This window comes from Chelmon rostratus, chromosome 4 (genome assembly GCF_017976325.1).
Source record: "Chelmon rostratus isolate fCheRos1 chromosome 4, fCheRos1.pri, whole genome shotgun sequence".
Taxonomy (NCBI): Eukaryota; Metazoa; Chordata; class Actinopteri; order Chaetodontiformes; family Chaetodontidae; genus Chelmon; species Chelmon rostratus.
In genome coordinates this window covers 20,271,408-20,382,527 of record NC_055661.1, presented here as the reverse complement: position 1 = coordinate 20,382,527, position 111,120 = coordinate 20,271,408, and the positions used below count along the sequence as shown (strand labels likewise).

The window sequence follows — 111,120 nt, the reverse complement described above, 5'->3', positions numbered from 1 at the left end:
TTCATTTTTATGTGTTAATAACAATAACAACAACAACAATAATTATTATTATTTTGATTATTATTATTGTTATTAAGTATTGTGGCTTTGTCACTGTGAGCTGATTTTTCAAATAGTGTTGCCATCTAATTTGTTAACAAAAGAAAAAGAAAAAGCTTTAGTGGAGCTTTAAAGTAATGAGTGTTGATGAGCTGTGACTAAACCCATGTTCCTCAGTAAAACTCTGAAGAAGGTCAAAGTCTGTCATGTAGAGGCCTTTTGCCTGCTTATACATGAAATGTTTTTATAGACTGCAATGTAAACAAGGTCATGAATCTCTGTGTGCTGGAAAAAGGAAGTCATCATTGACAAGAGGGAAAAGACTGTTAAAAATGTCTACAATAATGAGACCGTTTTGTAAAAAGACAAAAAAATGTAGCATTTAATAATTTCAGCTGCCATACACAAACATGACAAACAATGAAACATTGTACATTTCACATACTAAGGATTTTTGCTGTGTAAAGATAATTGTCAACGTATGTCACAGATAAAATAAACAGCCTTTATGACACACATTTAACGGTGAAACTCAGCACTAACTTAATTTAACAGCTTACAGCTCGTCTCATTTCAGTTGTCGTGTGCTGCCTCGTGATGCTGCCCAGCGTGTTGTCTGTTGGGTGATGTTTCCTCATGACGAGGAGGATGTCTACTGCATCGTTCATCTGCCCTTCCTCGCTGGACACTGGATTTTGTAGCCCACCCTGTAGGCCTGCAGGTACACACGGGCCTGGTTTATCCTGCAAACACAACCACAGCAATTATAACTTGATCTATCTATCTCAACCTTTACGTATGTTAAAATTATGGTCCACAAATGAAACTGTAACACAAACCTTATTTGCTTATGCAAGAGTGTTAAATCATGAACTTTTATGGCATGTTTAATCTATTTAAGTGAGCACATAGTAGTGACGGGTAGATGACAGCAAATCTCTTGGAAGTCAGTTTATTTTTCCATGACACTACACAGTTCTGTCATAAAACTCAATCTATCTGCTACTCCAAACAGATAACTCAGGATGTAGAGAATGTAATAAGAAAAGAGGTAACCTGTATTTAGTGCAAAGCTGAACTCCAAGGGGCCCACAGCGGTCCACGTAACTTTCCCTAAACGCCTTTCTCACAGCTCGAGCCATGCTGACCACTGTGGTGACCACTGGGCACGTCCTAGGACAAACACAAACAATACAGTACCAATACATATTATACCACTGTCCATACTGTATATATCTACCATATAGCATATACTACTGTTTATGCTGCACATATCAGACCTATAGTTTATAAACTGAAGTCATATTTATTCAGTTTATAATATAAGCTTCTAGTATTACTCGTAATTACACCTGCAATTACCACTGCGTATTTATACTTATATTTATACCTGCAGTTGCCTCCTGCTGTCATAAACTTAATTATACACTGTATAATATATAATTAACTGTAGCTATTAGTCTGACTGGGAGGCTTTCAGATTGACTCTGTGTGTATGTGGAAAAAAAAATGGGTGTGCTCCCATGTGTGTTCGCGAGCTTCATCTGCTGTCAGATGAGAAACCTTGATACACAGCGGCTAAATCAACCCGATGGAGTGCACAAGAAAAATAAGACGAATTTTACTTCAGTGTCCACCAGGAAAATTCAGGCCCTGCAAGATGTGTCAGGTTTATTGACTGAATTGTTGAATTGTTGCAATTGCCTAATCACATATAGAGTATGATGACAGTTATGCATTGCCAAATAGGTCTTTAAAGGTCCAGTGTGTCAGATTTACGTGGATCTATTTGTAGAAATGGAATATAATATTTGTAAGTCTGTTTTCATAAGTGTATAATTGTACACTATACTTACAGTCTCTCACAGCGCAGACCTGCAGTGCCCTCTGGACAGGAACAGGTGTTGTGAGGACTGCAAGTGGCCCCGTGTTGGCAGGGGGGCACACAGGGGGTGGTCACCGCTGCAGACACAGCACACAGCAAGAGTCTTAATGCAAAGTGAAGGCAAAGAAAGGTCTTTCACACACACACACACACACACACACACACACACACAGACGAACCTGTTTCACAGACGCTTCCTGTAAATCCTGTGGCACAGCGGCACCTGTTATGGCCCACACACACTCCACCGTTCTTACAAGGTTTCTGACACTGAACAGGCTCTGAGGGGGACAGATGAGAGGAAACAGGAATGTACTCAGCAGTAATCAGACTCAATAAAGGTGATACAACATATATACAACAAAAGCCCACATGCAATAACGTTTGCTGTAAAGTTTGACCTTATTTGAAATGCACCCTGGACTGTGTTTAGTAAGTCATGTGATGGGGGGAAATGACTACACAATAAGCTGCAGCATCTATCGATCCATTATCTATAACCTCTTATCCTCTGGAGGGTCATGGGGTTGACATCGGGCGAGAGGAGGAGCCTTCAGAAACACCAAACCAAACATTAAACATTAGGACTGCAACTAACAATGATTTTGTGATTCATCTGGTTGGCTTGGTTAATTGCTTGGTCTATAAAATGTCAGAAGTTAATAACTGCATGTAACAAGTTCCTAAAGTCAAAAGGCTTGTTTTGTCTGGACAGCATACAAGTACAGCATATTTAACAAAAAAGAAATCTTATTTTCCTCATCCCTTTAATCATAACATACACACAGTAGAGATACAGAACAGTATATTTTTTATTTTCCATATGATTTTGTGTGAGTGAGGGCATTTCTAGCTCACAACTAGATGCTTTGAACTCTGCACCCATAAGTAGTTTAGAATAAAGCTTTTGTCTCCACAAGGGAGGATTTGGCTTACAGACAGCTGTCAGTAATAATAAATACAGACTACATTAGTACTGTTGTCATTGTCAGTTGTTACCAAAATAATCTACAAAAAGCTGTGAGGAAGAGGAGGAGAAGCTACAAACCTGGTAACAACCAAAAAGGCATTTTGTTTAAAAAGCTGAAGAACTGATGGAATAATGGAGCCTAAGTCAGTATCTCCTCTGAGGAGGTAAAACCTCCCTGATGAAAGCAAATCAGCCTCACTGTGGTAACAGTGCTGGGAGCTGAGAACAAGTTCACAACCTCATAAAAGCAAGTGAGTTTCTGTTTTGCATAAATTAGAACAAGTATGGAACAATTCTCATGACTTTCACTTTGATGATGATTTGTTATTGACTCTTAAATTGCTTTTTAGGTTTTACTAAATTGAAACAGGGGTTAAACTGGGCCCAGTATGTAAAATGCATGCTGACTATAATATATAACAACGGACAGATACAGTACAGATAAAGCAAGTGCAATCTCACCAATCTGGCAACGAGCTCCTTGCCATCCACTGACACATGTGCATTTATTGACGTCCACACATCTTCCCCCATTTTGACAGGCAGGAGTGCACAGGGCTGCAAAACAACACACACTTGGAGGTAGCATGGGTGATCAAAAAATCACAATTTTTAGATTAATAATTCGATTTTTAATAACACATGTTTTACCAGGCAGGTAGAAATGACATGTCATCTTGTTGCCCACCCAGAAGAACCTGCATGCCTGGTTAACCCCTTGACGCCTGAATTTATTTAGAATTATATTAAAAAATTAATTCTTTGTGTTTTTGCTTTCAAATTGATCCTAAATTAAGAGAAGTTTGTTAATTTTTCTGTAGCACATACAATAGATATAAATCTAGGTATGTTGCAAATCAGCAACAACAGACGTTAATGCTTAAATGCAATAAAAATACTTTTTTTTCAAAATTCATAAATGTGCATCCTAAAAGCCATTCAAAATTCATTTATTTCATCAAAACAGCCACAAAATTGGCTTACAACCATTACATTGTAACAGCAACACAACGGATGTAGTTTTCACTTTGACCGGTCCGATGAGAAACCAGTGCTTGCAAAAGGTTCCTAGGTGTGTGTTGAACATGCACAAACCGGCATTAGAGGAATGCATGCGCGATTTGGCTGCAATGTGGATTAAAGCAGTATGATGCGAATTCGCGACAATCGGCGTTACGGGGTTAACTGATACCGGATGTGTTGGTTGTTTTGTTACTCACGTGACAGGCACTGGAGGCCGGTGTAGTCAGAGGGACACTGGCAGGTGTCAGGCCCCACACAGCGACCACCATTAGCACATGGCAGCTCACACACCGCTGAGGGAGACATAAAGAGAAGTCAAAGCTGGATAAATAAAAATGGTAAAAGATAAAAGGAAAGGTAAGAGAGCTTTGGTCATAAAAACAGCGACGAGTGGTACATTATGAAGGCAGTAAATTAAAGATGAAAAATGAATAGCGTAGGAGCACAAAGCACCTCAGCACATACTCAGATGAAGGGACGAGCTGGTGTGCACAAAGTAAGACTCATAAAATCAGCAGAGTGCAAAAAGTCATTCCAAAAAGGTTAGAGTTACAAAATGTGCCCATCTTGGTTTTAAGCACAGTTTGCTTTGTTTACTCAATATAACACCTATATCCTGGTCTCTACAGTGTCTGCTGAAACACAAGTGGGGCAGTCTTCATTAACGTCCGTGTCAGAGGTGATGTACCTGTGTGGCAGCCTGCTCCGGTCCAGCCAGGAGGACACAGACACTTGTTCCAGCGCATGCAGGTGCCCCCGTGGGCGCAGGGTGGTGAGCACATGGCTGAAATAAACAACACGTCCATTTCTCACGGCAATGTTCGGTTTTGCATTTGCACCATAAAGCTGACTCCCAATCAGCTCTTCATTAGAACCAAATAAACCACAATCACAATCTTTAAACAAGGACGTGTGTCAGAGGATATGACACCTCATTTTACTTTTAGTACACTGCAATGCGGGGTACACAAATGAAACCTTAGAAATAAGTATGGTGTCCTCCTACCACCTCCCTGCTTAGTTTAGACACTGTTGCCAGTAATATGTTGTCTCTCTATTTATCTGTGTTCACGAATTATATCTTATACTCTCAACCCTGTGATGTTCAGCATTAACCTTTGCATGTATGTTGTCCACATACTACAGTGCAGGTGTGTACCTGAGCAGCCCAGTCCGGGGTAGCCTGGAGGACAGTCACAGCTGTTTGGGGCCACACACACTCCGTAGTTGTGACAAGGAGGGTCGCACACAGCTGGAGAGGCAGAGAATTCAATAGGCATAATTTTGCATGTTTAACCACCAGAATGAAGCAGCTGCTTTTGCTAATACTGTTGTCTGCAATATTCATCATGGTGGATGGATTAGGTGTTTGATGCTTGTCTCACGCTGGCACTTGGTGAGGTCGTCAGTTCGTACTTCATAGCCTTCCCTGCAGGTGCAGTTGAACCCACCGGGATGGTTCGCGCAGACCTGCTCACAGCCTCCGTTTGTGAAGTCCCCGCACTCGTTGACATCTGATGATAAAAGATAGCGGGACAGGTAAACAGGGAGATGTTCCAAAACAGCAATCTCTAACGGCCTGTTCATTTCCTGTTGGGCTGAGCGACCCGGACGACTTGGCTGTGTGCTGAGGGCTTATCATCCAAGATAAATTTGGCCAGGGCTGATCTGGTCAGAGTCATCATGACTCTGACCAGATCATGACTTTTTTTCCAGCTGATATGATTTCTGTTTGTGAACAACTTCAGTCTGGCAAGTGCAAAATGAACCTTTCCGACCTTTCTTCACTGTTTTTTTCTGCAAGACTACAGCAATAAATGTCTGCAACAGAGGGTGAAGGACTGAAGGAATTTGAGTGTTTTTTTGGTTTGTTTGGGGTTTTTTCTACATTATATGTATTTAAAAATCAGAAATTCTATAACATTAGCCCATAGTGTCATCAGAAGAGAGCACCTCATCAGTGAAGGTGGAGGCAGTGTGAGGTGTGAAAATGAAGTCTCACCCAGGCAGCTCCTCAGGTCTTTGCCCAGCTTCCAGCCTGCTCGACAGCTACACTGGACCTGCTCCTCAGCCCTCACAGTACAGAGGTGCTCACAACCACCATTTCTCAGCTTGCAGGATGTAACATCTGTTCGGGTGAGAAGGAAACTTCTTCAGGATTGAGCATTTACATTTCTAAAAATGTTTAGGGCAGAGCTGAAAAGATCATGTTACAAATGTCCCAAACCCCCTAATCCCATCTTCTAAATTCTGAAATTTGCTGCTATTCTGTCACATAATTGACAGTAAATTTAATACCTTTAATGTTTTGGGCTGTTTGATGGACAAAACAAGACATCTGATGATGGCATTTTATTGACAATAATCATTAGTTGCAGCCCTAATTTTGGGCAACTGAACTGTCAAATTATTGGACAACTTTTAAATGACAGACAAAATCAAAACAGACTCAAATTCCTTGAATGTGTTCGCAAGATTGGCCAATAAAGCTGCTTCTGATGGAGCACAAGGTACAAAGTACATACAAGTACAAAGACAATGGAAAAACAGTTTGGCTTGGTAATGTATTGTTCTCATATTCTAAACAGGAGTCATTCATTGCTGCAATTTCTTGATAAAAACCTGAAAAATCTAAATAACATGATGTCAACACTGTAATTAGGAACTTACTGCTGCAGGTGAGGTTGTCTGTGTCCAGCAGCAGAGGAGGAGGGCAGTGGCAAAAGTGTCCGCCTAGAGAGTTGCTGCAGGTGTGAGAGCATCCGCCGTTCTGGAGTTTACACTCATCAATGTCTGCGTGCGTACACACACACAAACACACACACAGACGAGGTAAACATATTTTGGACACACCTCTTTGTGCAAGAGATTCCTGACTGAATCGTGCACACAGACACACAGAAAATGAGATAACATGAGATAGCATATTCATGGAAGCTTTTGTCTCTGCAGCATGCGGGTACATCAGCCTGCTTAAAATGACTGAAATGAGCAGGTAAACAGCAGTGAGAGACGAAAGAGCGCCGGGGCGTGACTGACCCACGCAGGTGTGGCCATCAATGTGCAGCTGGTAGCCAGGCCTGCAGGAGCACTGGAAAGATCCTTGAGTGTTGACGCAAATGTGCTCACAGGTCCCATTCAGTGCTGAGCACTCATCCACGTCTGGGGGATCAGAGACATTAAGCTGACTCTTTTTCAGTTGGAAAACATGGCTTGATGTAACAGCTAATTCAGATTTCAGTTAAAGCACCATTTGCAATTCATTCATAGCACTTGTTCCAACAAGCATGGAGGGCCTGGGCAGAGGGGTTCACATAAGATGACAAGTTAATAAGATGCTGTTTGTTTGGATCAGGCGACCAAAACTGGCTTTTGAGGATGATACAGGGACCCTTTGATGGTTCTATTGAGTACAATGACTTGGAACCCCCCTCCTCTTTGGTGGTGACAATGGTTTTGAACTACTGTGCCTCCACACAGCCCAGCAGAGTGGAATCAGACTTCTACAGCCTCCTGAGTGGCAATTATGCTGTCTACCAATCACAGACATTTTAATTAAATTAATTAATTAATGTTATAGCACATTTTGCATTATTATGTTTTTTTCTTTGGACAGAGTGGGGCTAGCAGCTTCCCCCTGATTCTGGTCTTTCCGCTAAACCAAGCTAAGCTAAGTTCTAGCTGCAAACAGTAGTATCGATCTTCTCGTCTAACTCAAGGTAAAGTTAATATGCATTTCTCAAAATGCTGAACACATAAACATGCTACACACAGTAGTTCTAATTACTTTGTAGTTAAAACCATTTAAGTGTAACCTCACTGTGATGTCACCCATTGTTTTGGGGGTTTTTTTTGGACTACTGTTTGTGTTTTGGTCTTGGTTGTTTGGAGCCAGAAGTGACTACATGTTGACTAGAAGGTGGAGTTGGGAAGGACAATGACTGCTACGCCTCTATCCTGATTGGATCTGACAGAGAACCCTAGGACAAGCCATGGTAGTGGCTTGTGAATCACAAGGTAGCCACGCCCTAAAGCATACCCTCCTTTATTGTCTATTTTATTCTAAATGGTAGAATTATTTAAAAAAATGAATGTCATACTGTATTGAAGAAGACTTGAAATAAGGGATTGACACCATGAACTCATGACAAAACTGTTTACCAACTTGGTAAATCAAGTTAAAAGTAGGCTCATTTTCTCATAAGCTTACAATCAGACTTCTTTTTGCAACCCTTGTGGCCACTGGAAAGAATGCAGGTTTAAAGCACCTCAGACCCAGAAGCTTCATCCACTATTCATACGATCTATGGGATAAACTCATGTTTGCAGTTGGCGTGACGGGATTAACACCCTACGCTGTGTTTTACCTGTGCAGTTGCGTCCATCCTGGTCCAGCTGGTAGCCTGAAGCACACTGGCAGCTGTACCCTCCCAACTCGTTGGAGCAGTTGTGTTCACAGTGTCCGTTGTTCACAGCACATTCATCAACATCTGTAAACAGGGACAATCCTGAAGAACTCGTGTTTGGTGAGTGCTGCGTGCCCAAGTGCTGCTGGCCCACGCAAGTACTGACACTAGTGTCACCGACAGACACTGAGTGATGCTGAGCACCACTAGTGGCAACCAAGTGGAAAACACACACACTGCTTACCCACCAAAACAAGCGTGTCCATCTCCATTGAAGCCCTGGTAGCACTGGCAGAAATAAGAGCCAATGATGTTACCACAGCGAGCGTTGATGTCACACCCGTGACTACCTGACGCACATTCGTTCTCATCTGGAGAGAGAGAGCACACACAGATTTTTTACAAACCAGATCCAAAACTCAGTTCATTTCCATTCAATAAACATTATCCTGCCACTCGGGAAATTTTTAATGGAAGGCATAACAGGGAGCATTAAAACACACGCACACAAGTAAGCCGACCCCGTCTGCAGGAAGCAGAGTTTTCCACGGAGGGACGTCAGCACTAATTGCTTACCTTCACAGTGTGTGCCGTTTCCCCGGTAACCTGGTCGACAAACACACTTGTAGCTCCCAAGCGTGTTCTCACACACACCCTGACCATCACACACCGCAGGACTCTCCGCACATTCATCCACATCTGGGACAGAGAGAAGGGACAGACAACGAGAATGCTACATACATACAGTATGTGGCTTTTTCATTCACTTACTTTTCTCACATTATTTGCAATGAAACACTTTGTTCCTGATTAAAAAGCAACTGTTGGCGGTGCGATGAACCCCACTAATTTGACTGCAAAGATAATTTTCATGTCACCAAACCCTAATCAAGTCCTTATTAGGCATAAGTAATTTAATATTTTGTCCAAGCATCACAATGGGAAGCTGTTATGTTAATTTAAGACAATATTTTCTTTTCCCATTTCCAGATTTCCCTTTGTCGCCCTCCACATCCATTACTTTGCCATACCAGTGTTTGAAGAAATAGTCATTTTGGAAATAGTAATATATGGGTAAAAAATAAAGATGTATTACAAGAAACTGACCCTTTCCAAACACTTGTTGCTTATGATTGTTTATGTTTAATCCCTTAAAAAGCAAGCAGCACAATTTAAGCATAGGCAGCACATCATACCTTGACACACGGTGTAGTCTGGACACACAGGACCTGAGACCAGAAGTGCAGAAGAGTCATAGAGAAAACAGAAGGGAGATGTAAAAAAAAGAGAAAGCGGACAGAGTAAAGGGAATATTTTAGAGGAGGAGAGGAAATTAGTCATTAAATGAAAGGTGAAAGAGGGGAGAGAGGGATTGGAAACAAAAACAGAGCGTAACAAAGCGGGCGAGCGGCAAAGCAGCAGATTGAAGCTCTCGACTCCTGCAAAGCCTTCCTTCCTATCAGCGGGAGTTATTAAGTCTGGGCCAACTCAAGCAAAACATGAGGAAACTCGCAACTCCGGATCAAATCTGGACATCAGTCTTATCCAGCTGCAGTGAAGCTTAACCTTACCGACGCAGGCAGGGGCCTCTGCTCTGAAGCCCGGCTGGCACTGGCACACAAAGCTGCCAGGAGTGTTCACGCACACATTTCCCAGCTCACGGCGACACAGCTCCTCGAAGCTGCACTCGTCTACATCTACAGAGGAGAGAAACCAAGCGCTGCGAATAGGAAGTTTGACAGCCTTGTATGGATTATAGAGTGTGGAAGTGTGTGCGACATGGTGTCTCAGCCTGTGTTTTGCCATGAAGTTGTTCTTTGCACATTGCTGTTGTAATTATTTGTTTGTAAAACGCATCTGATCATACGTTCTTCTTTGTGCATTCAAGTGCCACAGTCACACACACCAGATGTTCAACATCAGCCTCACCTACACAGCTTTGTCCATTTAGAGCCATTACATATCCCGAGGGGCACGAGCAGGTGAAGGAGCCAGGGCTGTTTCTGCATTCGGCGTTACCCTGACAGGCCTGCAGGCCCGTCACTGCAGCAAGAGCGCACTCGTCTATGTCTGTAAAACCCACGAGGCACGCGTGCGTTATGACCATGCTACACAGGCAATCATTTCTGAAACCACATGCTCTCACGCACACACTGTACATCCACTCTCACACACACACAGATGCTGACGAACCCTGGCACCCTCCAGCACCCATCAGGTAACCACGGAGACAGCTACACGAGTAAGAGCCGGGGGTGTTAGTGCAGCTGGCATGGAGGCCGCATGGTCCTGGCCCCTGTTGTTCGCACTCATCAACATCTGTTGGGTAGAGAGAAGACAATATACTGCAAATACATATGAATGATACAAATATGGTTCTGCTGTCAAATTCTGTATTATTGCTGAATTCATGCAAATAAAAACTGGTTGTGAATTGTTAAAATGCAGAGTGATTAGATTTATTTCCCAAATTGGATGTTGCACCTTCAATGAAGCACTGGCTCTGATTCTGGCCCTCCTCACCTTTACAGCCTGCGCCTGACTCCAGAATGAAGCCCATAGGGCAGGTACAGCTGTCGTCATCGCCCTTCGCCATGCCAGATGGACAGCCACAGCCTGTGCTGTTCTCCTGCATCACCTGGTTTCCTGGACACCCGGGAGCAAGGCTGGAGCTCGGGGAAACTGTGGTCAAGGAAGCCGCTAATGTAAAAACAATAAAAGGGTGATTTAAAGAAAAGCGGAAGAACAAAGCAAAAGAGAAACACAGCAAAAGCCAAAAAAAAAAAAAAGAAAACTCACATGTGGCAGGCATGTGGCTCGGTGTAGTTTCACTGAGATTTCCAATGGCATTCTCCATCACCTGAGTCTAAAACAGGAGAAACCAGGAGCTTAACTCAAGCCGTCATATCCAACAAGGACATATCTACATGGAAATATTGAGGGCTTCCTCAGTCACTGGCCTGGCTCTTGGTGAGCTCCCCCTCTGTCTGTTTCAGGACTTCGTTTTCATTGTCCTCGGGGCTGTTCAGAGGCTCAGCCACAGACGAAACCAGCAGCAGGGCTGACAGGAGGGCCCAGAGGTGAGTCATCACCTGAGTCTGTGTGGGGAGGAGGAGGTGGTTAGAGAGGCATCAGCAGGCCTGTCCTGTACACACGGAGGAATCGACAGTAAGGTTGACTTTAAAAAACTACAAAGGGTGGATAAGTGTATCAGGGCTGCAACTAACGATTGCTTTCATTGTGGATTAACCTGTCGATTATTTTTTCAATTGAATGATTAGTTGTAGAAAACATCCCAAGATGACGTCCTCAAGTGTCTTGTTTTGTCCAAAATCCAAAGCTATTCATTTTGCTGTCAGAGAGAAGTAAAGAAGCTACAAAATACTCACATTTAAGAAAAAAACTGTAAAAATTACTCAAACCGATTAATCGATTAGCAGAATAGTTGGTGATTAATTCACCGGCAGACGACTAAGCGATTAATCAGTGCAGCTCTGGAGTTTATGGTGAAATGACCCTAATGTGAACAGTGTGCAGCAGTCACAGCAGCCATACAGTGCATGTCCAGGCATGCAAAACAACACAGGGGTAAGAGCACCCTGTGATTAAGTTAACATCAAACCTCTGCGCTGTCTGCACAGAACAAAAGAGATTTACAGCAGCTGCAGTTCAGCCACATGTTCAAGATAAAGTCAGCTGAAGTTTCACAGAATGAATCTATAAAAAGCAGTTTTTTAAGAAAACTTTTGCGACAAGAGATACACAGAAATCCGTGGGACTTACTTATGTAATGATGCGCGACCCAAGCTGAGTAAAAGAGTAACAAACTCGCTCCAGCCGACTTACCCGGGTTAGATCTAGTCGCGCTTCTAAACCGGGATAGAGAGAGAGACGGAGACAGCGAGTTATCCAGATGCCAAAACGAGCTTCCTGTCTTCTCCAGATGCGGACTCATGCAGCCGCGAGCCAGCTCTGTGTCGGTGCGGGGTGGGGGGCTGTACACTGCAGCGGTGACTCCACATCCTGTCCAGGAGCTCTGCACTTCCCATTCCACCAATCCCGAGGAGAGAGCTGCAGAGGAGCCGCAGACAGGCCCCGCCGGCTGCTCCGCGGTGCCCCAGCGCTGAACCCTGCAGCAGGGGGTCATAAACCAGGCAGGAGGCGCGGTCAGCCGGGGAGGGGGCGCGGAGGGTCAAAGAGGCTTGACATGGCTGAAGAAAAAGAACCTGAGAGGACACTGAGAGGTGTAAATCACCTAACTCCTACATCACAGGTACTGAACACCACATGATGGCAGCAGGTGACCTCTCTTTGAGGTCAGAAACCTTGACAGACATATACAGTTAATCACGGACTTCTGCAAGCAGCTGCAGTTCAGATTTTTCTGACTGATGCACAACTTCATGCCACTTTGCTTTGTGACCAGAGAAAAACAGGATGTATATAAAGAAAATACTGGCATCTTGGACCCAGATGTAAGTTGTATGAGCCACTGGCATCAATCTAGAGTTATTTTCTGCACTCTGACAAACTCTAAAAACTTCAGGCCAGCTGTGGCAGAGGTGCTTCGATCTTGCATTTCAGCAAAAGCAGCAGTACCACAGTGTACAATTACTCTGTTAAAGGTAAAAATCCTGTTTTAAAAATGCACTTAAGTAAAAGTATCAAAATCAAAAAGCACTCATTATGCAGAATTACCCATTTCAGACTAATGCATATTGTATTACAAAATTGTATTATTGTTGCATTAATAAGTACATTTAATGTTGCAGCTGGTAACAGTCGTATTTTTTCTTTTCTTTCAAAAGGTGGCTTGCAAATTTCACCAAGGGGTCAGTGAAGTCCATAATATTGTTGTTGTTATAGATTGTCATATTAATCTTAATCTGCAAAGTAACCTTTAACTAAAAGTGTCTATCAACATTTCCCCCTGAAATATAGTGGAGTAGAAGTATACTTAACTTTCCATCAGTCCCTCAGGGCCATTCCAGTGAGATAAACCTGCCAATTGCATCCCGCCTGATGGGGCAAACATCTGGGGTTTCCAGTGACAGCAGAGTGAGCGGACCAAGCGACAGAACCTTCAGCTGGAACCGTCCTTCGAAAGTTTAAAGACATAAAAAGGTCTTGATTGAATTTGACACTTCTTCAAAATGTGAAAACCACTCACACATCCTAGGGCTTTGCCATCTCTGTCCATATGTCAGAGTCATTGGTGTATTTTTTTTTTTTTTATCTGTGAAGCCATTCAGCGCAAACATCATCTTGGAATCATTAGACACATTCAGATCAAAGACATGCTGTATGTCTTCCATGTGTTCCTAATGCATGGAAAGAAATGGGAAAGCAAGCAATCAGGAGCCACTTGGAATAGTCTGCATACTATGAATCTGATATATCTGGAAGAATTCAAGATCTCCGCTTTTTGTGTTGTCTTATCTGTTATCCTTGCAAAAGAGGTTTCCAAACCTCACTGGGACGTGATCAAATAAAGGTAAACTGCACTTGTTTGTTGTGAGTTAACTAGAGGAAGTCTGGTCCTCTGCCACTGGCCAGTGAGCAGCTCTGCTGGGTTGTGTAAGTGCCTTCCTCAAGGGCAGCTCAACTGTAGCAGTTAAGGTGATTCCGGTTTCCTGTCCAGATGTTGTTGTATATTCAAACATTATCTGGACTCATCTGTCTACATTTCCAACATATAATCTTTGCCAAAAATGCATGCTAACCAACAGTGGAAGCTTCGTTGTACATCACTAAAGTTACAGCAAACCAAACCCAAGTGTAGAGAATAATGTCTTCATAACATGCTAAATAAAATCATTTTTATGTGTTTATATGTAGCTGTGACTTCTTCTTCTAATGACTTCTGATGTTTCTCCTCTACACCAGGATGTGAACCACTCACACAGTCCTCCATACAGTTTAACAGCTAGTTAGATATGCTTAACAGTAAAATATAGTATAGTATATCTAGTATGGAAATATAACATGTGGCCTGCACATCTGATCTATCTTCACTCAAATGTGCATGTAAACAAGGAGATACTTCAATATTTTTACATGATAATAGTTTGAAGCTCAAGATGTTGGTTGTTAAAAAAACACACATGGACATGGAGGTTGCTTTCAAGAATAAATTTTATTAAGCTTTGCCTTACGAAGCATAAGAGAAATTTAACAAAATACTTTCATCCTGCGTTTAAAAATCCTAAAAATCCATTATGGATAATTATGCAGGATTGCAGTATTAGAACACATTGTATCAAGATAATCAGGAAACGGGTTGCAGAGAGCCACAGTGAAGCTGAGCGAAAAGAGAAAAAAAAAATCTGGGCTTTCGGGAACCTGTTATTTTCACAAGGCGTTAAAACATCACAGAAACAGGCACGAGAAAAGCAGAAACATTCAAATGCAACAAAAGTGACAAGAAAATAATAGACTGAAAGTGACTTGTTTATACATTCAGTTTAAGGTAAACGTTTCATTTACATTAAAGAAACTTTGTTGCAACAGGAGGATTCTGGATGGTGCAGAAGTGGGAAGTAATTCAATGTTTTTTAGGATGTTGATGAAATAGTTCTTATAACACATATAGCACACATCCAGTTCTATCATTCCCATATAATCATGCAGTTGAAAGCACTGTACAGTATGTTAGCAGGCATGGGTATGAATTCATATTCAAATTATTTAGAACAATTCCTTGATAAAGTGTCTCTTCATGTTTTCCCGTCCTTTGCTGAGATTTCTTTCATATTAGCGGAGTAGAACATATGACATACATAAAAACATCAACATCAGCAGAGGAATTTCATTTTGACCATGATTTTTACTGTGAATGAATAAGTAAATAAATATTATACAAACAATTCAAATAGGCTCAATAAGTGCACAGGACAAAAGAAAGCATTAACACTTACAGTACATCTATTGATCAATCAATACTTCCCACAGTCTGAGATAATATGATATGAATGATGTAATATAATGTTATAATACCAACAAATAATATGAAAGTCATTAATAATAATCCACTTTAATTGTCATGTGCTGATGGATACTTTGGGCTTCTCTTTGCTACAGCTTCATAAGAGAAAGTCTGGAATATCACATGTTCAGCAGAATACTTGTATCTCATTTTATTCTTTAATTTTACCAGTCAGGCCTCCAAGGAACCCTTCAAGCTCATCTTCCTTAAGTTCTTGCCACAGTGTCCAATGGGATATACACATGAAACTGGTGGGACCTCCATTGAAATGTGCGTGTAAAGCGTCATGAGATTTCAGAGTCGGTCTCCACTGGTCACCTCCATCCAGGCTGAAGGAGCGCAGGCAGTAATACAGTCCGTGAGTTTGGGATGAAAATGCACAGATCCGGGCTGCGGCGGTATGTATGGCTGGCATCTTGTGTACTGTGCAGACCATTACAGATGATGACGTGCACAGAAGCAATCCTCTGTGAATGTTCAGTCCGACGGGAAGAGGGTGAAGCCATGTCAGGGCACCACTAGAAGGGTGTGTCCATCTGGCTGCCCTTTGCAGCAGGTGACACCACTCCATAGCTCCGCTCCTGCCACCTCAGCCACTGCATGTGGACCTCTTTCTGGACCTGCCAAACATGCACATACAACAAACGCAGCATTTGGCTGTTTGCAAACCAGTGAGATGATGCCGTTAATACTCTTATGCCACATATTTTTGTTAAATTATTGGTTTATGATACACATATGCTGCTTTCAATGAGAAAATTTGATGAGAAAATCAACACCAATATGAAGCTTCAGCCATCAGCTTGCTGTATTACCTGAGCACAAAGTCTGGGGGGTACAACTAACCTTGTTCTGTTTAACAGTAATAAAATCTGCCTACTAGCACCTCCTAAATATGTCACATATGGTTTAATTTACACAAAAATAAAAGTGGTAGATCACAATTCGCTGTATTATGGGGGATAATGTGCAGAACTATTTCTTCACCAGGACAAGAGTGGTACTTCCTGGAGTCTACCAAGGAACAATGAACGAAGTGATTATGGTTTCCTTGGAGTCTCTGTCCGGTACACAGCCCCTGCAAATGATCGTTTTTACACTTTGGGTCTTGTATTGATTAAACTAATGTGATGTATTGTGTCTATTGTGTTGAGTGAATTTTAAAGGTGCTGATAGGTGGATCCTGTTGTCTTTGGACAGAGCCAGGCTGTTTCCAATATGTAAGCTAAGCTAGGCTAACAGGTTGCTAGATGTAGCTTTACACTTCACTAACAAACAACAGTGTAGTATCAATCTCCTCATCTAATTCTCTGCAACAAAGCAAATAAGTGTATTTCCGAAAAACACACTTTGTTTTAACTTGAAAACAAACTTGAGCTCTTAACCACGTGACTCCCTTGTAGAGATGAGTCATTTTATTGAATGTTATGTCATCTAAGGTATTTATTCTGCATATTATTGGGGGATCAGTGACATTTTTGAAGCATTAAAATAATTTCCCTAGGCAAACAATATTCATTGATAAACCACAGCTGTAATTTTTTTAATCAGTTTTTGTAGATGTGGACTTGATAAAAGAAATATTAGAGTTTTACCCATGTGGCCCTAAAGCAACAAACAGATGAGTTATTGTGTCCTGAACATTATATGCAGACTGGTGTCGCCCTCAGGCTGTGTGGGCTTGGCCTCACATTAGTCTTGGTGGTTACATAAGTGCTCGGGGTCCTTTCATTATGCAATGAGGGGCACAGAAGTGGCAAATTATCTTCCATTTTAAGGTCTGACAACTCCAAACTTCTCACCACTCTCTGGTACATGATCTGGGTACACAGGTTCATTATGCAACAGAGAGCCATGAATTATCTGTGTGATTTGTTGAACGTGTTAAAAGTAGTAAATGCGTGAGGGTGGTGGGGCTGGCACTGACCTCTTGATTGAGAAAGCAATAGAGGATTGCGACGAGAAGCCCCTGTAGGAGAGACGGTTTTAATCGTTAACATTTAGGACCAGCACACATCATTAAAAGGTTGCTCATGTGATGATGGCTTAAATGTCAAACACAAGTGAGAGCTGAAGAATGAGGGATAAAAACAGGCCAGTCCATTACATTGTGCATTGTCCCAGCCAGCAAACAAGAGTGACTAATGAATGGTTTGAATTTATGTCTCAATAATACTCTGCTGAAAGCCATGTAGACACTAAAGGAGAGGGCAGTAAACTCTGCTTCCCTTGCTTTTATTTTTACACTGAAACATGCAGAATAAATGTGTCTTTCTTGTTTCACCAATATTGGAAACAAAGCTATTTAGGCACTTTTGTTACTAGTAAATTCCAAGCTTGTTTCACACTGCTGCAGCTTATTCATTTGGGAGCAGGAACAGAATCCAGTTTCCGGTTAGCAAACAGCTCATGCCACACGCAAGATGAAAGCCATGTGGCCTCTCTGCGGTTGCATATGTTTGGCAGATGCAAACACTGAACAAAACCTGCACTCTCGGTAACACGCACTGCTACGCCCTTTTCCACTAATTGACTTTTTTTTCAAGCATATAACTAGTGTTTAATACCAAACAGAAATCTAGTATTAAATCCACTTCTCAAATTGAAATGCCTTTTGCAAACTCTTGAGCCATGCTAGCGGTGTCTCTTTGGTCCAGATATAAGTATCTCCATCAAATTTGGTTCAGACATTCATGAGGATGAATCAGGATGAATTGTATTCTCTTTATTGATCCCCTGATTTTTCTTCTAGCGCCATCATCAGGTCTAATATGAATTAATTTTGTTCATTTAGTTTAGGACCAAGTACCTGCAAAACTAATGACATATGACTAATGCCTCATAAGTCTTTTTGTTTAGTTAGCAAATGCTACCATGCTAGCATACTGTGTTAGCATGCTGATGTTAGCATGTAGCTCAAAGCCCTGCTCTGCATATAAACGTAGCCTCTTAGAGCTGCTAGCATGGCTGTAGACCCTCAATCTTGTTTACATGAGTCGTCTGGTTGAGAGAGAATTTCAACCTGAAATCACCCTGCACATCTTATTAAACGCATTCGTGAATTAGCACTTATAAATACAGCTTTCATTACTGCATGAAATATGCATAAAAGTGCAGAAAGCAAAACAAATCCAATAACATAAATGACTTTCAATTCTATGCCAGTGAGTAATTAATCTATGCATGATAATGTCTAAATGAGATGCACTTATTCTGATGGATGGGATTCACTCTGATGCTCACTGATCAGACAAACATTGAGGTTTAGAACTAATCTGTATTGAAGATTTTGAAAAAATACATTGTGAAGAGAATTTCTTCGGAAAAAAATAATCGCTACAAACCATTGCGAAGCAGCACAACACAATCGGAAATGGGGAAAAATGTACTCTTGTGAAAAATGTGAGACTATACAGTAAAATTCTAAACATGCAACATATTTCAGTATATAGATGTATTGGTGTCTTATGTGTATTATTTGCCTGTATAATTAGAAAAAAAAAAAGAAAAAAAATGAGAGCTCCTTATAAATACTCTATCTACTCTAGAGAGAGATTATATGTGTGCGTATTTTCCGGGTACTTGAGCATGTTCAATATATCGTTGTCAGAATATTGAGTGGTAATACGTGTGTTCGTGTGTGTACCTGGAAGGATCCCATGCACAGCTCGATACAGAGGCGTAGGTTAACATTGAAGTAGTCGGGCAGAAAATTGAAGAACATGTAGTGAGTACCAAACAAAGGGATGAGGAGGAGGGTGGACTTAGTCAGGCGTCTGTTGCACAGAAGGAAAGAAACAAGATGCAAGCCGTGAAACTACCTCAGGGAGTTGTTTATAGTACAAGGCTTATCTGAATGCTGCCCCAGATAGCATCATGCATGAAGACACACCAATCATCACATGTCAGTCAAGAGTGTGTGCGTCAGTCTGCACACAGTTTTTTGTTAATGAGTGGAAAGGTAGTAGCCAGTGCATGAGTCAGAGTGAGGATATTAAAATATGAGGTAATGTTTTCTGTGTTTAGAGGGACATATCAATCTAGCCAGTGCAATTAAGTCAAGCATCACTTAACTTACCTTTGGTATGTCTCTTATAAGATCCGGATATGCGTGAAGTCCCTGAACACTTTCAGCCAATTAGTGAGCCTAGTTCAATTAGAAATTCTAATAAGCCTCTTGTGGGATGGTAGACGTGGCCAGACTGACTAGTTCTGTAGCGACTGAATGAATTATACATTACACACTGTGGTATATCAACAGTTTTCCACGCAACTTGTATCTTTCCCTACGGCAAAGTGTCTGCTTCTGAGTAAAAAAGTACGAAAAAGTATTTGAAAATGTGAAAAAGACTGCTGAGTCAGCTAAAGGTTTACCTGTACTGAGAGGAGTTATTGAACTGGATCAGCCGAGGATTGAGCTTCTGTATCAGGATTCTGATTATGTTCATGAAGAGCATAAAGTTGATCTGTTGATAGAAGATCAACAATTCCAAATTAAGAAAAATATCCAGCTTTAATGGGACAATGCCTACACAGGTACTCTAACAAATGTGCATGCTTACAATGTGATCATTGAATGTCATTGCAACAATATGGGCAGCCAAGTGTGTAACTCACTAGGACTGGTGTGAGGGCAGTGTCTGGCACTCTATTGTAAGGTGCACAAAAGAAGCTTTTTCTAATAACTAATATCTCTCAAAGGAAAGTAAACAATTCATCTGCATAACTATCTGTAATTTGCTAGGTGCATAATTAACAGTCCATTATTCAGCACAATGGGAGAATTTACCGCTATAGACACAACAATCGGTCCCTTGATGATCCACCAATAGGGTGAGTCTTCGTTGATATCCCAGCATCTATATAGGATGAGATTTAGAGATGTGCACTTCAGTCAGTCTGCAGCAGTTCCTTTAGGGTGTGATGTACAATGAGTTCAACTGACCATAGAATAAAACTCTATAGCAATAATAATAAGCAAACAGTAGTGAGTACAAAGTGAGTGCACCAACAAATTACACATTTGTTTACAAGGTAAGGTTCATAAAATTCCCTCCTAAGGGTGTATTCTTCATCATACATAAAATCCTTTTAGGAAAGTGCTACAGTTCTATACTGTGGCTGTAGCTGCTGCAGCCCTCACTTTACCTCTGGCTGAAATGTTGGCCATTAAATCTGTTGCAGTGGGCTCTAAATGTATATAAGACATCAATGTGCTTGTAGAGATGGAAGTGATAATCAAAGTTTATACACACTCTGTGTCCTCAAAGTACACCCTGGATCCAATCCACAGGACGATGAAGAGCACAGGTACACCTGTGGAAAGGCAGAAAACCAAATGTCAACCAGTACAATCATAATTAGACAGTTGAGAGTCAATTTTTCTAATATCTGCACTGACCTGTTCTGAAATAACTCAAAATAAATTGATGCTCTGTGCACAACATAACTAAGGTATGCACATCAATTTCTTGCCTTAGCAGCACTGGGACGAATTCCTCTATATTCATTGTAGTTGGCAAGTTAAGTGGCTGTGACCCCTTTCATTTAATCATACACAAGTTCTTAGGGAAATCGACTTGGGCATTTTTTGAAGAAACATCCAACCCACAGACGTAATCTAATACATTAGCAGCGACTGCCACAGGGATGCAAACTTTAATTCAGTTTGTTTGGTAATTACAGCTGATGCCACTGAGCCAGGGAGAGTTTCTGGCTGTACTGCAATAATAAGTTGGGGATGCTGGCGGATGGCAGTCTGTCTGCTTCTTGTTGTCCCTAAAGACAGCTGTGAATCAACGTTGAAACACAGAACTGTAATAAATATAAATATAACTGTTCAGCTCCATAGGTTTGAAATCAGTCATCCGATGTTGGATGAGAGTGATACTGTGTTTGCAATTAAAAAAATACATGCAGTTTGGAAGTAATTAAAGGTCAAAGTGGTCCTGTGGAGGCACAATGTAAATGTCAAAATGTTAAACTTTACATATAAACAAAAATACAAAAATCAAGAAAACTGGCATGCAAATTGGAAAAGGTTCATATCTGCAGCGCAAGGCAAGTTAGATGGACTGGAAACCAGAATTCACACAGTGTGAGTACATGTGCACTCCAAGAAGAATGACTGTCTCTGAAGCATCAGATCATAGGGATAGTGATAAAAAAAAACACATTTTCTGAGACCAGAAAAGCAGAAATTAATGCTGCACAAAATGCACCGGCTGCATAAATAGAATAAACAGCAGTGCACAACACAGTCACAAACCAATGTAAGTGCACTTGCAAACTTTTCAGGCAATAAGAGAAGTTATACTGTCTGACTTTAACATGTCACTGTTTTATCTGGCATTAAACGTTTGTTATGCAACTTTTTCTTTGCCCTTTAATATAGCGTAGAACTCAGCTTGAGCCAACATATGTTTAATACAGAACTAAACTAAACTACACTAAACTAAACTAAACTATCTGTAAAATAGAAATGATCCAGTCTTTTTGAGTCCCCTCATTTTGTAATCCTTGCATCTATCACCTGCTAATATTTAATAAGTACCTTTTGTAGTCTTTTTGTAAGATGAAGCATCATATAGGATATTGTATTTAAAATGTGGGAATTTCAGGGAAACTGCATGTTAAGGTTTCTCACCCCATCCCAGCAGGCTGAAGCCCCAGAGGCACCGACGGCTGTGATAGAAGGACGAAAGCAGCAGGGAATTGAGGTAGAGTGCCTCCACCAGGAGCCAGAAAAAATTGGCCATTACACAGTAGTGGCAGAAGACCACAGAGGCCTTACAGGCAAACTGGACAAAAAAAACAGGAAGGAAATGAAGGACACAGAGTGAGAGGGATTAGCATGAGAGAGGAGGTGCACAAGCAATACGCGATGAGAGCGATGCATAAATATGAGAACAGGGAAATCTGCCCATAGGGATTTCTTAATACAGCGTACAAGAGCCTCTCATCCTCAGTGTCATCAATTTACCGTAGAGAGGGTGCAGTGGTTGGTGTCGTCACTTGAGAACAGAGTAGCATCCTTTATGAACACCGCCACGGCTTTCAGGATAAATGTGATGAAGAGCTGGATGTGAATGCAGTTCCTGGCACAACGCAACCTCCTGTTGAATAAATCAGGCGACATACACATAATGAATATTCTGCAGTGTTCACCAATTCACAAAAAATATCAAGGCCAGATGGTTCGACTAGAGTCTGCAAGAAAATAGTTGCTAAGTGGACAATAGGACATGTGGGGTCCACTGTGGCTCTAACCATCCCTCTCATAAGGGGCCACATGAAGGTAAATGATGGTTACATTTTTATATCATCATTAACACCACGACAACTGATTTCATGATAGGTTTTTTTTTTTTTTTTTTTTGCTTTTTCGCTCTGAAAATGATTTCATATAACAGCATCACTGCTCCTCCTTAAAATTAAAGTATGACATTTTGGTAAATTTGCGTATTTGCTTTGCTGGTAAGAGTTAGACGAGAGGATTGAGACCTCCCTCATGTCTGTGTGCTAAATACGAAGCTAGAACCAGCCAGATTAGCATGCTAGCTAGCAGCCCCATCAAGCCATAATTTAGTGTTTTTACATTCCTGTTTGTGTCCAGATTGAACAAACGAGATACATCATGTTGAATAGTAAAATATAGAAGTGTCGACTGCTGACTTTTTGAACTTTGGACAGAGCCTGGCTAGCTGTTTCCTTAATAAACCACACTAATACATAAATTTAAATGAGGTAAAGCCACAAACATATTGTGTACAGTGTGAGCTGTATCACGTTTCAAACAGACTCAACAAAGGCCCAAAAACTGGTGAGTCAGCCATTATTAAAATCTTTTTATTATATTCAGGACAAATTTTGTTTATTTACAGTGGCAATACAATTTTTTTTGATTGCTATCTTATTTCTCAGTGGTAAATAAATTGGACATAAATGCTTACTGACGAAAAATGCAATAAAAGTCAGTTTTCTCTGGCTGGCCGAATCTTATTTCAACGTGATCTGCTCCTACCTGAAGAGCAGCAGGATCAGCACGGCAGCGGCCAGCACCGCTAGAGAGATGCTGTAGCCCACGGTGTATATCAGCTTCACTGTGGCAAAGTATGTCTGCTCCATCTTAAAGCAAGATGAGAAAGACGCTTCTGTAGGCTTCGAAAAATGCTGCCAGGCTTCAAAATGAACGTAATGTCTCCGAATGAGACCAAATTGCAGACGAGCTTGAGGCTCAACTGCACGGACAAAACTAGAAGAAAGCTTTCTCTATAGTGGAACGGCAGCATGGCTCTACGAAGCAGGCTACTGAATCCAGCTAAAAAAAACAGATGAAAAAAACAGCTTAATTACAGAAACATGAGAACTTGTAATTAGTGACTTTCCACCTCGGTTGTTGGTAGACTTAAAAGCTCCTTTTAAACTTAGGACAAAAGATGCTCAGTATAGCATCAAAAATAGTTTTCTCATAATTATCCTCATGAACACTGTTTGGTACGATTAAGCAAGATTCTCTCTTTGTGAAACAAGGTAATTTCAGTTATTACCTGATGGGCGACCCTTGATTCACTTAGTGCCTTGCACAAATGTTTTCATCTGAGGCACATTTATGTTTGAATAGATTTTATTTTCGACCCCAAAAGTTGGTTGATTTTGTGTTATGAGGTGTTTGTCCTCGTCCCTTGCTCTGGGATTTCTCATTCCCCAGTCTGAGGTCTTTATCCGCGTCCCCCCCGACAGCTCTCACCTCAGGGATGTCGTCATCCACGCTGCAGGCGGTGTGGTACGGTGGTAAAGGTCTGGACCAGCCGGCACTGGTGCAGTTACGGCTCACCGAACCTGAGTTGAAAGGTCACAAGATCAAAACGGCAACCACGAAGAGATCATCGCCAGGTTGGATTTTCTGACTTGTCAAGAGGTGTTCACATAAAATGTTGTTGATGCCAATGTTGGTTGATGATTGGATGAATTGATGACTTTAGAGATTCACTTTTCTTCCATTGCCACCATCAGATCAGAGTTTTCACTTTCTCTGTGAAATATCTCAAAATCTATTTGATGGATTGGCACAAAGTTTTGAACAGACATTCATGGCGTTCAGAAGATTAATCCTAATGACTTGTGTGTAACCAGGGGTGGCCTGGGTGGCCACCCCTGAAATCTGATTGGCCAGCCCATTATCCTAAAGTATGATTGGTTATCAGCCACTGAGAGGCAGAAGAACAAACCAACGAGTTTGACGAGTATTTTTGAATGTACTTTGTTTTCTCGTGTATGTAACTTTTGGAGATCCAACTACTATACGAGAACTTAAAGAATACAATGTTGAAGATTTATATTGTATTTATATGGTGCCACTCTGTTGTGTTGTGATTGTTAGGACGATTTACCGTTGGAATAAAAAGATGTCATGTCTCGGGTCTGTTGATGTGTCTGTTCACAGTGTTGTGTCTTGTTATTCACTTCCTGCTTTATTGTGAAACCCTAACTCTCCTCTCGTTTCAGACCCTTGACTTCCTGGTGTCCTTCCCGCCTGTCTGATTGTCTGCCCCGCCCTGATTGTCTCCACCTGTTCATTGTTACCTCATGTATATATAGTCCGTGTCTCCCTTTGTCCTGTGCCAGATCATCTTGTATGTGATGTGCCCTTTTGTGATTGCTACCCCAGTCCTAGTTAATACCAGAGCCTTGTCTTGTCTTGTCCTTTTGTCTTTTGACCCTCAGCGCCTTTTGTTATTTGCCCTTCTGCCTAAGCGCCTTTTGTTGTCTGATTTTTGGAAAGACCTATTTTGTTAATAAACCAGCCTGTTGAGCTCGCCTTCAGTTTTTGTCTGTGTTCTGCCTGTGAGTCCTGAAGCCCTGAAAGCCCTACGGGCTTATCAAAAGAATTTAACACAGAAAATTAAAAAAGTGGGCAATAATGTAATGTTTAGTACGTAAAGTAGATATGACAGATGGTAAATTAATGCTATTCCGAAGTGCGTTTGTGTGTGTGTGTTTATGCCACCTCCAGTGCCACTGGGGCCATTAACAATGAAATCTTTAGCATCTCTTCCGTGCATCCAGTATTACATTAATTAGTGTTTAGCTCAAAGCACCAGTGTGCCTAAGCAGCCTCCAGCCTCACGTTGCAATTAGCATGGCTGTAGACTCTCCTGTTAAGAAGCTGTTATATATCCTCACAGATACATGATGCCAAGGTACTCGATGTTTGCTCATTTTGTAAAACATTTACACTCCCGAACCTGCTAATTTACTTGTATAGGAAAAAACTAATTTGTTCACAGTCTCCTGAGCACTGAGTCAACTTCATAAAACAAACAAGTAAATGAATGACAAATAAATAAATATACACACTTTCTGAGATCATCAGGATCAAAAACACCTTTTGCTTTCATTAGAGCAACAATTTCAGTTAATTTGGACCCACTGGTGAGCACGCTGCTCTCATCATTATCTCAGCCTGAGCACCCTACTCGCCCCCTCTTTCACCATGTGATCCTTTAGTCACCTGTGTTGTTTCTGAAGAGGGAGAAGACTGCGGGACAAGCTCTGTGGACCACTTCCCCGACGACCGCATGAGGCCAACAGACCACAGCGTCCCAGAATGGCCGACAGCCTTTTCAGAGGAGGTTTGGGAGAAGAGAGAAGGTTAAAAAAGGGCAAATATGTGTCTATCAAGGTAGTTCATCAGAAGAGAGATCCAATGAACAGACATTTATATGCATACGCTGCCACCTGAAATGCACACAGTTTAAATATATACTCATGGAGGTACAGTAGAAGTAAATGGAGTGTATCATGGCCAATACCTCCAACGACATTCTTCAAAGCCATAACATCCGCCTCTGTGTAAATTGTATTAAGGAAAGAACAGGGAAGACCTTTATCTTCAGTTAGATTACATACATAAATCCTAATGTAACTATCCTTAATGGTCTTCTCTGCAGATGCATCACAGTGATGGATCGCCGAGTGCGTTTTCATTCCGCAGTTGGGACGCCATCAAGAATCCGCCCTGACAACTGATGATTCTCCGTGAAGCATTCATTCCAGCGGAGACTCTTGTACTTAATGTGAACATTTGCGGTATATTTCATGTCACAACTACGGCCACGCTGCTGCTGCTGCAGGGTGATTTTAAAATGAAAAACACACCTTCTGTGCTTCTGTTGCCCTGCTCTGCAACGTACTGAGCGCAGCTACGCTCCTCTTTCTCCAGCTGAAATATGAACTCGCATTCAGGGTGCAGGCTGGACAAAGCCTAGGAAGGAAGGGACGCTCTATTAGATACATACACAGACATTCAAGCAGAGGACACAGGGGCCACTCAGTCTGTAATTACATAAAAAAGACATTTCAGGGGTCTGAAAAAAAATGTATGTCAATTTTTAAAGGGCAGTGACTCATTTAGCCTTTCTGCTCCACCTTAAGCAGGAAACACATTCCCACTAAAGCAGTAACCTTTTGGTAACATGCACCTATCTCCATTGGCGGCATTAAACAAAATCATCTTTCACTGTAGCGCACGCACAGGGGAAGCTCGGAAAATTCATTAAATGTATGAGTGTGTCCCTAAGGACACATGATGATTGTCTTGCCCTCCAACAACTCTGCGCTCCATCCATTCAGAGCCGCTCAGAGATTCTCCTGTTTGTCCGGCCCTGCTCATCCCTCCGCTTCCTGGTGTCACATAAAAAACAGCATAACTGGATTTGCATTTGAGTGACATTTATCGGAAGAAAAAAGAGCATCTTGTTGCTGAGAAAGAAAAGGACTGATGGAAGGTGGATGCTGGAGGGAGGGTGGATGGAGGAAGTGTACACTGAAAGAGGACAGGACCGTCACGGCTGCGTGGTAATTATCCCTTTGGCTGTACCTGAAAACTGTGAGCACACAGTGATAATAAACCTGTTACTACGTCGGTGCCAGTGAATAGTTGCTACATAAAAGAGGTTATAAAGAGGTAATAAGGTCATATAACACAACTCCAGTGAGAATACACAAACATCATTGTGCTACGCTACGTGCTTTTGAACACTGCGGCTCACACTTAGGATGTTATTGACAGTGAGGGCCGTAGAGAAATAAGGAGGGATATGTTTTGTTGCTGCTGAGGAAACTGAGGTGAGCATGCATGAGCATTAACATAACTCTTAATTATTAAAAATGACAGTAAACGTGATCTGTGTACTCTTATTATATCGATATACATTAAAAATCAAAGATCCTAACTTCATTTTAAACGTGCTTTGACACAGATCATATCTCCATACTCGGTGGAGTATCAGTACCTGCAGTGGAGTATCCTGTTGGAGTGGGCTAAGCTGCTCTGGGTTAAATTCAAGTGTCATTTATTTTTATTTCATGCTGCTGGTGAACTGAAGTGGTCCTGAATGTAAAGGTCAGAGCAGCAGGCTCGGTCTTCTTTTGTTAGCTTTAACAATACGCTGCAACAGTGTGGGTTTCCTGCTAAAATGTCCTCCATGCTGCTCAAGTACAGTATCTATCTGCTTCCTATTCATTTATACTGCAGGCATCATATGGCTCCTTGATTTTTTTTATCTTTATTATTTATGAAACGCAGGAGATTTTCTTGCATGTTAGAAAAGATTCATTTATGCAAATTACTCTAGCCCCGCACTTTAATGATGCTGTTATTTACTTGGGAAGAAGCGCTTTTTTCTGGTGTGTGTGTGCGTGTGTGTGTGTGTGTGTGTGTGTGTGTGTGTGTTTGTGTGTGTGTAGAGACAGAGAGAGAGAGATGGAAGAGATAGTTACTTTTTCAATTTAGGCACAAGCCCTTTGTTCAAGTCTCTGCATGCCCCTTGAAGACATCAGTTATAGTGGCTTGGAAGTGAAAAGCACACTGATGTGAATGTCAGGAGGACTGAGAGAAGTGTGCGCTAAAAAGAGGAGACATTTGGACAAAAACAAGACAAAAGGAGGTGCTTAAATGCAGCCATGTAATCATGATGCACCTCCATTTTCAAAATTACTTGAAATTTTGAAAATGTTTTTGGAGTTTGTTTGTTCCGATGCTGAGTAATTGTGAGGCTGCTATTTGGGTCTCGTCTTTCTCTCTTCTTAGAGGCCTATTTAATAAAACACCGACGACAACAGAACAGGTCGCAAACACAGCCTTAATAAAGCCATCTCTGTCATTGATATGGCACACGCTTTTGTCCTTGATTTGGCTCGGTTCCATCTCATTTTGAAAGACCTGTGGGAGAACAAGCACAAGCAAACGCTTAATGAAAAGAAGCTTCAGAAGCTAAAGTCCCCTGGGACCCCAAACGCTCCCTCTGGAGAACTGCGGTTTCCCCCACTCACCAGTTTTCAGAGTGGCATCCAATAGGATTGCGCCACTTGTGTGTTATAAACAATTCCATTAGAAAGATCTATCGTTTCTCTGAGGGGGGCCACGGCAACATCTGCGCCTGTACAAGCCCACCTGGAGCGATTTCATGAAATTACATGACTGAACACGCTGTGCATAGATACAGATTTTTATTATCATAATGCTGTACGTTGATTTGAACTGAGTGAGGGTGTAATGTTCTTGGAAAAACACTGGAATTCAACAGTGCTGACCCACTCAGGGTTGATTTTCAGGGTTGTAGCATCACATGTGAAAGGCAAGGTCACAATTGCAATGGAAATTGTCTGTAAGGGTAAATTGTACTTTTTCAAAAGTAAACTGAAAGAAGACGATAAAGGGGATTCACGAGCTTCTTGACTATAAAAACAGAAAAAAAAATTAAATTTTAAAATACTAATTTCTTTGAGGGAAGATTCAATGATTAATAGTCCTATGAAGTGTCAGTCGTGCATGCAGATAAGATGTTGAATTTTCTTCTTTAATCAAGCTATAGTTGAACAGGTGCCTCTTACAAAAAAACAGTCTGCCTTTGAAATTCTCATCAAAAGCAAAGCCAGAGCGTTTGAAGGATTTAAACCCAAAACGCCGCGTATCCAATCAGAACTTCATCAGGATATCTCTGAAAAATAGATAGCCGTAGGAGAAATTGGTTTGGACCAGAACTCTTCCTTTCTGTGTCTCCGACGCAATCACTCACCTTGGCCCTTTCCCCTCACTTTGTGCCTTAACTGTCAACTTGTTCACCATCAGAGTGACAAACCACTTTAGTAACCATGTCAAACACCGACTGGATAAACACAACACAGACAACTGGTTGGAACTGAAGCACAATCCTCCTGACAACAACGTTTTCCCCATTTTCTCCAAGCAAATATGAACAAATGTGCAAGCTCTCAGCACCACCTCTCCCTCCCTCAGTGAGGAAGCAACCTGAGAAAAATCACTGCCAGGCCTCTTTGTTCCTAATGCAATGCTAATAATCTAATGAGGTGTTATTGTGCAATTTAGGCAGCAATTACTGCTCTTCCTGTTCAAAGGCAGGCGAGGGATGCATGCAAAAATGTTTTACATCGCCTGCAGAGAAATTTGAATTCAGACAATCAGTGTTTGCACAAAGTCAGCTTCAAGGTGAGAATGCAGATGCGGATATAGTGGTATAGGTATCTTGACCTGCTCAACTGTGGTTGTGTTGTTATGATGGAATGAACACCGCCAGAGTTAGGACATTTATATTCAAAGCAGAAAGACGTATGCAGTCATGTTACCATAAAGACACTAGACAAAAGCATCGGCAAAATGGCACACTGCATGTCAGACGGGGGACCACGCACAACTTCCCTGTTTATATGCAAGGGGATGCTGTGAAGACATTTTATTCTACATAAGAATGAGGTGCAGTTGAAAGAAAGCGACCAAAGCTTTGAAAGGCAGGGGGAGGCAAGCAAAGGCAGAGTCAGGACGAGGTGGTTTAGAGCACCAAGGGCGCATGACATGCTCATGCATTTCAACTGCATGATGAGATAAAGGGAGACACTACGCTGCAGAGAGACAGAGACAGAGATAAAGAGATGGAGGGGATGCATACGGTAAGTCTGGATAATATGAGCCATGAAACTAAATGCATAGCAAAAGGCCCCTTCAAACTGGCAGGTTAGCCGTGAAAATGTTCTCTGAGAGGTGAAGCCCATTATCCACTAACTACCCAAAAAGGGGCCATTGGTTTGGGCCCACTTTGCAGATGTTGCCTTCTATTTTCAACCGCGAATGATGTGCACTTTTATGCCACTGCGGCAGTACTGTGGCACAGGAAAAACTATGAAACATGTTCAGTCATTCAGAGAGAAAGCACAAAACTCAGCCCATCCCTGAAGTTCATATGCTGAATTAATTGTTTGACATGATGAGAAATATGCCTATTACCTTTTTGCTGTGATTTAGATGGGGGCAGTGATAGCAGTGCATAGGGACTTGGCATGGGGGACCAGAGGGTCCAGGGCCAGTGTGGACTGGCAGCTAGAGAGGTGCCCGTTCACCTCCAGTAAAAAAAATTCCCCATGGAGACAAATAAGTGCTTTTATTAAATCTGATACCACTGTTGTGTTTGTATGCTAAATATGAAGCTGGAACCTGCAACTGGTTAGCTTAGCATAAAGCCTTGAAACAGGAAAAGAGCCTAGTCAACCTAGGTTTGTCCAAAGCTAACAAACGCTGCTTATTATCTAAAGCCTTCTACTTTCTACTTTATATCTTGTTTGATTAATCCATATTGATTAATGCATAAAAAGGAGAAATTTAGGTTTTCAATCAAACTACAACTTGCTTACTAGCTGTTTCCTGCTGATTCCAGTGCTAAGCTAAGCTAACCGGCTGCTGGATGCATTTCTCAAAAAGTTTTTTTTACTGACACAAAACTGTATAAAACAGTCCCTCCAGGGCTGCTTTTGGGGTGAGAAAGGTTTAGCTCATAAGAGTAAGATGCATATTTGGACATCATTAATTTTTTTTCCGTCATGCAGCCAAAAAAGAGGGCCAAATAATTTTCATCTTTTCTTTTCTTTTCTTTTCACCTAGGAGCTGCTTAACATGCAAAATTTCAACCATATCAAAGCATTCAAAAGAGACTGTACTGTTGGTTTTTGTTCATAGTGAGTGTGTTTTATGGACGCCTGCAGTTCATTATAATTCTCTGCAGTCCTGAGCAGTGAAAGAGAAAAGAATGAAGTGGAACACAAAGATGAGTGTCTGCCCTGTTCCCATTCTCCCTCTGCCACGCTGATCATCACACCACCTGTTTGCCTGCTTCTCATATTTTTATTCCATTATGGAAATTACCAAGGTGGCGAGTAATAATAACCCTGTAAAGCTGTTGATAAAAAAAACCTTGTTGTGAGTGGCGGTGTGTGAATGCGCATACATGTGTTCGCTTTGCCCGTCTTGCTTCTTCACAGTTGATTGGCCAAGACAAATTGCGCAAACGGTGTAGACAGAAAATAAAGTGGTAGTATCAACAAATGAAAGTCATCCAGTCATGTTCGTTTTTCTGATTTCATTGAGGTGAATTCATGATTGTTTGTGTGTGGACGTGTATTGGTCATGTTATTGGAACATAAATCTGTACACACAGTCACGTTGTGGGGACCTAGTCCTTATGAGTTCAATATGCAAGTCCCCATAAATCATTAAATTTTAGGATGAGGACTTGGGCGAAGGTTAGGTTTAGGTTAAGTTGGATCAAGATTAGACAATTTGGCAAGTAGTGGTTATGGTCAAGGTGATCGTGCGTGTGTATGTGTGGTGTAATGGAAAAGATTCTAATTTTCATGGATTTCAATTAAACAACTCTAACATTTCCTTTGCTAATACTAATAAATGCATACATTTTCTAATATTCATAACATGTAGGCTATCTATCCTCACACACTTGCATCTCACCTGTACCACCAGACTCTCTTTTACATACAAAACCTACGCTCATCCTCACACACAGACTGACCCGTTTCCAAAAAGATTAATTACTGAATACAAGCTAAAGATGAAATAATAGCAGATAAGTACAACAGTCGTTTAGGGCTGCAAATAATGATCATTTCGATCACAGATTAAATTCAGACTATTTTCCCAGAGCACAATCACAGCTCTTGTTTTGTCAGACCAGCAGTCCATAACACAAAGCTAGTTTATTATGAAGGAGGTCTGACAAACCCAGTCAAAACTCAGGTTTGGAAGCAGAATGTAAGGAAGAGCCAGTAAATTCTGGGCGTTTTGGCCACATCTTACAGAAAATCACCAACAAACTTATTTTCAACACACCCACAGGCTACACGTGTTTGGAGCTGCACTGCTGAGCATTTAACACGCATTAATATGCATTAATATGTTCAATAAATATGAACATCTGTTTCAGTTATGTGCAGTTTTTTTCTCAAGCATCAGAAAGGTGTTTATTCATTTCTCATAAAAAGTTGTCGCAATGGTTCAGTTTTTCAAACACCTCTGTTAATTTTATGCAAAAGAGAGCTTCAAGTTTCCACGTGGCATTAAGGATCATCTTATTTTTTTTCTTTTTTCTCACAAAGGTAAAGTTAAAGAAAATCACTCACAGTTGGAGCCAAACACAGAGTGAGAAAAATCCCTCTGATGCAGAGACAGGACATGTCGTCAGGTCAGTGTCCTCCGCTCAGTCCAGCTTTCCTCTATGAGACCGCAAACACTCTCCTGCAGGACGGGATGCTGAGCCCCGCTCTCTCCCCAGGTGTAGAACAACACCGGTCAAGCTCGCAACAATTAAAAAAATGCAGCTTTTCCGGTGCATCTTTTCAGAATAAAACCGTCACGCACGAACTAATGGTAAGAAATGCCTCTGGGGGGAAAACAAAACAAAACAAAACAAAAAACACTGCACAGGCTTTTAAAGCCTTGCAAAGATTCGCTTCCAATACCCCAAAAAGGATCAAAGTCTGAACAACCACGTGTTGTAGGATTGTGGGGAGACACCTACAGAGCAAAGAAAATACAGAAAACCATGTGGAATTCAACACAGTCCTCCTGAAAGGTGTTAGAAAGAAAAAAAACAGGCAGCCCATCTTCTTAAAGTAAGCATGAACAGATACAAACGCCGTCAGCACCATCTCACTTTTATTTTGAAGGGAAAGTCAGCTCCTGGTTTGGCAGACGCGCTTTACACAGCTGAGGATGAGTGAGGGTGTAACTGATGGTGTTGCTCCAAATTCAGACCTCTGCCTACCTCAGCCTGACTGTGTCGCCAAACACACACACACCGCACACACACTCACAATCTGATGCTGTGTAAAGAGCTAGAAAGCAGTGACAGGTGAAATACTGAGATATGAGTCTCAGACCAATGGTGAAAACTGTATTTGCTTTTTTTCATTCATCCTTTTCTGTTTCTGATTGCCTAGATTGTTGCCTAGATGATTAATTTGTGCATCCTGCAATCTGTCAATTTTGTAAATATCTTTTAATGATTATTTATTTATTCAAAATAAAAGCCATTGTAAAGCTTTTGGGACAATTGCATGACAGTACAAGATCCAAGAACACGATTCTTTTCAGTATCAACAAATCTGGCAGTAATTTTCTTGATTGTTTTTTCTATAAAACATCGTCAGTAAATAGTGAAAAATGTCCATCATAACTCACAAGGTGACATCTTCAAATAGCTTCTTTTTGATCAGCCAACAGTCCAAAACACTTCAGTTATGTGAAAAAAAAAACCCCAGCAAATCTTTACATTAAAAAACTGAGACCATCAAATATTCAGCATTTTTACAAGAAAGTCAACTGGAAAAAAAACTGTTGCAGATTGCTTTTCTGTCAATCAGGTAATTAATTAATCAGCTAATTGTTTCAGCTCTGATTAAGTCATTAACTCAGCAGCCTCTGACAGCACAGTGAGTAAAAAATCAACAAATTGACGGAGCATTAGGCATCCCCAGAGCTAAACCACAGCGGACATGACGTTGGAGTCTTCAGCTACTGCTCAGCTGAGGTGATGTTACTTTGTGAAGCTACAATAAATCAAAATTGAGCAGACAGAGGAGACACTGGCCTTGTTGTTTTCAACACTTTGTGTGTTGTTTTTATTGTTCTGACGTTTCGAGCTGCCAAACACAACACCAGACGCAGATTAGTGGATGTCGGAGGCATCGTCGCTCCCACATTCTATTCATGTTGACTGAATATTTGATAGGTTCTTTACTGGTTACACTGAGAGCTTGTAGCGATGATTCATGCACAATTTACTCCTCTAAAACAATCCTTTCGAAACAGCAAGTAGAAAAAAATCTGTCCCTGTGTGGATTCTTTGACAAAGATCATGTAAACTTAACAGATTTAATATTGCTTGCAAAAATTTATAAAATAATTATCACAAAGTGCAGCTTTGTAGAGAAAATATGAGGCTTTGCATACAAATTGCACCAATTTACACCCGTCAAAAATATAAAAGAGATCTGAGCGTGAAACACACAGAGATCTCTACATAAGCAGCATAGAGATAAGCCCTTGTGTCATTAAGTAGAGAACGGTTGTGCACCAAAGTGACCAAGCTTGATTTTTTTCTTATTGCTTTGCTACAAAAAGAACAATAAACAGCACACCATAGTCAAACCCACTGAGAGTACAGTGCAGAGGGTCATCTAAACATGTGACAAAAAGAGTCCAGAGGTTCAAATGAAATCCAAACTGAAAAATCATTTCAACTGCTAAAACCGAAACACATATTATGCATATTGTGATTGAAATGTAACTGTAATTAAGTTTTCACAGAATATTACCAATGCGCACCAAGTGTCATGTTCTGTGTGGTTAACAACGGAAAATATACAGTTATAAAAGCAAACTGGCTATTTCAGTTAATAGGCACTTTGAAAGTACAGTAGCTCGTTAGCTGACAGTCATTAATATGCTTTAACTGAACGTCAATGTCATGACACATAAAGTCAGCCTGTGGAAGTCCAGGCACTCCAGGCCATAAGATCCTCTAAACTGGATGGAGAAAGCTGTTTTTTGGGTCTCCTTCAGCAGAAAGCAAGGATGCTACCACTGCTACCACCGCTCCTGAGATTTGCACACAGTGCATATGCTTTGTTATCAAACAGAAACTGTGTTTTTTTCAGGCCAGTTACTAGTTACTGCTTTGCTTCCTTCCTGCGCTGGCAAAGTGCAAACATAGTGTTCAGAGACAAGCCACTGGCAAACCGCTCATCTGCACCTTCTCCGCTTCTTCTGGCCATTTGATTTAAAAGATTGCACAACACTTGAAACATTTTAAACTGGCCATGGTTTAGTAAATTTCAAAAATCTTTGCTGGGTCTTCATAGCCAACGTGTGCAGATAATTATTTGTCTTCTATAGTATTTCATACCGATAGTGTAACTGGTGTTGCAGCTATCTGCATTCCTTAACATAACAGCATATATAGCAGAGAGAGGCCAAACCAAAAATAAGACCAACAAACATTACAGAAAGAAATAACAAAACTATATATTTACTAACTAACCAACTTACTAATTCAAACCTAGCACAACTAACCATATGTGTGTTACTTGGTGTATATTAAAACAAAAAAAAACTAAAACTTGCATAAATATTTCCTTCTTTTCTAAAACCTCTTGACAGCACTTCACTTGGGTAACAGTTAAAACATGAGCGCGCCTCAAAACATCAACACCACAGAGTGGAGCAACAGACATTTTTTGAAAACATAAAATACTTGGATAAAAGCTGGTTCTGGGAACAAAAGACCAAAAAAGCCAAATGAATGAAAAGCAGCCACTGATTCGCCACCTCCAGACTTGGTCTCTCTCGAGCTTCATAACATCATGATGATGCCTCTGTGGGAGCGGGCGTTATCCGCTCTCAGGGAAAGTCGCTTCCATCGTAGATTATGGGCTTCTCCATGGTCAGATGGTAAAAGACTTTCTTAGAGATAAACCTGTTGGGAGAAGGTTTTGGATCAAAGGACTGCAAACCCATTAACTGAAACAAGAGGCACAATAGGAAGCCAGCTTTAAGGCCAAATGCACGCACGCACGCACGCACACACACACACACACACACACACACACACCCACACACACACACACACTAGGAGGAAGAACCAGGATGAGGACATTTGATGTCAGGAGTTCTATACCGTGAGAAGGAGTTGTCAAAGATGAGTGTGTAGAGGCCTGGGTGTCGGACTTTCAGCTGTCCCTGAATTGTCTCTTTATGGGAATTGCAGCGAGTCAGAGGAATCAGGACCTGAGAGAAGAACAGAAACACTGGTCTGAAGTGAAACTCTGTTAGGGTGGCAGAGAGTGCCAGAGCTCATCTAACGAATCTCCCCTGGGCCACTTGATCCATAACTCTATCAATACCGGTTAGCATTAGCGTTAGCATTAGCTAAATGGTAGCATCGGTACTGGCCACTACCTGGAGCATCTCCTAAACAGGCCTGGGTCAGTTGAACGTGGCAGTGCTGTTTGGATTGTGTAGGAGCAGTGTGAACTGGCACTAGGGGGGGTGACTCTGGGACGCCGGAGTTCACCGCTTAGCCTCCTGGAGGTGTAGTGGGACTAAGTAGGCGAAACACCGTTGAAGGGAGGTATCCACCTGATGACCCCCAGAGACGTGTTAGGAATCACTGGTCTTTGGCATGTATAGAGGCAGATTAGGGGTCCAAGGTTCTTCACTGAGAATGAATCCTCTTTTTGAGCACAAGTATCTTGTGTTTAAATTAACCCCAAGTCTTGTTTTTATGATGTTTATGTTACCTTACATAACTGTTTATGTTGGACAGCAAGAACGCAATCATCACCATCACAATAACTGCAACATATTGTTAATTCAGACACACTTTGGATTAAAAGTACATTTCAAAGACAAAAAAAATCAGCTATTTGGAAATACTGGCAAGCTAGGGAGGGGATGGGAAAATGAGACGAAAGGTCATAACTCATTTACAGCCACTGACATTTTAAGTGCAGGATGTTTACTTCAACCCGCTGAGCAACACAGGCAACCTGCAGTGTTTTTCCTCAGTCAGTAATATTTGAAATATTGAGCAAAAAGGCTTCCTCTCTGCAGGGGGCGCCCATGAAAGCACGCACAGCCTCATTTATTGTGTGGCAACTTCTGACTCATCATCTGCGAGTTTTCAAGTGGCTGCAATTTTGAACAATTGCAAGCATTTCCTTCAGCCTTATGATGTGCTTTCATTTGAAATTGTGTAACAACATTGACCTTGTGAACTTTTCAGCTGGGCCTCACAATACACTGGTCTTATTGCAAAAACATAAAGATGCACACAACAAGCACGTCTACCTTTGACTGTTCCACCTGAGTATCAGCGGACTCCCTGTAAACCACACTAAAGGAGATGCTCTTGGGCTCTGAGGAGAACATCCAGCTGATCGTTGGCCCGCAGTCAGTCACAGGAACTGTTATCACACTGTAACAGCTGGACTTGATGAAGAGTTCCCTGGACCCATCGCCAAACTGAGAAATATCATCAATGCTGAGAGGGACAGCCACCCTGCAATGAAAGCAAATTCATTTCAAGCATGCTACAAACACACACGCCAACACATCGAGTACGTTAAGGTCAAGACTCACGTGACTTCTCCTGATTTGAGAAGGTTGATTTCTGAATCCTGAACCGTGGGAACTTGCTCTTCGGGATCCTCAGGGGTCACATCTCCTGCGCCTCTGCAAAACCCCGACAGACAAAGAGAATGGCATTTCGTTTTCAATACAAATACCTCTTCAGTGGCATAATGATTCATTCAAACCAAAAAGCTGTTCTTTCTAATTGTTTTGCTTTGATTTAGCTACAAAAATGCAAAGTATCTTGCTGTAGCTGACATAGGTATGGATCAATCATGATAAAATTAAATTCATCAAAATAATTCAGTGTCACCTCATCTTCCTCCCAGTTATCTTTCTACATTGCACAGTTTTGGTGCAGAAATTCTTGGATGACAGCAGCTGTGACCATTTCCAACAACATAATGATAACATATGAATGCTTCAGCCTCCCCCCACCACCATCGTCGCCTTTCGTACCATGAAACTGTGCCACTCCTCAGTTCTGTTAATACAGCTTTTCCACTTATCAGTGAAAACAAGAGGAAGCACTTCCCTAATTACTATGTGAGAGCATGGAGGGGGAACAAACGTGCTGACCCCAAGCAGATATATCTTCAAAACTCTGCAATTTCAGGCACTCAGCACTGGAGTGCTGCTGCATCTTTTTGTCGTGACACTTTGACCGTCAACTGAGGGATCTGACCAAAGCAAAGAGTCACATTCTGCCTCGGCTGAACCAGGTCTCAACCCCATCCCTCTGTTACGCTCACATATCTGCCGCTCCTGGAGGCCGTCGGTCCTGTTCTCCCTCCAGAGAGCCTCCTGTGGTCTGGGAGGTGGTGTCACTGTCGTACACGCCATTCACTTCCTCTTCTGTTATTATGTCGAAAGCGCCATCGTCAGATCTGTTGCTGGGGTCTGAAACTGGGAGGAACAAGACTGCACCGGTTAGAATGTATGAGTTTAACTACTGACCCACTATCTGTCTCATGGTATAGTTTTCTGATTACAGCGTATACAAAAACTTACTGCATGTACAGTATAGAAAAAAGAAAAAAACATGGTTGAAATTCATGTTTGCGACAACACCACTAAAATTACAGACCGAACATTCTGCAGCTTTCCTTTCTTTAGAATAAAAGCAAATAGCTTCTTCTCTCAATGGAAATGTCACCATCTTCCCCTTTTGTGAGATAACAATTCTATGGTAATGGTTCCTATCCTTGTTCCTCAATATGAAAAGTTCAGGTTATTCACTTCTGCTTCCCAGTAAACTTACAGTAAAAGGCCACAGAGGGCTGGACCAGGTGTTCAGTTGTCAAGTTAGCATGTAGAAGCTAGCATGTTGTTTTATTCCCAGTCGGCCTCTTACCTGTGACCCTGGGCGTGGGTTTATATGGGGCTGGTTCTGGAGGTGGTTGTGGTCCAGCTCCGGGTGGAGGAGGCTGAGTGTCTGAAGGGCTCAGCTCTGCCTCTGTGAACCTCTCCACCACTGCACTGTGTTGGGTGTAACAGTCCCTGCAGCACCGCTCCTTCTTCCCGCTGTGCTTGGTCATCACAAAGTTGTTGCTGCAGTAGTAGCAGAAGATGCGACCGCAAAGCCTAAAAAATGATGAATGTATTAAAGAATGAATCAGGTGTCATTTACTAGTTAGTAAAACCCATTTTTAACATCTTGCATTTTCAGAAAGCCCCCTGTGGCGACTGAAAGCCCACCTGCAGTGATGTCTGCGCAGCCACCAGGTGAACTGGCCCTGGCAGCCGAGGCAGTGCGTGGCCTCCTTATCCACTAGCCACCAGCGCTCCTCTGCTCGCAGTTTCTGCTCGAACTCCAGAGCGTCTGACTTCTGCCACAGAGCATCTTTGTCCCTGATGCGATGCACAAAGTAGAGAAACGCATGTAGGTTTACTGACTGTGCTGTCTTACCAAATCTCAGCCTGGGACCAAATTTAAAGTTTTGAAAATGTTCTTTTTTTCACATGGATGAATTCAACCTGCAGTTCAGAATTAGGTTCTGTTGAATGTTCAGATATTTAATGCTCAATATTTCCAGGTACTCAGGAAGCAGCTGGCTATTCTGTAAAAAAAACGTCCCAAACCTTGTGGTTGTGGTATTTTTCCAACTTCATGATCACTGAAGACAAATTTCACATGTCGTGAAATTGGGCTATAATTTTTTTTACTTGCATGTTAGATATAGTACATCGGAAGTAGCCTCATTTCCTCAAATGATACAACTGAGATAACAATGAAGGCATGCATAATGCAAGGTAGAAAAACTGAAATCATGAGAGCACTTCCAAAGGAGTTGACTGAATCACTGCATTTGCATTTCATCCCATACAGAGCATGAAAACTTTTGAGGCATCAATCCAGTGAAGAATGATGCATAAAAAGCTGTTTCATTCAGTAGAGTCTCTCCACCACACTTCACCTCTTATATTGACCCCCCTTTCTCGCTCTCTTCCACATCAGTCTCTCAGTCACACCTGTTCTCAGTAAATTCTCTCAGCATTCAAAGCCTTTCCATGATTCTGCACCTCAAACCCAATTTCCCCCCAGCAATGTCAAGTATAACAGCAATCAGAGAACTGCTCTTAACGGGAGAACCAATTCAAAACACGCACTCCCCAGTGGGAGGGATCAAAGAGCAGACAGCAACCGAGCATAACAAGGTGGTAGATATTCAAAGAGAAGATGAACCCCTTTCTTCATTAAGACATGAAAACAGACAGCCTTGACGCTGCCTACATCTGTACTAGAGACAGGTCACACCTTATAAGCTCGATGAGCCGCTCTTCAAGGTTGGTCTTGGTTCTGTTGAGGTCATCAATCTCTGCAGTCATCTTCAGGCACTGGCTTTCTTTGTCAGCTTCTGTTGTGCTCAGCTTCTGCTTCAATTCCTCGCAGACCTTTTGCACAGCCGTGTGCGCTTCTTCGGCACTGAGGAGAAGAGGTTGCAAGGAGAATGCGTCAGTGGCTCTTTTTTTTTTTTTTGGCACCAAAAGATTCAATTAACAGGTATCACTGGTACATAGACGCACCTGGTTACTGCATGTCTCAGCTGCTGGATCTCGCTCTCACCCTCATGAATGATCGCTTCTGTCTTCGTGATGTGAGCATCTTTCTCACCAGTCAGCTGCAAGTACTGCTCATTCACAGCCTTTGTTAAAACAACAAACATAAACATACATTTATTGACATTTGTTACAGCAATTTCAACAATTGCTCACTTTTTTGTTCTTCAATTGGTCTCAGTTTTGTTCGACACTGCTGGATCAATCAAATTTAATTAATTTCAAGCGCTGTACTATAACACAAATATTTTTGCTGATGCATCTTGCGCTAGAGGAAATATAGAAACATGTCATTCAATAAAATGCAGTAACAGCTTTGAGGTGACCCAGCCTCATTAATATCATAAAAACATCCCTCAAAATCAAATTTTATTATATGGATCTACGAACACATGAAACCACAGAGGAAAAACTATTATCTCAAAGTAATTTCATTGAGCTACTGATTGGATTAGGATAAGTACACTGCAGTGATTCTGCATCTATTTTACCTTCTGCAATCAAAGAAAACTGCTCAAGCAATCAAGGTGTCTCATTATGAAAAACAGGGACCTGAAAAAATTCTCTCACACAATCATTGACTGTTAATGACTACTAAACAAACAATCTGCCTGTTATTATGTCTCATGTGGTGTCTCCATCCTTTCTGCCTATCCACTAATGATGCAAGCGTTGGTGCCTGTTCCAGGCTATGTAGGGGATGTTGCTCTTTTGACTGCTATCTATGCGCAGTCTTCTCTTAATTTGTGGGGGGGTTTGAATTAAGTGAGTATATCACACATTTTTTTCTTGATAAAAAATAATAATCTGAGTTTTTTTTACCTGCAGTTCAGACACTTTGGCCTGCAAGCTGGACACATTCTTCAGCTCCTCCTGCAGCTCGGCTTTCACCTTGTCCAGCTGCTCAGTCACACGCTGAAATGTGCAAGTAAAAAAATGGAAGTAAGAAGAGTCTACAGCCACTACAGTCTGACAAACAGAATTGGAAGAAGAACGGCACTGAAGGCCTTTCTCCATAGAAGATGTGCTTTCAGTCCTCTCCTGACTGGCTTTGGCAAGAGTTCTACTACAACACATGGTTCACTTTTCTCATTGGTTGAAAATAACTTGTGAAAGAGGGTGATAGACAAATGGTTCTGTGTAACAAACCATCTGGCACGTCCACTTTACACTGCTATCAGAATGTGATCACAAGAAAGTGATCATAAGCCGGCGTCTTCCCACTGGCTTATGCAGGCCTGACAAAAGTTTCAACTACTGGCAGCTGCGAGCAAGATTGCTTCTCTTGGTCTGGGACGTGCCATGTCCACTGAAAATTCAGCCAGACAGGCAAACTAATTTGCCTATTGAGCTCTGATCCCAATGCGGGGACAATTAAGACAAGGGGAACCCACAGGTGTAAATGCAAAGACCCAAGGATTATTGGATGTTATTCAGATAACATATCCAGATTCAGATCACTTGTTAATCCAAGGTGTAAATGGGGCTAATGGACTGAAAAATGTAAAGCAAAGAATCAGTGAAATACAAGACATGACTATCAGGTTCTGACTAACTCACCTTCATCTGGACCTGATGATTCATGCTCTCAGAGCTCATTTGGAACTTGATAGCGTCCGTCTCCTCTCGGCTAGAGTCTTTAGCGCTCAGCATTTGGATCTTGGCCTTTTCCAGCTGCTCCTGGAGATCCACGATAGTCTCTGAAAGTTCCTCCTTGTGTGACAGTTCCTCTCTTAGTTTGGTATTCTCCAGCCGTAGTTCTGCCATGCTCTCCCCTATTCGCTCCACCTCTTTCCCTAGCTCTTCAATCCTGACAGTGTCCCCTTCCCAGTGCTCTCTGATCTCCTCCTTTTCTGCACTCAGCTTACAGATGGTCATCCCCAGCTCCGCCATCTCTGTGTTTGCCCTGTGCAGACCCTCACGTATCTCGCTGTTGTCTGAGGTTAGCTTGTCATTTTCTGCCTTGAGGGTGGACAGCTCTTCTCGTATGGCGGCCGCAGAAATAGCCAACTCGGCATGCGCAGCTACTTCTTTATCACGATGTTCAATCAGAGCCTCTTCTTTCTTTTTGCACTCCATCAGCTCTGTTATATGCCTCTGATTCAGTGCCTCTGTCTGGGCTTTAAGCTGCTCAGTCAGAGTCCTGAGCTCATCCCTTTGGGCCTCCGTCACTTCCAGCTGTGCTTGAGATTTTAACTTTTCCTCCTCAGACCTCTTTATCTGCACCCTGAGGTCCAGGATCTCTGCCTGGAGCCTGGAGACATCTTTCATGCTCACCTCCAACTGGCCCTCAACCATAGCCAGCTTGCCTGTCACTTCCTGGCTCTCCTTTGCTTGGACTGCGCTCCTCTCCAGCTGAGATTTCTCCATTACCTGCTTCTCAGAGGTAACCCTTTCAATCACTTCTGTCTGTTTAGCACAGGTTGCTTCTGCATCAGCTTTAGCCATCTCCAGCTCCCTCTCCCTGGCCTCCAGAGCGCTTAACCTGGACTGCAGCTCAACAAGGTTCTTCTCTTTACTCACTAGCTGGCCCTCCTTGGCTTGGAGCTGTTCTTGGAGGCTTGCTTCATTCTTGCGTGAAGCTCCTAAGTTCTTCTCCAACTCTCCGATCTGCCCGTGAACACTCTTCAGGTCAGCTTGCATGCGGCTAAGAGCTGCCTTCACGGTGTCCTGCTCCTCTCTCAGACTCTGGTTCTCCTGCTCCAGCCGCTTTGACGTGGCCTCTGAGAGCTTTGCAGCCATGGTGGCTCGCTGCAGACTCTCATCTAGCTTGTGGTTCTCCTCACGCAAGCGCTTCTCTTTTTCATCCACGGTCATCTTGGTATCATCGAGCTGGCTACAAAGCTGTTTCTCAGAAGCTCTTAGAGCTGCTAATTCAGTTTCAAGCACTGTTCTGTTTTCTGCCATCTCCTTCTTCAGCTCCTCATTTCTCTTCACCGTGGTTAACAGTTTCTCATTTAGTTCCATTAGATTGGCACACTGTGTCTTGTAGTCTTCTATCTTTGAGACTTGTTCTTTGACGCTACCCTCTAGCTCAACAATGTTAGTGGTCAGTTTGTCCCTGTCTTTGGTCAGGATTTGGTTCTTGGCTTCTAGCTGTTGTAGTGTCTCGCTGCTGGAGGTGAGCTCTGCCTCTTTCCTCTTCAGTTGCTCAGTGAGGGCAGCGACTTCTGCCTCTAAAGAATCTTTTAAGCCACCAAGATTCTTCTGCATTTCATCGTTATCTTGGTGTGCCCTCCTCTTCACCTCCTCCACCTCTTCCTCCTTCTCCTCTAGAGATCTTTGGAGGTCCTGCAGCTGCCTTTGCAGGTTACTCGCCTCTTTCTCTCTTACTGTCAAGGCCCCCTGCAGCTTGTCAAAGGCACTGCACTGTTCCTCCACTTTCGCCTCTAACTTGGCCTTCTCCTCAGATGCAGATGCAACTAATGCTCCCAGTTTTGTTTCACCATCCTTTGCAGCTGCCTCCTTGACCCTCAGCTCCTCCTCTAGCCTTTCTGCTTGTCTCCTCTTCTCCTCTACCTCAGCTACAGCTTCTATCTTCCCTTTCTCTGCCTCTTTCAATCTGTCCAACAATTCGTGTATCTTTTGAGCTGAGTCAAAGTAACTGGCTGCTTGCTGGCCCTTCTCATTCAGAACCCCGTCCAACTTGGCCAGGAGCTCCATGTTCTTCCCCTCAGCAGCTGCTAACTTTTCCTGCAGCAACTGTTCTTCAGCCTCCCTGGCTTTTTCCTCATTTTTGAGTTCTTCTATCTCTTTGGACAAGGCCTCCTCTCTCCTCTGCAGAGCCTTAAGTTCTCCTTGTAAGTCCTGCTGCTCCTCTTGGGCAGAAAGGGATACATCCAGCTGCCTCTGGAGCTCCACGACCACCCCCCTGAGCTCAGAAGCCTCCTCCCCCAGCTGCTGCACCTTATCTAGGAGCTCTCGCTGCTTTAGCTCTGACTGGTCCAGCTCCAAGCGAAGATCTTCAACTGTGCTTGCATCTTCTCTGCAGGCAGGCAGAGACTCGTTTAAGTCATTCAGCAGACCCTGACCATAGTCAGGGCTAGATGGGAACTCAGGTGCTTGCTAGGTGGTTGCAAGGGACACCAGGGAAGAACAGAAGGAACAGAGAAAGAGTGATAAACATAATGTTGTCATTTGAAAATATGCTAAAATGACAGTATGTCATCTGAGACATTTGTCAGTTACCTGGGAGTAGGTGCTGGCTAGACTGTTAATACTGGAACTGCGGCTGGGTGGTTTCCACATGTGGCCAGGTGAGTTTGCACTACCCAGTGTCCTCCTGATGGTCAGAAAAGAAATGCTAGCTGTTTTTGAACACATGCGTTTCTGTAATTATTTCTTGATCGTTATTAAGATCTTTTTGTAGTTTTTATCTGCTCTACATGTTGTTTTCATGACTTGTCTTCTTTTTTTACCTTGCAAACGTGGGCCAAGAGGCGTCAAGATCATGACCTCTGGAGGCCACATCAAACTGAACCTCATTGAGTTCATACAGGTGATTGATTATGTCAACACTCAGGTGGGGCTTCAAGAAGGGGCTTCTTGCATAGTACCATTCACTGCGGGAAGAGCGATGAGATAGACGTCACAGCAGGACATAGCAGAACAACTAGAAACTATAAAAGTGGATGAAAAAGGAAGTCTGGTTTAATATTAAGATAATACAGAAATATCTAAAAAAAAAAAACTACATTAGATAGCTTAAACAGTTGTAAACAGTTTATGGAACAACTGACTTCACACCTAACCTGTTCATTTATGGTGAAAGAGTTTCTAGGGAATCTTAACTGTCCTTATAATTTGATAAATTAATTCCGCTCTCTTCAAATCATTCAAGAAAAGCCCACCATTTACCATTTCCAAAAAAAAAAAAAAAAACTAAACTAAAACCTGCTTTACCTGGTGACTCTCTGGTTCATAAGGCACTGCTGCAGAGTGTCAGCCAGTCGCTGATGTACGAGGGAGTAGCGGATGAATGCTCGTCCTTTCCCCAGAGATGTCTTCAGCTATCAAAGCAAAAAAAGACATGGTTATACAGAGGGCTTCTAGCCAGTGTTTACTTCATCCTCACATCACAGGGATGTCCCAGCCATCACAAATAACAATTCACAACATAACTGTCGAAGAGGTAATGCTATAAACATGTGGCTAAGAGCTATTTTGAATGCAACACTGTTTTGTTGTTTTTTCCACCAATTATGTAAAATCAGAAGAAAGAAGACAAACAAAAGATAAAATATGCTACAATTACAATGTGCAATATATCGCATCAGTGCCAAGACTTAACGGTATTTTGGGTCTCATATTTTGGATGCACTGATTTCTAAGCAGCAATATAAAAAAGCCATATAACGTGTATGCTGTCATGTCTGTATAGGAGATGAGGAAGAAAATGAAGTGAAAAATCTTTTGGCTCATTGAGGGTGGAGGGTCAAATAGATGCATCGATGGTCGATGGTTTGAAGGGTTACTTGCTATTATCACTGATCAGAGCTATATTAGTGGTGCCATTGTAAACAATGAGGACAATACCATTTTCATACCTCAGTGATGCATTTAACAAAGCGGATCCCATCGTTAGCCCCTTTGATCTTAGCCAGACAGTCATTGAAGTAATCCCAATAATCCTTCTTTGTTCCAAGAAATGTGGTCTTCTCCTTCTGGTCAAACTGAAATATAGATGGATGGATGGATGGATGGATGGATGGATGGATGGATGGATGAATGGATGGATGGATGGATGGATGGATGGATAGATAGATAGATAGATAGATAGATAAAAAAGATACAGCTGGAACTAAAAACGGTTGCACATGGATTATTTTTTGTGCAAACAGTTATCAATTTTGCAGCAAATAATATGAATTAATCATTAGACATGAAACATTTACATAATGAAGAATTTTATTATTATCTGTTTTGTAAGAGCAAACATCACATTTTTCTAACCAGCAGTATCTTATTTGAGACTCATTAATTATGTATTTATTCACATTATATTCTTGAATAACTGGGATTGACTGGGTCAGAGGTGACAATATAAGCAAAATCACACCTGTAGCAGGTACTCCAGCTTATAGGACAATTTGTGCAGGTTGGTACTGTCATCGGTAATTGGCTCCCCACTTTCCCTGTACTCCTTTGCAAGCTCTGCAACAGCATCTGAAATTCATGTAGTTCAAAAATGAAAAAAAAGATCAGGGATTAATAAAACAAAGAGGTGGAACCTAGATTTCCCTTGGAAAACACATTGAAAAGGCAAAAGGTACATGCTTATGCACAGACACATAATATAAAAATGTGTTCTCAGCAAAAAGGAAATGAACAGCTTATCTCCATTAAGAAAATATATTAGGGCAGGGAAGATGCGGGAAACAAAAAGCAAAAAAGCAGGACATTGTTATCTCCTTTGAAATGACCAAAAGTCAAATGACCTAAAGAAACATCAAAAGATTGTGACACACACAAACAAACAGCACCTAAATCTCCAACCATTTCTTTTTCCCACATCCACCCTCATCAAGCACAGCTACTCTGAAAATCAAGCACTTGCCTCGAATCCATCGCAAAAACTGGAAGGACACCTGTGATGGGTGCACCCTCAGTACGCACTTTCTGTCCCGCTGCATGCTGACAGAAGCTTCCACCACACCCTTACTACAGGGATGTGAGGTCAGATGCACGTTTTCCCAAACTATTTAATAAGCAGGAGATGTCAGATAGTTCCAGGTGTAAAGACTGTACATAGACTTGACACTGGGACTAAGGTCATGATATCATGGCAAACATTTCAATGACTCTTCTTTCTCTTCTCGTCAGTCACGCCGTGTCAGCTAACAACTGCCTGCAGCTAATCTATTCACACACACTCACACGAGCAGGCACACACATAAAGCTGGCGTACCATGCAGATCTCGGATAATCCTCTGGAGTTGGCTCTCCCCAACCGTAGCCCCAGCAGCCATGGCACCACCGCTCTCTCCCTGGCAACCAGGGGTCACAGGGTCACATCCAGTCTGCTGAATCAGAGAATCAGAAGCAGTCAGGAACAAAAGATTGACATGAATGCTCCAACATACTGTACTCTCTCGTGGCCACAAATGTGCTACACATTAATGAGAAAGTCAGTCTGACAGAGAAATAATGGTCACATACACATTTTTACTTTATGCTGTCTCTATAATAAACAGTACAAGAAACTATGTCATTGTCTGACTACTAGCTACTATTCAACTATAATTTTTTCTTCCTAAACGTCAAACTATGCTTTTTTTTGTTATAATAATAATAATTATTATTATTATTATTATTATCAAGTATTACCTTGCAAGAAATACTGTGTACAGTATGAGGTAGCATTTATTGCTATTACTAGTAATTGGATATTGTGTGGGAGTTATTGCTATTGTGTGTGTGTCCACTCCCAATAACCGCCTGTTAGTTTGCTATGAGTAAACAAAGTGCAAAAAATATGTCCTATCGTATGACATCTAACTGTAACGTTATGGAAATAATTATACTGTGGCATTGTATCACCAGCCACGACCTACATGTTAATACACAAACATATACACTGTAGCAACACTGGCTAACAATTCTTTTTATCTGTTTGACGTTAAATTTGTTATCAGTTAACAGCTAGCTAGCAGCTAACTAGGATAACGTAGAGTTGAGTTTAAGAGTTTCAAATAACTAAAAACAGTTTTACAACAGTAATTACAAGCTCTTACAGGGCTAACATTACTTTTTTAATATCGAAGAACGAAAGACAGTATAATAGAACTGGCATGTCATGGTTTTTCAGACGACTTTTCTGCTTTCAGAGCTGTCTCGGGGACGTTTCGTTATATTTAGCTTTGACAAACTGATCCTTTGACAGTCGTTTTGAAAATGACATCGCCGACAAACGCTAACTTAGATAGTCTAACCTGTTTTTATATAGTTGATGGTGAAAGAACAAGAAACGAATAACAACTTTGACATACTTTTACAGATATGACTCAAATCCATAACAATCCCAAGCGTTTAATGAGTGCATACAAACTTGTTTAAAGTGTCGTGACTGACATTCTGCCAGCCACTGACAGAGCGATATAAGGACCTCGGACCAATGACTATGAAGTTGGAAGGCGGGACTCTGAAAACGGATAGTTTGATTGTCGTAGCAGAGTAAACAGAAGTGTCATGTGATCCATGACAGACAAATACTTGTCCTAGTTTTCTGTGGTCCTTCGCTGATTTGACAGCAGGACTTGAACTAATTTCATTTATAATTTATTCATTTATTATCATAACAACCTTATCATTGATAAATTTCAGTGAGGTCTCATTTCTTAAAGATACACTGATTTTATACTAGCAGATCTGGTAATGGAGAGTATTACTCATCTACTCTATGCTGTTTTCTATTTTCTGCGGCTCTTTGTCAAGTCTGAGTAAACACCTAAAATCAGTTTGAGCATGGAGACTACAAGTTGTTGAAGTCTGTGTTACAAACTGTGTGATTGGAGTTTCCCTACCAGGCAGGTACAGTCTAATGAAAAGATGCGATTTGTGCGATTATGGGAAATGTAGGATCCAGTGTTTTCAAAGCTTGACCCTACTGGGAACTAAATGTTAGAGCATCTCAGTCTGTGCTCCATCAATCAGTCATCAATTTTATTTATTTTAATTTTTTTAGTACCCGACTGTTATCGAAGTGCAACCCTAAATTACTAGAGTATACCTGTAAAGTTTAATTTCTAAAGTCTCATAATGGAGTGAGTTCACCTCGAATGGAATGCAGCCATCAAGATACCTGCCAAGATTTTGTGACATTCAATTCTGAGACTTCTCTTGAAGAAATAGTCCCTACTGAAACTGCTGAAATTTGGAGTTTGGAGGATGGAGACAGTTCGGACGGTCATGTGATAATACGAGGTCATGTGTTATAATCTGGTAAAACAGGTTAGAAACAGAAAAGCAGAACAGAAATCAATCAAGATTATTAAAGATCCTCCATTCTGAGCTCTCTTTTAGTAGACAGAAACTGTCACATGCGACAACATATCTGTCCCATTAAGGAAGAGGTAGGTCCATTTTTTTTTTTGCTTTATAACGCTGTTGCTGTCATAAAAAGGTGTTTTTGAAGTGCATCTTCCTTATGTCAGATTCACTTAAAAATACCTTTATAATGATTAGTCTTGTTACCCTCCTACTCTCTGCTGGTTTGCATTATGGAATGGCTGAAATGAATCACTTGATGTGAACCAACAGTAACGCACCTGTGTCTTTTCTAGGATCCAGTTCAACAGCAATGAATGGCTCTTTTAATGACAGCCTTTTTAATGACAGCCAATATGATGCTGACTATGATGATGAAGTCTGTGAAAAAGACAAGGTGGTCCAATTTGGATCCATTGCTGTCCCTGTTTTCTTCTCTGTTGTGATCGCACTGAGCCTCACGGGAAACATCCTCGTCCTTGTAATCCTGGCTTTGTACGAAAACCTCAAGTCTCTCACCAACATTTTCATCCTGAACCTGGCCATCTCTGACCTCGTCTTCACCACCGGACTTCCCTTCTGGGCCATGTACCACATCTGGGGATGGCTGTTTTCAGAGGCACTCTGCAAAATTGTGACTTTTGTCTTCTTCACTGGGTTTTACAGCAGCGTCCTCTTCCTGACCACCATGACCATCTACAGGTATCTGGCCGTGGTCCACCCGCTCTCTGATCTGAGCACACAGAGACTCAGCACCGGGGTTTTTGTGTCTCTCCTACTGTGGATGGTCAGCATCGTAGCAGCCATGCCCTCCCTGCTCTACAGCTCCCTCGTCACAATCCCCCACAAGGGTACACACTCCCAGGGCTGCGAATATGAAACCCCACTGTGGAAAAGCATCGGCATCTCACAACAAAATATTTTTTTCTTGGTTACTTTTGTAGTGATGGCTTTCTGCTACATTCAAATACTGTGCAGAATCAGAAGCACAAGATCTCACACAAAGAACAGAGCAGTTAAGTTAATCTTCTGTATCGTGGCTGTGTTCTTCCTCGGCTGGGTGCCGTACAACGTGGTCATCTTTCTGAGGACTTTGGCAGACAATTTGGAGTATGAAGACTGTGAAGAAAGTATCCGGCTTGACTATGCGTTCTACGTGTGTCGGCTCATCGCTTTCTCCCACTGCTGCCTGAACCCCGTCTTGTACGCATTTGTTGGTGTAAAGTTTCAGAGTCATTTGAAGTCAATGCTGCATCGAATGTTCATCCGCCAAAGTCCAGCTGAAGAACAGCAGGTTAGAATGCATGCCTTCTCACGCGGATCAATGTACTAGCTGCTATTCAAGTAAATCATTTTGTTGTATTTAATGCCGCACTACTGATTTGATAAAAACAATATTTCCTAATTACTTTCCAGTTGGTGAAATCCATTTAATCTGAAATCAGAAATATAGCAACTGGTTCATATTTTGCAGTTCGCCCGAAGAAAAGTTGGCATTCTAAGTTTCCCATTTCTTTCTTTTTAAACTTTCTGTTTCTTTACATTTTCAGTTTTCAGTTTTATATTGTGACAGCCCTGTGCTTCAGGTCTGCAACAATTAGGCACAAATATAGATTAGTATAAATGGAACTTGACAGATAAGAATGTCAAACATTTAAAACACATTTCGTCCTTGAACTGTCACACCCAGTAAAAAGTAATGTAGATATATTTGCATGTATTTCTCATTGCCTCTTTACAAAAAAACCTGCAACGCGTTGGATTTTTTTTCATGATGAGCTACAAAATGTGTGAGTTGTCAATTATTGGTGAAAATATATATTTACTGAAATATATGTAAATTGACAGCAAATGTGTATTTATAACAAGCATAAATCTGTATGTACTAAAGAGAAATAAAATACTTTTTTTTCATTGTACACCTATTTTTATGGACAAGAGCAATCTGTAAAACCTGGCTTACAAAAACAACATATCAAAAATAACAAAAACAAAAACTAAAGGTCTTAAAACATCAAAAACTCATTTATTATGTAGTGAAATCTAGACCTGTCTTTTGTTTTGTTTTTTGACAATGGACCCTTCAGTCACTCGGGCACAAAGCATTTCATGCTCATTTGCACACTCATACACTTCAGTCTGGACACACCCTTTTCACTGATTGTTGTTATGTCTACATTCAGCTGTGCTAAATCAGCACTGAAAACATTTCAGAACGATTTCAGAAAGAATCAAACTGATGTAATACTGTCAACAACTAAGTTATAACAGAATAGCACCACATTTTGCAAGGTGCTCCACTTAACCTCATGTTTCATAAGATAAGGACTGATGATACCTTCTTAGGCCCAGGGTTGAGGCAAACAGCGTATTCTGTGCATCATGACTGATTGCATTGCATTGCATTGCATTAAAAAAGTTACTTAAATAGGAGTATATGTGAGTATAATCAGGAAAGGATGTACTTAAAGGATTAAAAGTAAAAACAGTGGATACAGAAAGATATCACTTGTGACTGTTATATTTTACTATATATGATTATTATGACTCATGGATTAATGTATAAAGCAGGATTTTACTGTACTGAATTCATCTGCTGATTGTTTTCTAAACCTGAGAGTAGTTAGAAGTATCGTCACATTTACTGACAGCCCAAAGTGACATCCAGGCGTACAAACCTTTACAAGCAAAAGCAGCTCATCTTGACATTTGATGCCGAAACCGTCAAATGTTTTTGGATGAAAAATGACTTCAGCGATGATTAAAACAGTTGCTGTTTGGTAGTTTAGTTTCTAGAATTTATAAGCTGTTTGTATGCTTGAATGCAAAAATATGTCCCTCTGAGCTGTGGTGGAGTAGAGGTAGAAACTGAAAAGAAAACACTTAAGTTAAGTACAAGTACCTCAAATATATAAGCATGACACGTGAGTAAACAGCTAATACAGGTCAGAGTTAAAGGGAAACTGTATTTTGTTTATGTTCTTAGATAAGTGTGTGTGGGTCCGGCCATGCACTTCGATTTTAACTTCCTCATTCGCTCAGCTGATTTATTGAACTCCTCTTAAGCACACACACGCACACACACACACATACACACACACACACACACTGCATTCCTAACTACACCGCTCTGTAAAGACAGTCCTAAGGCTTGTTTTTCTTAAAGAGGCTTAAACATCAATTTTAAATGTAATTCAGGGTTTCATGGTCTTGGGAGTTGTATGCAAATCATTTATTTTAAGGTAAGAGAAAAGTTTTTATTTGGAATTGTAGATTTTTTTGTCTTAAAATGCTAAGAATCCAAGTTTTAATGTAAACGCAACACAGAGAGATGCAACAATTACACTTGATAATTACTTTGAGTGATAATTTTGATTTAGTCATTCCTGTTTTTCAGACAACATTTAAACACACACTTCATTTGAATATGTATCACTGTGAAAGTGTTTCAGGTCAGCATTTTAATCCTCAGGGACTGTGTGCTCATGCATAGGGCTGAAAAAAGACATGAGCAGATTTATTTCATGGCATTTGCAGACAGCACTGCACACTTGTTTTACAGATGTGGTGGATTTTAATCGCCCTCAGCATCTGCACAGAGGTGCGTGGGTATGCAAATGGTAGATTCCCGGAGTCGTGTGAATCGATGTTGCCTAAACATGAAGGACCAAAGGGGGTATTTTATGCTCCTCAGAGGACTGAACCACCCTTTGAGCTGGACTACAAGCTTGGCAACAAGGGAGAGCCTATTACAGGTACAGAGACTATTGGACCCCTTTTCCTGGAAACCTGTTTATCACTGCCAATCTTGGACATTTACTAAGTGCAGCATTATTAATATCTCTGTCTTCATTCGTTGTCCCTCCACCTTCGCCCTGATTAATCTTCTAACTATTTTCCAGTTTTTCTTCGGAGCAAACAACCCACAGGTTTCAGGGGGTTTATGTTGCAGGCTCGACAGAAGGGCATGATGGATGACAGCCGTCCTCTTGGAAAATTTATCCAGCTGGATAGAAATACTCGCCTCCTGAGGTGCAGTAATGTTGAAGTATGTAACCATCTCATTTTATCATTATTAGAGGCAGTAAAGGAAATGGATATTATTATTATTAAAGTAAGTTTATAAACGATTTTGAAGTAGAAGCTTATTAAGCTTTCTTTCCGATGTGACCTTTTACTGTTGTTTCAGGGCTCGGCTGTCAGTCAAGCAAACAATGCTCGAAAGACTTCAGCCCAAGCTAACTGGACAGCAGAGGGGAAAGACCTGGACATCGCTTTCAGGTATTCGTACACTTCGACCTCCAAAAGTCAAAAATAAAATTCAGGTTTTTTTATATTAATGACATTAACATCTGTGCCCGTGTGGTGTGATTCAGAGCCACATTTCTTCAGGAGTATGGTCAATTCTGGGAACGAGTGGATGTGGATGTCATTTTACCCACCCCAACACCACCACTACCAACAACAACAACTACGCCTACTCAACCAAGTACTGCAGCAAGTACTACGAAGCCAAGTACAACAACAAGTACTGCAAAGCCAAGTACAACAACAAGTACTGCAAAGCCAACTACTACAACAAGTACTGCAAAGCCAAGTACTACAGCAAGTACTGCGAAGCCAAGTACTACAGCAAGTACTGCGAAGCCAAGTAGTACAACAAGTACTGCGAAGCCAAGTACTACAACAAGAACTGAAAAGCCAAGTACTACAACAAGAACTGCGAAGCCAAGTACTACAACAAGAACTGCGAAGCCAAGTACTACAGCAAATACTGTAGTGCCATCTGCTACAAGGACTACAAATCCAAGTACCGCAGAGTCAAGCGGGACCAATTCATCCCACGTTATCCCAACTATTCCATTCAGCACAGCACTGACCCCCCCTCAAAGAGGGTCCAGGATATCTGACCGAACGGTAAGGTGGGAGGTATGTAGGGACAGAAAGGTGGATTTGATTGTTGTCTGACATTGTGCAGAAGATGCTTGAATACATGCATTTCAAAAGCTTCATTTACACAACTCCTCAATGTTTCTCTTGGTTTAGCTTCTGCAATCAAGCACCACGCTGATAGTTTTCGACAATCTTTTTGTGGCGGTGTCAATGGTATGGTGCTTCTAAACTCACCGAGTAAATGCTGTGACACAGTCGTCCTACCAGAGCTGTAGCACGCTGAGACACTGTTTCCAAAAAACTATACAAGAGAACTAACTGTACACTATCTCTCTTCAGGAACTGCCTAACATATTCATGATCACCCTCACCGGCAGCCCCTTCTCTCGTGATCTGATTAAGGTAAGGCATGAGTTGGGGGCTTGTGTCATGCTTTTTCTAGATTTCCTCATCTGTGTCTGTAGGTAGCTAAGCTGTATCTAAAATGGCAGACCCCACCGCTAGCAATAAAAACTACTGGACATAATTACAGTATTCAAAAACATTAGTAGAAATAGTATAAAGAGGGCCGTGTTTTTATGAAAATCTTAAGGAACTTCAGTGGTAGATTTGATCCAGTTAGCGGTATCGATTTGCATTTTCAGTTTGTTGTGAATTTTGAATAAATAGCATACACATTTTTTCTGAATTGCTGCACCTTTAAAAAACAAACATTAAATGAACACTAACTATTTTGATTTATTTGTTATGCGTGTTGTCTTTCTTCGGTAGGTGTCACAGATATTGTGCAGCCTGCTTTGTGTGGCAGTCGAAATATCGGCTCTGATCTTGCTTTGTGTGGCCAATTCCTTAAAAGTGAGTATTAATAAGCAATGCACGACGTCTCTCTATATCTACGTGCATATTTCTGAATTAGTCTAAGGTTATTTTTAACCTGTATGTGTGTTTCCTTCTCTATGTGTGTATGTTTAGGTCACTCTCATTGCTCTTGTGTGTGTTTTAATTGTGATGAGTTATATAAAGCTGATAATCGTCTCTCTGCCCATTGGACCCAGTCATGAACTGTAAGTTCAACTCCCTTTCTTCCCCCTTAATATATTTCACTTGACTCTGACATCAACACTTTGTGCACAGCTGATTTTATTTCTCTTTCATTAAAGAAAGCACATCTGTGACGTTGCTGTCAAAGTGTGTTCTGTCATCCATATAATTTTGACAAGTAAGATTTACCATTTTGCATTCATTCAACTCTGTGAGAAGACTTGTTTAATGTCTTTGAAGAAATAGTTTGACATTTTTGGAAATACACTCGTTTGCATTCTGAGAGCTAAGAGAGCTAGTTTGCTCTCCCATGTGGGTCCACCTGACATCCTTTTCAAATGACAAGGCTACTACTACCAGTGGTGGAACAAGTACAAATATCTTTTACTTAAGTAACAATACATGCTTTTATTGAAATACTACAAGTAGATGTCCTGCATTCAAAACCTAGCTTAGCGGCCTCCTTTAAGATTATGCTAAGATAAGCAGCTGCAGGCTGAAGCCACATGTTTACCAGACAAATATGGGCGTGGTGTACATCTTCTCATCTAACTCTTGGCGAGAATGCAAACAAGCAGATTTCCCAAAATGTCGAGCTTTTGCTTTAAAACGAAGGAGACAATCAAAATCGATGCTTGCATCTCTTTGGATAGCTTTTTTTTTTTTTTTTTTGGTCTGATTTATTTTCCAAATCTGTTTATCACACAGCTGCTTTGGTCTTTGTTGGTGTTCTGGAGATTGCTGACTGCATAAAAAAACGGAAAGAGTCTTGGCTTCTGAAAGTGATAATCGCTTACACAGTGTGGATGTTCCTGTTGATAGTCTGGACCTTTGTATTCAGTGCTCACAGAAATGCAATACTGGGGAGACGCAAAACAGGTGAATGACTTGTAGTATAATACTGTTAGAATGTGTGACTATGGATGATATACAGCACAGAACTTTATAATGACCAAAATTATATCAATCACTATTTTCTGTCACAGGGAGTTCAAAAAACAGCAATGGATGGAGGCAGCAGAGAAGAAAGGTGAGCGGCTATCCACATCATGAAAACATAACAGGTTTTGATAGCACTCGTAAGATGAGATAAGATAATTGTATTGTCATGATGACTGTGTGCACCATAACAAATCATGCATTAGAATAAAAATGCAAGTTCGTGCCTGTTTCTCACTGCTGCACATCTGAATTTCAGAAGAAGCTTGGTGCAACCGAAGCGACCGTTACTGCCATCTCAGTGATCCTCATCGTTGGAATCATTGCTTTCAGTGCAGCTCTCATTGCAGGGATATTTTCAGAAAAACGGGCACGTGCATGAAGCAAAGTCTTTTTTTTTTTTTTTAATACAACCCAGTATCACAAAGCAAGCCTCAAGGGGCTTTACAATCTACACAGCCTATGACACCCTCTGTCCCCAGACCCTTATTCAGATAAGGATGAATGTGCTGGCACTTTCTTTGCATGTGTTTCCCAGCAGTTATTCATGCGTTTTAGACATTTAATTAATTATTAACATATTAAGTTTTTCATGAATATAAATTCTATTTGATTTCAAATAGTAGTTTTTATAAAGATTAATAAAATGGATGTTCACATTGTGCTGTTGTGTTTCCCTGCCTGGTGCCTCATGAGCTGTAAATACTGCAGTTTCTTTCCAATAAAACCACCTAATCTGAAAATGCTAGACTGTCTAATTTACTACATCTCCTACAAACACACCAGTACAACATACCACTCAGTCCACACAGACTGGATAATGTTCCAGTGTTACGTTATATCTCTAAAAGGTTTATTTTACATTTTCCAGTCTGTCACTAAGGCGAAACTGCAAATGCTTGCTGATATTACACTTGCTTACATTTATGCATCTCCCTGTGCCAGGCACGACCAGTGACCAGTGAGGGAATATTTTAGTGGTGTGATCATGCCCTCCATGAGTAACTGTGTGGAATGTGCTTCTCTTATCTCGTTTTATTCCCTTTTCGTTGTAACGATACCTGCAAATCTACACAGTAAAACCAGTCTGTTTTGTTGTGCTATGGTTTGAGAAATTTCCTTTGCAAGTCAAACCCACGTGAACGGCTAAAACTGGGTTGTGTTGATCAGTTGTTTACTGTTAGTCATTTTAGTGTCTTCAGCAAACAAGTGGTGATTCATAAATGATTGTTTTTATGATTCTTTGGAAAGGAGCACGTTCAACTGTTTCAGGTAAATGACTCACCCAGGTATAAAATCTTTGGCATATGGAGGTGCACCAGTTAACGACTTAGCAAATGATTAACTTGCTATAACTTCCTTGTTGCTTTTGCACAACGCTGATGATGCTGCAGCATCTTCACATTCATTTTCATTTTGTCAGCAAAAGCACTGGAAACATTTTACAGAGCTGAGTAGATTTAGATAAATAATGTAGATTAACATGTAACATTCCTCAGTCAACCCATATTACAGTCAATTTTCTTTAGCATGGAGTTGTACCATTAACCCATAGTAAATGATTGCTGTGCACAGTTCCAAAGCTGCGTGCTGTTCACTTTGGCTGTTGAGGCACAACCGTCTTTGCTATTTTACATGTAGAAAAGTCAAAACACTCTCCAGTTGTGTGTTATAAAATCAAATGCCACTAGGGGAGGACTTTTCTCTACCACTGTTCCAGAAACTATGCACAGAGAAAGGAAGCACAACCACAGGTCAGAAAATTAACTCTTAGTTATCAAAATAATCTTTATTGGAAATGTACACATATTCATATGAGCACAACAAGATGAATCTCTGAGGGAATACCTAAGAGATGATCACAGGAAAGAGCACCTTCCTGCATTCTGAAATTTAAATTTGCACAAATCTACAAGAAACCTTGTTTGGGTTGTGATGTCGTTAAGATACGGTATCAAATGATTGGTAAGTGTTTTGGTCATTTTCATACGCAGTCTCATCTTCTCCATATGAATGTTTAAGGCACATTTTGTGACTTGCTGACTTATATTTGTTCAAAATTCAATTCAAATCACTTAGTCAGAACCTGTACGTTTCTCAGTTCAACATTTTAAGTACAAGTTCAGTGGTTTCTTGAAAACAGGTGCAAAGTACAAATCTTTTTATATCCAATATATATATATATGTATACAGCTATCAAAAAAATTCCAATCTAGAAAAGAGACAACATATTTCAAATATACACATTCAGAAAAAAGCATTGAAAATATTTATCTTAATAAAAGCCAGTACTGATGAGATGGATAGTTCAAGCAAAATCAAACATTTTTAGTGCAAAACCAAACCAACCATGTACACAAGAGAATTAAATGAATGGACAAACATGTCCAAGGGGACGCTCAAAATAAGTCAGGCAGCAGTCGTCTGGAAGATTTGATACAGAACAAGAAAAATGAATTTCCATCTAAAACAAAGATGAAAATCTGTCAGTTCCAAAGACGGAGCCAGTGTAATCCATGCTGATCATTCACTCAAGACTCTTCTCAGATGTCTGTTAAAAAGCTGCTGATACAGATTCATGATACAGAAGTGGGAGAAAACAAATCAGTCAACAAATCAGTCAAACTGCATCTACAAAATGTGCATTTCACACCGTACTTTGGATGTGTATTGATGGTGCTATGACACCGTTACATCCTGTTACAATCCAGTGTGTACACTGTTACACACTGCAGCTTCAGTACAGTCACATCTCTGACAGAGAGAGATTAATACAACCTTTATACATTTGGACTCAAGTCTATCTGTGAAATAAAACAGCACACAGGTTATATTTACACGTTTCTTCTCTTGTTTCATAGCTGCTGCGCTGTGCCAAGAAGCATCAGGCTGGTCCACAGTGGTATCCTGAACTCCTCTCTTAATGCCTGCTTGGTTCATCTGCATCCTTTCTGCTCTACTTCCTTCTCGGACATCACAGGCAAGACAAGATGGGAGATGCGGCTCCACAGTCCACCATACTTATCAGTGTCCATCTTATCGAAAGCAGTTTGGCTGTCGGAGCCCACCAGCTTTTCCTTGACATGGTCTTGCACCATCTCCTCCACATCCTTCAGACTCAGCTCATTGCTGATCACATCTTTAGGCAGTAGCACAGTAAACAGCAAGAACACATGCTTGTATGCTGCATTCTCGTGGTCGCAATAACGATAAAAAATGAGCGTAGAGCCTGGAGGAAGCTCTTCAAGGCGATGAATGACAGCCACGGGTTTGTCTCCCTCAAAGGCCGCTCGCAGCTGACTGTCAACCTCCAGCTTCACTTCATCGCTGTCCTGGCTGGCTTTGCTGGCCCCATCGATGTGGAGGACAGAGGCGTTGAGGGCAGAGGAGAAGGAGGAGGCCAGGCCCCGAGCCAGGCAGTGCAGTGTCCTCTCGGCTCCGGGGCCAGCAGTAAGGATCAGACTGACTGGCTCTGTGGGATGGGCTGTTTCAAGGTGCTTCTCCAGGTGGATCTTGCTCATCTTCCACAACTCAGGCCGCTGACTGGGAAACTGAGTCTCAAGAAGAGACAAGTGATCCGCAAACTTTTCTGGCTTCACAGCTCTGGATGGATGCTTTCCACCACCTGCAGTCCTTTGGAGTACAGGTTTGATCTTGTATGCCAGCAAGACGACGGAAGCACTGAGCAGCACCAGGAGCACCAAATGCCAGAAATACCACATGAATCCTGACAGGACACGAGCCAATACTCAAATTCAGTAAAGCAAATAATGTCGAACAATTATCTTTGTGTGTGAAGATACTGTAATTAAAATGACTCACCTCTAGAGGAATGTCCAGAGCTTTTCTTGATAATAGCAGTTTTCTTAATCCCTTTTTAAAAGACAAAATCTCGTTAAGTCAATGTGAAAAATGTCACAGATGCATTAGATGATGCTGAGGACTGTCATATTCAATAGAAGCTGCAATACCCTGTTTTTTGTGCTGAACAGTTTCTTTTTGTGTTGGAATGTTATTCACACGTTGTCGTGTTGTGTAGGATTTCTCTGAGGCTGGATACCCACTTAGGACACAGTTTTTAACTGGTGGCACACCTAAAAATGAGGCAGAATGTATTAATGTTAAACTTGGATTTTAGAGATACACTCAAGAGGTGCTCAGTGAAATCTCTGGACTAAAATGTCTAGGGTACCAGAGCTCTTGGCTTTGGCTTCCATCGTCCTCCTGTACTCATCCATGCTGGTGATCTTAGGGATCGGCATATTATGTCTTGTCACTGGTGATCTGATTTGCGTGGCAGCCTTGGTGGAGGCTGCCGGTCCTTTTGTTGATGGTTTCACTGAAAACAAACAATTCAGATTAGAACGACTGTATTATCCCACCTTGACGTAATCATTCCCAATAACAATGAAGGTATTGTGTTTTCAAAGGTGCAACGATTAGCTGATTAATTGATTAGTCGCCCGAATGAAAATGAATTGCAGACTATTTTGTTTATTTAGTATTTTATTTAATCAATTAATTTATCATTTCAGCCTATTTAAAGCAAAAATGTCAAACATTTGCTGGTTGCAGCTTTTTAAATGTAAGGAATTGCTTCTTTTCTTTGTCATTTATAATAATAAATGAAGAATCTTTGGGTTTTGGACTGTTGGTTGGACAAAAGAAGAAATCTGAAGACATCACTTTGTTGATATTTTATAGACTAAAGAATGAATCATAAAACAATCATCATATAAATCAATAATAATAGAATACTAGGTGTTGTCCTACCTCTTTTGGCTTCATTTACTGCGACGCTGGGTCGGCAGCGTTCCCCGAGGACAACGCAAGGGGACAAATTCACATCTCCAAGGGCATCTGATTTATAAAAAGGGAAACTCTTCATGAAATAATCATGTCACAGTAAAATGACCAAAGTACACCTGCATAGAAGATGCCATGTTTATCATGTGATAGCAGCTGCATGCATTAGATGATGCATTAAAACACACATATAAATGGCACATTTTCTGCCAAATACAATCAACAGGTGGTGAGGGACTGAGTTCTCAATTAAAAAGAGACTAAGAAAGCTAATTAATTGATTATTCATGGACGCACAGCCCACTGTGTTCTAATAACATTGGACTATTTACAAAAATGACAAAGCATGAAATGTAACTCGGCTAGTGTTGAGACAAATAGTTGATAAGTTGATGATATGACAGTTTTGACAGTTTCAATTTCAAAGTAATTTATTGACCAACAAGTGAAATAGTTGCTGCTTTTTAAAAAAAGATATTATCAAACCAACAACTGAAAAATGGGTAGACTGATACATTATGAAAAGATTTATTAGTTGCAGCCCTAACCTTGGCATATTTTTGGTTGATGAGTGCCATGAGGAGAATCCTGCCCATTGTCCATTTCCTGGTCTTCATTTTTCTCCCGATCTTCAACTGATTCCTGGACATCCATCTCATTATCATCCCCACTGCCGCCGACTTCTCCTCTAGTCTCCAGCCGACTCTTCTTGTTAGGAGACTCTGTTAGGGGGGAAATACACACTTTGGTATTTTTACACCACGTCAAATAGAACGAAGTGAGGGTTAAGTGTTGCTATAATGTTAAATCGGCAAATCCTGTAAACTGGAGCATCCCACCTTCATCTCCTGAGCCATTCTCCACATCTCCGGAACCATTGACAGCTGCAACTGGAGCTTGGTCTTCTAAACCCTTTTTGGTCCTCTTTAGAGGACCCCTGGGGGTCGGCTCGAAACTCAAAACTAAAAAGCAGAAATAAATGATATGTTACAGTGAGTGAGCGCCCTCAACCAGACTACTTAAATAAATAAAAGAGCTATTAGACGTTAACATAAAGCAACTTCCTAGTCTCAGTACAGTCTATACTAATAAAGTCACTTTACGTTAGTTAAGGCAGAAATTCAGGGGTTTTGTTGTTAAACTTTGAGTGAGCTATAGACAGCTAGCTCAGAGGGCTAAGCTAGCTAACTGTCAATAGCAAAGTTGTTCCCCTTTACCTGATAAGTGCCTTTTCGATCGTCTCAAGGAGCGAGACTCCGTATTTTCAGAGACCGTGGAATCCATTTATGATTAGCTGCAACTCGAGCGATGCCCCAAAACACTATCAAACAATACGACGAAACATCGTGTTCACAAGCAGACAAGACTTCCCTCTAATTGTAAGGGGACACATTTTGTGAGAGGACGTCGTTGATGTCCGGAAATAAGTTCTACCATATTAGTCATCTTCATAGAAACACAGGCAGTGCTGAACGTTCCGTCCTAATGTCGGTCATCTGTCAGTGCGACATACATAACTAAATAGATAAGGAAGCCTTATGTTAGTCATATTCCACGGCGATGTGATCAAAGGTACGTTTTTTAAGAATTAGTAATAACTAAAAACACTTGAAAATAGGTTAATTACGTCGCAAAAAGCCAGTTCCTACAGATTGAAGTCATGTATTTTGCTACGCTTTGCCTGCTTAGCTTAGCTAACTTGTCTCTCAGTTAACCTGCTAGCCAGTTAGCTAACCACCAGTTTATATATAATGCGCTAACCGACCTGCTTCGTTCTTGGTAAACAATTTTTGCTAGCAGTGCTACAACGTTAGTTAGCGATACAGCTAACTAGCGTCTTCGCTTTACTCGCACTGCAAATTCCGTGATAGCTTTCCCCAAAATATGACTTAGCCAGCCTGGGGAAACATTGAAACAGACAATCAAATGATTCCCGCGATGACTGTTAAAATCAATGTTTATTTAAAACTTCAGACGTCAGAGTAGTTTTTTACAGTAAGTAAAGTGTGCATTTCAGCCTGTCCTTGTTGTCTGGTACATAATCAGTTTTCGAAAATCACTTTGAACACGTGGCGAGATTTTGTCCAAACGTTTAATTTTTCAATCTCTTAACATGAAATAAATGTCATATATATAACAGTCATTTTTGTGTGCAGCTTTGAACCATCTTAAGTAAAGTGCCCTCAACCAAAGACATGGCAGATGAAGACACCCACCAGCACACAGCAGGTACTGAAACTCCAGTGACAACCAGATATCACTTATAATGGACTGGTGTATTTACAAAACAATTACAGCAGTGGTTGAATGAGCCTGATATGTCATTATTTACTCTTCAGATGTCAAGGAAGGAGAAACACCGTCAACAAATACAGATCATGTCTCAGCAAGTGGCAAGCACAAACAGGAAGAGACTGGTATTGATCTGAATGTAAAGGACTCAGAAGGTAAAATGTTTAAGCAAGGTCAAAAGTAATCTATTCAGTGATCTTCACCAACTGTTCCTGCATTTTCTGCACTAATCAATATATACACATATGCAGGGGATGTGTATGTATATATATTCATATAAATATGTGTGTATATAAAATGTTCCACAGCATATCTTATCTCCACATTTAACACAAAGTTGTTATATTTTGCTGTGCTCCTTTTGTAATGTGACATCTACAATTATCCATGCTAACTTCTTGTAAATGAACTCCTTAGGCAAAAGGTATGCTGAAGAAAAAACAAATGGTTCTGACCCTAGAAGATTTGCAATATACATGAAAGTAATCCTGGTCCTGGGGACTTCCTGCCCTGTCAGCTCCCTCTTCCAGCACACCTGATTTAAACGATTAGTTCGTCAGCACGCTCTGCAGAAGCTTAATAACAACTCATTCATTTGATTCAGGTGTGTTGGAGCAGGGAAACATCTGAAACATGCACTGGGATTGAACAACTCAGATGACACTGGATTTCTGTTTTTACGACAGACAGTGATTCAGCTGAAGAGAAGATGGTGCCTCTTGCAGAAGGCTCTTCTTCTCCAGATGAAGCCAGCACACTGACTGTGGAGGACACCAGCACCCCACCTCAGGATGATGACCTAAGTCATGGTGATTATAACAGATCGACAGCAGGAAATGAGCAACAGACCACCATCGGTGAGGAGATTCCAGTGAATGTTCCTATTGTTGTGACAAGCGATTATTCATTCATACTTTTTAAAGAGCCAGGGCAATTATTTTACTTAGTTGCTGCAGATCAAACAGTTTGTCTCAGTTTTAAGTAAATTATTTAAAGTTAAATAGAACAACTGTCAATTGTTTTGATACCCAGGTGGACATGTGAGTATTGTTTTAAGACGTACTTAAAACATTTTTGGAGCTGTCCTTCAATACTGCGAGAATAAAAAAGGCAACTCTCACTGCACTTGACCTTGTTAATTATCACTTAAAATGTAACTGTAGAGACAGTGTTGCTTGAGTTCTTGTGGAAGTTAAACTATTGTAACTTTATCAGGAGAGTACCAGACTGGGGAGATGAAAGCATCAAAAACAGCTACTCCACCAACCGAGGATGACCAAGTAGATGGACCCAACGCTAGACTTGATGGCGAAACCACAGGCACAAACAACACGGACACTGTCGGAGGTGGAGAGGGTGTGTCTGACTTTTCTGAAATTTTAATGACTGCAGAATTTCTTTGCCCTTAAGTGCTCTTGCTGAGCTTCTGGCCATTTTAGTCGAACACAGCAAGCAGCTCTCATCGGTGGGAAGACAGTGAGGGAGCAGGAACATGTAGCTGCACAAGTGACTCCCAGTGTTTGGGGTGTCTGTTTAGTTTGTTTTAATCTGTTTTTTTTTTTTTTTCCTCCCATCGGTCAGATGACGGAAGCAGCCAGGGTATACAGGAGGGCACCACCTCCCCGCAGACAGCGTCGCCACAGGAAGTCTCAGATGAACAAGAGATAGACGAACAGACGAACAACGTTGAAAACATTGGCCCTGCCATTCAGAGTGCTGAACATACAGTTCCAGGGGTTACTGCAAGTCCTGCAGGTAATCTTGTTACTTTTCCTTTTATCTTGTTTTTTTTTTAGTGTTGTGATGACTTCCCAAGCAAACGACAAGTTAAACTTCAAAATCAAATTACAGCCCAAACCTCACTATCTCAGTGACTGGTACAAACATGACTTGATTTAATTACTTGATACTTGCTACTGAAAGTTAGAAATAACTTTACTTGTAAAGCACAAGCTGAGACAACGCATGTGCTTTCTTTCTGTAGGAAGTGGCAGATACCTGATAGCACTGGGTATAGTGGTAGTTGTTGCCATCCTGGTGCAGCATCTCCTCCCACCCGAGTCTCCACCTCAGAAAAACGATATGCAGCAAATCGACATCTTCCTCAAGCAGATGGATAAATTAAAGACCCGGTTCCCTAACCAGCGTGCTGAGGTCTGGAATAGGAGCAAGATCCACCTGCTGAGGCACCTCCAGACAGCCCAGCCCACAGAGCCGGTCAGTTTGATCCTGACTGCGGGCATCAGAGCTGAGAGGACCCTGCGCTGCTTGGCTCAGGGCCTGGCCTCCGCCTTCTCAACTTCCCTCAACGCCTCCGTCCTCCACATTGACGGAGTCAGTAAAGCCAGGCAGGACAGCGACCAGGTCAAACTGGACATCGACAGCAAGCTGCAGGGAGCTTTCGAAGGAGACAAACCCGTTGCCGTCATTCACCGCTTCGAGGAGCTGCCTCCAGGCTCCACGCTTATTTTTTATCGCTACTGCGACCACGAGAATGCCGCCTACAAGAAGACTTGTCTGATCTTCACAGTGCTGCTGGGGGAAGAAGAGGAGATTCCCGCCAAGAGTCATTTGAGTGCTGTGGAGGAGATGGTGGACGACCACCTTCAGAGGAAGTTCATCTCTGAAGGCCGTCCTGTATCTTTTGACAGGATGGACCGTGACAAGTACGGTGGACTGTGGAGTCGTATTTCTCACCTCATCCTGCCTGTGACAGCAGAGGAAAGGATGGAACAAGAAGGATGCAAGGGGACATGATCACTCTTGTTGTTTTACTCTAAGCCCTAAACTCTACCGCCTATCTATCAGCTTTGTCACTGGGTGACTCTGGTCATTCTGAGGCCAGTAGCAATGGTTTTCAAGATCATGGGATTTCTTAGAAGCAGACTATATTGAAGCTCACTACAAACAAAAGCATCAAGTAGAAAGACACTTAAGATTATGCTATAGATCTCTGTAAACATTTTTGTGGACATCCATCATAAAAAAACAAACTTGACACAAAGGATGTGGTTATTTGCTTAAATGGAATTTTAGATAAATTGCTAAATGAATAGCTCTTCAATTGGGGAGGTTGATTTTACAGTGTTTGTGCAATTGTAATGATAACTACTGTAATTTGTGTAAATTTTAAGTTATATAATGTAAAACCTGATTATTCTCCTATGGATAATGATCAGAGTTACAAGGCATAACAATTCTTTGGGTATCGCAACACATGGATTATTTTTTATTACTGTCACAATTCTCAAACCTAGATGGGACCACGTGCCTTAACAGAAATTCCCATGCTTCATTTTCTACATACATGTATCATATGGAAGAAGTTCGAGGAGAAGTGTATACAGTGAATGTACCTCCAAGTACAAATAAACAACTAAATTTCAATGCTGTGTTTTTCATTGTAGTGAACGCTGCTGCCGCTAGAGGGCAGCAAAAGCACAGCCGAGCCTGCGCAGCTGTGAGGCGACTGAGTGGCATCAAATCAATCTGCAACGGGCTGCTGCTTTGGATTTAAAGTCAAAATATTCTTTAGAACTCCAAACTGTAAGATGAATGTCAAATAAAAGTGCAGATTTCAGCGAATATTTTACTCATGACTAATATTGATTGTTCTGCACATCAAGAGTGAGAAATCGTCTAAGGCACTTCAACTCCTCCTCGCCAGTTTGATCAGATCCGCCTCCTGTCAGCGCTGCTGCAGCTGCAGATGCCGGCTGCTCTCTCACGGACTGCACGGTTTCTCTACACCCGCGTTTACTGTGACAATGGAAAAGATGACATCGCGCTATAAAGCTTAATCTCACTATCTGATGACACTTCAGGATACACCCCTCTAATCTTGGAGCCAGGGGCAGGCTATGACATTGTCTTGGCAGCTAAAGTGATTGGTGACAGGCTGTGCCTGCCAGCATACTTGCGAGATTATTTCTCTTTTCGGCGCTCTGTGAGCATCACAACATGTATAAGTTATGCATTGTCATCGGAGTCTGCTGTGCGTTTTTTCCACTGGCCTCTGCAGCGCCAAAGACCTGGGGTGAGGATCCCAGGTCAGAGTTTGATAGCACGGCAGAGCAAAATGACAGGCTACAGGAGGAGATAGATGGCCAGGAGAGCATCCTCTCTAAGGTAGGAGGAAATATGCCATTTCTTTGCTACTTATGTTTTATGGACATTTCATCATTTCGTGCGTAAAAATTCAAACGTTTTTGATTGAGCGTGGTGGAAAATACATTCGTCCTCTTCTCTTTGTAGCTGCTGGGTGATTATGACAAAGTGAAAGCCCTCTCGGAAGGCTCTGACTGTCGGTGTAAATGTGTTGTCAGACCCCTGAGCAGAAGCGCCTGCCGGCGGATAGAAGAAGGAAGCGCCACCGCGCATGACTTCTACACTGTGGAGACTATCACATCTGGACCTGAGTGCAAGTGCGCCTGCATCGCTCCTCCGTCAGCAGTCAACCCGTGCGAGGGGGAGTTCAGGCTGAAAAAACTTAGGGAAGCTGGAAAAGAGGATGTCAAGGTGAAGTGTCGTCCTGTCCGTTTTCCACACTATAGAGCCTCCAATACGCTTAAGTCCCCATGCGCCAAAGCCAAAAGGCTAAAGGCTGATGTCTTGCCCGCCTGTTGATTTCTAGAGAGGCCTGGATGACTGGGAGCATGGAATATCACGTTTAATCAAATCCAGGAAAGCATAGCCCCACATTTTATCCAGAACCATAGACTTGGGCTTTGGATAGGGTGTGAATGGGCCTATTTTACGCATGGCATGTCTTGAATTGGTAAACCCTTTTGACGGAATCCACTTGATCATTCTAGCTTTCCACCATCCTTGAGCTGCTGGAGGGCTCCTTCTATGGCATGGATCTACTGAAGCTGCACTCTGTCACTAATAAGCTCCTGCATCGCGTGGAACACATTGAGAAGGTACAGTAGCAGTGTGTCTTTATTGGTGCACATTTGTTGGTATAACCTAAGCACAAACTGCTGGGAGCAGGTGTGTTTGTACTGGTGGCTTCTGGATTCAGTGGGTCCAATAAAACGCTCTTTGAGCCTGTTTTCCGATTTATTAGAGGCTGGAAGGAGGAGTGATCAGGCTTTCCATCACATGTGGAAGTTTATCTGCCTGAGTATTGAACCCTTCTTAAAAATGGCTGACTTATCCGTTATAATGACCCAACGAATACCTTCTTTGGTCTTTTTTTCCCTCACTGGTACATTAGCACATTACTTCAGAATTTAAGAAGCTATTAAAAGATGGAAAACCAAATGTTTCTGAAATGATGTGGAATAGGATTTTAGCATTGGTTTAAATGAAATGGCTTAAAGCTTTACAGAATGAATTCTTTAATGGTGTGTTCAGACAGGACGTGAACAGCAATAAACAATTTGCCTTTCAATGGTGAATTTGTACTTAAATGAATTATAAACATCACAAATCATAAAACTGTCCCACCCAAACAGGTGCAACAAAGCTAACCACAGGGTTACATGCCCAGGCAGAGGAGAATCTAATTATCCCAAAGAAATGAAAACACCTGTGTGAATGGCTGCATTATTAGTCATCAAATTGAAAAAATGTTCTATAATCTTGGTTGGACCAGCTTGCAATGACTTGATTTGAAGACTAAATTAGATTGGAGTTCTTCCAGACCACACTTTTTAGGGTTTTATCTCACTACTATAAACAGCTGCTGGCCGAGACTTGAGCTGCTTCAGTCGAATTGGGTCCAATCAACTGTGACATCCAAATTATATCTGATACTGCTCCCAAATATGTCTGCGTCACACCCTGTGGGGACTGAATCACTGAGTGAACTGGACCTTAAGCACTAACTGAATCAACATTGCATTGACATTACATTGAGCGCAATTCAGAACACTTGATAATTCAGAACACTTGATAATAGCACCACGTGAAACATACTGTGCCTGTATGGCGTTAGAAAGCTGTGGTATTCCAAACCGTCAGGGCAATAGCTGCATTTGAGCTCAACTGACCGTTTTCACAGACTTGTCCTGGCATGGAAAACACAGCTGCAGTTAATAAAATGAATGTGTAAATGAAGCGTGTCCATTATTGATTTTATTAGTCTCAGCTGTGTCCTGGTATGACACGTGAAAAGGTCAGCTGTAGAGAGGCGGAAGAGTAGCGATGTCAGTTGGTGGGTGAAGATGCTGATTGCATTTTAAAGTGCATTCTGGGTAGTGAAAGGGAGATGGAGTTTCCTGAAACTGTTTCAACGTATCCACAGAAGACATTTTTCCACGAGAAGAAAAGCACAGCTGCTTCTCACTGTCACGGCTTACTGGGACACTTGAATAGACTGGAGAGATCTTTAATGTTATTAGTAAAACTTGTGCTTTTCCTGCTACGACAAGTGAAAATCTCTGCTGTGAAAAAGGCCTGTTGAGAACTCAATATACTCTTAGCTTTTTCCTTCTGTTAGTGATTACCACTACTTATGACTGCAGCCTAGTTTCCATAAAACCATGCACAGTACTTCTAGTAAAGGCTTGATTCGTCCATTCTGCATGAAGGTGGTGTCTCAGAACAGCACTGCAGATGAGGTGAAGCCCCAGGAGAGCCCTCCGATCCAGGCTGATGTGACTGAAAGCCCGCCCACCCCTCGCCCCCACCAGTCTCAGGACAAGAAGAGACTCAGTGAGGTCAGTGGGGCTGCAGCATATCGGAACTCAGAGGTAAGTGTGACATTTTAACACTGATATCACAAGGTTGACAGCTGAGGTAACACAGAGGTAAAGAAAGGGGCAAAGCCGTGAATGCCAGTCTCTGGTGTTAGTAGTTCTTTATTTTAATGTCCTATAATACTATGATACTATAGTAATAACTGCATAACTATTGGTACTTAAAGTAATTATATGCCTGTAATTAGTACCATGGCATTATATATACCATAGGCATAGTAATTACTTTGTATTTACTTAGTAATTATTGATGCCATAGGGGGTCATTACCTTTTAATTGACAAGTAATATCAGAATGCTGTAAATATGAAGTATTAACTTGCTATTTATGCTTTAAAAGGTAGTTAACATCTAAAAATGAATGTGTTCTAAAAATGACTGTCACACTACTGTCATTACTTAGCTAATATCACAAATTATACAGTAATTCCTGGTATTTATTCAACAATTATATAACAGCCAATAGAGGAAAGTACATGTCCTGTCTGTGAATAATTAGAGGTCTGTAATAGTACCCCTCACTAGTACATACAAGGTTCTCATGATTTGATGTATGATGTATTCCTGGAATTCACAGATGATAAAAACTCTTATTATTGCATATCAGCTTATAAACACTAGATAATTACCGTGCCCTTTGCTCATGTGAGGTACTTACGTTTGTGAACAAATAATTCCACCAGAATTATCTGGTAGATACTGAGTAAATAGTGTGCTGTAAATGAAAGTGCCAAAATGATTTTTATGTTTCTCACACATTAAATTCCAGCTGTGTGTTATAACTTACTGTGATGTAATTACTGAATGCATTAATAGCAGCTAAAAAGTAAACATGTCATGGTAAGACTTTGTGATTCTATCCATCCATATTCTAACACTGCAAGACAAATCCTGATATACAGTATTATGTACTTGAAGCAGTTGTGAGGGCTGAATTAATTTTATTCAGGAAAAGAACACGTATAAAAGAGGTGATTGAATTCACATGTTCCTTCAAAACAAAAGCAACAATTATGTGTTCTTTCCACAAACTCCTTTTATAAAATCATCGTGTCCATGATAAAGACCAAAAATGTGTAAAAGGTAATTGGAAGGTTTGGCAGACCCAGTGGACAATAGCAGACCTCAGACCGGTGACTGTAGCACTGGGGCTTAATCCATGGCAGTTTTAATGTAAGCCGGAGAGCATGCCCAGCAGTGTTGGGTGGACCTGGGTTTCACATGCAAGTGATTCACCGTTTAATATGTTTCCTAAGAGTACTTGTATGAGGCATAAAACAAGGTTATTAATGAAACCTGAAGCAAAAATGAACTAAATTAATTTTTGGATTGAAAACTTCCTCTTTATTAAAGGATAATTCAGGTTTAATGCGACTTGGGTCACACTTTGTAGCTTTGGTCATCATTTCCATCAGTAATAGTAACAATGTGCTCACTCCTTTAATTGTTGAGAGATGTGGCTCCAGCACAAAAAAAAAATACTTATTTTAAACAAACCCCAGGTAACCCAATCCAGGTATGTGGCAAAAGTCCATTATAAGCATAAGTCAGAGTTTACAGACTCACTTCCTGGTTCAACTTTGACCTACTGTTCTTGCCACAGTTGTGCACACACAGTGAGCGTTGCAATGAGGAATTATTACCTGCATTTTGGGTGCGGTAACATTTGGACTTTCCTCCAAATGAAGGTCTGATTTGTTCACAGTTCATCTGATCGTCTGACTGCTCGTTTCCTGCCTTGTTGTTGTAGTGATGTCATGACTCACGATGTACCCACATGCTCACTAAACAAAGAAAGAAAGTAATATATCCTTGGAAAAAACATGTTACCAGTTAGTGTTCTCTTAAGGTTCCAAAGCTGAAGTTTGTTTGACTTCTGCCAGTGCAATGATTGTATAATTTCCTGTCAGTGCTAACTAACCTTGTAGCTCAAAATATTCTTTGCATGATAGGATGATCTGCATCTGAAACAGCATTCACACTCTCATGTGACACTAATTCTGAAATAAAATCTCTGTCTGAGTGGTCAAAAGCTAGCAAATATTAACTCCACATGTAATCAAACAGATCTACTGTTCTCATCCTACTGCATGGTTTCTGTTTTTCCCTGATAGAAGTTTTGTGTATCCATCTGTCCACTAACAGGAAAAGTATGAGGAGAAGTTTATTGGGGAAAACCCGTCCTTCCTACAGACAGATGGTTCTGCTCAGATCATTGAGATCAAACCTCCGGTGACTCCCAAAAACGCAGCCAACAGGGAGGCTTCTCAGGTGTCGAAGACCGGCTCCAACGGAATGATAATCAGAGGAATGACTTTTTATAAATCCGAGCCGGATCAGATGGTGGCGGATGACGGGGAGCCTGGAGAGAACTGTGAGTGCAAACCCTGAGTCAGCTTTAAGGGTAATATCACGGGATAAAAAACAATTCAATTGGATTGAGAAAAATGTGTGACAAGCACGCAATCATCCAATTCATAGCTAGGCTTAAAGTATATCTTCAACTTTTCCTGACACATCCACACTCTGCTAACCACAAAACAGGATGAGTGGTTTGGATGGATAATCACATCTCATTCCTTAGTCACAAGAGCATCAGTGAGTGCTCTGCCAGCTGCTGGCCACTACAAAGACCTACAGCTACAAATGGTTTGATCCTGTTGCTTCTAATGCTTGTTTGCACTGTAATTCATTAGTTCAGAGACGACTTACTTTCCAGTTTTGATGGTACGGGATTATTGGTGCTCAGATGAACTGACCAAATCCTTTCTTTTCTCTTTTTCAGTTTTTGAGTATCATGGATTGAGTGGTGATGGTCCAGTTAACCCCTTCATCGAGGAGAATCTTCTCCAACACAGAGCCACTCGCCCCAGGCCGAGGACTGGACCACGATGGTTTCAACCAGAAACGACGGGTCCTTTGCACGATACCAAGAAGACAAGCCAATCAACAAAACAGAAAGAAAACGAGCCCACCTCAGAAACTCCTAATGAGTTCATCGGCGGCATTGGAAGCACATCAATGGGCGTGTCTGCAGATGTACAGAGTGACACGTCAGTCACGTTCGGACCAACCACCTCCACACAAAAAAACAGGACCCCAGACGCTGCATCTCTGACTACTCAAAGAGTCACGGCTGGTATCACTAAGTGGCCAATCCCTTTGATAGCTGAACCAGCCGTCTCTGCCAACGAAACAACTGAAACTACAAGGAACACAACCCAACCCTCGGAAAATACAACCACAAAGGAAATCCTATTAGCATTAACGACAAGAAATATTCCAGCCACCACGATGGAAACCTCAACCCTGGAGGCGGCAGACCAAATGCAAACCAATCCTGGCAGTACTGCAGCTCGTTCAAGCACACTTGCACCAAAGCCAGCCACAGAGGTTTCAACTACCAGCCCACCTTCCACTATGACCATCACAACCCATGCTGCCCCACCCTCAGCACCAGGACACCCTGCAGCAGCTTCCACGATGGCTACCTCCACACAGGCTGACTTTTTGGGTTTTAAGCAGGAGGTGTCTGAAAGGTTACCAGCAGCAGAGGAAGAAACCGAATCCACCACCTTGACGTTGCCTCCTAGCACACACAGACTGATCACTTTGTCTCCCCACACTTCTCTGCCTTTCACCACACCTGTGACTACCTCTTCTTCAACCACCACCACCACTGCCACTACCACCACCACTACCACTACCACCACCAGGCAGGCTGCTCAAGTCAAACGGAAATACAAAATCAGCTGGAATGAGGAAGAGGGACAGGATGAACACCCAGAATTAGATGAGCCAATGCAAAGGCAGGAGGAGTCGACTTCAAGAAAACCCGGTAAATTGAGTTTAGATGTTGAGTGAGGGGGACGACCGAAACAAGACTACACGTCTGCAGCCCTGCTAGCGGCTCTATGAGGCTGTACTTACTAGGCACAGTGGTGATTTGAGCTTGATGCTAATATCAGCATGTTAACCGTGCCGATATTACTCAGGTACAATGCTTAGCATGTTCACCATCTTAGTTTAGCATGTTAACATGCTAGCATGCTAATCAGGACTAAACACAAAGCTGAAGGTGATGTATGTTAATTTTGGAGGTATTTGGTCAAAAACCAAAGTATTGGCTAATTTAAAATTTTGACCTGACAATGGGGTTACATGTAAAAAACAAATTTGCCACCATGGATATCTGAACCAAATTTCACAGCAATCCACCCAGCACTTGCAAGACATCCCTACAATGCTCCATGAATGTCTCAATTTTGTAATTCAGTGCTCAGTCCTCTGTGGTAACTTCACCCTTTCCGTGATTTAAGCTGGTTAAAACGTCAAAGTGTCTGATGTAGGTCTTGATGACGTTAAACTGCTTCTAAATCTTCACTCTTGACTCTTTCACAGGGTGTAAAGACACTTTGGCAACAATCTCAGAGCCAGTAACTCACAACACCTACGGCAGGAATGAAGGAGCTTGGATGAAGGATCCAAAGTCTGAGAGCGACAAAATTTATGTCACCAACTTCTACTACGGAAATAACCTCCTGGAGTTCCGCAACATGGAGATTTTCAAAGCAGGTAAGTCTTCAGATCTGTCACTGAATCCCTCTTTGTTGCCCTTGTGCCTTGATGATATCATGCTTCTCTTGATCCTTTCTAGGCCGTTTTACCAACTCTTACAAGCTTCCTTACAACTGGATTGGCACAGGCCATGTGGTCTACGATGGGGCTTTCTACTACAGCCGCGCCTTCTCCCGAGACATCATCAAGTACGACCTGCGTCTGCGTTACGTGGCCGCCTGGACCATGCTGCATGACGCTCTGGTCGAGGAGTCGTCGTCGCCTTGGGAGTGGCACAGCCACTCTGATGTCAACTTCGCCGTGGACGAGAGTGGCCTCTGGATCATTTACCCGGCGCTGGACGACGAGGGCTTCTTACAGGAAGTGGTTGTTCTGAGTCGACTGAACCCCTCAGACCTCAGCATGCAGAGGGAGACCACCTGGAGAACCGGGCTCAAGAGGAACCACTACGGGAACTGCTTCATCGTGTGCGGCGTCCTGTACGCTGTTGACAGCTACAACCAAAGGGACGCCAACCTGGAATACGCCTTCGACACCCACACAAACACTCAGATGATTCCCAGAATGCCATTCACCAACAACTACACCTACACCACGCAGATTGACTACAATCCCAAAGAGGGTGTTTTGTATGCGTGGGACAATGGACACCAGGTCACATACAACATTAAGTTTGCCTATGTAGACCCTTAGTAAGGGTTCGAGGGTAGTTATTTTAAAAAGTTAATTCTGTGGTTTGAATGGATTGTAGATCAGTCCACATGGCCTTCAGTATGGAGACAAATGGGGGCCAAATGTACAAATGTTCTTCAGTATATTGTGATGAAACTGTTTTTTTTTTTTTTTTTTTACATTTTTACCTGAAATAAATGAAACAATGAGCCTGATTCCTCAGTCAACACATCAAGTTGTACTGTATATACTGTAATACTGTAAAAAAAAAAAAAAAAAAAAAGCCCAATGAGATAAATGAATGTAGAAAGAACAAGCTCATGGCTTGGGTAAAATAAAGCTTTAACAATTCACATAAAAGAGCCAGTTCATAAAAGCATACTCTTTGAACAAATCCCCAGCTTATGTGGACAAATAACATTTTTCTGTTTCATAAACGTTATTTTGTATTAAATTTTTCTTTGCATCATATGCCGCAGGTCCTCTAATATCACAGGTATGTTGACCTTTGTCTTGTGAAAGCACTTACTCCCTCCATATCAGACTGTTCTGAGGACACTACAATAAAGTTCGGAGATACAAGCAGAAAATGTCTTCTTTGTTTGGCCAATCGCAGTTAAAATGGCTTTAATTGAGAGCCTCTGAGTGTTAACTGGAAGACTGTAAGGATAGAAGACAACCAGGCAGACGGAAAAAAACAAATACAGCCAGAGAATCATTGTTCAGGCCTGTAATTTACTGTGACTGGATGTAAACAGTGTTGTTGTGAAAGAAAATACCGAGTAACAGTCAATCTGCAAACCTGTTGAACAAAAAATAAAATAGTTCAGCTACAGGATTTTCCCCCAAACAGCCCACACAAAGGATGCACACAAAGGTATAAAGTTAGAGAAAATCCAGTGTTTATTTTGGTTTATGCACATAGTACAATACAAAAAACAAAACCTACAAAGTTTTTAATTGTACTCTTGCTTTGTCTCTACAGTAAGTTCTGTTGGGATGCAGTGAAAACATTGCGGTGAATCAAATATATTCTTGCAACCAAAAGGAGGAAAAAAAATTACACACACACAGATGGCCTGGCTTAAGAAAACACAAGCAAAGGGCATATTTTTTTTTTTCTGAACAATTTTTATGGGCATCTGTTGAGCAAAAAATCTAACCTTCTGTACACTCATGTGGCTAAAAGAAACACACTTTCAAACACAGAAGTATAGTTTGTTGTCTCAACAAACAAAACGTCTGTATAAGAAACTGTTCCAAAGTCTGATTGTGTAATTTCTTATTTAATTTAAACTTTCACCCCCCATTTATAGGTAGCCACAATCAGCTGACAGACATATTAATATAAGGCATTTAAAGCCAGAACTGATCTTCCCAGATTCTGCATTTATAGTGCAATTGCTTTTTTTTACAACAACTTAGTACTAAAAACTATCAGATAATATAACTCCATCACACAGTTCTTTAAAAAAAATTAATTTCCGGTAGGACGCATTTTCAATATAGGCTTAAAGGCACCAAATAAGTGCAAATTAACCCGAGGACTGAGATGTCAGGACTCAAATAGGTTTTTCACCAGTGGTTACATGTCAAACATCTGCATTTTTAGCTCAATGGTCACAGTGGGGATTTCAGATTTGATGAAGATATATTTTTCTGCAATAAATCTCCTACCAGTAAACTGACACTAAATACATCTCCCAGCACTAACATTTATCCCATGTTTCCTTCTAATCCACCAGTTACTATTGTTATACAATATGCAATTTAGTTTTCTGTAATATATTAAAAAATGTTCCCACATAGCACAAGCCATTAGAGAAAATAAAACTCTTAAATCTTGACAGAAGGAAGTTTAGCCAGCAGAAATGAGTGAACTGTAACACACCACAGGGGTTGGCATTACTGTTACATAATAACACAAATAAATACAGACAGTATATGAATGTGTTAATAAGTAGAAGAGGAGCGCAGTGTGAAGACCCCAGAAATTGAGGACTCAAATTCTTCATCAATACAGTGCTAAAAACAGTGCACCTGAAATCCTTAAATTAACTGAAACCGGCCAACAACATAGTGGTTAGCCTGCTAGCCTTCACAGATCACCTGACTTCCTGAGTTTACTGAGTGGCTCCAGTGCCTTATGTAATCAACCTGGCATCTCTCGCTATCTTGCTCAGAAAATCTGCTTTCATAGAGAGGCTGCAGATGAGCAAGAGAGCCGATTACAGCACTCTTCTGTAGCCAGACAAACACAGAATTTGTTGTGTTTCTAAACACTTATATTACAAATGTCTTCTTCTGTCTTTAATTATACAAGTTCCATGTGAGATTAATCCTAGGTGTATAATCATTTCCTGTTTTCTTCTCTGGCTTTGCTGCTTGTCCCGAAATTATCATCTAAAAAAGAGAGATCAGACTCGAGGAGAGCTGCTATGGGGTAAAAGTATTTGTGTTATGATGGGGTGACTCAGGGTTCAATGCTCTGCCCCCCTGCCGCTAAGCAATTACCCTTATGTGGGGCGTCTGGGGTTACAGCAAGTCAATGTTGCCACACAAGGAGCTACAGACTTCCTCCAGATATCAGCGCTAATAAAGAATGTGGCTGACCGGTGCTGACAATTTCAAAGCTAGCTTTGTATTGCGATGACTGGATTTCATTCAAATCTACATCACAATCATGAAGTCAATGGGAGTACACCAGATTTAAATTAAAAAAAAAAAAAAACGTTAACTGAGGTCTGAGATGTTCTGTTTGTGTTCATGGGTTTTCGTTAGAGTTGAAATAATATAGGCGCTGCTCGGATCTTAAGCAGATCCCATTAGCACGCCGACAGGAGGCGCGGCCTGGTTGTCAGTCGGGGAGTGCTGGAAAAATGTGTCTGTGTGGTTGACCCGAAGCAAAGGCGGGATGGTGGAGGACCTGATGTGGAGGATCCTGGTGTCCGTTACTTCACAGTCAATCTGCATCATCACCTCGTACTCGCTGTCCCTTATGATGCTGTCTGTGATGACGGGAAAGGAAGCGGAAGATTATTAGTTCTCAACGCATAGACAAAAAAGCATCAATAAATTCTTGCAGATTTATGTGTGTATGTGCTTTGTAGCCATTGGATTTACATCATGCCAAAAGCTTTCATTCACTCAACACACACATAGTGCTCGCCAAAGTGCATATATCATCGCTATCATTGCAGCAGTTTTTTATGTCATACTTGTTGCAGAAAGAGATAAGAGATGAGATAAGAGAGTATTTTGAAAGTGTAAATTGTATGAGGCAGCTGGGGGCCAGAGAACCACAGCCAGTACAGCGGGTGGAGGCTGGGTTGCAGATGGAGTCCAGAGGTGAGTCACATACTGGATTTCTCCTTCATAGGGATAAACAAAACAGCTCCAAACAAGAGCAGGACATGCAAAATTGAGAAGGACAAAAAAATAAGGGGGAAAAGAGAGAGATCACTGATGATGAGTCAGGATCTTTTAAGGCTTCCTTGAGTTCAGAGAAGAAAAGAAGAATCTCTGGCAAGATTGAGGGACAGAACGTGATTGATGTCGATGAGTCAGGCTATTGTGCTTGAAAAGAAAACCCCAGAGACGGCAACACGCCGCAGCTGGTGTACAGTATGACGATAAACACAAAACTCATTATCAAAGATAAATACATTTTCACAGGGTCATCCTGAGGTTCAGCGTACAAAGTAATTACTCTGGCTTTATCCTGGGAAATTCAAGTTTGGAAAAAGATGCTGGACTTAGGACAACGGTGTGGTTCATGGTCTGTGGTCTCCCACAGCCTAACTTTGCTCAGCCTGGGGGAAGAACATCCTCTCAAGTGGACAGGCTTGTAAAATCCTTCGCTAGAAAAAGCTATTAAAAACATGTTGAGGGATCCCTTGTTATTTACATTAACAGACAAGTTAAAGACTCGTGGCTTCCTTTGTATGTCGGCGAAAGAGTCAAGATGATAACAACGCTCCCCATATGGAGAGCACAAGCACAGCTCGGTCAGTTTTAGTGCACTCGTATATGACCCAGAAATGGAGCTGTAGGCGTCTTTAAAATGCCTGAGAGTGCTGCAAGTGGTTTAAAAGCTGCAGTCTTTTTCCAGACACCTGTGCAAGACATCAGCTTCTTCTGCCTTTCTGCGCAATTTGCATGGACGTACACTTTAGAGGCAGTTGGAGTTCATCAGATTGTACTCAATACAATAGCCCCTTCTGCAGCTAGAAGACTCCAAGGATACTCATATCATTAGACAGAATGCAGAGTATGATTTCATCTGCTGCTGGGCTTCCTCATTTGCACCTGCAGTCAAAGTGGAACTTTTCAACTGACTCCAGTGTTTGAACAGACATAGCTGGAAATCATCCTCTGGGTTAGGATTGTGCTCTTTGTCACGCTATGTCTATCTCAAATTAGGCTTCTGCTTTGAGCAGAGCTGGAAAAAAATTCTCTGCATATATGGCATGATGAGATCACAATTGATTTTCTCCCCCCTCGGTTCAAGGTTCTGTCATCACTCCACAGTCAAGCCTGAGGATTCTGTTCAGTTCAAAGTAAACTGCGCTGACACTACCACCACTTCAGCTAATTTCAATCCAATAATAAACAGACAACCGACAGATAGGCAGCAAAAGTGGAAACGTGTCACATGCATGATCTAAACGCACAACACAGGAGGAGGACGAACAAAATGGAAACCCTGCAAAGTATTCCAAAATTAGGTGGCGGAACAAAGCAAGAAGTCTTTGAATAAAAAGATGCTTAAATAAATGCAATATAAAAGAACTGAGCAGCGATGCAGCAGTAAGCAGCAGTCTGAGGGAGTGAAAGCACCATGTTTGTGGGTGTAAAAGTTAGCTTTAGTTATTTATTTACAACTATTTAATATCTATTTTTGCAATTTTACAGCCAGTTTACCTTGACTTATGCTGCTTTATATTAGAGTCTAGAGTCGTTTTGTTTTTAAATCATGCAAATTCACTGTTTTTATTCGCTCCTATTAGCAAAGTTTCCAGCTGCAGCGAGAAGATGCTTCCAGTGAAAATTTCTAATAACCCGCTGGAGCTAAACAGGCACATATTGCCCTCAGGAGTTGGTAGAGACCAAAACAGAAATAAAAAGGAGAGTGAATAGTGGACTTACATTCCACAGTTGTGTGCAGAAACATGACTTCGACTGAATGTTAATATTGCTGTGTGTCTGCTGGATGTTTACACAGGGAAGGCTTGCTAACACGTTCACCATTTAAGGAATCAGTTAATTTGAGTTTAAGTTGCTACCTCTTTATTCTGAGAGTTTTATCTTCTATACCTCCTTAACGACATTACTTTACCCCATAATTATTATGTTAGGGCCCAATAATTACAAAATAATTACACTGTAATTTGTGGGCCAGAATCTCAATCATTATCCACATTGAAGGATCACACGCAAGTCCCAGCAGTGATTACATCCACAAAATTACCAAAATGTCTAAATTCTATTCAGCCAACTGCTTGAGAAGCCTGAACAGTGAAACAGGAAACACACAGCCAAGGGCCCAACTTCAAACAGCAGCTCTTTGAAGAGGCTGCCAAATCTACCGTCCTGCTCTGCATGGTCCCCTTCCCCCTTTTACTACTGCCATCTGGAGACGTTCCAGAAAGCTTCAGTGGCACAGTGAGCTGGTGTGTGCTGATAAAACCCCTGTGTCTGGCAACGACGCATCTGAGGAAACCTGAGAGTGAATCTCGGGAGGACGGTGGCTGCCAGACTGGCACAAACACTGAGGACATGCTCATGAGGGAAGCTTTTGTTAATATCAGAGAGGAAGCAATTCATCAGCAAGTATAATCACAAGACATGATTTGGGTCAGTAAAAATAAATGTGGGTCTAATAGGACAATATTCAATATTCAGAAAATTCTCCCAATTTGCTCGTCTTTTATGTACATTTTTTATATGGATGATTGGGATGCTCTGCAATACAACGCAAGTCAATGCTGATCAATAATGCAAAGTTACTCAAGAATCTCACAGGCAAAAACAAGAATAAAAGAGTCTGCAGAATTGCGAGCAGCTCTATGAGGCTACAGCAGTGCTAAATGCAAACAAAAGCCTGCTAACATGCTTACAATTATAATGCCAGGATGCTGATGTTTAGCATGTACAGGATATTCCCTACCATATTAACCATCTCGGTTTAGCATGTTAGCATGCTAGCATTGTGAATAAGCACTAAAAACAAAGCACAGCTGAGGCTGATGGCACTGTCATTAGTATTGCAAGCATTTAGAGGAAACGTTAAGGGGAAGACCAAGTTATTACGAGTATTATTTTGCTGGAATCCGTTCAGTTGTTGACACATTTCACTAAAAAGCTAAAATGTTAAGCTATGGTGGTGCTAGCGGGAAAGTCATGGGACCACCAAAGTCATTATGATTCATCCTCTGGGGACCATGGACATCTGTACAAAAATTGTCTGCAATCAATTGAATAGTTGGTGAGATATTTCAGTCGGTTGACCAACGATTGACGCTGCCATCAACATGCAGCTAGCATGGTTAATAACTAGCTTTAGTATAGAGAATTAAGTCAGTTGGAATTTAATTTGGCGAGGATGGCGAGGGTTAAAAATTTGGTTTGGTTAGAGTGCACTCCTTTTAGGGGCACTGGTGGGGATGTTTGTTTAGATTAGAGGAGTAGGAAAATCTGACCCCCCTTCTGTGGTGTGGAGCTCTACCTTGAACCCCCAGTAAAAGCTGCCTGTTAGCTACAGTGCTCATGTACAGTCTCAGAGAAGTAAAAATAGACTGCAGCACGTCCTTCGGTCGATCCACCTGTTGATGATGTCATCTCCAAAACATTCCTCTGGTCCAAACATGTCACTTCCACTTGATTGAACTCCTTTCAAACTCAGAGGATCATTAAATAAACGCACCCTTCAGTCCTTATGAGGAGCCACTGCTCAGCCAGATATGTTTTCAGAGAGAATCAAGAACGTCAAGGTCAAGTATCTTTAAGAGAACCCCTGACCCGTGGACACGTAGCGAGACAGAAACAGGCGTTGGCTTACATCAAAGTCTCGATCTTCGATGTTCAGTTATTGACCAAGACAGACCAAATGCTCACTCCAGATTAACAGAGTCTATCCACCTCCTCCAGATGAAAACCATTTAGTGACTGGAGAAGGAAGGCATTCCTAAAGGAGAGCAGCAGCAACAGGGAGCTGGAAAGAATTATCCTCCGCTGTGGAGCAATCATGCTCCAGAAGAGAGGACAGCGTTTCTGCTTTGCTAAGGGTCTCGCCCAGCTAAATATGTACATTTGCACTCAATCACTTCAAAGTTGCAAACAAAAGGCAACATAAATCTGAAATGCTACTCGAAGGCTGTCATCTGTGGGACACATGGGGCTTTGCATGTTGAAGGAGGGAGGACCACGCGGGTGTTGCGCTACCAGAGAATCACCACCGACCACTTTATATGTCAGCCTCTGTTGGCTTGGTTTTTAACTACAGCCCTCGCTGTCAGGTCAGCGGGGACCTACAAGGAGAAGCCGTTGTGGCATCTGAGACGGAGGCTACTGAACACACATCTTTGCTAACAAAAAACGGGTGTTAGTCTTCTCTCTGAAAGATGCCACACGATCTAGCCCACACATTAAATGCGAACACACTCACGCCTTAAACAAGCAGGAAAAGACTTTTGGTACAAAGCGCAGATGAACACAATTTGCGGTCAACTGCAGGCATCCATGACAGATCATGCAAATCGAAGACCCTTTTCTTGGGGTAAAAAGAATCTTTCCAGACCCGATATCTCTCCCTGAATGCCACCTTTGTTTGCCCATTTCAACAATTAGCTGAAAAGGAGGTCTTGGATTTCACTATTTACTGCTATTTCAATGGGCCATCTGACCGGCATGGACCTTAACATTCCTCCCTGACAAGACCAACCAAGAACAATGTTTACCTTCATCAATCTTCATCTCAAACACTGCCCTTTCAGAAAAAAAAAGTTATTTCCCAATGGCCATGTCTTCCCTGCTGAGTAACAGGCTCATGTTCCACTGACTCACTCTTCTTAGAGCTTGTTGAATCACTAATCAAATAAGTTTCTGGTGGTTTGAGACAAGGATGAGGCAGGGAGATAACAGAAGAAAACACGTTAACAGCCAGCAACAACAAGCTGTCTTCCTAATTGTTCACACCCTACATAAACACAGTCCACCTTGAGTAGGTTTCCTTTTGCTTCACTGTCCTGCAGACTTAGTGAAAATCAAGCCTCTTGATCACTAATTTTGCAATATTTGGACAGGAGACCTCTTTTCACTGAAATCTATGACTTTGACACAGTGTATAGATAACCTGGCAGATCGAAGGACCATGGAGAAAAGCTATGATGAGCACATGGAAATGGAATAAATCTGTAGACTGAAATTACTTCTAAAAAACAATCTGGCAATAAATGTGGCAATCAAAGTCCAATGTTTTTGCCAATAAAGTGCTCAGATACTGAGGCGTATCTCATGTATACCAGTGTTAAAATCTTTTAGATGGGTTTATTTTTGAGGGCAGGTGGTCAAATAAACGGGTGACTGCTTCTTTAATGTGCCGGTGAAAAACCACCACCCTAACTGCAAACCAAAAGCACTCTCATTGCCGCCCATTATGACAAGCTGTGGACGGCAATGGTTTTCTTTAAGAGTAAATTAAGCAGTCTAGATGAGCTATGCAACCGTTCTAGGATCAAAACTTCTGCATGCCCCGATTAATAATTCTACACTAATAACTTCTTAGCTGAACAACCTCACTCACAAATTCACATTTAGCGAGGTGACTGATAACAACCCCTCATGCAGCGTAAAACTACAACAGCATTTACCAGAAAAGCAAAGCAGAAAACCTCAAACACACACGATCACACAAACAGAGAGTAGCTGTAAAACTCTACCTTGCCTGCAGGTGGCAGACATGTCAGGATTGCACACGCTATTACTTTCTTTGCCTGCAGGTGGCACAGTTTAGACTGAAACCACAGGTCTGGCTGATCCTGGATTGGATGTTTTATTGGATTTGTTATTACAAATAACATCTCTTGTCCTTGTTAAAAAAAAATTATACTGTATAGATGATAGATTTATAGCCAACAACTCAGGCAACGTAGGTACTTAAGATGTGGTCACACTATGTTTTTAGGTTTGCATAAAGGCTTTCTTGAAATCATTTTTATTTCATACCTTAAATTCATTCTTTTTGAATATTGTAATAACAAATATTTTTGATCTATTCTTAGTACAGCTAAGAAAACACACAATTCTCTGCCCAGGCCTCAACTTCATTATTTTCAGTACAAAATCTTAAAAAAATATATATAGCCAAAACAAATGACCACATTGAAAAAGCTATTTTTCTTTTTGAACGGTTGTGTCTGTGTGTGGTTCGGTCAGTGGCTGTGCAGACACTTAACAACATTGCTAAATGCAACAGAAAGTATAATCAGAGGCTGTAGGACATGGCAGAAACCACAAAGGGCTCAGAGGGAGGGAGAGAGCAAAAACAGCCTACTAACAAGACGCCAGATGTCAAAGAAACTTTTTGGCAAAGGAAATCTATTAAAAAGAAACGTTGATTTAACTTAAACAGGCAACACACACACTTGATCCAAGGAGGTAGATTTTTGGATGAGGATAAGTATCACCTTAATAGGCGTAAAAAGCAAAAGTGCTCTATTTTGGTCCTAGATGTTTTTCTAGTGTCTTAGGTCACAAGTAATGCATTCTTGTGGGGAGACGTGTTTCTGAATCTGCACCCAGCTTGCCTCTCATCTGTTACATTGTGTTGAGTGACCAAACTCCCCAACTGTTGTGTCTGTGCTGCAGTGCATACCATTTATGTTCATGGCTGGCAACACCACAGACATCTTGGGTCGACGTCCTTTGTTGTGGTTGGTGGCAGGAAGTAGAAGATGATCCTGAGAACAAAGAAGAGAAGGTCATCAAAAAGAAAATGCAATTCATTTGGAGGCAAACACGATGGTTGGATGCAGTTGTTGATCAAGAATTGGAGCAGAGTTTATAACTCTGAGGAGAGGACCTAGTGAGGGACTTGCATTTACTACTTGAAGTTCTCAATGATGCAATAGTTATCTGGGTAATCTGGCTAAACGGTCCTAGAATGAGGCAATCATTACCAACAGGGCTTTGATAGCCAAATTCTTCAAATTCAGCACTTTTTTCATGCTTTGCCCCATCATCTAAACAGTTAAAATCCTAAAACCACCCTAATTTCAATACTGCCAGCGTGGGCCCTTGAAGCACTAATTGCACTTGTTAATCTTCAGTTTCTAGAGCTATTAAAATAGCTTTTGTGCAACTCATTAGATAATGAGAGGGAAGGTTTTAATCTGAGCACATCCTCTCAGGAGTTGTGGTGGAGAGGAATGCTAATCGCGCACACACACACACACACACACACACACACACACACACACACACACACGCACACACACGCACACATGCACACACATGCACACACATGCACACACGCGCACACACGCTCACACACGCTCACACACAGCAGTGTTCAGCTGTAGCTCCACCACCAGCTTCAAAAGCTTTGGCTTAAATCATTTAACTGAAATAATATGAAGACTGGTGAAAGAAACTCTACATGACCTGACAACTATGAAACACATTTATTGGGCATTTTAGAGAGTCAACATGCCAGACGAGCAAAACTAGTAAACCAAAGCATCTCAACAAGCCCATAACACAACCAATGAATGAAACCTGCACGAGGCAATTTCTGCTAGAATTAACAGAGAAAATTCAAGACACTTCAGAAAATGACTTAATTGAATTTAACAATGAGATGGAGATCAGAGGATATCGTTTACTCTGAAGTTACCAGACCACAATATTTAAAAACTGAAGAACCAGTGACAAAGGAGCTCCTGCTATGAGCACAATTAAAGCAACACTCCACAAATTTAGTAAGATAAGACTCTATTAATCCCCAGGCGGGGAAATTCAGTATTGTGCTTCCATAAAGCTATGGGACTCGCAGGGCACATTGAAAAACAGAAAGGCCAAAATTGATGCAGAAGAGGCTGTGATATCCTGATATTTAGTTCATAGTATGGGTCAATCAAGAAATGCTGGATCTTACATTTCCCATAATGCAATAATAATGAAATACCCTTGTCTTTCAAACTCCAAGCCTTCCAACATCATGTGTAAAGTCAGTGGGGTTCCCCAAGTCCCAAGTGACTCTGCAGGGAAATCACCAATGATTTGGCCCCCAGCAGCTGCAAGACTGGAGCTGTTTGTGGCTTTCCAACCACCAAGACACCAACTGAAAACTAGTTAAGTCCATCGCGTTTGGCTTGAAGAACACAGCCTGGGTGAAATGAAAAATGAGGGGTGTTAAGGTGATGACAGGCGGGAGTACAGTCTGCGGTTAGGAAAGGGATTCCAGAGAGACTATAGGAAGGAGCATTGTAGAGGACTTGTGAGATACGAGGAGACTGAACATATGTGGGATATTTGCATGTAGTTGTAGTAAATAAGAGAGTGTTACTCATAATTCCTTGTAAATTTAATTAAAATTACACTCAAATGTTCATATACAGTAAGCTTGTGTACTTTCACTAATAGTGTTCCAGACAAGCTGTGGAGAATCCAGGACAAGCTGTGAGCCACCAAAGGGAGTATTAAATGCAAAAAGTGAATGAGAGGGTGCCTTGACTGTTTGGAGGGTGGCAGGAAAACACCGATCACATTACTGCTCATCATCAGGGGACCGGCGAGCTTGTCAAGCTGGCAAACACTCACAGCTGCAGCTGCCATGACAACAGGTGAAATTTCCTCGAACCTTACTGGATCTGGTCCACAGTGAAAGCAGCCAGTGTTTCCACCACCTCACCTCAGTGCACACTTACATAAAGCCACAGGTGCTACAACAACGCGTGAAGTGAAGCAAGACCGCAAAATGACGGGAGCGTAAGAGCAGTTCCATATTTTGCTCTTGTTATGTTTTCCATCGCCTCATTTCACACTTAAACAAAGCCACAGGCAGTAATGTATCTTCTGAGGGCTTTAACCATGGCCATCTCTGCGCAGGCTACATACTGTAAAGAGTGACCTCAAACGCTGGCGAGGGCAAAAACACACCATGATGAAAAGCTGTTGCCTTGAGGGACAAAAGTCAAAATTGGTCGAGTGTGGCTTTAAAATCTAAACAAATTCAAAATGTAATCCAGAGCTTTGGCAGCCTTGTAATAAGATTATACTGACTGGAACAGAAACACAAAAGCACACCCGCCTTTGCTGACATACAGACCCTGAAACCCAGGAAACAAAATACAAGCAAATAAACTGAGAAAAGCTGACAAACGTCTGCTAGAATTTAAAAGGCCACACTGAGGAACAGTATTTAGTGCTTCTTAAAAGGCTTTTGTCATTCTCTGCTGTGAATCTTTGATTACTCTAACATTTCCTGCTGATTAAAACCCACTTCAGCATTTCATTAAAAAAATGGAGGCAGGACTTGTGATGTTTTCCTTTTGTTTGAAATGAGTAAAATGAAAGAGAGGGAATTTGAGAAAGTCAGAAAGATTAATACATTAATTTGTATTAATTAGCAGCTATTTTGATAACTGATTAATATCTTATGTCATTTTTTTTTCAAGCAATGCCAAACATTCTTCGGTTCTGTGCTTCTGTTTCTTTGTCTTGTCTTTGTAAACTGTAAACTGAATATTTGGGTTTTTTTGGGACTGCAAATCAGATAAAACAAGCAATTAGAAGACATCGCCTCAGACTTTAAGATATAAAGATGGGAATTTTTCACTATTTTCTGATATTCACAGAAACAAACATTTAATTGACAAAATAATCATCAGCATCTTCATATCAAAAGAAACAAGGGAAACCTATTTTCCCTCAGTTAAACAAGTTGAGTACACAAAAAATATAATCTAATTTTAAGTTCTGGTATATTTATGCTCCCTCTGTCAAGTAAAGCGCATTTTTCAACATGTTATGTAAGAATTGTATTTTGCAGCAGCCTCACTGCTCACTCATGCAACACAAAGCTGCCAGAAACTGAAGGACGGCTACTTGACCTGTGGAGGACCTCAACTCCGATACGCCATTGTTGCCATTGTCCCTGCTGTCACCATGCCAACTCGGAGCCAAACCTTTGTGACTTGCTCAGTGACAAGAGGTCTTGATCTTTGACCACATGCTTCAAAACTCCCGCCCCACTGAGTAATCCTGAGGATTTAAGGGCTTAACATCACCGAGGGGAATCCAGAGGTGACAAGTGTCATATGAGCTTGGCCCAGCTTGTTGCAACAGCGACCAAATGTCTGTGTTACTTGGCACAGAAACTTCCTATAAATAAGAAACAGAAAATATAATGGGCAGAAAGGGTAGAGAGGTAAGTTCTCCCCCGCAGTGTATTTGTTTTCTTCTTCTTTTTTTTGGTTAGCACTTGAGAATGAGAGAGTGTCTTGTTTCCTACACAGTGCATTGAGTGCAATGTTTAAACCAGAGTCAGACTCCTTGTATGTGCACAAATACTTGCCCGATAAAGCCGATTCTGATTCTGATAAAAGATTGGGGGCTCTATAATTATCAGTATATAATATATATATAAATATATATATTTGAAAGGAAGGGAGAGCACTCAAAGAAACAAAGCCAAGCTAATCAAAGGACCCTCTCTGAATATGATGTCCAAGATTAATCACATCAAGAGGGAAAATTAAAACCAGGTTCAGAATCTGAAATGTGGAAAAATGGTCAGATGAATAAAGACCACATAGATTAACAGTGACATATGGTCATGCCTGAAAATCTAAACCATGGTCTTGATGATTGCAAATGGACCAGGGAAACTGGACTGGAAAGGGGTAGTTACACCCTTGGGTGTGTGTATTTCACCCCTCCCTCACACCCCACTCTTCTCTCAAATCAAACCTCTCTGTTGAGCAACAGACTTATGACATATAATTTATGATTCATATGTTACTCCTTCTCTGATTCATTTCTTGCTTTTTTTAAGGCCAGTTTGGGAGCAGGAAATCTCACGACTGTCACAAATGTGAGTGAAAACTTCCATTGAAATCTCTTCTAATTTCATTTTATGTGATCAGTTAGTTTATGTGAGCCAGCTCCCGTTTCTCCTCTCAAATCAGTGCAAAGGACCAGAAACTTACCCTGCGGAATGACACTACGTAGAAAGTGTCGCCACGACGATTGATCTCGTCAAAGAAGTCACTGTAGGTGTGATGAGGTGCGTAGTATACCTGCAGCTCACTGCCAGGATTCCTGTTGATAGAGAGTGACAGGGTGGTTTAACAAGTGGGATTCAATCAACTGAGTTTCAAAACTGAAGTGTCTACCACTGATCGAGCGCTGATCATCAATGTTTTTCATTTAATTTAATTTTAATCAATTCTTTTAATTTAATGATAACCACTTTGGGCTCTTGGAAATTGTAATGCTTATTTTTTATAATATATTTTTCTTTCTTATTTTCATTCTGGCCCACCGGTGGCCCTGCAGCAGTTAACTGCTGAAAATGATTTTTCCTCTTTTGTCCTGCAGATTTGGACATTTCATGCCCTTCATAGACTTACGACAGGGGGGAAAAAAAACTGTAGGTGGCCAAAAAACTATTCACTCCATCTGTCTCATCTGAACTACACGGGGCAGTCCAGCAGAAAAGGCTCTTATTGACCGCCAAACCTCCGCAGCACTGTAACAAGGTTCATGCTTTTAAAATCACTGCATCATAAATCGGCCAGACTGTAAAATCTGAAAACGGGGCAAACGCCCGAGATGTGGAAATAGAAAGAGAAATGTTAATTCCCTTTACAGTTCCATTTAAAGACCCACTTTGGACAAATACAACTTTAAAACAATGAAACATACAAGTTTGTTATGTCTACAGTTGCTTTACATAATGTATTTGTGTGGATCTTGCTGACAATAAACACTCGGGCCCGCATCTCTAAACAGATTACAGCTCACTGATTTGGTTTACGACAAAGTTTAGGTTTGCCACACAGGCAGTTGTACAAAAGTACCGTGTATTTGTTCTGCAGAGCGTTCGGCCCTCTAGCTGTCGATAACTGCTCAGTGCAGCTTTAAAATCGAACCAGATACCCAAATACCCTGCGACAGGCCTTTTACTCACTTCTCCTCAGCAGTGTCTGTGTATTGGACGGTCACAATCTGGGCACTCTCAGCCTCTTTATTCTCCGCTTTCTGCTTGGGAAAAAAACAACAGAGAATTAGCTTTGATCTCTTTTTTTTTCACTTCAACTAACCATTAGAGAGGACAGGATAAACTCTTGGCAAAGCCGTCTCACACATAAACACAGACTCCATTCAAAATATTATAATCGACCATTATTTCAGAACATCCAGAAAGCGCACACATTCGGGTCCCAAAGTTTACAACGATCAGCACTGTAAAGCTTCACGTGTTAGAAATACTGGAGGACTTGTGTGTGTCTGCAGGGCTAAAACAGCTCAATACAGGTGAGAACTAAACATATCTACATTTTCATTTATAGTAAAATGAAGAATTGGCACATATGAACCAGGCAGCTCCTTGTGGATTAGATTTACTGTGACAGATCTTGAAAAAATGATGGAAAAAAGGAGCAGGGGGCACTAATCCTACAGCTCCCCTCTAAGTGTTGTGTTTACTTTCTCAGGGCTGCCGGATTAAACTCAGCCCAATAAAGAGAAATGAGAGGCAGAAAAAGGGGGAAGGTGTGAGGGGAGGTGAAACAGTGGTGAAAGAGAGGCTTCGGTTTGCCAAGAAAAACCCTTTAAACTGTGAGCAATGGCCTAAAATATAAGTGAAGTTTAGTTTGTAAGCTTTCCTGCAAACACTGAAGATGATGTAAATTTTTGCACGGCCCATCAGATGTGTTTTCCCATTTTCCCAAACATGCCGCTGTGACTTACCAGAATGGTCCTGGTGGGTTTGTGATTGCTGTTACTTGTGCGCCTGGATTTGATCTGCTGCACTTCATGACGGTGGACCCAACCCCTCAGCTCATGGGCCAACCTGTCAATCAACGCATATTAGACTATTCGCTAGGCTCTGAGAGATGTTGTGCTCTTAGAAAGGAGAAAAGCAGGCGACACATTGAAAGGTCATGACTTACTCAAAGCACTTGGTCCTGTTTACAGGAGGCTGGCAGGGAGGAGGGGGCCTGAGGAAGATGGGATCCTTCATCACCATCAGGGCCTTATCCTCAGAGCTACAGCACAGAAGAAAAAGCAGACACGGGGTGTTCAACAGGAGAAGGCTGTTCAGATACTCTCAAATCCATGTAAGAATTTAATAATAAAAATTTGGTTAAAAATAATTTCCACATGTTGGGAATATGCTTTAAATGCAAACTGTGAGCCAACGTGGCTGCTTGCCCCCTGACGGAGGCAAAACACCCAGAGTGGATTGAGTGAAGCAAAATGGCACCAAATAAAGAAACCAGCATGGCTTCAATGTGGGGACAGTTATATCCCTGTTGAATCTCACTGGTTACTAATGAGCTGATGAGCTGACTCAAAATCGTTGATACTTGACTTGTGCAGATGTGGCAGAGCTTCAGTTGCTGAATGTTGAAGCAAAGAGAGCAGAGTTTCTGAAGCGATACGTCCACATGCTGCTTCCAAATCCTGCAGAGTGATCAAACATGCTGCACAGAACTGAGCATTACCACCCTGTAGGCCAAAGCCTGTCTGATTATGAACAGACGGAAACAACAGCCCAAACAGTGTGGGCTGTTACCTCAAGGCACGCTTACATACATTATGGATTAGCAGCACAATGCGGTGCATGACTTGACTTTCCTCCTCAGATGTTACTTTGACTTTACTGACTGTTAGACCTCACTGAATGACTGATTATGCTGCTTGAGGTGATGATGTAGACTGTCCACAGGCGCCCACCTGCAGGGGGCTTTTTCCCAAAACGTCTGCCACCGACGTAATACTTGCCCCGGGCCTCTGCGATCAGAGCTGTCACGTCCACTACGCAGTCTCTAAATGCTCTGGAAATGGGTCGGCGAGACAATATGTCAGACTGCAGAGGCCTGATCATAACTCTAACCGAGGGGCCCGCATTAACCTTCCTGCACGCACACACACCTTCCTGTTCAGTGGGACCCCAAGATTAGGTTGCATATCTCCCCAGTCATCCTCTCTTCTGCTGCGTTTGGTGCTGTCGGCCCTTTTGTAAAGGCTAATATGTTCCTTCCTGCCTGCGCTGGTTTAATGCCGGTGCGGAAACCTGATACTACAGCTGAATGGTTTACATTAACATGTAACATACCCTACGCAGAGATCTGACAAAACACAGGCTGGCAATGCCATGCAGACGTTAGATGCTCTGACCACCTTGCAAAGCATCATTTTCAGGACACGGGGGTGCAGGTAATTTACCAAACAAGAATGTTATTTATGCAATTAACGAATGAGACCGCTGGGTCTCTATTGCACTTAAAAAAGAAAGAAAAATATATAACCCTTTAGAAAAATAAACCGTTACTGGCAATATAAAGCTGGATGTCAAACAAGGCCTGACCCCAATTTCCCACCTTGTTACTCAGAGCACAACTGCTGGCCAACTAGCCAGGGGCCTGGAGGCATTTTAAAGGCAGACATTTGGACAGAGTTGGTTACCGGCAGGCGCACATGTTTACACGTGCCGTAATGAGCTGTACCAGGCACAGGTGCATCCTGGTCCTCTGTTGTGTTTTGAAAGGTGTGTGTGTGTGTGTGAGACAGGGGGGGGGGGGGGTGAGCTCATTACCTGTCCGCAATCTCAGAGGGGGCACTGCCGAGGGGATCAGGGCCTATCACGGCGTCAGTTTCTGCCTCTGAGGAGAAATCCAACAGGTGCCTGCCGCTGTGCTGCGTGGAATAAACGTCATGTTTGGAGCCTCCCTGAAACAGACTGAAGAAACACAAGACGGGTGAGGTGAGGAAGGGAGACAGGTGAGGTAAAATCAGCACACTTGGGATGCAGGGAACTAACTGAAAAGAAGAACTGGGTACTAGACTGAAAAGACTGCCGAATTCCATGTGGCCCACATCCTGTGCACAGAATCTGAACTCTGATCTTGACTGCAAAGTCCAGAGCGCACTGGGGCACACACACACAAGTGAAAATACACACAGTCTCTTTCAGCAGTATTACTACACTGGGTGGCATTTTCATTTCAAAGGGATCTGACCTCAAAAGCGGGCATATTTCACATTCCAAAGGAGAGCCCTGACACAAAACACACAGACGCGAGCACAGGTACAGACACACAGAGACTTCAGCCGCTGTGAATACCACTCGAGTCGGCAAGAGCAAACTCATTCACGGCTCCTGAGAAACGTTCTCATGTTTAAGCTCTAGATAAGAACACATTCCCAGCACAGGGCGCAACGCAGACTTTCAAAGCCAACGAGTCCAACAAGCAGACCCTCGCATCCTTGTGGAGAAAATTATTCCTGGGAGAAAACATTTCCAGAACATGAGAACACAGAATTCACTATTACATGAATTTGTGGAATTACACAACCTCCCCATCTGCTAAGCTGGGTGGAATCAGCACTCTTTCCCCAGTGTAGTTTTACATAACTCTTCTTCATTTGTCACCGTTGTTAATATTACAAGCAGAGATAAGAAAAACTGCTATAAACAAATGTTTTATACATCTTTTGTAGCCTGAAATGATTTTCTTTTTACATTTGCAAGTAGTGAATGTTTACTTTCTTCCCGGCCCATCAGGGTGTCTTGAGGCTTATTCGCCCATTAGTCACAAAGTTCTATAAACTCTGGCACCAACGCAGAGGAAAGGAACATACACACATGAGCCACTTGGCAGGGATGAGCGATTAGTCGTCGGTCTCTTTACCAACAAGACTTGTACAGTATGGGCATTGATGCACTACATTATTCTGGATTGTACCACATGATGATTACATGCAGGTGATTTTGCTCAAAGCTTTAAAGAGAGACCACTGTCAATTCATGTGATGCACAACATTCGAAGGTCTTAGCTAAACTGATGGCTGTCTTCTATTTGGCAGCTGTAAATGTTTTGGCTTATGTGTTAATTAACTTTGTCATGTGAAATATGGGTGAAGTAGGTTTTGCGTGAACATACTGCTTCATTGGGAAATGTTCTGCACTGTTTTCAATAAGTGTTTTTATGTAATGGCTTACATGAGAGGCGTAATTCCCACAGTGAGTCATGGGGCTTCCCATTTGTTTTCCTTCGGGAATCAATGTGGTGCATCCACAGAATGCGATGCAGTGACTTCACTCATCTTCCTGCATCTTGAGCTACAGCGCGTGTATGCCATCTACAGCGTTCTTATGCCTTTTAATACTTATCAAACTGTTGTGTGGACACATACAGAGAGAGCTCCACGGTCAGCCATTATGTGTCAAATACTCACCTCATTGGTCCAATGTTAAGCACAAGGAACACCAACACCGCCATGAGACACACAGCTCTCCTCTTGGGGGCCTTTGCATTTATTATTCTGTTCTGTAGGAAAAGAAAGACATCATATTAAATTCCAAACTACAAATCACAGATATGAGTTGCATATGAATCTCAACAACTGCAGTGGAAACTCTCCACATTTCGTACTGCGCACAAACATCTTTGTTAAGTGTGAGCTGTGTGGACCTATTAGCAGAGCTGTTTCTTCTAGCCTCTCACCTCGCTCAGCAGGCCCTCCAGCTGTCTCTTGAGGTTACCATTCTCACACTTGAGCACCTCGTTCTCGGACAATGCCATCTTCAGGCGAGCTTCCAGCGAGAGCAGGTACTCCTTCTTCTTTTTCCGGGACAGCGACGCCGACTCGCGGTTCTTTATCATGCGCTGCTGCCTCTGGGACATCTTCGACTGGAGCGAGAGGGCAAACAAAGACGGAAACGGAGAAATAAGAATAACATTTTGACATAGGTCATCACTCACGTCAAGTCATGCATTTCATCACATGTGGACGTGTCCACTCGACACCTATCCAAACAGGAAAGTGGGGTTGTTATTGTGAGAGTGCAATGAAACGCTTCCCTGAGCCACCTGTTGAGTTGTAGATCACAGGTTTCTCTCACTAGTGTGACATCATGTTTTTCTATGTTCTCAGGAGCATTTGAGTAAAAAATGGCTTTTCATTCATACAAGGTTTCGTATGGTTTTACTGCTAACACTAACCTTAACCACCCATACAAGTGTCTAGGAGATATGTAGGTGAAAACTGGCGTGCATTTAGGCATGCAAAACAACACAGTACAGTCAATCTCAGTTAAGTGTGTTATATATGCTGGTCCATGTTTGCACTGTTTTGCATGTTGTAAACCTGCTCATTCATGCTCGGGATGCACTGGTTCACTGAACAACACCAAGAAGCTCCTTACAAAAAGGGATTTTAAAAGGGGGGCACTGGCATGAGACAGACAAAATGGAAGAGGGGCTCAAAAGACAAGGGTCGACTTTGTTATTCATACCGGGAGAACACCTCGGCCGCCGATGCTCCAGTTTACTACGGTGGTAGAACAATAAGTAAACATGTTCAAGATGTTTCGCAAGGGTTAACGACACCTCTGCAACAAATCACGGCTTTGACGTGGCCCCAAAGAGCCCTAAAGTGCATGCGATAAAGCTTCTGCTTGAAAATATTTACACTGACAGCCTCTGAGAGATCCAGGGGTCACTTGCGATGCCTCTGTTCTATGTGTGAAGAAAGACGTGTTTACAGAGACACATTAACACAGAGGGACTATATGTGTTTTAAGTCTGGATGTTAAAAAAAAGGATTGGTGTCTTAGACACTTAAATAGAAAAAATATATATAATTTTCAGCATCTTTCCATTTAGATTTTGTTTTGTTTATTCAAGGGTTTATTACAAATTAAGACTGTCCAATCCTCTGACAAGGCAAGCAAAAACAAAACATGGGAAAATAAAAACGCAAAAATAAACAGATGAATGCATAACAGTTTTACAGCTTGTTTCCAGTCAGAATAACTATGGGGATTCTTTCCATTCAAGGTCAGTGGCGAGAGAAACGAAATCAAAGTCTTGTACGCGAACCCAAATAGCGCATATCTTAACGTGACCTATCGCAAATTAACACGACCCATGGCTGCGGTGATTATCCAAACACCTTCACTGACCATCTAGTCCCCAGCTACCCCTCTACTGCCCTTCTTCAAACACAAACACCAGGGTAAGCCTCTAAGATCCTGGACCTAATAGCCCCTCTGGTGATTAAGTTATTTGGATCCCTGTATTTGTGTTCTGTCTCCTGAGAAACCCCTCTGTCTCCCAGCACAGATCTGGGAGCTGTGCCACTAGCCCGAGCCTGGGAACGCTGCAAGTAAGCAGTTACCAGGGAGTGGAGAGCAGGGGGAACTTCACATCGCCCACGAAATGAGGCCGAGACGGAAAATGTGGGGCGGGGGGCAACAAAATGGCAGAGTGGCATTTCTCGATTGACCTCACTTTGAATGGATGGAAACACGGCTGCCGGTTCAAGCTCACGTGCTGATGGGAAAAGTCAACGAGAAAAAAACCTGCCAAGGTGTCCCGGAGCAGGGCATGTGCCGCCAGCTGCTCCTGCAGAGCTGCAGGTTGCAGAGGGCTGCTGAACGGGAGAATTTCTGCTCAAAGACTCTTCAAATGATGAATGCAGGTGAAGAGAGAGAAACAAGAGCTGACAATCCAACAGGTCCCAGCATGCCTAACCGCACTGCTCTTTCAGTTCAGAATCTAAAGGGTTACTCCAGGAGGAAGTGCGAGATGAACCACTAACCCATACAAATGGGAGGGGAGTTTAACAAGTTTGGGTGAAAACACGTCCTGATTTTACTGTAGGTCATAAACACGTAGACCTGTGCATGTGTTCCACAGGTGAAATAACTGTCAACCTGTGATGCTGTTTTGTGTTGCATTTCATGTTTTAGGTGCTTAAATCTCCACTTTAAAATCCACACAGTGTTTCACAAACACTGCAGCAAGTGCTGAGGGTCTTAACATGTGGGTGTGTTCGAGTTGGTACTTTTGTAGGGATTCAAAATTCAAACAGCAGCAGGTTTCATTTGTAATGAAACAACAGGGTCTTGTTTGACGTATTCACAGTAGTTTTCCTGCTGCATAAAAACAACCAGATGTGGTGACAAAAACATGAGCTCAAAGTCCAGGCAATGAAATGTTGAACAGATTTTCAACACATTATTCGATCGATTTTTCAAATTAAGATTCTCATATTAAACAAGACACAATGTCGTTACACCCCTAGCATCTATGATTGCTTTCTCCCTGTATGAGTGTTGAAAAATTAGACAAAACAGTGAGTCAACATAGAAGAATCCTAAACAACCTGATGGCACGTCATGAACTGAGATGGTTTTAATCAAACTACCTTGTAGCAATTCAGGAATTTTCTCAAGATTTGTCTATAACTCAAGTCCAATTTGGAAATTGGACAGTCACGCAAAATAAAACTAAAGACGTGGAAGCATCATCTTCTGTGTTGGGGGACACCTTCCCATCCTGCATCACACCATACTTTCCTGGGGTCCCCTCCTGTAAATCCTCCAATGCTACTCATGGGAGGATTTGATGAGGCCTGCAATTCCAGGCTGGCCTCACACACACTCACTCACACACACACACACACATTCACACAGAGCTTAATCCCCGGTGGTGTAGGAGCTCATTACATTACAGTGACCCAATCCCTGATGGCTGTTTACAGCTGTCGCAAATGCTTCGCCCTGCACAACACCTGTCCCAAGCATGTAATCGTTAGCAGCCGTTTAACACCCAGGCTCATATAGGTTAACTATAGCCCAAAACCCAGCACTGTAAACAACACGAACAGTGTCACACACAGACATACAGTAGATACAACATGCAGTCACACCTGGCACTCGCATGCCATTTTTAACAGGCATTTTACACAACCCCCAGCCCAGCACTGTGCTCATAGCCAGACCACAGTGAGGTTATAAAGTGAACACAGCTGCAGCAGGTCCGAACACTGGCATAAACACTCACACAGCATGACGCGGCCCAAGAGCTTCTCGGTGGGCCACGGAAACAACAAGTCCATTTAAAGCCAGACTGTGTAACTTTTGGAAGATGAAATAGCAAATTCTTTTTCTAACAATGAAAAGCTGAACTCATAATGATTAAAATGCACCCGTACTCACTTTAATACACTCGGGCCTTTTGCTGCTACAGCCTCACTTGGTCTGGTATGACCAGCAGCTTCTGGTGGTTAATGTTCATTTTAGCAAACTTTAGACAGATATTCCTGTGTGAAGTGATGTTACTGAACCTCTCTACTTGTGCTACTGTTACACTACAATTTTACCATTTACCATTAGAATTGCCTCTTAGTCTCACTTTTAATCATTAAGCCGATATGAAAAAAAAAAAAAAAATTCGGCAATCATCTTTTAAAAACTTCCACTATTGTCTCGAGAAATTAATGGAAGTCTCAGCTCCAAAAACCCTGTCTTATTTTCCCTCTCACAATTAATGTGTACAGTCCCTCCCCTTTAATCACCTATTGTAAACTTTATTGACTCGGTTAGCTTTACAAATGGCTGAGAGGCGTGTTTGTTCTGGCCACTGGGGTTTGGAATTCCTCGACATTGTTCTGGAGGTCTGGCACAAAAAGTGCTTCTCCAGACTCGATTATGCCCATGATAATTGGACAAGTTCCTCTCAGGCCCTTTTCGGGGCCTACTTATTTTTACAGCCAGAGGTCAACCATTAACATTCAAACAACAACAAGCACTCGTGAAATTTCAGTTGAGGTCGATCATTAAAAAAATCCTGACGGAAAACATCATTAATGTCAAAATAAATCAAGTAGATGGGTAAAATAGAACATTGTGACATTACGTTATGACTAATGTTTTTGCATTCATGGATTATGCTTCAGGGCCACACAGCGTTTATTCCTATAAGATGATAATAGCTGAAAATTGGATCCATTTTCTGTGGCCGTCCCAGTGTCACCACAGAAATCGCTGCAGATCTTTTGGGGATGTTACACCCACGTGACACATATGGTTCTCCCTGATTAAAAAAAGCTACCCTTTTGAACAATAATGCATTTTTGCAAATCGACTGCCACGTCAGAGCTGGGGAAAACACTGTCAATGTGGAAGTGCTGCTCTCATGCTCTGAGAACAAGTTTCCCCTCTCACTAAGAGAAAGTTATGAGGAACTGTCGCGCCGGGGGCCGAGGCCTGAAACAACACTGAAGTTGCTGAAAGCCACGGCATCTTTCTGACTGTGGAGTCTGACAATGCAGACTAGCAGAAAGAGCATTTGCAGTTTATTCAAGCTAAAAAGAAAACAGAACAAGAAACACAGGCCAACAAAGCAGCCCCAGGTCTTTAAAAGAACATCAGACTCTTCCACTCAAAATAAGAGCAGTGCGCACCAAACATGGGGAGCTTTTATTGAGAGACCACAAGCTTGCACCAAAAACAAAACAAACTGTAATTGAATTTTCTTCTTTAACTTTGAAATCTCTGGAGCAGTCCCCGCTGGACTAAACTGCACCTCATAAGATTCCCTGAAAGCTCTGTACTGTCCTGTGGTGTCATTACACAGACTTAAAAGAAACACACTGCCGATCAGGAGACTGTGTTCAGTTTGCATGTTGGTGTGTGTGTCTCCTGTTGACTGCAGCTGTCCTGACATCACCTCTGAATGCAGCACACAGAAGGACCCACCCTATGTCATCCACACGGAGAGTGATGTCCTTCTCTCACACCATTCAACTGTCTGAGCTACAATTACATAACGTGCATCTTTCCAATAAAACCCCACAGGTACAAACAAATTCTCATGGGTGGATTGTTTGTGGCTCCATGAAAGCCAGCGAAGTTCATGGGCTATTATTCTGATGACGATCAGCAATATTTTAAAAATGACTCATTACATTTTCAGTGAGGAAGTATCAAGAGCACCTAAGTAGCAAATAAGTCAGTCCACAGAAAATATCTGTTTGTGTATTTAAAACATGACATCACCTGATCTGAGCTCAGTTCTTTTTCTTACTCCTACTATGTGGAAGCATCTTCCCATGACAATGTGACAATCATTCAATTTAATTTCATACAGAAATGTTGCTGGTATTTATTCACTTAAGAAGAGAAGCGTAATTTGCGTCTTCACAGACTGACATGGTCCACGCAGTGTAATAACTTTTCCTTCGGTGCAGAAAAAAAAAACATTCGCTCTCATAAATTAAAAAAGAAGTATAATATCTATACATATATAACTTTTACTTCGACACTTTATTTTCACGTTTTATGCAGAAATTAAAGTTAGTAGTTTGTGAAATTAAAATAAATACTAAAAATAGAGTAAGATGGGAGTGTTTATGTTGGACAGGATCCAGTCCAAGCATGAACATGGCAACCACATCATAGCTACCCAATGGGCAAGTGCATGCATGGCCCGTGCGGCTGCTCGGGAGCATGCAGCTGCATGCAAGTGCACACAGGCAAGTCCTCGCATGTCCACACACACACACAAACACAAGTCTTGAAGGAACTATTCAGTCCCATGAAGACACCTTGTCTAATAAATTGTTTAGGCACATTCTTAGTTAGGCAGAAAATTACAGAGTATGACCTTAAAACGAGCTTATGAGTAAAGATTTCTACAGATTAGAGAGAGGAGAATAGAAAGAGAGAGATACTCTTCCACTGAGAGCAAACGAATCACAGTGGCGTTAATTACAGTCATGTGTGCATGGACAAAAAGGTTTGTCAAGGATGTCAGTGATTCTGTGTTTAACATTTTGTTTGCACAATCAGCCACCCACTTAGAGCTATACAGTTTGGAAACGTGACACTACTTAACTTCATGCATGCACTTGTATTTACAGACTCGATTTCTGTATAAACAACCTCACCTTTGTTAAAGGTGTAACGGGAGAAAAGCAGATGGGAGCCCGCACTGCGTTAGTATCTCAGCACAGTTCAACAATGAAAGGTAGGAAGACGTGCGATAAAGAGCGCGGACGGGACTCACATCGTCGTCTGACGAAGGGCTTCGAAGTGTGACAGAGACCACTGGAGGAGCAGCGACGTGGACAGGCCTGTCCTGTCTGAGCGTTGGCATGGCGACCACATTGCCGGTGACGGCCTGCGGAGCCTGGATCTGTAGCACCTGGCTTGGCTGAGACAGCACCATAGGATGTCCTGAGAAAGAGACACAACACATAGACATTTTCAAATTACAGGCTTCAGCTATACTGTAATCATACTTTTACTGTATGATTAACGTTGATTAACACTGACAATGATTATGTGTGTCTGTCAGTTTGTTCCTCTGCTTCCGTTTATGTTCTCATCCCACATTTGTCTTCTCATATACAACGAAACTATTCGAGCTAATACTCTACAAAAGTTGGAAGTCTGCTGTTGAAATAGCTTCCTGTTGCAGATGGTACAGTTCAGCTCCTTGAACCCACCTCACCTCTGACGACCTACATTAACCCCTTGTCTTTAACGGGAGGATGTTTAACCATCCCCACGTGTGGTCTTAAACTTCCACATTCCAAACCGAGAGGTGTCTTAGTTTTATGCACACGGACACACATAAACATGCGTGTGTGCACACGTTCAAAGTGGATTATGGCCCGAAAGAAAGAAACTTAGAGAAAACCTCAGCAAACACAATATTGTCTGTGTTAATAAATGTCCTGTTCATGTAGGAGCCTCCCAGTGTGTCGCCCATGCTTCCCAGTAAGACTGTGCCAGGAGCCATTCCTCATACTGACCCAGCAACCTTCACCTCCAACGCTAAACAACCTGTCAGTGCTAATTGTGTAGAAGTGTTAGTCAGTCCTGCTAATGAATGTGTGTGGTGCCAACGCTGTGTCTTGTTCCCAAGCTCACCATCTGTAAGAAGAATTCATGGGGATGAAAGTCAAAAGAAATTAAAAGCCTTAGGAACACCTGTCAGCCTGTTTGTTCTTAAATACATGAGTGCCCAGGTCAGACTCTATAAAATGTGCACTCATTAGTAAATATCTCTGATTTCTTTCTTCCATTACCCTGATGCACAGGGATTACTCCTCAGCTGTGAATGCTGTAAGATCTGAAACCAAAGAGACTCGACACTGAGCAGACTTGACTTGACTTTCATCTGGGGTCTTAAACTTGGATCTCTTGGCCACAGCAATCTGCCATCTTGGCTAATACCAGGCACACAGGAGAGCCAAGCTCAAATTCAGTTTACAGAGGTCACATACTCCACCCACTTGGGTCCCGGGGAATGACATAAGTATTTACATTGGCCTAGGTGCTGCTGATGTAACACACACAGATCACCAAATTGGTAAATCAGGCAGGCTAAACCACAAAACAACACAATAAAGACTTTAACACACGTAACACGCAAAGTCACACAGCATCCCATAATTAGTTGGTTTACATGTGGGTTATAAAACAAACTTCCTTGGTTGTATAGTCATGATAGCTGATTCCCAGAGTTGTCAGGTCTCAAATGCAGCCCAGATTTGCACATAATTTGCATACAAAATGGAAACATCTATCATCTTACTGTCTGATGTACTTACCAACATTTGACAATAAAGCAAAGTAGCACAGGAAGATCACATTTGAGCAAAAACTAGGTTAAAGCACCATCTGCTGGCCAAGACACAACAATGACATTATCGCCTAAGCAAAAACAGCAACCAAATTCATCAGAAACAGAAATTTTTAATAATATCATTTAATCTGTGAATTAAAATGAATTACCAAATACTCTAAGTATTTCTAACAACAGACTGCTTCCTAATATATCCAGTGCAGAGGTCTGATGCGATGCAGTGTGGTGTGAGGCAATGTGTCTAAATGTGTTGCAGTGTGAGCTCTGACCTGGAGGGGGCGCTGGTTGGATGTTGACTGGAGCTGGCTTGACCACAGGCAGCACAGTGGTCTGCAGGGGCTGGATGATGATTGTCTTGGCCTGCAGGGGAGCTGGTGCATGAGCCAAGGGCACAGCTGTAATCACCGGTTTGGGTTGGATGGAAACCCTCGGGCCTATCTGAATCGGCCTCTTGATTGGCTGAGCTATTTTGGCAGGTGTGTGTGTGTCGGGGGATGGGGGTGGAAGGAATGAGACAAGAAAACATGCTTTGTGTAAATACAAGGAAAGCTCAGGTGAGAACATTTATAATAAGGGTATTTTTTTAAGAAGCTATTTTTTTCTGAAACTACTTTCTAATGAGAGACCACACCTATCACTCTTTGTTTGGTTGATCAAACCCCAGAATTCTGCAAACCCAGAGTGCGGTGCAGAATTTCCCCTGGTTTTTGACAAAGCAGACAAATATAGATGACAACTGAATGAGCAGATGTGCTGTGATGGAGGCTGCCTCACCTCGTGTGGTCTGGTTGGTCCTCTTGGGAGCTTTCTTAGCAGGGGTGGAGATTACAGAAAAGCCACTGGACTCTGAGCAGACTGAAACAGGAGAGAGCTGCGACTGTGGAGACAGGGCCTCATCCTGGATGGACAAGAAGAGAAAACTTGTGTCTAAATAGACAGCGTGGCTGTTTTTTTTCAAGACATCAACAGTAAACAGAAGCAAGGCTGTAGTTGAGTGTCTACTAAAATGACATCTGAAATACAGTAAACACCTACAAATGTTTATTCATGTTGATTTCTGCTGCTCAATATTGACTTGGTCCATTATTGTCATCCAAATAAGGTACGAATTAACACATTATGAACTCAGAATCATGATGCTTGCATGCAGTTGTATCAGTCATTAATAAACATTACATGAAAGCAGAGAACATTGATTAAAATATGACTGAGAATGTCAATTCTTCCTGAAGCTACTCATAATCTCACAGCATAGTATGTACAGCAGTTGCTGTTCGGTGAGACACATCAGATGAAATATGAATCAAGTGTCCTTGTCATTATGCAAAAGACTCTGGTAGACAAATATGTCCTTGGATTCAGTCAGGGTGGTTCAGTTAGCAGACAAATACGTGCAGACGGTGCTGTGGCCAGACAAAGACGTAACCCTTGTCCTTGTTTTGACACACTGCGAAAACATCTGCCTGCTAAATTATGCTAATGCAGCTGAAGTTGTCAGCACCTTTCATTTAACGAGGGGGCGGGGCACAGCTCAGACAGGCAGCGAATTATTAGCGTGACAAGGTGTTTAAGGCTTTTGTTAATAAGTGTCTCGAGTGTGTATGTGTGTGCCGGTATCCGAAAAGCAAAGAGCAGCTGTCAATGTTTGGACGCCATCTGGATGAAAACTGAGCACCAAAAGGGGCACATATGCAAATACACCCAACCAATCACAATGATAAAATTTGCATTGGAAATACAAGTCAAATAGCAAAAACTGAGAAGGACAAAGAGTTGAAAACAGGGACTTACTTGTAGGGAGTATGGGGACAGGGCTTCCACAGAGGAAGGAGAGGGGACAGAACTCAGAGTGTGAGCAGGTGACAGAGAGTCCACGCTCACCTCACCATCTGGACACACAAGGACAAAGACACAGAAGAATGTCATACATGTGCTACGGGCTCATCAGCAGCAGACGGATGCCGTTTACTAACCCTGTGTGTTCCCACATATGAACTCAACACTAATGTGTTTTTTTTTTACAGTATATCCTTTATTCACTGAGCATAAACCACTATAAATACACATCTAAATGATAAGCTACACCTGCTGTCTTTGCAAAATCAATCATAAAGCAGTCATCTGAACATTTAAGTGTAATATTTGGTCCTTATCTCGCACATTTTTCAAGAAATACAGTACCACTAGTATACATTAACTGATGTTAACATGTGTTGCTGTACCTGTGCAGGTGCTGCTTGTGTCCACTGCATTCCATGGCGGTATGTCGATATCAAAGTCCAGGTCTGGACCCTGACTGGCCTGAGAAACCAAACACACACCTTTTAAACAGCGAACCTCATCAGAATGTAAATTGGAAACAAACACTATGTCCAATCAACAGTGTGCATGCAATTACTTTTTTCTGAGCTGTGCATTTTTGCCAAGTTGTCTTACACAGAAGGTGGGAAGCAGTCAATAAAACTCTTGTAACAATTCCTGTTATTGCCTACAGTATGGCTGACACATACACAATGCGTGTGGGGTGCTGCTGTTCCTGTATCACATGTCCTTACATAACATACTGTGCTACCATGTTAACTAATTATGCACCTGCATCTGCACCTGCAGCTCTGCAATTCATATTAGACTTTCCGTTTCAGTCGCTAACTTTTCGATTTGCATGTTAAGAGGATGTGTCACCCACATAGCCAGCACTCTCCAGGGCCTCAAGTAGCTCATCTGCATCTCCCAGGTTGTCCAGCTCGTCAAACAGGCTGATATCTGTGGAACAACAAGAATGCAGCACACAACAGGAAATTAGATTACTTTACATTGAACAATTAAAGTAAGAGATGAAGTGAGCCTTTGAAAATCAAAATAATACATGGAACAACTGGAAAAACGAGTGAAACGTTTCATATTACTTCAGTACACAACTAATAACAAAACAACCAAAACATACATTTACCATACAGTAGAAAACAGGGGCTGACACATAAACCAAACTGGAAAAACAAACTGTAAAATGTGTACATGAACGGGGCAAAAACTTAGCCAGATTAAACTTTCTATTTAATTCATCAATTTACTCCAAATATTAATATAATACAATATTAAAAAAGCATTGGAAGGTGGAGAAAAATATCGACGCTTCATCTTCTTCCGAAACAAGTGCAGAAAACCATCATTTCAACACATTTTCAATATGATCTATGTGTCGAGAGCATTTAAGTAATGAGTGTGTTTTAGACAAGTGCACTGTGTTGAATGGGTAACGTCTCCACTCATACAGCAGCGTATTTACATCCAGGTTACATCATCACACCATCTACGGCTAGCTAACGCTAACTGCGTTAGCTTGAAACGTACAAAAAACACAAGAAGCACATCGACCTCAGAGGTATGTAAGCTAAGAGCGTTTTTGAAACGGTAACCCTGTAACAAATTGTATTTTAGCGGCACCTTTATCAGTTATATCTGACACCCCAAGAAGTAGCTAACTGCTAGCTATAGCTACCCTGGCTTCACTGTGTGAGACTTAGTAGAAGTGTAGTGAAGCGACGCTTACCCCACTCTCCTCCCTGGTCGATGGAGATAATGCCTATCTCACTGTCCATCGCAGGATGTTGTCGATGATTCTCGAAGTCTAACATTAAGTCGGATGACATCGTTTTTTGAATTCATTCATAAGTTGTCTCAGACAAGCAGCTGGCGATCAAGCGATATCTCATAGCACTGTTCATCTTTCTTCTGTTTGGCAGTAACTTCCCGTTTGACGCGGAGATACACGTCTGACTTTACCGTAAATCTACGGGAGCCGCCGAGGGACCAATGTGTTACACAGCAAACGCACGGACGCTTAGTTTAAGATGGTGCTGCCGAACCAGGCCACTAGGCGGCAGGATAGCACTGCAGCCTCTGCAGCATGGTAAGAAATGTTGTTTGTGTGCTCCATAAAGTTGACCTCTATTGAAAGGATTTGTCATGGCACATAGTTCATGACAGAACAGATGACTAAGACGGTTTAATAAAAGGCTAGTGACATAAAATTGCCACACTTAGGAAATATTGACAGCCAAAACCTTTTCTGAAACTGAATCAGCTTTATTGGCCAAGCCACAAGGAAGTACAAATAATTTGATTCTGGTTTTAAGTTGCTCACAATATACTACTGAGTAAATAGACATACAGCTAAAACCAAGCAAACAAAACTGAACTAAGATAGGAAAAAAGAAACATAGAACTGTAAAGAGCATACAAGTACAAAAAAATTGTGTATGTAAATATGTATAAAAAGCAATATGTATGTATGCATATCTATATAAACTATATAAAGCATGCAGAGATGATGATTATATGTACACCTTAAAAACTATAACATAATTTGTAGAGTGGATGTTTCAGTTTTATTTTGAGTATCTTGTTGATCCCAGAGATCCAGACTAAATTTCCAAATTCAAATCATCTTGCTTACGAACAATTCTAGTGAACTACAAGTCTACGTCTAGTCAAGGACTCATACACATTACTGTGGACTAAAGTCCAAGTGAGAATGTGGGCCAGTGTTATCATACATGCGTAGATCTGAGAGAAAACAGGGGACAACACCTGACAGTTCCCCGTATTCTTGAAACTAAGTCAATCTAATACGTGGACCTTGATTTGGGATTGTTTTCACAAACTATTTCCAAGCTCAAAAATGAATTTTGGTGCCAACACGAATGAGAAGCCCTAAAAAAGTGCTAAAGGTAAAATCATAACAACTACTGAGCTCACCTGTCAACCCTTGCATCTCCATGACAGCTTGGCAAACTCCATCCACTGATGATGACCATGATTAAAAACTCTGGAAAAAGACACAAAAAATCGACCTTGAGTTGGGATTATTTTGTCAAAATTTAAACACATCTGTGAGAAAAACATGTCTTGGCCCTTGTGAGGCACACAATACACAAGTGACACAATGGTCATCCACTATACAGCCTTCCCTGTAGTACAGCACAATGTTTCAATTCTTCTCATTGTTAGTACAAAGTGAGGACGAAACAAAGCTCTCCACTGGAGTGTAGTTGTAGAGATTTCAGCACCCATTTAAAGGGCTTCATCAGTTCCAGGGTCCAGGTATTTAAGCCTCTGTGGACCACTCACACCCTGATGTGACATGTCATTAGGCCACATGGCAGTCATGTGAGAGCTGGTAGAGTCACATAAATGAAGGTGAATTGACATTAAACCACCTGGGAAGTGATATGAGGGCAATAAGTGTCTGATTTCCAGAAGGCACTGAAACCGAATGACCTTCAAATGTGACCTCTCTTTGCCCTGTTCATAGGCTGTTGCTCAAATCACACAAATGTCTGTGTTGCGTCGCATTTGTTGTATATTTGTGAAACGTACAATGACGTTTCAGTTTGATGAGTCAGTTTTTCTATGGGTATAAAAAAACCTTGTTCTGAGACAAATAAACAAACTTCTATTTATAATATGTCCCATGCAGCCTTGTTTTTTAATAAAAAAAGCAATGTTTTGAAATGAATAGACTGATTGTTTGGTAGTTTGGCTGTTTGCTGTCCTTTCAGTATCATAGTCATCGAGGAGCTGAAAGGACAGATGGCTCTGAGGACAGTGACGGCCATGACAGTGGTTGGAGTTGGTTTGGATTGGACGGATGGATGCTTTAATGGGGCTTATGTGCCACTGACATGTCAATTCTGGTGTAAATTGTATTTAAGTGTCACGGCAGGGAGCGCAAGCATCTTGCTTTAAACGCCTTTGGGGGCTAAACCCCCTTAAATTCATGCAATTTCATGTGCAGTCAAAAACATCTTATAAAAACAGTGTTTTTGTTGGTCCTGTCCAGACTGGCTGAATCAGCATATTTAATTTGCATCAGTTATCAGATTCATGAAGTTCTGAGTGCCTGTGCTCATAGAACAAAATGCGTTTTGAACAGTGACACATAGAAATCCTGCATGCAGTGTCCACATGGAAAATACAGACATGACATGTTACACATTTGGACAAAAGCTTTGTCATCTTTATGTTACATGTAGCTCAATCAGCCTGTACACAGGCCTCCTCTGATCAGAAACACGTTAGCTCAGTAACAGAGTAAACCTTCTTTTATGAGGCACATTCTAAGACTTTGTTTGTGATTGTTTTAAATGGCACAGGCACAGTGGTAAGTGACATTGTGTGCTAAAAATCAGTAATCCCTCATGGCCATTTCAGGTCATTGTGAGATTAACCTAAGGTGGTCTGCTTGATTCCCTGCTGGATTGGGTCAGATCCATTTTGAAAGAACAGGCCCCCGGTCTGTCTTAACTTATTACAGCAAGGTAAAGTCTAACATAGAGGTCAACCATCTGCCTGGAGTCTGTGCTCCACCTATAACATAAAGCCTAATCAACTAATGTAAGTAGTCTTATTTCATGAGTCACTCCAATATATTGTTTACATGCAATTTATTGCTAACGTGTTGAAATCAAAGATCGCCTTATACTTCAAAGTCTAAGTGTAAAACAAAGATCTTAAAAATATCTGCCATGTGTCGGCCTTTATCACGTGTCCTGATTGTAATGATAATGCTAGCGTGTGTGATTGGAGTGGTGTGATAATGGCGTGGATGGTGTCTTTAGTCTGTGGGCAGTTCAGGGCTCATCATATTGATTGTGTGTAAAGCCCCTCAGACCCAGACATGGACAGCAGATTATCAGGTTAACCTGATGATGTTGGCAGACAGGTTTAACAGTACATACGCAGAAAAGTCGGGGGTGTATATCTACACGTAAGGGTTTTGGGTGTTGGGTGTGTGTGTGTGTGTCAAAGTCAGCTTTATTGTCAATTCTGCAGTGTGTACAGGACAAACAGAGAATCGAAATTGCGTTACTCTTCAACCTTTTATGACAGGAATATATTAAAGAAGAGATAAATAAAAACTGTACAATCTAAATAAAAACTGTACAAACTAAGTAAAAACTGTACAATCTAAATAAAAACTGTACAAACTATGTAAAAACTGTACAATCTAAACAATGAAACATTGAGAATGTAATAGTGCAAATGTAAACGGTAGTGCAAAAAGAATTATCTTAACAACTGGTGGTGAATAAATATGGTTTGTACAACTATTTTCATAACATCAGAACTTTTACATCATAATTTAGATCAATTTCTCATTTGTATCACCCTGGAATAAAAATCTTGGGGTAATGAAGCAGACTTAACATAAATAACAAATTGTATTATTGTGATACTTCCCCTGTGATAGCCTCAAGATTCACAATATTGCAGTATTTTTGGATGATTATTTGAGCTTTAAGGTGGTATTTGTATGAAAATATTTAAGGAACAGTGCTATATAATATGGAAAACATGACAATTAAGATGTGCCTATTTTATAAACAATTTAAAGAGCTGTACCATTTCACATATTTAAGATTATCATGATACAACCAAATCCCAGCCGATATAGTTTCATGTAGCTCGACATACTCACAAGATGTTTGTTCATTGATCAGCCATTAGATCACATAGAACAAAGCAATCTGAACTAAAAAAGCAAACTGTTGAATCCAATTATCATACACACAAATCTGCTTTTGCAATTGTGCAACTACAATCTGACAGTTGACGTCAAGGCTGCTGCAAAAACAACTGGTTTGCAGGATATAGAACAGAACTGCCTG

At 41.6% G+C, this 111,120-nt stretch overlaps 9 protein-coding genes across 16 annotated transcripts; 4 read left to right on the top strand and 5 right to left on the bottom strand.

Annotated features, from left to right (window-relative positions):
• Positions 1–433: 433 nt before the first annotated feature.
• On the bottom strand, positions 434–12,306 carry si:ch211-221n20.8 (neurogenic locus notch homolog protein 1). 3 transcript variants are annotated; one of them, XM_041935923.1, is made up of 23 exons: positions 12,170–12,306; positions 11,284–11,421; positions 11,123–11,189; positions 10,847–11,023; positions 10,517–10,642; positions 10,253–10,393; positions 9,895–10,020; positions 9,520–9,552; positions 8,900–9,022; positions 8,572–8,694; positions 8,285–8,407; positions 6,957–7,079; positions 6,588–6,710; positions 5,920–6,045; positions 5,303–5,431; positions 5,077–5,169; positions 4,606–4,701; positions 4,115–4,210; positions 3,357–3,452; positions 2,104–2,205; positions 1,896–2,001; positions 1,096–1,212; positions 434–782 (listed from the first exon to the last, which is right to left on the bottom strand). In XM_041935923.1, the coding sequence occupies exons 2-23, from the start codon at positions 11,410–11,412 to the stop codon at positions 704–706; spliced, it is 2,454 nt and encodes an 817-aa protein (XP_041791857.1). In that variant the 5' UTR covers positions 11,413–11,421; positions 12,170–12,306; the 3' UTR covers positions 434–703. The 3 variants fall into 3 exon arrangements, with proteins under 3 accessions (XP_041791857.1, XP_041791858.1, XP_041791859.1); XM_041935924.1 differs by having other exon boundaries at positions 10,847–11,005; XM_041935925.1 differs by lacking the exon at positions 9,520–9,552.
• Positions 12,307–15,826: 3,520 nt separating this feature from the next.
• Positions 15,827–32,846, bottom strand: ghrhrl (growth hormone releasing hormone receptor, like). Its single transcript, XM_041935992.1, has 13 exons — positions 32,793–32,846; positions 26,469–26,574; positions 25,822–25,929; positions 24,058–24,149; positions 23,332–23,435; positions 22,291–22,423; positions 21,955–22,108; positions 20,564–20,624; positions 20,098–20,167; positions 19,683–19,774; positions 18,955–19,084; positions 17,236–17,277; positions 15,827–15,928 (listed from the first exon to the last, which is right to left on the bottom strand). The coding sequence occupies exons 1-13, from the start codon at positions 32,844–32,846 to the stop codon at positions 15,827–15,829; spliced, it is 1,248 nt and encodes a 415-aa protein (XP_041791926.1).
• Positions 32,847–33,969: 1,123 nt separating this feature from the next.
• Positions 33,970–48,913, bottom strand: fyco1a (FYVE and coiled-coil domain autophagy adaptor 1a). 4 transcript variants are annotated; one of them, XM_041935591.1, is made up of 18 exons: positions 48,852–48,913; positions 47,771–47,885; positions 46,922–47,028; positions 46,410–46,535; positions 45,766–45,872; positions 45,282–45,425; positions 45,052–45,145; positions 42,424–44,928; positions 41,686–41,778; positions 40,831–40,949; positions 40,562–40,729; positions 39,502–39,654; positions 39,158–39,387; positions 38,556–38,709; positions 37,813–37,905; positions 37,522–37,732; positions 36,350–36,459; positions 33,970–36,148 (listed from the first exon to the last, which is right to left on the bottom strand). In XM_041935591.1, the coding sequence occupies exons 2-18, from the start codon at positions 47,829–47,831 to the stop codon at positions 36,073–36,075; spliced, it is 4,551 nt and encodes a 1,516-aa protein (XP_041791525.1). In that variant the 5' UTR covers positions 47,832–47,885; positions 48,852–48,913; the 3' UTR covers positions 33,970–36,072. The 4 variants fall into 4 exon arrangements, with proteins under 4 accessions (XP_041791525.1, XP_041791526.1, XP_041791528.1 ...); XM_041935592.1 differs by having other exon boundaries at positions 48,795–48,888; XM_041935594.1 differs by having other exon boundaries at positions 47,771–47,882; positions 48,852–48,879.
• Positions 48,914–49,844: 931 nt separating this feature from the next.
• xcr1a.1 (chemokine (C motif) receptor 1a, duplicate 1) lies at positions 49,845–51,767 on the top strand. The gene is made up of 2 exons (XM_041934727.1): positions 49,845–49,934; positions 50,145–51,767. The coding sequence occupies exon 2, from the start codon at positions 50,162–50,164 to the stop codon at positions 51,179–51,181; it is 1,020 nt and encodes a 339-aa protein (XP_041790661.1). The 5' UTR covers positions 49,845–49,934; positions 50,145–50,161; the 3' UTR covers positions 51,182–51,767.
• A 1,727-nt stretch (positions 51,768–53,494) lies between these two features.
• On the top strand, positions 53,495–57,119 carry LOC121605444. The gene is made up of 11 exons (XM_041935357.1): positions 53,495–53,603; positions 54,241–54,484; positions 54,717–54,765; positions 54,895–54,954; positions 55,081–55,143; positions 55,513–55,596; positions 55,714–55,805; positions 55,902–55,960; positions 56,491–56,661; positions 56,769–56,812; positions 56,981–57,119. Exons 1-11 carry the CDS (start codon positions 53,495–53,497, stop codon positions 57,101–57,103), a joined length of 1,098 nt encoding a protein of 365 aa, XP_041791291.1. The 3' UTR covers positions 57,104–57,119.
• Positions 57,120–58,489: 1,370 nt separating this feature from the next.
• On the bottom strand, positions 58,490–62,906 carry LOC121605013 (torsin-1A-interacting protein 2-like). Its single transcript, XM_041934725.1, has 8 exons — positions 62,745–62,906; positions 62,367–62,489; positions 62,076–62,249; positions 61,495–61,581; positions 60,914–61,060; positions 60,693–60,815; positions 60,544–60,594; positions 58,490–60,448 (listed from the first exon to the last, which is right to left on the bottom strand). The coding sequence occupies exons 1-8, from the start codon at positions 62,809–62,811 to the stop codon at positions 59,658–59,660; spliced, it is 1,563 nt and encodes a 520-aa protein (XP_041790659.1). The 5' UTR covers positions 62,812–62,906; the 3' UTR covers positions 58,490–59,657.
• Positions 62,907–62,994: 88 nt separating this feature from the next.
• Positions 62,995–67,206, top strand: LOC121605014 (torsin-1A-interacting protein 2-like). Its single transcript, XM_041934726.1, has 7 exons — positions 62,995–63,099; positions 63,684–63,756; positions 63,867–63,974; positions 64,506–64,676; positions 65,035–65,175; positions 65,401–65,574; positions 65,804–67,206. The coding sequence occupies exons 2-7, from the start codon at positions 63,723–63,725 to the stop codon at positions 66,574–66,576; spliced, it is 1,401 nt and encodes a 466-aa protein (XP_041790660.1). The 5' UTR covers positions 62,995–63,099; positions 63,684–63,722; the 3' UTR covers positions 66,577–67,206.
• Positions 67,207–67,569: 363 nt separating this feature from the next.
• olfml2ba (olfactomedin-like 2Ba) lies at positions 67,570–76,343 on the top strand. 2 transcript variants are annotated; one of them, XM_041934723.1, is made up of 8 exons: positions 67,570–67,947; positions 68,074–68,337; positions 68,634–68,741; positions 70,356–70,517; positions 72,669–72,897; positions 73,309–74,361; positions 74,925–75,098; positions 75,181–76,343. In XM_041934723.1, exons 1-8 carry the CDS (start codon positions 67,780–67,782, stop codon positions 75,792–75,794), a joined length of 2,772 nt encoding a protein of 923 aa, XP_041790657.1. In that variant the 5' UTR covers positions 67,570–67,779; the 3' UTR covers positions 75,795–76,343. The 2 variants fall into 2 exon arrangements, with proteins under 2 accessions (XP_041790657.1, XP_041790658.1); XM_041934724.1 differs by having other exon boundaries at positions 67,806–67,947; positions 68,145–68,337.
• A 310-nt stretch (positions 76,344–76,653) lies between these two features.
• On the bottom strand, positions 76,654–107,197 carry atf6 (activating transcription factor 6). 2 transcript variants are annotated; one of them, XM_041935692.1, is made up of 16 exons: positions 107,001–107,197; positions 106,137–106,213; positions 105,673–105,751; positions 105,242–105,339; positions 104,225–104,348; positions 103,720–103,914; positions 101,864–102,033; positions 95,513–95,698; positions 95,244–95,335; positions 93,601–93,744; positions 91,952–92,047; positions 91,749–91,851; positions 90,967–91,040; positions 89,984–90,095; positions 85,648–85,732; positions 76,654–78,781 (listed from the first exon to the last, which is right to left on the bottom strand). In XM_041935692.1, exons 1-16 carry the CDS (start codon positions 107,098–107,100, stop codon positions 78,585–78,587), a joined length of 1,932 nt encoding a protein of 643 aa, XP_041791626.1. In that variant the 5' UTR covers positions 107,101–107,197; the 3' UTR covers positions 76,654–78,584. The 2 variants fall into 2 exon arrangements, with proteins under 2 accessions (XP_041791626.1, XP_041791627.1); XM_041935693.1 differs by having other exon boundaries at positions 90,967–91,037.
• Positions 107,198–111,120: the final 3,923 nt, after the last annotated feature.

Excerpts from the sequence above, each read along its gene's own strand:
- si:ch211-221n20.8 (XM_041935923.1), bottom strand. The coding sequence starts at position 11,412 with ATGACTCACCTCTGGGCCCTCCTGTCAGCCCTGCTGCTGGTTTCGTCT. Across the intron at positions 10,021-10,252 it reads AAATGGACAAAGCTGTGTAG|ATGTAGACGAGTGCAGCTTC; the intron begins GTGAGGCTGATG and ends TCTCCTCTGTAG. Across the intron at positions 9,553-9,894 it reads AGAGGCCCCTGCCTGCGTCG|GTCCTGTGTGTCCAGACTAC; the intron begins GTAAGGTTAAGC and ends TTCTGGTCTCAG.
- ghrhrl (XM_041935992.1), bottom strand. The coding sequence starts at position 32,846 with ATGTCCTGTCTCTGCATCAGAGGGATTTTTCTCACTCTGTGTTTGGCT. Across the intron at positions 23,436-24,057 it reads TGGATGACGACATCCCTGAG|ATGGAGCAGACATACTTTGC; the intron begins GTGAGAGCTGTC and ends TCTTGCTTTAAG. Across the intron at positions 17,278-18,954 it reads TGTGCATGGGATCCTTCCAG|GGGCTTCTCGTCGCAATCCT; the intron begins GTACACACACGA and ends TCTCTCCTACAG.
- fyco1a (XM_041935591.1), bottom strand. The coding sequence starts at position 47,831 with ATGGCTGCTGGGGCTACGGTTGGGGAGAGCCAACTCCAGAGGATTATC. Across the intron at positions 44,929-45,051 it reads TAGCCAGCACCTACTCCCAG|CAAGCACCTGAGTTCCCATC; the intron begins GTAACTGACAAA and ends GCAACCACCTAG. Across the intron at positions 41,779-42,423 it reads ATCATCAGGTCCAGATGAAG|CGTGTGACTGAGCAGCTGGA; the intron begins GTGAGTTAGTCA and ends TGCACATTTCAG.
- xcr1a.1 (XM_041934727.1), top strand. The coding sequence starts at position 50,162 with ATGAATGGCTCTTTTAATGACAGCCTTTTTAATGACAGCCAATATGAT.
- LOC121605444 (XM_041935357.1), top strand. The coding sequence starts at position 53,495 with ATGTTGCCTAAACATGAAGGACCAAAGGGGGTATTTTATGCTCCTCAG. Across the intron at positions 54,955-55,080 it reads TTTTTGTGGCGGTGTCAATG|GAACTGCCTAACATATTCAT; the intron begins GTATGGTGCTTC and ends ATCTCTCTTCAG. Across the intron at positions 55,961-56,490 it reads CATCCATATAATTTTGACAA|CTGCTTTGGTCTTTGTTGGT; the intron begins GTAAGATTTACC and ends TTTATCACACAG.
- LOC121605013 (XM_041934725.1), bottom strand. The coding sequence starts at position 62,811 with ATGGATTCCACGGTCTCTGAAAATACGGAGTCTCGCTCCTTGAGACGA. Across the intron at positions 62,250-62,366 it reads GAATGGCTCAGGAGATGAAG|AGTCTCCTAACAAGAAGAGT; the intron begins GTGGGATGCTCC and ends CCCCCCTAACAG. Across the intron at positions 61,061-61,494 it reads AGTAAATGAAGCCAAAAGAG|TGAAACCATCAACAAAAGGA; the intron begins GTAGGACAACAC and ends GTTTGTTTTCAG.
- LOC121605014 (XM_041934726.1), top strand. The coding sequence starts at position 63,723 with ATGGCAGATGAAGACACCCACCAGCACACAGCAG. Across the intron at positions 65,176-65,400 it reads CACTGTCGGAGGTGGAGAGG|ATGACGGAAGCAGCCAGGGT; the intron begins GTGTGTCTGACT and ends CCCATCGGTCAG. Across the intron at positions 65,575-65,803 it reads GGTTACTGCAAGTCCTGCAG|GAAGTGGCAGATACCTGATA; the intron begins GTAATCTTGTTA and ends TTCTTTCTGTAG.
- olfml2ba (XM_041934723.1), top strand. The coding sequence starts at position 67,780 with ATGTATAAGTTATGCATTGTCATCGGAGTCTGCTGTGCGTTTTTTCCA. Across the intron at positions 70,518-72,668 it reads CAGCATATCGGAACTCAGAG|GAAAAGTATGAGGAGAAGTT; the intron begins GTAAGTGTGACA and ends GTCCACTAACAG. Across the intron at positions 75,099-75,180 it reads CATGGAGATTTTCAAAGCAG|GCCGTTTTACCAACTCTTAC; the intron begins GTAAGTCTTCAG and ends GATCCTTTCTAG.
- atf6 (XM_041935692.1), bottom strand. The coding sequence starts at position 107,100 with ATGTCATCCGACTTAATGTTAGACTTCGAGAATCATCGACAACATCCT. Across the intron at positions 92,048-93,600 it reads CCCTCTGAGATTGCGGACAG|CTCTGAGGATAAGGCCCTGA; the intron begins GTAATGAGCTCA and ends TCTGTGCTGTAG. Across the intron at positions 85,733-89,983 it reads ACGTAGTGTCATTCCGCAGG|GATCATCTTCTACTTCCTGC; the intron begins GTAAGTTTCTGG and ends CTTTGTTCTCAG.